The sequence below is a fragment of the Sander lucioperca genome, chromosome 2 (genome assembly GCF_008315115.2).
Source record: "Sander lucioperca isolate FBNREF2018 chromosome 2, SLUC_FBN_1.2, whole genome shotgun sequence".
Lineage (NCBI taxonomy): Eukaryota > Metazoa > Chordata > Actinopteri > Perciformes > Percidae > Sander > Sander lucioperca.
The window spans coordinates 41074558-41218736 of NC_050174.1; the positions used below are offsets into that span (position 1 = coordinate 41074558).

The 144179-nt window shown below is 41.4% G+C and overlaps 1 protein-coding gene and 1 long non-coding RNA gene across 10 annotated transcripts; one reads left to right on the forward strand and one right to left on the reverse strand.

The window, feature by feature from the left end:
* The first annotated feature begins 18505 nt into the window (after positions 1-18505).
* On the forward strand, positions 18506-79375 carry pbx3b (pre-B-cell leukemia homeobox 3b). Of its 9 annotated transcripts, none has more exons than XM_031300671.2 (11): positions 18506-20011; positions 20644-20723; positions 66022-66263; positions 67263-67453; positions 68480-68615; positions 69550-69579; positions 73637-73802; positions 74417-74494; positions 74955-75067; positions 75919-76008; positions 77622-79375. In XM_031300671.2, exons 1-11 carry the CDS (start codon positions 19764-19766, stop codon positions 77712-77714), a joined length of 1467 nt encoding a protein of 488 aa, XP_031156531.1. In that variant the 5' UTR covers positions 18506-19763; the 3' UTR covers positions 77715-79375. The 9 variants fall into 9 exon arrangements, with proteins under 9 accessions (XP_031156531.1, XP_031156532.1, XP_031156533.1 ...); XM_031300672.2 differs by having other exon boundaries at positions 20650-20723; XM_031300673.2 differs by lacking the exon at positions 69550-69579.
* Positions 74304-77298, reverse strand: LOC116050539. Its single transcript, XR_004105103.2, has 2 exons — positions 77159-77298; positions 74304-74452 (listed from the first exon to the last, which is right to left on the reverse strand). It is a non-coding gene; the product is annotated as an uncharacterized LOC116050539 (long non-coding RNA).
* Positions 79376-144179: the final 64804 nt, after the last annotated feature.

Here is a 144179-nt window from a genome sequence, read left to right on the forward strand (position 1 = left end):
GAAGAAGAATACAATGCACTGTGGCATGCATTGAGAGTGACTCCAATACAGCCCCCTTTTTACAGAAGGCAATCAAATCTGGCAGTCATGTGTAAAGATACTTATCTGCCTGGAGAGGATTTCAACACCATATTTCTGGGAGAAATGGAAATCAATGCTGACAGCAGCTTGTCAGTGTTATATATTCAGAACATCTGATCTCAATAGAGAAACTTCCTCGAGAAAAACAGGAACAATGAAGAGATATTTCGTGGTGAAAGGTCAATCCTACATTGCGAATATAGTTAAAACACAGAGCAGAAAAGATTTGCTCGTGCTGTAAGTATTCAGTATCCTGATGAGGATAGATACTTAAGCAAAAGACACTTACCCTACAGCTTTTTATACACATTACATTCCATATTGCGTCTTGCTTCACTGGCGCATTACACTGCTTCACAAAATAGGTCCAACATATTTTTAAACTAATGAACAAATACCTCTCTTCTGATATGGTTTTTCAGATATGTTGCTGTACAGAAGTCCCTTGACGTGTCTATGAATTTAGTGTCAAAACTAGCCACAGTGGGGACTCATGAAATATGACAATACTCCAGTGAAGAGAGACTTTGGCATGGACAAAGGCACTTTATGAGCTGGTATTCCTGCAAATGTGGAGTTATCTCCCAACCAGAGAAACGACTTCACAATTCCAGCAAGCGGTGTTAATCAGATTTCCCCACCCGAGCTGTAGTTCATTGTCATTGCTAATGGAGCCTCCTCTGCAGGATGTTGCTCTTCACTAAATTAGTGTGAAGTCTTATCCCAAAAACATTGACTAATACTGCACTTAATCTTAGAAACTCTCAACTCCCGTGAAAAATCTCATCTGGAATGACACTGATGCATCGGAGCGTCGCCCCGCGTTGCATTCATCATGTTCCTGACAAAATTAATCTTGATAGACTGAAACCAAATTACACCTGAGTTCACACCCATTGCTCACCACAACCTCTGAATAAATATTTATTGATGATACGTGTGATTTCTTCCGCATGTGGTATAAATTTATTTGAGAAAAATAAAGATGAAATAAGAAACTTTCAGAAGAAAATGCTTGTCTTTTTTTTTTTTTGCCAGTTGATAAAGAAGACACTCCCAGGCAAAATGTAGAAAAGAGCCTCGAGGTGGAAAACTTCAGACTTTACTGAAGGCAAGTTGAAACAGAAACAATTCAAAACTCAAACACTGCACTGTGCCTTTACCATACTGGATGTTGGAGTTATTACATTACATGTCATTTAGCTGACGCTTTTATCCAAAGCGACTTTCAATTGCTACATATATGTCAGAGGTCGCACGGCTCTGGAGCAACTAGGAGTTAAGTGTCTTGCTCAGGAACACATTGGTTCATGTATCACAGTGGGAATCGAACCTGTGTCTCCCACACCAAAGGCATGAGTCATATCCACTGCGCCATCACCACCCTTGATGACCACCCCAGTTATGAATTATTTCAATGTGAACTGGCCTCTTAAGACACTCTTTTATGTTTTTTTTATCTCTAACTTTTACCTTGATGCAACAGAAAACTCCAAAAACATGGTGCTGCTTTCAAACTGTGCTTGTACTGACATCTCATAGATTCTCAACTCAATGACAGAAACAACTTTAAAAGGATTAGTGTTTGTCACAGCGTAGCGCCATTAACTACGATTTACTATCATTAATCAAGTATTGGGCATGATGACAGTGCACATATGGCGATATCTTGAGCAGGTTTTCAATGCATCCCTTCTACAAACACTATTTTATTTGCAGACTACTCTATAATTCTATATTGTTTTAAAGGACTATGAAACCATCGGCATTGCTCTTTAAGTAGCTTCGTAAGCTATGCTAATTGTGTCTCTCCCCTCTCTGTGAAACAGGGGTGAAAAACACCCATCTTTAGCCCTGCCAACCAAAAACAGACATGCACAGCTCACGTTATTTATCTTCCAAATGAAGTCATTTTTCACAACTAATTAAAACATGTTGAGATGAGGAGGGAACATGGAAGAAGGGAAGCATTTGTTTGAGAACTGCACAGTCACTCATTTAGACGCGTATGTTTGGCTTCTGTTTAAAGAAAGCAAAGTGATGTACGAACACAGAGCAAGTTGTTGTCACTAATAGCGAGAGGGAGTCGTTTGTATTGTTGCGGTGATGCTGACACGCCGAACGGATTGACAGGCCTTAAAACTATTGGGAGGTTTGCCAACCTTTTTTCGGGGCGCCACGTTTTGAAATAGATCACCCCGTCACTCCTTTAATGTACCTTAATCTATTAGGAATACATAGCAAACCAACAACACTGTTTTTTTGATGATGGGTTTCATGGCTTTGATTCATTAAAAGAAAAGATGGCATTTCACAAATCATGCCTTTAATTAGTCTGCGATCGTCAGGGTGACGACGCTGCCTCCGTCTGAAAACACGGAGACGTGGCTGGGGGTTAGCAGCCAGAGAGCCAGTAGGGGCCGGGGGCCGTTATGGGGGCTTTGGAGGGGGGGGCTTCGCAGCCCCCCGGCAGCCTGTGCTGCACACCCAGGTGCTGTCAGCTGGAGTCCTGCTCCAGCTGCTCGCCAAAGATTGATTTAATTATTTCCATTCCCTCTGTCCCTGTATTTCTTTAATTCTTTGTCTTCTCCACCTTGTTGCCTTTTGGCTTCTCTATCTCGTCTTGACTCCGTGATGATATGAAAACCTGAAGGTCTATTGTTATGGAAACAATGCATGATATATATTCAAATCTAAGCTTTTGATTCCGTGCGAATGTACAGTAAATCTTCCCTCACTCTGTTCTTCACATTTCAAAGCAGCCCACAGACACTGCAAAATTGAAGAAAGAAAAAAAATACACTTGATAAGTCACATTTTTTCAGCCAAATTTGGACTCTCGTATCGCTTAATCTACTTCCTTTCATTCGGTTCATTTTCACACATAATGAGACAGATTCATTTTATAATTACGGATGTACTGTATTGTTACAGTCCGTAAGTGCTGAAGGAGATTTTGGCTCCGCTCGCTGACTTTGAGGTCGTATAGGACTTGTGTTATCAATTCTCAATGATTTAAATTACTAAAGTTCTTTTTCTCTTATCTGATCTTTTAAAGGGCAATGAAAAGGCCCATCTTTTCACTGAAACCCGTCCTCAATCACTGTTAATGTTAACTCCATGTACACATAAGAGGGCTGATAAAGAATCATTAGTCTCGTTAATGGAATCACAGGTCCAATCCCTCTATCCTTTTCTATTGAAAAGCGCTCTTCATTTCAAAGTTGTTCTGCTTTATTAAAGCTCATTACCATTTCTCTTTTAATAAGCACTCTTTAAAGTCATTACCTGCAGTGGAGTTAAAGGCTCAGCTATTAAAAGGTTACTTTAATGTGAATAATGGCCTCCCGATATACTCAAGCTAATTACTATTGGATACGGGATCTAGTTTAATCTAATGCTTAAACCTTAATGAAAGATATGTCACAGTACAATGGCAAAAACTTGTCCCCTATCAACAAAAAACTATTTGTGCTATCTCGCCTCGCACAGCAACATTCCTCCATCTTTAGCTCCAAAGCAGCCTCCCAATACATTGAATTGCGATGTGCACTATTTTCTCAGAATATCAATAGACACATGGTTAGCATGGTTAATTGCAATTGAAGTCAATCTTATTAACGCTGTCTTCATCAATCACTTTTTCTAATGGAATGTTGCAACCGCTTACCGCTCTTTCCTTCAATTCCTTAGGCAAAGATGGTAACATTTTTCATTTTTAAAGAAAACAAATGTGTCAAAGGTTGTGTTCAAAGGCAACATCTGAGTTACTTTCTGTTTTGAAACCATTCCAAAAGGTTTTATGGTCTCCACTAGCAATCCATAATATGACATTCATACTGTATATTACAAACATTTGCAACGGCAAATGCACATCGTAAACATAAACATAATGCTGCTTCAATGACATTTAATTTCACATAATAAAGAAACTTTCTTAAAGGTGCACTATGAGTTCCTGCATGGTCATTTCTGTTGATGTTCCAAGTAAATTTCAAACAAAACAGGGCAAGCTCGCCCCTCCCCCCATGTTTCTGTAACTGTCATGACTAACTGACTAACTGTCACTAACCCCCACCCCCTCCCCCAACCATCCTGTCGGTGATTGGCTGGAGTGGTTCGTTGTATTTTGGTGCACAGCCTGTGCCCCTAGTGTTTGTTTGACGTTTACGACCCCTGTGTTGTCTCCCAAGACTGGACTTTTTTTACAGTGTATTCAGGGGGCAGGCAGCTAGCGGATCAAGGAGAAATGCCTACGATTTGAGACGAAAATGAAATTGCGCTGAAACCATGCAGGAACTCATAGTGCACCTTTAATCGCAAAACGTTAATATGTGTTTTGTTAATTTTCCTGCAATATACAGTAGATATTCGTTCGGTATTTATGGAATGGACCACCGGAGGAAAATAGGGGAGGGTCAGGTCTTTTTATATTTTGCTGAGGGGAGGGTCATCCAACATTTTTTAGTCTGGGTGGGGGGGTCACCAACTTTATTATTCATGAAAAGAGCAACATTTCAAAGTGGCTTGTTTGGTGCATATTTATCCATGTAGCTCTCAGTCTCGGCCCCCTAGCAGATGGTTCTGACTGCATACGCGGAGTTTGCTGGGGGGGGCAGGAGGAGCAGTGCCCCCTGGTGGCTCAAACGGGTAATTGCATTGTTTAAAAATGAGTGGAATAATTACCTGGCATGACCAGATATTAAATAAATATCGTAAATAACACAAAACAACTAAATGGTGGTAGGTAATACATCTGATTTCATATACTGCTTTAGGAAAAAATGATTACCTGGCTGACGATGGGAGCAGCAGGACGCAAAAAACGAAAGTTACTGTTGCACTAGTCTGGACATCTTGCCGTGCCAACCTTGCAATAAAGGTTTCCTAAATGCCATGTATATAAATGTGATGTCAGCTTACTAATTGATTGCGGGTTTTGTGTAGATTTGGACTTTTATACGTTTATTCCACTTTGTTTAAACGGCGAAGTGGAGAGGCCTTGTATGTGACGCTCATATCGGCCTTGCTGGATACACCGTATCATTTACCTTTTTGTGGATCTACTGATCGCTGTGGATTACTTTTTTTTCGTGTGATTGGATTACGGCAAAATGGGGATCTTTTTTCTCAACGTGTCTTAACGTTTTATGGTGTGACTGCGCTTGGTTTCTGCGTTTGGAGAGGCATCTCAACAGACTGCAGGTCCAACACTGATTGTTCACTGTTACATTTTAGTTGAATTTAAGCGTCTGTCTATTGAGTTCCAAAACAGCCGTGCCGCGATTGGATTTCATAAGGGCGAATTGTTAAATTGTTACAATGTAACTTAAAAACTTTAAAAATAAACATATGTGTTTTGGAATATAATGTTTCAGCTTTACCTATGTGCTAAAATATACAATGACGATAGTGACAAGTCCATAGCAACCAGTGTTGAATTGGTTATATCCCAGCGTCCTTTGCTGAATGGTCTCAATGTTTTATCGTTTTATTTCATATGAATACTAGTTTACTAGAGGAGTAACTTAGTATTTGAAGTAATGCAGTAATGCATGAAGTGTGCATTTAGTTTCCATGCTTATTGTGTTTCCACAACAATATTAGTGAGTAAATCTACTGAAATGGCCACCACACCATAACAGAGGAGTGGGATGTGTAAGATGAGAATGCAGAGGTTAACTCCTGTATATTGTGGCTGTAAAAATCAAATGGTGTCTGTGCTTCTTTTCTAAGTGCAAACTTGCACGCGAGGGGAGGGTCATTCCTTTTTTTCGAATCGTTTTGGAGGGTCATAGGAAAATTATTACTGACGAGGGGAGGGTCACGTCTTTTTAGGTTAGAGGCCACAAAACTTCTCCGGTGGCCCCTTAATTAAATAACGAACAGTTACAATTTAAATAGTTGGTATTTAGAATACAGTTACATTGTTGAAATCAATGGATTACATGACGATACTTCTCTGTTTCACGAGTTTATTCACTCTCGCAACTCCATGCATTTCCCAGAAGCCCCAATATGAAAACGAAAAAATGAGCTATTTGCGTGATCACTGATAGAGGTAGAGATGGAGCTGGAACCGGCACAACAGAGCCAGGGCAGGAATGCGTTTCTATCTTGGAAATTCAAACAGCATTTCGTATTAAAGAAAGAACAGGGAGAATGAAATATAACTGTGCAGTGCAACCTCTGCTTGCCAGCAACCAACCTCCTTTCAGCGTCCAAATTACTCCACCTCCAACCTGAAGAAGCATCTTAAAGTAATTTATTTTTTTAATTAGCCAAGGGTAGTCGTCTACTGTAGTTTTACTGGTCACCATGCTATTTTATAGTTGACGTGCGACTTTAAATTCTCCTACGTGCTGATTTACTATCCCCAGAGCCGTTGAAAGACTGACTAGCCCCATTTGACATGTTAGCTAACATTAGCTAAAATTAGCTCGTGGTAGCTTAGACTGTGGTTAGATTTTTGTAGTATGCAGTTCGGGACTACGAATACAAAAATCTATCTGCTTGTTTAGGTACACATTCAGCCAGCTGGAATAGAAGAACACACCAGAATAGGCCTGTTTAGTAAGCTGTATGTGATGGCCACATTCCTACACTTATAAAATGAAATTCAATGTGGAAGTAATCCAAGTATTCAGAATACGTTACTCAGATTGAGTAACGTAACGGAATACGTTACAAAGGACATTTTTGGGCATGTATTCTGTATTCTGTAACAGAATACGTTTTGAAAGTATCCTTCCCAACACTGTATATATATATATATATATACATACATATCCACTCGTATCTAAAGCATGATACAACTTCTTTAAGGGTACGTAAAGCCACTCACAGCCCTTTGTCAAAGCGTCTGTAATCAATATTTGTATATTAACAATAAATCACATGACTACTAGAGTGTGAAGCGGGTCACTCATAGTGATGAACCCACTGCAGGAAGTTGTTTTCATCCGAATGGCTCTAACAACCCACTTTACATTTCCTGGCTAGCACCAAACCATGCACGTACAACGTTAGCAATCAGCTAGCGAACATAGCACAAGTGCCAGGTATTTCCCTTAGGAATTAATAAATAGCCAAACGGATCTAAAAGGAGAGTGAATATTGGAGTAACATTTACTGGGTTGCTTGAAACATGCCTCTGTATCTGCTGGATGTGTAACTAAGCAACAGTTTGCTAACATGTTTACAGCATTAACTGTGGCCAAAACATCAGGTATTGTGGTTGTAGTGTCAGGAAAAGCTCGGTCTAGGTTAAATATTTAACCGTTAGCAGTGAGTTGAAGCTCAAGACACACGTTACATTTTAACAACCTTCTTTTCCTAACCTTGACCAAAGTGCTTTTGTTGTCACATGCCAACCCATTATCCCAAAATATTACGTTCCCAGACAACTAAACTGCATTCTCACCTTACATATTGAGGATAACTTATTTTCTTTGCGCGTCGTAAATCTGTCGCAGTTTTAAACATGGTTAACGGGAATTAAACCACAACTACTTGGTAAGGTTCAGGCAACAAAACTACTTGGTTCTTTTTTAGGAAAAGATCATGGTTTGAGTTAAAATAAGCACATTTGTTACGTAACTTTAAAAAAGTTGACTTTTTTGCTTTCCCATGGGACATGAATAGCGGCCTCCTGGGTAAAAGTACTGTGTTTGTTCTCTACACTAACTTTGATTAGAAACGTATTTGTGATACGTCAACAACAAACGTAGCCTAATGCAGGACAAAATACCGTAATTGAGAATGCAGTTGGTTGTATGGGAAAATGGGTTTTAAAAGACAGGGCTGCACATGTGGGACTAAGAACGTGAAACCCCAGTCACTGGTGTCAGAGTCCTGCGCTTTGTATATAACATCCACCACCTCTCCATGACCTCCATGCAAAAACATATTACTTACTGTTACTGGGGAAAAAAAGGTCCACACTGAACATAATCCTGGCAGCAATTATGCTTCCCTCAAAACGTTACGGGGAACAAATACGTAATGTCTAGGGGACAAGGTTGCATTCAAGGCAACAAATTAGTGCAAAATGAAAGGCCCTTTGACCACACACATATGTGTGCATATTTGCAAGAAAAACTGTCAAAATCCAGAGGGCGCATGTCAAATTATTCACCGCTCAGAATGCACTATAAGCCGATCCCTGTAATATGACACCTTTGAACCCTGTATTATTTTCCTCTTTGAGGGCACACGGTCAGATGTTGAGCGCTGACCTCTTCCTTTTCAAACCATTTTAATTCACAAGTAAGAAGCCTAATTGCGCTGATCTGCCGAGAAGACCAGAGGTAAAGACTCCTGAGAAGCATTAACCTTGAGATCTTAGTGAGGTACACTTTCCAGAGAAATCAGCGCTGCAACTCGGAGAGAAAAAATTGAGATAAAATGTGGAACATATCTTATCAAACACATTACGTCAGGTGCTGCTGATGTAAATCCACAGCATATCGAACAGCGCTGTTAAAACAACACCTGAACACCGTTCTTCTAGCAGTCACACTTTCCACCTTCCTTCCAGCAGACTGACATGCATAATTACTGAATTTCAAGATGCTCTCGCTGACACACTGAAAACCTCTCAAATCAGCAATGTTCCCTAATCCGCGTATTCTCACAAGGGAAATAATTATAGCCACGATGATATCACCAGTTAACAAATTACATGTAGTCCTAATTGCTAAAGAGCAGATCCCCTTAATGTTTAAGATAGTGAAGAGAACGCATCACTCTTAAGCTCCATTTTTTACTTTTCCTGAAGTGAAATACAGTATGTGTCGTATTCATGCACAGAATTAATGTGCACCAAATGCACCACATTAGCATTTTCCAGTGATACGTTTCCCTCTCTCTTAAGGTCATGTGGCTTTAACGGGAGGCTTAAGTAAGACTCATGTGCATGCGTATGACCCATTTCATAAATCCCATCGCCTCCTCGGTGAGATAGTGGATACTAAATGTCACAAACCAGTGGGTCATCTAATCCCTTTTTCCTCAACAAACCGCATTAAAACAATGATAAGGAAGAAGCAGCCGTTGGGTTGCAGGGCCTCACCGTGCTAAAATCATCTGATGACAACAAGCATTTTCCGTCATGTCGACAACAAACGGCGCATTCATGAATAGGTTTTGTTAAGATGTGGTGGACAGATGTTGTTATAGTCATTGGTGTCCATGCTTGACAGATTGTTTTGCAGAACTTCAATGTATCTTTGAAGCCCAGGGGTTGCCCACTGCCAGTCAAACAGAAATGGCACTGTCAGGCGAAGGATGGACAAGCGACTTGCAGCAAAGAACGGCATGATGAAAAGACACGACGATTGTTTTTTGATCAAGAGCGTGAGGCTTCTATTGCGCGTTGGCTTTTAAGATCAAATATTTCAACTGAAAATTGGCTGTAGTACAAGGCTGTAGGGTGGCGCGCTTCATAAATATTGTACTGTATGTTTCACATGAATGCCTTGCTAACGAGACGACCGGGACACAGCCAGACATATTCACCTGGAGATGTTTGAAGAAAGCTGACAATAAAATAGTGCAATCTTGTGACTTCATAGAAGCTAAAAATAAATTTTGCATTTATTAAAATGCTCCTGATTACACGAACCTGGCTGACTGCTGTGATGCACCTGATCTTTCTCTCTCTTTTGTCTCGTCTTTGAGCTCTCCATCCAGGACACTTAAGAGAAAAAAAAAGACAGCTATTGGTGAGTATGGTCACATTCGCACCACTGCTTGTCAGCACTCCAACATTAATGAACTCACCGTTGAGCTGTTAGATACAATAGGATTATTTTCTATCTGCCGTGTTTTCATTAGAAATAAGGGATGACAAATGTTTGGAAAGGGGAAAAACAAGTCTTGACTACTGGCTGACATGTATGTCAGCATGTCAGAATAAAACATTAAGTAGTAAGAAGTAAACATTATTACTGTAAAAGGAAATTGTAACCATATATTATAGAATCTGGAACAAGGGCCGTTTATTTTATGACAGCTCATAATCATTGAATTGTATTTTTCCTGTAGAAGTGTGTGTAAAATCGGTTCAATTCAAAGAAATAGTTATACATTTTGAGTTACATGGGAAGAATGCAAGCTGATCCCACAAAAATACATAAAATGACCAAGATCTCTTAAAGCTTTAGTGCGTAACTTTTTGATATTAATGAATGTCTGTTACATTCAAGCCATTGTCAAATGAGTTGATACAGAGCTAATTAAGAATATCAGCTCCACAAAACTCTCTCTAATTAACTAGAGACTATATTTTTCAGTATGGCTGTTTAGAAATTGGTGTCATCCGGCAACGTTTGCGCGCAGAAACTCGAGTAAAGATAATTACCTCTTCTGAAGAGTCCATCATGTTTTTTTTCTCCTCCGTGTCCTCCTTGGCTACTAGCAACTGTGTGGAGGAGGGGTGGGGGTGAAGCATGATCATGGAAGGCTTGTATCATGTGGATGCGCCGAAAGTTTTGTTGTCATTACTTAGAAATCCTCATGGGGGAGACAGAAACTACGCACTGTAGCTTTAAAGGTGGAGTCTGCGATTCTATAAAAAGATTGTTGATATTTGAATCCAACACCGAAACAAATACACCTCCCCCATCAGTGCTCCTTCAGAACGTTAGCATGTGATTTACCGTCCCTCTCGCTCCCACTGCCTTTCTCTTTATACATCCATGGCCTTTCCCTTGTCCTGTGGACAAGCGCGAACGGAATATTAGTTTAGGTCCGGTTGGTTTCCCATTTACAGAGCCAGCTGTGTATGAACACAGGATTTTTTTTCTGCGCACACAGAACGGACAGCTAGCCGACTGTGCATTCACTGAATTTGACAAAAAGTGCATTGGGCTAGAATCGCAGACTCCATCTTTAACACCGCATTATGTGGTGATGGCAAGTAATGGGTTAAAATTACGTGCCGGCACCACGGAAACAATGTCAATGGAAAGTCAATTGGGACATGATCTCCCTGGTTTAACAGTAGCCCTGTCTCAAAGTTTAGGGAGGCAGTTGGGGTGGATGTACGGGTCAAACAAACAAAGGACTTTCACCCAGGATACTGCTGTTCATGTCCTGTGTAAAACCAAAAGACAACGTTGACTTGTTTTTACCTACATCACAAGACTACTTATTTTAACTCAAACCATGATCTTTTCCTAAACCTAAACAAGTAGTTTTGTTGCCTAAAGTTCCTATTCGCACAGGACTAGTATTAGCAGAGGACCTCATGTGATTTAGAAATTACACCCCCACGTCTCTGTTAGTGCGGCGCATCCGCATAGGATAAGCAAAGTATTTTATTCGAATACACTACACACTATAAATTATCACCCACATATGATGTCAAGGCTTTCCTTTATAATTGACAACACAGCCAATACAACCCCGAATCACAGAGAGGCCAATTCGCACGGGACTAATATTATCACACAGCTTTTGTGTTTGGCGAAATATGGTAGGTCATTTGGGGTGGACTTTTTACCTAACAAATTAAAGACATGGCAGATTCGCATGCGATTAAGATCACAGATGACCTCCGCAATTTTTACAAATTACTAGAGGTCCAGGTAATAACTAGTCCTGTGCGGATAGGGCTTAAACCTAAATTGTTTCCGTGGTGCACGTACATTTTACACGTGGCGTGCGTTAGACCACCATGTACAGAAATACGATGTTAAGAGTTTGTGACATGACTGATGGAAAAGGATATCACACACTGGATTACAGCTCCCAATAATTTATTGACAAAAAAACAACTTTCAGCCCAACATGGTCTTCACTTTGCTATTGTTTCATTACAGTTTTATCCAGAATGTGATGTTTGTTTGCACCCCACTTTTCTTCCATGCACCAAAGATTTTCAATACAATGACAGTTTTAGATAAGACAAGCTATTTCTGAACAATGCACAATATACTGCTCATACTGCACCCTGTCCCTGAATTGAAAGCAAAGATAGTAATACTGCACCTCCATAAGAGCCTCATAAAAATAATGAAACTATGATGCTAGCTGCTCTCCTTGCTTCCAGCAACACTACATTTGAACCGCATGTCGACAAAGCAACAAAGTCATCACTATCTACAGCAAGCGCTTGCATTTTGCTGATGAATGGAGAGCCCTGCCAGATTACTTGATTTGATAAGCAGTACAACCCATCGGTAACATAATACATCACAAATTGTTTTGTCAACAATTTATGATACCATTTATCAAATGACCATCGCAGTGGGCTGAGTTATGGTGTCATAGCTGGCATAATGTCAATACTCAAGCTGAGTTGAGGGCAGTCTGGCCACAGTGATTTAGACACGCTACTCTCTGACCTCTTCGGAGATTTTCTCTTCATTACCAGACAAATTGATGTTGGAGGGAGAAAAAGTTGTAAAATTTAATGTTTAAATCTTTACAATTAAATATATGAAGGAGATAAAATAAGTGAGATAAAGTCCAAAGTCAATGTTGTGTAGGCCTGCTGCAGTTCGATGAAGACTTCGGATTCACAGAATGGGCACACAATTTAGCTTAGGATTTAATTTTGACTTTAAAAATATGAAAAATAAATTAACATTAAATGATTTAATTGAACATGAGTCGATATTTATTGTTTGAGTGACAAGATTGAAGATTTTTTTACATCTATCCGTCCCTTTCCTTAGCACCTTCCTCTAGCTTTTTGTCACATTAAAAGGCTTAGAAATTTGCCAAATGAATGTGAAAAAACAACAACAAGGCACTGCAATCAAGGTCAGATTTTATTCCACCCTTGAGAATCAATTTGAGCTGCAGCCTGGTTGACAATTAAAATGTAAGGTCCTAAAAAAGCCTTCTCAATTCAATCCGTGTCTCTGATATTGACCACAATATATGGCCCGTGTCGAGACCACCACCACTCGCTGGCCAATCTTAAAGGTTACTGCAACCACTACATGTAGCCACATTAGCAGGACACTCACCTCTCTGGGTTTATGGTCTGTGTAATAATTTTAAGCAAAGAGAGAAGTGCATTCAGTGGATACAGTAACAGCGAGAGAGTCGAGGGAGGACAAGTATAGTATGATTGATCGCGGTGAGCAGTGTAGCTGTGTACCTCTCACCTTCCCCCCCCTGATTACTGCCTGCTCCTGAGCTCTCACATCTGTCTTGACTTCCTAAAGAGACTGATTCTATAGTTATGATACTTTTCACTCTGTGGATTAAAACTTTATCAAAAAGCAAATTTTTTTTAAGCAACATCCTGCTTTACATTTGTGCAGTTATACACTGACGTTGCAGTAGGTGTAGTGTATTGATTAAGGACATTTACATGGTAGTAGTTAGAGAAAGGATGATTCTCCTTTTGGATGTTCATCACTTCATATTTTCCAGCTGGTCCACACCAACAAACTACTAAGTCAGCGGCTACTCCCGTTACTAAGTCCCATCAACATGTTGGAGATGTCTCAACTCTCTAATTGTGGATTTAACATTCTTAAGAGTTTATTAGTCTACCTCCCACACTAACACTTAAAATGATTTCATAACCACAGGGGGAGTTAACAACACTCATTAGCAGATGCAATATTTCCTACATAGTTATCTACCTTTCAAGCACACTACTACTGTACGCGCAATCTGTGGTGCGATCTAACAATGTACATTTACTCAAGTACTGTACTTAAAGGGATACTTAGCAGATTTTAATCCAGCTCTGTGTCATCTCTGTGTGGGCAGTGAGTTTAGATGAACAGTGTTGGCTTTCTCTGTGACGGAGGAGCATGGACGGAGCTTGGAGGTCTGCCGAGATCCGCCAGATGACACAAAACCTTCGTGACGCGTTTTGTGTCATCGGTGCGCTGAGGCCACAGAGGGAAGGCCCACACTGTTTATCAGCCCACACTGTCATGACACAGAGCTGGATTTAAAGCAGCAAACAATCTAGTACAATGTTTAAAATACTTGTACTATATTTTGTGCTGTTTTATACGTTTACTCCATTAAATTTATTTGACATTAACATTTTACTTACAAAACATATGATCAGCACATGGAATATAACATATTGCTGAAGATTAACTACACAACAGTATATAATGTATTAAAAGTCAGCTCCTTGCGTAATTACGACGGGCCTCAGTGCATGCTATTATTACGGGCACCAGTGCACGCTACTTACTGCCGCTTTTATGTTGGAAAGGCGTGACTGCTCGCTTGGCTTGCAGATGTGCTCAGCTTCTCGTCTCGTCTTGACAGATTTTGCGCCTAAACTAGCTAGTGTATATCGTCTCGTCACATGACCAAATAGAGACTTGACATTGGACAACATTAACATACATATTAATTGTTTTTGATAGTTTATTAGATTGCTACTGACTATAATAATAATATAATAATAATAGCTCACTGTCTATATTTACTCCCCTGCTTAAGGTACATTTTGCTCATGATACTCCTGCTGGATGCAGGACTTTGTTTGTACTCTGTGGTAATGCTACTGATCTGGATACTTCTTCCACCGCTGTCTGAAATACACAACATCATATTTTTACTTACTTCATATGAACAACTGATACTTTGAATATCAGCTCTGAAACATACATCAGAATTGTTAAATGCTCCATTCCTTGGATATTAGTTTACTACACGAAACCAAGAAGCACAGTTAACAAATAGTCATGCTTCCCCTGCTTTCACGTGTGCAACTGTAATGAAGACAAAGTGCCAGCACACCAGCGACAAATACCAGGAAATAAATAAGAATAAAGTATCCAAACCAAATGAAGGACTGTTCATAATTGGGTGAGTAATGTCTCTGGCACCGTCTGCTCGGTCATTTCCTCCAATCTCCTCGAGCAACAGGGGATCATACAGGCGACACTCAAACCAGGAGGTATCTTGCTGCCGCGTGACAGGCTGCCATCCCCGGGCTCCAACGATATTTCAACATCTCCAACACCAATTCTGGTACGTGGGAGCTCAGAGAAAAGATGAACATCATCTTCAGATGTAAAACACGCAGCGATTCCACAAATCTTTGAATGATTTGTGACCCCTTTGTGGACAGCGAAATTGTGAAATCATGCACCCATAACTTCTCACTTAATCTGTATTACTCTCATCACAACAGATCAAGCCACTCTATCAGTAAATGCTAATCTCCTAATTAACAAGCTAATTAGGCAATTACAGCTTTGCAGAAGGATGCCTAAATGAAATATGACAACACAGTCACTTTCTACAGCACCTGTGGGTCTTTTCAGATGTCACAATGAGAAGCATGATGACAAAGTGTTGTCTCTACACTAGTAGGGGCTAATTCCTATACCTCGCTTAGCTCATTTACAAAAATATTGTAATTTTATGTAACCTAATGTACAGTGCATGTTTGTTTCTATTCAGAGAAACTGACCTGCAGCCTTTTCAGGACATTTTGTATGATTATTTATTTTTCACAACAATATGATTTTAGAAATGAAATGTACAGAAAATAGTGGATAGCACAACCTCTTGCTTATGTAAACATGGTTTTGTGAACTTGCAGCGCCACGGTGTCTTATTGTAGGCTGTCACATACGGAAATGAATTATGTTGACATATGGCTGAAAACAACGGTGAATAGGCCTGCGATGCAATGCAATGAAGAATCATGCACTGCAACAGAGGAGAGGAGCCGGAGCTGTACCTTTGAGCCCCTCTTGACAGGTATGTAGTGTGACTTGACAGCTCAGTATTTCAATGATAAATGCAGTAGTCCTGGGACTCCCGTTCACTAAACTCGAGAGTGTGTCGCTCTGATACTACAAGGTCAAAAGAATGAGCAGAACCACACAGACTGCTAAAGACAATGGGTGTTCTTGTTTAAGATTTCCAACTTTAATATTGAACACATGCAATCATGTAAACTTTAAGGTAGTTCAACGTCAGTCATGTCCTCAAGTTGCCTTTTGATGGCAATTTGACCAACTTAATCCTACTGATGCAGAGATTTACATTTAAAAAAAATGTATATATTTTAATTTATTTTGATTCTATCCTAGATCAAATTAAATGTTCTACAATTACTGTATGTTTGACTCTTAACCCCCCCGCCCCCACCCCCACCCCTAGTCAAAATGACCAACTAGAGACTTGACATTGGACAAAATACATAACAATCATCATTGCATATCCTTATATGACAAATTATTCATTGAATTGAATAGTTATTTAGTTCTTTATAGTTTATTAGCTTGCTACTGACTATTAAAAAAAAAAAAATTTAAACATGGATCTCTTTACTCCCTTTTTTTTGTTTTCTTACTTCTTATGGTAAATTGCTGTTTTGTATATTTTGTTTCAGTATTTATTGTTAATTTCATATTAATGTCCAATATGTGTGTTTGTTTATGTACGCACCAACCACCAAGGTTACACCTGATTCTGATTCTGATTCTGATTCTGATGTTATTCCTCATTTATTTTGTAGACATCTCTGACTCATCCCCATCTAGTTCCTGGACTGCAAATTGAGAAAAAGACAAACAACAGGGAGCTGTTCTCTTCCTTTTCTAGTAATAGAGCTGAACAGTTATTTTAAGTAATGACTCACCGTATCTCAGTTTTAATAAAAGTTGCTTCCTTTTCTTAAGATTAATCCAGTCACTCAGTTCTGACTCATGAAGCTAAATCCTCTTCAGGTGGTCCATGATCTATCTATACTTTGTACTGACCAAGAAGAACATACTGTGTTTCAGAGGAGCACCAGGACAGTATTATAATGACTACACTTAACTCTGCATTCTTAAGAACTAAGATGTTAGCAATGAGTACACTTGATATAATGAGTACACTTGATATAATTAGATGAAAATTGTATTCCATTAGCAACCACATTTCTTACAATTGAGGACCATGTCTGTTCTTTACTGAGAAAAGTGAGTTAAAGTCTCATGTATACTATAAAGTGTAACCTCCCTCTCAAAACACTGTATAGCTTGGAATAATTAAAGAAATATGACCTGACATGTGAGAATTGTCCATTAAACCAGTCGTTTTCTGTCATAAAGATGATGCTCTGCATGCTTACACTTAATCTCAGTGGCACCCTGCAAGTGTGTTTTCTTTTTTCTTCATTTAGTTGAGGAGGATAAACATACAGTATTTATTTGAAATATTTTTGACTAATTTCACGATCCTATGGATTTGATTATGCATCATTTGTGTTGATCTCTATTTTGTACCAAAAACATGTTCTTTCTTTTTGCTGTAAAGCAGTCAAGCAGATTCCAAGCCTAATCTGACCCATAGGCAGCCATTGCAAAAATACAGCACAGAGACAGTTACAGACGGCCAGTGATGCCCAGTGGCCTCTCAGTTTGTTGACGGTATATTAATAAAATCTGTAAGCTAAAAATGCTACATAGTGCCTTTAAAAGTGAAAACATTACACCCTTGTGTGTTAAAAAAAAAAAAAAACAGTACTCAACAGGCTACATAAAACTACCGACAAGACTACCAACAACTACTGACAAGATTTTTTTAATTTTTGAATTTTGACAGAAAGTGCTCTCTGCCATCGGTGACTGCAGAAACACTGAAGTTACTCTCCCCCCCCCCCCATGAAGTCCATGAAGTTCGTCATGGACTTCCGTTTGGCCCGTCACTGTGCAAATTTAAAAATAAGACTCAAATTAAAAACTGGATAAGTCTTACAGACAATTATCGGCTACATATTCCAGGGATAATGCTGACCACTGCACGTTTCTTTAAGTAGAATTTTAGGCAGTTTAACACATTTATTGATTCCCTGATGCCTAGTTTTGGGAGAAAAAAAGGTTATTTTAGCTGCTGTAAGATATCATATCACATGTGAGCTTACTGTACATGACGCTGCAGAATTACCTTTAAAGTCTATTATGTTTTTGACTTTATGACCATCATCAAGCTTCAAGACTGTGTATTGCATAAGCCCTCCCTTGAAAAAAATGCTCTCAATCTATAAAACTCCAGTGTAGGAAAATCCAACCAGTTTATAACTAAACACCCTTTATGCATGCATAAAAATACCCCTAAAATAAAGACAAAGCCCTATTGTTTTCTTTATCTTTATAAAATCCACCATCTAGATGCTCATTGTAGAGATGCACAGTACTATATTTGCTGCCTTGCATCCAGCTCAACAACTTGTCTGCTGCCATAGCAACTGCGGAGGAGCACAGAGCAGCGCCGCCTGCTTGTGCAATGGATGTCACTCGTGGCAACGACCAATCAGAAGTTCCCATCCTTTTGTGCGAGCAGTGTGAAGATGGAGGGATGGAGTGGGTGGGGCTCTCAGCATCATGCATCTGCCAGTAATAGGACACACGGCTCGTCAGTCTTCGTCATTCTCGCCTGCGATTGGTCGAGGCGCTTTACTTTCCAATAATATAAACATGTCTACTGCTCGCCTGGCTTGAACCAAGGCTTACAGGGGACTATGCAGTTCTACATCAAACTGTATAAAAACTCTCATTATGCATTTGCCTGTGTTGTTGCAGGCCTAAATCTTTATTATTGGTAGAGAATATGCACATAGCTGCACGTGCACGCGTGAGGAAACGAGGATACCCAGCTGCCGCTGCTGCAAGAAAGAGAGAGGGGACTCTGCCGTGCTTTCATCAATATAATCACCATCCTAAGTACTAGCTCTTAACATTTTGTTTTTCGGTGTTCAGGCGAGAAGTGACAAGAATATAGACCCCTCCTCTGCAGGGCGGAGCGTGCATTTTCATTTCGTATTTTGTATTTTTTTTTCTTTTCTTTTTTTTTTTCTACCCCTGTTCCTTGCTCTGACACGTCTGCACTGAGTGAGTGGCATTGGCACACTGTCAATCGCTCACTACCGCTGCCATCAAACAACATAAAACACACACAGGCAGAGGCTGGAGCTCATAAATTTCAGCAGGGGCAAGATATTTTTTGCGCATCGCCTTTATATACAGCGCTGTGTCCTAATTAATTTCTTCTCGTGGTTAGATTTTTTTTTTTTTTTTTTTTTTTTAAAATACAGAAATCTCCCAACTTTTTTTTTGTACATTTCATATTTTTTTATAGTCACATTTGGACACCTTACGCCGCAGATTGTGTATTTATTTATTTTTTCTTTCTTTTTTTAAAAAAAATACTGTCAGTTGTCGCGGGAACCATTTCTGCACATTTATAGTTGGCAACACCTGCAAGATTTTTTTTTTTATTTGTTTACACGCTTCCACATTGGATATTTTTTGTTGCCGGTGCTTCACTCGGACGATTTGGACATTTTGGAGAAGGAATGCGCCGGGAATCCCATGAAGAGCGCTAATAAATGAGAGATCACCAAGGAGCGTTTCTGTCTACACCACCCGTCAAATCCCAGAGAAAAGACAGATTGGCATGAGGATCCGTGCGGGATACGTTGGACCGTCAATTTTGACAAAGAAGTGTTAAGAAGAAGAAGCAAGATTTATGCATTTTTCTACAAACACAGTCACGCGTTTTGGCACTTTGGACCGCGCGTAAAAAAAGCGAGAGGACAGCGAGAACTTGGACATAAGATTTACGCTAAAACATTTACAACACTGCTATAGCTTCTTTTTTTTTTAAACGTGTGTGCTCTGTGTCGCTGAAGAATCACAGCCGTGCATCCCTCTTGTCTGCGGCACATGCTATAACCGATTTCGTATATGAGTTTTTCAATTTGTGTGGCTCAGTGCACAGACTCTTTAGCGGCTACTATGGACGATCAAGCCCGGATCATGCAGTCGATCGGCGGTGTCAGTCTGGCTGGCCACTCGGTACAGGGAGGCATGGCACTGCCGCCTCCACATGGACACGATGGGACAGACGGAGACGGAAGAAAACAAGACATTGGTGACATTCTCCATCAAATAATGACCATAACTGATCAAAGTCTGGACGAGGCGCAAGCAAAGTTGGTTGATTTATATGTTTTATTAACTTCGCCCCAAAAGAATAAGAAAAGAACGCTGAATGCATCATTAAGATGTGGCCGCTTAACTTAACTCCCCCATGCATAACAATAGGCTGGAGTGGCTTTAATGATAATCATACACTGAGGTGTAGGCTATTTACTGCCTCTCAATGATTTAACACATAAAGGAAAGTTGTCACTGTGGGAACAGCGTTTTATTTAAACTGCCTGTGTGCCAAGGTGAACCTGAGAGAGCTGTTCAAAAAGTTTGTGTGCACACATGTCCTATAGTCATATATCTGCAGAAATGAAAAAAAAACAAAACAAAAATTGAAATAAATGTCAGCAGGCTCATTATATAAATTACCTGTCATGGATATTATATATACAATGGAGCATTATATTCTAGAGAATAGTCTTACTCATTCAAGAGCTACTTTTATTTTGTTCGTTTTTGACTTTATAGTAGCAAATGATAACTTTTAAAGACACTTGTGTGTGGGGTTGGAACATTGCAAGGCATGTCATAGTGGCAATTCAATTGAACATCCTAAATAATCCATTTACTTGTTAATATCTAACATGTGATTCATCAGTGAATTTATTTCAGTATTTTATCTTGTCTTATACTGAAACAGGAAACATGGACTGAACTGTCACAGAATGAAACCAGCACTCTTCAGCGTTCTCTGTGAAATCAAAGAAAAGACAGGTAAGATCTTTGTGTCCAAAACAATGTTTGAATATGAACTCAGAGAATAAAATAAGAGTGCAGCCTCAATACAACATAGCACCCAGAAATTCTTACCTCCCAGTGATCCGATGGCAGCCTGCATCCAGGTTACAGGGGACCTCTGCCCAAATTAATCAATCACTTTTTTTTTCTTTTTCTTTTAAATATGTCACACAAAAACAGTCATGTTGTCATAGTAGAGGTCCATATATTTTTTTTTCACTGTTTCTGGCAGGAGTATCTTTTTCCAGCACTGGCTGCTTGGATTTGAACAGAAAGTGTGCTCCAGCTTTCACCCCCTTTTTACCCTAGCACCGAGCAGGATGGGGAAATCCCGTAGCATATGCTCCACATAGCTGAGATCACAATGCATTCATGCTTTATAACCTGACAACAATTGCCACGGTTCCAACAAACAAATGCAACCACACGCTCAATCAATAATTGCGTTGCAGTTGCATGCAGACTCCTGTCCTACACATGTGTGCAGTTCAACCTCGTTAAATGCAAATTGTAGAATCGGCTTGAGAGAAAATTATTGAAAATATAATACAGTTTGGAAAAAAAAATGTTGCAGTTGCTTTTAATAAGCAATAAATCTGCACATTTCTACGTGGACACTTATATACGAGGCAGCTGAAATTATAGCAAATGTTATATTGTCTTATAAGTTTTCTCAAAGCTCAAACTTTGCTATAGTATTTTTTTTTTGAAAGTCACCTTTTGTACAGACAGATTACTGTTTCTACACTATCCCCAATGTGTATTGGACATATGATAAATCTGCATCCCTTTAAATTCTTAAAGGAAGACACAATTGATTTTTAGAGATAAGAGTTTTTTACAGACCATGTTTATTATGTCTTATATTTATGTTAGTGTCCTGTGTGCTGTTGAACATATGCTTCAAATATTCAAAATTATTTGCGTCACTTTGTATTTTAGTACAATGTACAATGTGTATTTCTCAGTCAAAGAAAATTGGAGCATACAAAGAAAACAATGCTGTTGGGTTTGGTGTAATTTAGCCAACCTAAAGCCTTGTCAGATTTGTGACCTTTGTGCTGTTTATGAGGAAATTGGCTTGGGAGAGATCATAAAAGTTTATGAACTTCCTTAACACAGGTGGCGTCCACAGGGGCAGGCAGAGGGTCCACACAGCTGTGTGTGTGTGTGTGTGTGTGTGTGTGTGTGTCTGTGTCTGTGTCTGTGTGTTTGTGTGCCCCTGTTGAGTTTAGACAATGAAAGAGACAGAGCGAGAAAAGCCAGAGGCTGCAGATCGCACATCACAGCAGCTTTTATTTTGTATGCGACCATTGATTTGATGTGAAAGTGTTTTCCAGTGCAGAAGCATGGCTGCATCTGTAGAACGAAGGGAAATAATAGAGAAGTGTTTTTTTATTCATTTTATTTTTTTTTAAACTTAAGTCATACTAAAAAAAACCCTGCTCCAATTACTCTGCAAGTTAACTAGATGTTTTACCAGTTTGTTTGTCGAAACTTGTATCACGGCTGCGGTTTGAATGTTTCTGCTGTGAACTAAGCTCTGCGAGTTTAAATAAGCCACTCAAAGTAGCATGAAAATGACAAAAATGTTAAATAAATATACGTACGTGTATGCGTGTGAGCGAGTGTATGTGCCCGCGAATGAGTGTGTGTGAGAAAGAGATGAGACAGAGGAGGAGAGGGAGAACAAGCGTGTGTGTGTGTGTGTGTGTGTGTGTGTGTGTGTGTATGTGTGTGTGTGTGTGTGTGTGTGTGTGTGTGTGTCTGTGTCTGTGTGTGTCTGTGTGTGCATGGTTAACCTGTGGTTTAGAGTCACAGCCTCCCCCTCTTAGCCATTGACAGAGCTCAGCTGGTCTGGTGGCCTTGCTGACCGGCCTGTTTCCCCAGCACACAGTGAGCCTTTCACTGGCTCCTGTAGCATCGTTCACAGGGGCTTCCTTGGCCCTTTCATCTCCGTTCACATGGCACAGGGGCCGCTGATGCCTTTTAGCCATGGGATCCACCGTTGTCCGGACGTGACATTTAATAATACATTTCAAAGCGGCCCAAGAATCATCGGGGTAATTACTGCGAGCATGTATCATGTTATCCAGACGTATTGTCTCAGTGTGCAGATGAATAGCGAGTTCAGGGTTCAGCTTCAAAGCTTTGTCGTGTTTATGTTTAAACTATTATTATTGTGCGATCAGTGGTCAGACAAAATGAAAGGGGTGAGAACGCTCTTGATTTTCTTGTGGAGGTGAAGTCAAGCAATAGCAAGTTGCTTTATTGATAAGCGTTTTTTTTTTTTTTTTTTAAGGGTGTTTGGAAGTTTCGGGCACTCTTCTAACTTGTTATTGTGGAGCTGCAACATATTTCTGCATTGCTAATGCCCTAGAAGTATTAATTCACTTTGATATGCTAATTAGAGAGCATTAGGCAAGAAATGAGATTAAGTGGCAGCATGAAGTCATTTGCCTGTCACTAAATTGAGTGTTTTTAGCAGGAGGGTTCCCCCCCCCCCAAAAAAAAAATTCTCTTGGTTTTGCATTTAGATAAAGCTAAATGTGAAATTCAGTTAGCAAGTGGAGCTCTTTGTCCTTCGGTATGTGATGTTTTTTCATTTTGGAACATGCATAAAGTATGGCTATTCAAATGTTTTATTCTCGTGTTTCGGGACAAAGGATACATTCATGTACCTTTTTCCCCCTGCAGGCTGCAGTGACAAGACAGTGAATGCATTGAGTGGAAATTTGCCTGCGATTTCAGATGAGTTTTGCAGTTATTCTTCTGTGCTGGGGTTTGTTTCTATCCTGCTGGCTACTGCCTTGTCTTGCTCTTATGCTTGGAAGAGAGGCTCCCAGCAGCAGCAGCAGCAGCAGCAGCAGCAGCGGGAGCGGCAAAAATAACAAAGGTGAAAGATTACCTCCATATGGTATTTCTGACCAGGAAAAAGAGAGGTTCTGTTGCAGGACTCCTCTTTGATGTGAGGTTTAATCAATAGAAAGAGATTACAGAAAACTATTACAGGCTAAATCACGGAGTGCCACAGAGAGGCTTAGCCCTCTCCACAGCTCTCTCAGCTGCGTGGCGCTTCTTGCGTATTGACTTGTTGTTTTCCTGACCTTTGACACATCAGGTTCAGAAACACAGGGACTGTAGAGGTAGTGGAGAGAGAGAGAGAGAGAGAGAGAGAGAGAGAGACCGAGAGAGAGAGAGAGAGAGACACAGAGAGAGAGAGAGAGAGACACAGAGAGAGAGAGAGTGTGTGTGGCAGATTCAGGCTGATAAATGCTCCGATCCAGTGTTTAAAGCAGTGGATTAGGAAGGGACTACACTCACAGTCTGAGCCAATGTCGGCGTTTTTGGTCGCACACGTTTGATTTGGCTTCCGAGAAGCGCTAAACGTGCTTTCGTGTGTGTCTGTCGGTTTGTCCGCATTGCATGTTATATGCTCTGCTCCGAAAGACTGCGTTAATTAAATACAGTTCAGGATGAGTCTGTAATTAACCACATGCAAGGCCGACTAAAAGCATTACCTGGAGTAAATAGGGTTAGGACTTAGGAGGTAAGCATTTCTCAAATCTACAGGAAACATTAATTCCAATGTTCCCTGACAAAGTTAACGACCCCTCTCATTCCAATTGGGCTGTTATTATCTATTCCAATTTTTAAAATGATTATTATTATTATTGTTATTATGAATTAATTATTATAGCAGCTACAGCTGAAAAAAAATATCCCTCTTACAAGCCAGGGAACATAAAAAATAGATTCTATTTGAGTGTATTTTTTCTACCTTGTGGGTTTCCTCGGTGCTGAAAAAGCTCCAGTAAATGCATGACAGGGAACAGAAAGCTATTCAGCAAGAGAGACAATTGACTTTGGCTGCTTTTTGTCTCAGAGAGCCCCAGTGATGCGGCTGCAGTGACTAGATAGTGTTGTGCCGAATGGCTCGCACACAGCTGGGTTCCTGACTGGCTCAATGGCAGGGCCACTAGTGCTTCCTCCTCTAAAGCACGAGGGGGACCGGGGAAGATGTGGCTATTATCTAAGTAACTCCCAAATACCCTCCATTTCCCCATCAGCAAAGATGAAAAGAAGGAAAGCCAGACAAAGAGCAAAATTGGGAGAAAAAAAAGAGAAAAGAAAACAAGAGTATCCACATCAGTTTCATTTGGAAGGGTAAACGCGTGTGTGCTGTGGAGATAGATGCCTCTGCACCGGTGTTGCCTGGCGTCTGCACGCACGGCTCCTCATATGTGTTTTTTTTTTTGTTTTTTTTGTACGATGATTCAGTGCTGTCCCTCCATCTGCACACACGAGCACCCATCTTGCAAACGTCTCCCTCGCTCCCACTCTATCGCTCCGAGCGTTTTCTGCGGGCTCCTTGCGCGATCAACAGCTCATAATTGTTTTTTGCACATACGTTATGCAAATGAGTCTTTATGGCAACTGGCATAACAATTAGCATCCTCCAACAATATTTTAGTAGGTTAATTGCGAAATTTTCTGAATTGTACATCTGAGTTGTTAATTAGGCATGACAGAGGTGGTGAAATAGTTATCTTCAGGCGGTGGCAGCCAGCAGAGGCTGCTTGGGATGCAAAAAGGAAGGATTGATTGAAATGAGTTTACAGCAATAGGAGCGTGGCTGTTGGAGACTCTTTGCATGGCCCTTTTTTTGCTTTGTGAGGCATCTATCTGTCGCTGAATGTAGAAATATAAACCTGAAGCAGACAGAGAGAAGCTAGTTCAAACTCTGACCCCCCCTGTAGGAATAGATTAAACGTGAACGATGCAACTTGTTGTCTTGTCGGCACCAGTTAGTGAGTTCATTTTTTTCTCATCTATCACTGCGGCTGCATTGAAAACATTAAAAGACCTTTGACCTGCCAGACAAAGTTAAAACAAATGTTATTTTTTAAGAAGTTTGCAAATTGGAATTTTTGATTGCTCTAAATAAAGTTAATAGCCACAACACATATTTTAATTATTTTAATATTTTCACTTTTCGTCTTCCGAGTCAGATTTATATATATATATATATATATATATATATATATATAAATAGTGCTTCCTTAGTAATTTTTGGCTCCAGAAAGAAAAATAAAAAGCCATCATCCTGTAAAGAAACACGCAGTTGCAAAAGATAAAATTAACTTTTTTTGATTATGAGAAACAAATTATGTATTTTTGTTTGATAAGTTAATGGTGCAAGTAATCCAGCTTTAAGCTTCAACCTGTATTTTATTTACAGCTAATAAATAACGTGAACTTTTCCCTGAGTCTCCAGTGTCTCCAGTGTCATGATGTTCATTACTGTGTCACCTGATGGCCGAGTCTATGTGATGCCATGGAGCCGGTTATTAGTGTAAAAAGGGTTAGAGTGAAAGACTGGTGCAAAGCAAGTCCTCTCTCAGTAATGACTCTGCTATTTATAGGTCCCTATTTCATTAGCTCTAGTGTTTCAGGGAAGAGTTTTCCTCATGGGACAGTAGACACCGTGATGTTCATTTGCTCTGTACACATTACACGTGGACAACTAAATGACCTATCATTTGTGAGTGCAAGAACGCTGAAAACAATCCTGCTTTTGTCTAGATGTTCGCTATTGCACGAGCAACCTTTCCTGTATTTAATCTTTTTGTCAGATATACTGTTGCTTAGTTTATTTGTAGCCAGTTAAATGCTTGTATTTTAGACTGTTTTGGTGTGTGTGTGTGTGTGTGGAACTGTTGCTCCTACAGGTGATGCATTTCTGTAGATGAAGTGATGAAGGAATCAGAGGCAGAAGTCTGTAAATGTACACATTTTAAACCTCATGTGTAACATTTTGACACTGCAGCCGTGTGCAGCTTGTTACTTGACAAAAAACACAATGATACATTGTTGTCACCTTTCGTTTCTTTACACAAGATTGTTTTCCAAAAAGCAGAAAAAAGGCATCTTTTCTTCCCCATTTGCGAGCTTAAAAATGAAGCCCCTCTTCCCATTGTTCCATATGCCATTGTTCCACATGTTTCATACATTACAATGATATATTGAAGGCAGAAATGGGAAAAAGACTGCAATGCAATGAAATTTTAATCAGCGTCTTCTGCTGCTTTAATAAGGCAAATAATTCTTATTGGCTGCTGTGTTAAGACTTCTAATATTTAATTCATAACAAACCTTGCATTATTCTGCTTTAGCCCTAAGACAAGCTCCACTCTGCTGCCTGCCAAAAGGCAACTAGGGGGAAAAGAAGGATATGAAGGGAACTGCACACTGAGCATTTTTCTTATAAGTTGTGGCAAAATGCTATCACACTGTATTTGTGAATTTAAATGTCTTTTGAATCATTTTAAATAATGTTACCGGAGCTAATGACAGGAAAGCTGGGCTGCTGCGCCAGTTCAAAACACCTGAACATTCCTCCCTTTTGTGACTTTTGTGAGTAAAGTATGATTTGCAAACATCTTTTTTATTTTCTTAAGTCCTTCAAGTTCAATTTTTGTGTCTGAAGTAATGGAAAGATGGCGAGGGGCCAGCAGCTAGATGCTGGCTCATGTTACAGTGAAACGGCGGGCCCTGTTTTCGTCTCTCGGTGAAATGGCTTAATTGGTGTCAGAGCCCCAGGGATAAAGGCCTCTTGCTCTGAAACACAGCCACACAGGCCCTGTCTTCCCTCAAACCAGGAGGAACGGCCGGCGTCTGCTGGTGAATGAGGACTAAGCCGTGGCATAACAATACCAAATGATGTTTGGGATGACAGAAATTAATATGCGCTTGCTCCCAGAAAGCTATGATTAATGACGCCGAGCAGGGGAATGCTGTCCCTCCTTTTTGCTCCTCTTTGATGGAAAAGAAAAAAAGAAAAAGGTTTCTCCTCTCTTTAGAATGTGGAGGTCATCCAGAGTACATTACTGCTATTCTTCTCTTGCTTTTTTTTTGTCTCAAGCAGGAGACAGGAAAGGGCCGAGCGCTTGTAATGAATTTTGGAAGGATTCTCACAACATTGGGAGCCGGTGTATTGTCCCATGGCACGTGGCTTACAGAGACACATACCTGTATGTTATTCTGTTACTCACACTTTCAATTGTAATAATGAATAGCCTGGATATCACACAGATAATTGCAGATACAGTTTTCATAACTCACGAAGGATCATTTGAAGTGATAATTTGTACCCAAAAAGAAGCAGTTCTAATTTTAATACCGTTGAGTTGATATCTGACGGTGTCTTCTTTTCATATGGAATCTTATGCACACACATTGATTCAGAGCCAAAACGTGTGAACAAAATGGTGGTGTGCTGTTGCCGTGATAATGATCTGTATCTGTTGTGTCCTAGGAGGAGACACATGAATATTTAATTGTGTCTGCTAGTGACATCCCCGGACCCTTCTGTTCATTTCTTACATTCTCCTAATGTGTTTCCACCCTCCCAGGTACTTCCTCTCGTAGTAATGGAGAATTAAAGCGTGCATTAAAATGATATAAATTGCAATGTGAGGGATTTTTCGAAGGACATTTGTCTAACGCACAATGCGGTTGAAAATTCAAATGGCAAGTTTTGACAACGGACGTTGTGCTGACACGGCGTATTTGCCTCACGTTGGCTCCTCAAATAAGCATTTCCTCCGTGTGAGTGATTGATATGTATTAAGCGTGCACTTTTTTTTAATTTATTTATTTTTTTTACATCTGGAAGATGATGTGGGTGCAAGGATATGACTTTTAAAGCGGGAATGAGTTCCCCTCATATTGATCTATTTGTGTTGCCGGAGTGGCAGGTGCTATACGGAGACTGTGTCAGCTTTGATTGTTTGTGTCAGTGATCCGAGCCGACACTGAGCTCTCTTACTGTTCGTCACTGCACTTGCTTCCTTTCTTGATGAATGGCAGCACACTGCACGGATCCGAGAAAGAAAAAGAAAACAAAAAAACGCACGTCTACGCTGTCTCACCGACCCTGTGAATCAGCATTGGTCTTCAGAGATTATGTTTTACTCGTGCCACGCTTCGATTTGTCTCTGCAAAATTCTGGGACATACCTGCATTCTTTGCAGGAAATGTCCCAGAGGTTTTTGGTCTTTTAATGCAATTATGTAAAAAGCTTTCCATGTGATTGTAAACATCAGTTGTTGAGAGACAGGAGGTGTGGTTTCTCTCCTTCTCTAAATATTCAAGATTAGTTCTTAACCTGTGTGTGTGTGTGTGTGTGTGTGTGTGTGTGTGTGTGTGTGTGTGCGTGCGTGATGGCAGGCCTGCTAGGCTGTGGCGTGAAGGTGAGGTGTGCGTGATGCTCGGAGCCTCTGTATGTATGCAGAGCACGGCGGGCCTCTCGTGGGGTGCTGAAGGAGAGCATGGAGTGGCAGAGTTAATTTATTTAATGACTGAGCGTCTTATATCTCCCCAGCCCTGATTAGAATCCATGCTTGATGAGGGAAGCGATAGAGGGGTGTGCACTGCCCCTAGGCCCTAGCACGTACGTTCACGGTTTTCTTTCTCCAGTGCCTTTTTTCCCTACCCCCCCCTCCCCAATCCACTGGGTTTAGCAAAAAGATAAAAAAGCACCACCAAGTAGGATTTTTCCACAATTTCCACTTCTGTCTGTTGCAATATTTTGTGATGATGTCTGTACGTGTGATCATTTTGTTGTACCTTGACAGGAAATGCAGCTCTGAGGCTGATTAGATGTTTGTGTGTGTTGTGTGTGTGTGTGTGTGTGTGTGTGTGTGTGTGTGTGTGTGGCATGCTCTGTGATAAAGACAAAGTGCTGTGGAGCTCTATGAACGTGGGAAAGCCAAACAGAGTGTGTCACTTTGGCAGCGCGGGCTGTCAGCATTGGGGAGCTGCAGTTGTAAAAACCATGACCTTCCTCTTTGCCAGCATGTCTCTTGCAGAGCCAAAGCGCTGCCCTGTAGATCTGGGCTGGCTGTGGGAGGGAATACAAACACAGAGAAAGGACAGACAGTGGAAAAAAGCAGTAAGAGCCATAATTGTGAAGAAGTGGTGGTGGTGGTGGGGGTTTGGTTGAAGTAATGAAATACTTCTTGGAGCTATCATGACTGAGAAGGTGAGGGAGGGAAAGCGAGAGGAATGGCGAAGAGGGAAAAAAATCCTCCTCGGCTTCTAACATTTCCATGAGCCATCATCAGTAATGCCGCAGCAGCCTCGCAAACCAGAAATTATTTCTTCAGGCGTCGCTGTCAAGTGTTATTCAAATAACACCGGCCTCACATTTGAATAACAGCCGACATTTTGAATTAATTAATCAGACAAGATAGTCTGGGCCTTTTCTCATTAGTCTACAGGTCAGGCTGAGGGAAGATATATGCGCTGGTGATGATATACTTGTCTTTAATAGTGATTTATGGAGATTTTGGATTGTACTCGATTTGTCAAAGGGCCTGGTAGCAGAAAAATAGGACGGTGCATATTTCATTACCTAATCTCTGATACGTTCCATGATGCTAAAAGATACAACCCCGTTGTTTAGATGCACAGGAAGCTCTTTTAACGTTCACTCTTCTTGAGTGAAGAGGGCGGGCGCACGCACATATACGCACACACACACACAATTTTGCACGCACGTATATACACACACACACACACACACACACACACACACACACATATACACACACATACACACACATTTAATCTCCTCTCAGACCTCTCCCATTTTACTTTTCCCATGCAATTAAGCGAGGGATGTAAATTATAACTGTGTCGTACTTTAATTATCATGGTGTAAAAATAGAGTTCCTGTCTTTGAGAGGATTTCATTAACTTACTCAATATTGCATGTCAGCTCAGAGAATCACAAGATTGCAGCGAGGTTTAACATGCTTGGAATCCAGTGTGTTGTTTATTTTGACGTTAGGTAGAAAAGTAGAACAAAATAAGTAGGGGTACATATAAATGTATACTATATCTTGTCATAGCCTGTTTACTGGCTAGTGGGACATTTTATTTTAGGTGCATATAGGGTAGTGTGTGTGTGTGTGTGTGTGTGTGTGTGTGTGTGTGTGGTCATGGAGGTGTAAATGAAAATGTATATTTTTAAGTGTGCTAACAATGTAGTGTCACCTGCTGTATTGGGTGTTAAATAATGAACACATTCAGTTTACCAACACACTATTTTTATTTCTGTTACATACACAGGTTTTAATTATCCAAAGTAGACATGCAGCACATGCACTATGGATCTGTGATTTTGTGCTAGTCCAGGTGTGTGTGTTTGTGTGTGTGTGTGTGTGTGTGTGTGTGTGTGTGTGTGTGTCAGGAAGCTACGAGCTGTTGCCATTCTGGCGAGCAGCCCACACAAAATGCACCAACACCAGTGTGACAAAACATTCAAATAAATTGCTGTCAGGCTGCCGAAACTCCAAGTGCAGCGATTTTTATCTGACGTGTGGAAGACCCAGACATGCAGTCCTGACAAGTAACGCCGCAGCACCTGTGAGAGACAGGCGATAAAAATCAGGATATGCCTGATCCTCGGCATAACAATACCTATCATTACTCGATATTATTACTCTTCTTTAAGAGAGAGCTCAAGATGGAAAGATAGCACGCACGTGTTGGCTTTTCTTAGAGTCTGGGTAATAAATGATCTTAGGCCGTCGTTTGCATAGGTGCACTTAAAGTGTACACTGAAATTGAATTATGTAGTCCGATGGCATATCAACAAGTACTGAACTGGCTTTTATATTCATGTAGAATTGTTTATTACTCAAACTGCCATGTATCCCCCCCCCTACCCTCCACCCTCCTGCAGGCTCATTGTAAACAAAGTCCAAGGTTAGGACATTTATTTATTCTAGTCCAGCATCATTGTTCACAGGTGTATTATTTAGAGAACGCGATCAAAATTATGTGTATAATAACTGTAGGATTTGTTTTTTTTCAAATGACAAAACTTTTCATTTATAATTACTTACTGTTTTAAAAAAAAAAACATAATAATAAATTCTACTTTGTAGTTCTCTGCAGTTTAAATATAATGTAGTCCAAATTCGACACGACTGATTGACTTTGTTTCACTTTTTAGAGCAGCACGGAGGCACAAATAAATACTCAGGGAGCCTGTGTTGCTTCACTTATTTTCATTGAGTCTACAAAATTGACTGAGTAATACTTAAATCTAATTGAGAAGCGTCAAAAAATAAAAAATAAAAAATGCTTTTCCAGAAACTCCGAGACAAAGGACTCACTGTGGAATGCGCCATCCATTCTCTACTGTATTGTTATTTTCTCCCTTATAGGTTACTAATGAGGAATCGGCCCTCATTATGATTTTAAGGATGAGAGAGGAAAGCTTTTAATTAATGATATGTAAATGGTTCTGAATTGATTATGTTAGAATATCAAGAGAGATGGGTAGAAGCTGTGGTGTAATATATTTTAATTAAGAATTAATTAAAAATGATGGCAATTTTATAGAGGCTCACAGAAAATAGAAGAATTTCTTCTCTGTCACAAGTAAATCAGCCCTTGATTAAATAAACAGACACACGCTGTATTCATTGAAGAGTTATATTTATACCTTGCCAGGAAGAATTAGCCCGATATTATTAAGAAAAAAGATCAGTGCGGTGTGTCAGTGGTCGACCACAAGCTGGGTTCTATCTGGGGTTAATGGTGATTTATCTCATTCCTAATTCATGAGGTCCTCCTGGTCTGTGTTAGGTGGATCAATAACGCTGCGCTTCCTTTTTTGAATTCAGTGTCTACAATTGGATTTGCAACGCGGAACCCAATTATAAGTAGGACACAAATGCGTGTTTTTATCACTTGTGGCAAGTTAATGCCCCCCCCATATCAGATATCAATCCGTTTATGAGGTAAAAAGATTTGTGTGAAAAAGATGAGTTGTGACTCGACGTGGACCCTAGTTAACCTTTTTAATTGCTATCTGCTTTCTTTCATTCATTCTTCAGGGCAGAGGAAAACAGAAGACGTTAGCTGCATTAACGGCGCGCGCCACTATTAAAGGGAGAGAGGTCTTTGTTTTTCTGCTAACGGTGGCATGCGTGCTCTGTGCTAAACTCCGCGATCAATGGCAGAGAGGCTGCTATCACAGTACTCGGAGCAGGCGTTGCTCAGGGGGGAGGGGGGAGGGGGTGAGGGGTTGGGGGTGTGAGTGTGTGTGTGTGTGTGTGTGTGTGTGTGTGTGGGGGGGGGGTCCCTGGTGGTTCATTTTGATTGGAGCGCAGAGTTTTGTGTTGAAAGGCGAGGGAGAGACAGGCTGTTGGAAGCAAATCCCCCTGGATCAGTTAGAGCTTTGCAACAAAAACACCTTGATATTCCTGGGAACATTTGCTTAGGAAGAAAAAAAAAATGAATTTAAATAAACGGGCAACGAGAGAACGGAATGATCTAAAGCATTTCTGAAGGTTGGAGTGTTCAGAGAAAGCTTGTGTATCTCAGGCTTAGAACGAATTTAGAAACCACGTTTCAAATCGCAGTAAAACAAGAAAATCAATGTAATTGCATTTTGTCGATATGTTGTTCCATATTCCTGAAGAGCTTTTTCTAAATGTATAAAAAAATATATGTTAGAAGATGGTGTGATTATACCATAGGGTGACGAGCAGACTGAGGCAGTGTGTGAATCTGTGGCAGCGGAGAGCCTTTATGAGCTAACCAATCTGTTATGGGCGGCAGGAAGGATGTGCTGCTTGAGATGGAGGGTGTGTTGAATGGATTATTAGTACGAGTCCCCCCAATAGCAGGTCGCATGTAAAGGCTTAAAGGCATCATAAATAGTCACACACGCACACACACACACACACACACACACACACACACACACACACACATCAAATGTCTGCGAGCGCACACACCCACATACACCATGTGCAGAGGGACGTTCAGAAAAAAAACAAAAACATGCAGGGCCACAGACGTGTGCACGCATGCATATTTACAATGTATGCACGCCAATGGCTGGCAGAGCATCTTCTTTTTTTACACCTGCAACTAGTTGCAATACATCACTGTCAGGATCGCTTTCTCCACCTATCCGCATCTGTGCGTTAGTTATCCGCGGAGGCCTTCGTCAAAAAGTTGAGCAGTTTTGACATCAGCTCCCCGGTGGGAACAGAAAAGGTGAAGTTGTGCTGGGAGGTGCCACGGCGGGTGTCATCGCCGGCTGTACTCCCTTTAACCCAACAGCATCCCAATGACAACTGAAGAGAGGAAGGACGGTTTAACATACAAATATTATGCCACAATTAATTCTGTAATTGACACGCGAGGAGAAATTCCGAATGTCAAATATCTTGTTTTGTTGCGAGTATTCATCATGAGTCACACAGATAAGGGCACTGTGCACGGGCTGTATTTATGAAATGAAGGCAGGGGAATGACATAATAAAAAGCTAGGTTGAGGTTTATTTTGTTTAGGGCCTCTTGTAGCGAGTGTATGTGCTTGTGTAATTGACAGTAGCTGTTGGGGAGGAAGTGAGGGCATGGCGCCTCCTGTGTGAGCTCACTGTGGAGACGAGGAGAGTCTGCCTGTGGCACTGCTAGTGGCGAGCACCAACAGCTCCGGCCACGGCAGAGAGGAGGTGGGGAGTAAAAGGGAGGAGAGGGGGGGGGTCAGCGTCTGAGCTGGCTGATGGGAGCCAGAACATGAAACAATGCCGGGGGAACGTCTGGTGGGTTCGCTGCACAGAATTACAAGCGAGGGAGCAGGCCTGCTGAGGCAATTACAGCTTAATGGGGTCATTTGGAAGGCAATTGCCAGGGGTTAATGTAGTATGGAGAGATGAGGTGAGATTGAAGTGAAATTTTTGGCTAGAAAATGTGTTCAAATGAAAAGGGAGCAGGCAGACAAGTTGTGCACTGATGGGGTGGGAGGTTGATTGTGGGAACTGGTATACAGGCTTTCGCTGCCACACAGATAGACGCGAGGCCTGGACCCTGGAGGCTAATGCACATGAGCTTGTCCACACAGGTGCTCTCTACTTCTTCAACCAAGCTCATTTCTCTGGCCTCTCCCTGCTGCCTAAACCACAAGCAAGAGCTCCACTGTTCTACGTGTACTCCTGATCACTGTCCGTTTTACTCACAGACATACCTAGCGGCAGGTTTTCTTTTGTCCTGAATAACCTGTGATAGCATTTCCTGTATCGGGGAACACCAACCAGAAGGACACAAAATAGAATGCAGAGCGGTTTCTAAGTGATGCGGAGAAAGATGTGTCAGAGAGACGACAAGAGGCACCTTAGAGAACGAGGATAAAAAGGATCATTATGTGCTGTTACGTTAGCCAGTTCATTACCTTAATTGCCCACCATAATCCGGTGTTGGAAGGGTGCACTGGAGCTTTGGGAAGGAGTCTTTGCCAGGACCTCCTAGCCCAGGTCTCATCTCCCTGATCCCCTGATCTGTAGCAAGCAGGCCGATCAGGCTAAACTTTGATCAAAGCCAAACTTATTTAAGGTCAGCCATGTGAAATCCCCTGGGATCCGCTGTGTTCGCCGAAGCGGACTGCAGTGTAGGAAGTAGTAGAGCACTGTGCCTTGCTGCTGCTGCCTGTGACCGCGCTGGATCACTGGACAGCAATAGCATTATCGTCAGCCCTTTCAGAGTCTTCAGCATTTTTATTTTTATTTTTTTCGCGATTATGCTCAACAGTGAAACTTAAACCTCATCCATGGATGGGGATTCCTTGGGATTTTGCTCTCTCTCTCTTACCCTTCTCTGTCTGTCTCCCTCAACCTCTCTTGCTTTCTGTCATCTCTGTGAAGTCTACGCCCCCCTCCGTCTCCCTCCCCTTCCCCTCTACACAGGGTTTTGGCCAAGAGCCGGCCACTTCACTGTGGCAGATTTTCCCAGGCTCCCCAAAGGCTATTTTACCAGGATTCCCATTAGGTCCCTACCCATTACCAATGTTCCAAATCATTCACAGAAGAATCTATTTACTTTATGTGGTAATGGATTCATTTGACATGGCTTGCTCTGAAGAAACTCAGCATTTAACTTGCACTTTCCCCCAATTGAATCTTGTACTGTATTTCCTTCGTTTGGTTTATTTTTTATCTGTTACAGTGGCAGTTGTCTCGTATGTGCCTTTATATCGTCTCCACACTATGCTTTCCATCACAGTGCAATATTGCACAATGTAGAGGTGGTGGAGCATTGTGTCAGTGCTGCAGGAAAAACAAGTATGATGCAACTCTGTTGTCATTTAAGAGTGACAAATAGACAGTGGCAGACCATCAAAAAGGGGGAGAGAGTGGAATGGTGTCGCTGACAAACTGCTATGACCTTTGGGTCCTTTGGCCTCCAGAGTGCAAGGCACATACAGTGTTTACCTCAGGTCAGCAGCAATGTAAAAATGCTGGTCCCCCATGGAGAAAAGCCCGGCCTATTGCACTCATCACATTTGAATCGGCGAAATCAATAATCAGTCAGATAACCTTCAGTCATGGATGCATGTGTCTAGGATAAGCTAAAAAGTGGGAGGGGGCATAGCCTGTATGTCTTTGCACATTTTGAAATACTATTAATCAGCCATGCAAATCATACTTAATTCAGAAACGGTCCATAAAGCAAAGCAACAGCAAAAGAGAGGCATAGTGCCTGCAGCTCATGCACGCTCCCCCTGCCTCTATTCCATGTCACCAAAGCATCCCATCAAAGCCTGCCTCCTTCCTGTTATAAGGTAGGAAGAAAAAAAAAATCAATGCCGCAATCTTTTCTTTTTGCCTCCTCTAATCCGTAATTGAAATGGAAAATCAAATGAACGGCAAGCAGATAATTGTTTTATCAATATTCCCTGCCTGCCCTACAAGGGTCAGTGCAGAATGATCATGAGTCGGGGATATGACGAGGACAAAATGTGAAATTGAACAGCTAGGAGGCAATAAATCAGCCCTGACAACTAAGAGTGACCAGCATGTAGCTGCAGCAGGCAGCTCTCCCTTCAGAATTTGTCCTAAAGCTGTCTACACTAAATGGGGAATATTCATCTCATTATTGTTGCACTTAATATTGCTACCAAATATTATTCTTTGAGTCCAGACGGGAAGTCAAGGTCAGCGGTGCTATTATTGTTGTCATTGTTAGTGTGTGATATTGGGAGGATAATAGAGGGCAAAGCCAGATGGTCTGCAAGGCTTATGAAGACACAAAGAATAAATTTAGTCATTTGTTAGAGTTGAGGAAGGAAGTGGTTTGCTGTTTGGCTTTCTTTTGACATGTCCATGACTATTACTGCTACAAAAAACACTCAGCACCAATAGCAACATCATCAATAATACCATTTTCTGACAGATAATCTGCCAGTTCCTTATGTTGGCTAGTTGATGCAACTATCAGATTTTTCTGTCAAACTGTCGATGTTTGCAGTCGGAAAATAAGAATGAATGGATTCAGATATAACTAGAAGGGCACTCAGAGAGTGAAGACATCCGCCAAGGCCATGATCTCTCTCTCAATGTTAACGAAAGTAAAACATAATTTGTGTGTCCGCCCCATAATTCGGATCCACTTTAAAATGCAATGGGTTCATCCTTGGCCCACGCTGACATAACAGGCATGGTAACAGATAACAAATAATTGACATAAATACTTTGCTGATCATCAAATTTTCCTCTGAGCTTTGATGATTGAAGACATCAGAGACCACGATAGAGTGCTACAACTAATATATTTTTTCATTATCCATTTATATAAAATAGTGTTACCTTCCAAACTCCAGAAATATTCAGTTAAGTAGGATATACAACAAAAGAAAAGCAGCACATTGTCATAGTTTACAAGCTGGAGTGAGGTAATGTTTGTTATTCATGCTTAAAAAAACGACTGAAATGGTTCATCGACTATTAAATATTAGCCTTTTAATTTTTTGTCGATCAACTAATCGATGAATGATGAATTGTTTCAGCTCTGCGACAATGCCCGCCAGCTTATTTGTCTTATATGTCTTTAAATAAACCCATCGTGCGAGCTTTCTAAGTCTTGTGAAAACAAACTGTTGCCAGAAAATCGACATCCTAAATCATGTGATGTCCCTTCCCATCTGGCTCATCCAGTTGCAAGGCATTGACAAAAATATGAAATTGATTTGGTTGAAGGGTGTTAAAGAGCCGACAGGAGAATGTCACAAACAATGAATGGTCACAGCTTGGAGGAAAATCAATGACAGAGGTTGAAGCCAGTCTAGAGTGCTACTTGGCAGCATTGCACTCTTCCTGGAAAAGAGCTGTCTTGTTGCCTTGGTTGTCTGATCAAACGAAAGACTTGATAGGTTTAATGAAGGAGGATAAAACTGACAACTAAAATATAGACGTTTCAGCGAAGATTGTTTGACTTCAACATAGGTAGTAGCTATATGCACTTGCATTTGAAATTAATTTTGAATTTGCTGCTGTGGGATGACTTTCTAGAACCATTCTTTCATATGTGGAATCACAGCGATTCCTTGGTAGCTTCTAGGGCAATACTCATCACTTTGCAAAGCCTATATGTACTTTAATTTGTACATATCATTATAGTGTTTGCAGTACAATTTTACATTGTGGAGTTCCATGAATCATACTGGCCTAGAGTCAACGGATGAGAAAAATGTCTGTATTTTACACAAGTTATGTTAATTTTTACTGTGTAGATTGTGATCCTTGGAACGAGGGGAAAAATGAATTGGCAGAGTGTCTTTCAAGTGGACAAAGTGATGAAAATCCCCCCTACTTTGTTGGGATTGCAGTTGTAAGCTTTGCACCATATGCTACTTTCCTCTTTAGCTGGGATTATGCCATCATTATTGCTGATAAAAGCTGTTTACTGCCTTGGCTCCAAATCGATGCTCGGGGCGCTCTGAAACTGGCATTCCCTCTCCAGAAGAGTTCATTCCATGCCAGCTGCTCCGGATTCAACCCCCTTTGTTTAAGATTTCACAGTTTTTGTAATGTTTATTTTCTATTTAGTTTCTCCCCCCCCCCCCCCTTCCCCTCACACACAGGTTTTTCCAGCATTATGTTTGCAACAATTTGACATTTACATTTGATTTGCTTACAGCAAATTGAAGGTGTCTGAGACATGCGTATACAATACTCTTGGAGCTACAGTGCTGGTTAACACAGCAGAAACTGTATAATACAAATAATAAGGCCTGTTTTGAGGGGATGTTTTCTGTACCCAAATGCAATCATGGCATTGCAAAGGCTCTGAATTCAGAGCAGTATCCTAAAGGCTCCCTTCTCACAGTGTTACCAATCAATGGCATAATCAGTCAATGCAGATTCAGCCCGACAGCTGTGTTAAGATAACAACTGGTTCTCATGACTATAGCGGCCCCAATGACCTTGTGTGCCTCAAATTAATAATGTAAAATCAACACAAGACAACCACCCCCCTGGTTCCCATGCAGACAATGATGAACTACCTTTTTGCCTTACCATCAAAGGCCACTCAGACTAAGCCATGTTTCAAGGCATGGACCATAGTTTCACGTTTTTTTTTTTCTTTTTTTCCTTTTCCTTTTTTTTCGACTTGGGCTCCATGTCCCTTAAATAATGTCTCTCACTCTTCCTCTACAGCTCCCTAGTACCCAGGGAAATCATACTGATCAATATTTCCCATTTTAGAGGAACTGCAGCAAACATTCACACAGGATTTACTGTAGCCCTCTGTTAGACTTTAATCAAGCTATAATTTAGATCCAACACACAAAAGGTTGTGGTGAAAACAAATGGAAAGTCCATTTGCAATTCTATTTTTGTTCTTTATCAGGTTTGTTACATTATTACCTCACAGATTATGTTTTATTTTATTTCTATCTATCTATCTATCTATCTATCTATCTATCTATCTATCTATCTATCTATATATATATATATTATTTTTTATTTTTCAGCGACTCTGTTGGTGTTCATGCATGTGCTTGCATGCATTCATAATGTCTTCACAGGGCATAAATCAGAACATGCTATCTCAGTACTTCTTCATATTGGTCAAGGGCCATTGAGCAAAACAGCTTAATGCGCCCTTAACCATTTCAGTCGTGGCAGGAAGTAGAAAGACTGCTGACTGGCTGACACTGGGGCCGGCATCCTCTGCGTTCTGTTTATTGTTTAATGAAGTGTGTCGTATTTTCTGAAAAATTATTCAGAATAACAGTTGTTAAGAAGTTTTAAACACAGTGGATGGAAGTGAGATGATTGAGTTTTATTTTTAGTAAGCAAGCTATTTAAGTAAGCTATCTGTCTTAGTAAGTTGGCTTTTTTTAGTAAGTAAGCTGTTTCAGTAAGCAGTTTTAGTAATCTATCTGTTTTAGTAAGCTAAGTTATCCATTTTAGTAAGCTAACGTTATCCATTTTAGTAAGCTAACATCTGTTTTAGTAAGCTAACTGTTTTAGTAGGCTAACTGTTTTTAGCTTGCTAGCCTACTTTGCTACACATACAGAATGTGCACATATTTCGGGTACATTTTAGGCATGATACATCTAGCTAACCTTGTAATACTGATAGCAAAAGTTTGCAATACAAAAGGGATACTGCTAACGTTGAAACTGACAACAGTACAAGGCAATTCTTTTACTCACCGACCATCAAATGGCTTGACATAAAGAACTGAAACAACCTAAAAAAAATTTGAGAACACAATGATAAATGTAGTGTTTATCTGGTCTTCTAATGCCAAGGTTTTGGCAGTTGATACTCCTTTCACACCTCTTGGGTATTGTGTAGCAGCTCCGCGTCCATGCATGACTGTCGGCTCACAAACTCAAGCTTAACCCTATCGAGCGAGCGCTCCCAGAGCTCCCAAAGGTTTGTCAAGCTCAGGCACGATATGGAGGACTGTGTAGAGCTGAGGCAAATCTTTAATGAACACCACTACATGGGACATGTACATATATATAAGGATACATTGGAGAAACATGTTGCAACTTTTCCTTAAGTCAAGAGCTATTGCTGTACATTATAAACTCGTGAAATCTCTACAAACAACTATGACCACTGTGCATGTTTTATGACTGGAACAGACATTTGGCTCTCCTATGATATCTACTTGAACTTGATGATAACTGGATGGCCAGAGTACAGACTGTTGTTGACTCTTCTCCATGGCAGGTGGTGACAGAGCATGGGTGGTCCCCATCACAGGTGTGTGCAATTAGCCTGACAGCTAGCCCTGGATTGCCGTGAAATAAGACTCTCAACTGTTTATGTGACCGGGTATGTGTGTGTGTTTAAGGGTCTGCCTTTTGTGTGCGTATGTGTGCATAGTAGTTACCAGCAAATATAAACCGCTGTACTTTCACAAGAGTGTTTAACATTGCACTTTGGCGCAGCACTGTGATGTTATACAGTGCACGGTGTAGATCCAAACTGTATGGTTCTTGTTGCGAGGTAGGATAATCTGTTTGTCATTTGTTCAGCCTGCTGTAATTGGGGAATGGACTTGGAAGGGAGGAGAGGGTAATGTCTTGGAAAATATCCCTTTCAGCACCTCAGCATTACTTGTCATAGGTCAGTCTTAAAACGTAGCTTGATACAGTTATTAACTCTAATCCGGGCATAAACACAAATCCTCAAGCACCAGCCCAATTAATAATTTGCATAATTAACATGCATTTTAAATAGAGGCTGGTCTTGTCGTTGCCAAAGCAGGGATGGGGGTAATTAGGGCTAACGGAGCAGTGCCTAGGGCTGTTACCCGCGGACGTGCTGCAGTCGTTTCCAGCAAAGGGATTGACAACTGCAAGACAAGCTCTTTCGGCTTAGAGCGAAACCCCCTTTGACAGAATTAATAGTTGACAAACTGCTCCTAAAGCCCTGGCATTGTTTCTGTCAGTTGTTTGGTTTGATGTCACTGTTAGACATTATAAATCAATAGTGTCAGGATTTAGTAATGTTTATCGCTATCCATGGTTTATTATTTCATGTGACTGTCATGGACAAATAGTATTTATCATAGCTGTCTATAAATTACTGCAGACAGACTGTTGGTTTACCCAAACCCACTCTGCTCTTACCGGGGCCCATTCCAACGTCCACTTACATATTTAGAGTAATTTATTTTCTCAGCCGTAGGCCCACATTAACCCGCTGCTTTCTCACACTCCTCCGAGACTTATTGTGGCTTGATTGCTGCGCCTCAGCTGACACATTAACACATCAAAAAAGCTGATCAAAGCTTGTTCAAAACTGCTTGTCGCATCTATTTCGAGCTTGGACATATTTTATCTGCAAATTTGTTTTCTGAAGGTCTTAAATTCTGAAAAACAAAACTGACAGCGAGTTCTTTTCATGTTTTTACAGTATATAGTGTCAATGGCTGGTCTGTCTTAGGCAGAAAATAGCCATTGTATGTTTAGTTTATTCAGAAATAAGCCACTCTTAAGTGTTGTGGTGCGAAAGTCCAGCTCTGCTTCATCAGTGTCACACTTTTATGTGACAAATTTATGACGCATCAATTCAACGAGCCGGCTTTCAATGTAACAAAATGGTCCTAACCTTTGCATCAGTGCCACACTCATCAAAAACAATTAGAATCATCCGTTTAATGAGATGATTGATTAGTCAGCTCTCGCAAAACACTTTGTCAACACAGAGCAAGAACACAATCGCTGTATTCAGTGATTGATGCTATCAGGTAACATTACTTACATTAACACATGGATTTGCCTTGTTTACATTCTCCATCACAATGAATATGTAACAATGAGACGTTATTGACCGACACACTTTGTGTTCAGCAGTCCCCAATAAGGTGTATTGATGCGTTTCAGGCTTCTTATTTTTTATGGAATGAGCATAAATGTGGCTCCTATGATAATTTGGTTAAAATTTTTTTAATGTCTTTCATATCTTTTCTAAGGCTGTGAAAGGGTTTCAGTGAAAACTAGAAAAGAGAAAAGAGAGGGTAAGGGGGAGCTGAAGCTGTAGTATTGATCAGCTGTGCCATGGACTATAAGGTCCACTTTCAGCAGGGAGGTCATTAGTTACTCCTGTGTGCTAATTCATCCGCGGGTTGAGGCGTATCCGTTAGAATGCTAATTCACTACTATGATCTGACAGCTGGGGTAAAGAAAGGGGCAAGCAGGCTGCCGCAGAGCGGGGAGAGGGAGGGGGCTGCAGCGGCCTCGTGGTCTGGTCTTGTGTTTGGGTAAAGGGGAGGACTTCAGTACATGGGATGTGGCAGAGTGTGCACTGAAAAAAGGGGTGCTGAACTGACCCCTGCTGTCTTTGCCCCCCAGCAGTAATGATGTAAAAGAAAGATGACATTTGGTGTCCACATTTAACTTGCATTTGCAGTCCACTTGAGAGGTCCAGTATGCGTGACCTACCTTGATTAAGCCCGGGGCTGCCTAGGACTGTACCCTTTAGACTGAAACAAAAAGTGGAAGCTCACAGGAGAAAGCCGAGCCTGTATAATTGGGCCAAGTAGAGCTGCGGGAGGCAGCCAGTCTCCGCTTTGCCTTTTGTATATTCATGACCCCCTCGACTTGATTGATGGAAGGATAGCATTTGGTGACACTGTCATTTGCAAGTTGAAAAGGTAGTGCAGTGGCTGGAGCAGCGCTGTGGCTGTGCCTGAGAAGGGGCATCGAGAGGAAGCTCATTTCTATGCTGATGATATCCAGCCCCCTCTCATTTTCTTTGTCTCCGATAGAAGGACATCTGCTGACAACACAGAGTTTAAAAAGAACCAAGTTGAAAATGAAAAGAGGGGGAAAGGATCATACATCTGCGTGTTTGCATGTGAAAAGCACATGGTTCAACTGCGATTTTAATCAGCGCAAAAGTTTGCTATTTGATATCTGCATATTACATTTCGGTGAAATTGAGCATTTTGAAGCAGATGGCTTAAAAAACATAGTATATAGTAAAGGGAAGAATCACACAGACTTTGTTTTCTTCATTGTTTTGGTTTGAGCTCATGTTATTTTACCCGTCAAGGGATCTAATCATAAACATTTTAATTTCACTGGTATTTCTTTTTTTCTAAGCAGCTACTGTACTCCGTCTGAAGTTCTTTCTATTGCACTGTTGTCAAGACTGTTACTTTTAAAATGATTAATGGCCGGTGACCTAATCTTCTGTCTACACTTACCGGTTGCATTTCGTAAGAACTTTACAGAAATAAGTAGAAAGTAAAATAAAATCTAGTTATTGTAACAACCATTATTGACTTAGCCAACCACATTAACAACATGTGTGTCTTTGGCCTTCTGATCCAGAGTGCCTTAGTGGTCTAAGTCACCATTCATGATTCATTTTGATGATCATGCACAATGTTGAATAACATCACATTAAACCATACAGTGCTAAGAGCCCGAGACGTGACGTGATTAATCAATCTTAGTTTTCATGCCATAAATATAAAAATGTATTATTATTATTATTATTATTATTATTATTATTATTATTATTATTATTATTAATAATAAATATGAAACTTATTTTCAGTTCCTGTTGCTAGTCCTCATCATGCCATAATCTCATTATTTACACTCAAAAGCATCACCCAGTTATTGTTATCTTAAATTCAGGTTCTCCTCTCAGCAATGCTACAATACATTTACATTTTTATTGCATCCAAATGGGGGATTCTGGAGACTGGGGTTTGGTGTAAAGTAACTGTACAATCTACATAGAAGAGGCAAACCATCATGTTCCTATTCTGAAAACAGTAAACAAAAGTACAAGAAATCAAGTCACCACGTTTCTGGTGTTATTCTAGGGGTTGCAGGCTTCTATGAGTAATTGCATACTACAAATAAAAAATAATAATAAAAAACAATATATGTATATATGGTGTTAGGGAGTAACTAGTTACATGTAAGTAGGTACATGTAACAGCGTTACGTAATTTAATTACAAAAAGGCAATCTGTAATCTGTTACAGTTACTTGGAAAAAAAAAGGTGTAATTAAATGATGACATTGGGTGGGTTACATCTGAATATTTTCTGTAAAAAGCTAGGCTATATGTTGAATAATATGAATGTTGTTGCTTTGCATGTTTTTCATGTGCACAATGTCTTCTTTTGCCATTTCCATCCAAAGCCGTTGAGTAAAGTTTGATGCTATTCTGATTCTTTCGATTGGTTCTCCGGTTTGAATTTACGGCGCCGCTCGTCTGACAGTTAAATTGCCTCTCAAGCTGTCTGAGAGTTGCCACTATCGCTACGGATAAAAATCTGTTTCAGTGCTGGAAATATTAAAAAAAACAATTCATACAAAGTTTTGAGAAGGGTTCCAACATAACCAACCTCTGGCGGTTCTTAAAAAATTAAATTATTATAATCTTAATTCATGTGATGAAGGATTTCAAAAATGAATTTGACGGGAGTCAGTGTTGAGTACTGCTGTAGGGTTAACAGTGCCAGGTTTAAACATTTGAAAATGGTTAACAGTTGAAAACATTCTTTAGAAATTTAGAAAAGTAATCAAAAAGGAATGAAATGTAATATGTTACATTACTTTGATAAATGAATTGAAATAGTTACACTACAATTACATTTTAAATAGGGTAACTTGTAATCGTAACCTATTACATTTCCAAAGTAACCTTCCCAACGCTGTATATGTTTGATTGATGATTACTCTGTTTGAATGTTAATAGTTAAAGTTCTGACAAAAATGCAGAACCATATAACCTTTTACTATTTAATCCATAATGGAAACACTTTCGGTGTCTTGACAATTAGGTTGACAACTTAATCTTGAAATTCTAAATGTGACATTTGACAATCAAGAGGCCAGACCACGCATGGATGTCTTAAGCTGTCCAAATATTTCCCAAGCTGTACTGCGCTTTGAATGTGTAAAGAAGGACAAGAGCTGGTGACAGAAATATCAGTTTCCGAGAGACACTTCTATCCCCTCAGCACTACAACCCGCACTTATGAGAGCCACAATTTATAGCTGCGGTGTGAAGTGTTCGCCCGCAACTCCAATCTTTGTATTTACACCAATTAGCACATAAACTCTAATTACCGAGATCAAGGCAGCCGGGAGTCCATAAATGCAAAGCGACACGGATGAACCAAGTAAGCTGACAGAGAGGGAAGGTGACAATAAATAGGGAAGTATCAATTAGGCATCAATGACGCGATGATGCATGTGCGTACTGGGAGGTGACACGCAGAGGGAGGTGGGAGTGTGAAATGTGTGGGGGCAGCAGGGTCCACAGAAAGTTGCACAGGCTGTGGGGTCTTGTAACTCACACAGCGCGGTGACAAGTTTGACTGTACAACACGTTTCCACATTAACACCACAGCGCAATCAGGCACTTCTCTTGTGTCTACTGAAAAGTAGCATTTATCACAGCACTGCGCTGCTCATAAGGTAACAATTAACACATGCTAATTCACGGGCCACGTCGCAAAGTCAAAAGGCATAAAAGTTGGTTCAAAATAGGAATCGTCATAATTGGAGGACAGGTTTGACAGTTTAAACTTGCGTTTAATTATAAGAAAACGACGGGAAACTCAATCACAGCTGGAGATAGAGGCTTTTTATAATGACTTGAAATGGATCACGGACCACGCTTGAACCTCAGGTTTATCCCAATAAACTGAACTTGATCAAAGATTATAGCAGTTCAAAAAAAAAAAAAAAAAGAAAGTATGGCTCTGCACATTAATCTAACAAACGCATAAAACCAGACTGGCTCAGCTCTATAAATTAAACTCTGGCTGCAATAATGCTGATCAGGAGAAATTCTGCCAGCATTGGCTCAAGCCGCCTCTGCATGTCTGAAGTCTTGTTATCCCCTCGTCTTGATGTGGAATGGTGTTATCTGTTCCCCTTCTTCTTGTGCAGCCTGGAGTTGTTTTTTTAATTTTTTTTTTGTTAGCAGGATGGCCCAATGATGGATTTGCAAAGAGGCTGTTTACAAGAGAGTGTAGAGCATTAAAGAGCTGCCAGAAGGTCCATTAACATAAATGTTTAAATCAGACGCACAAAACTTATGCGCCCAAAATGAAGATGTTTCTCGCATTAATCTGCCACATCTGCCTTTGGTCCGAAAATTAGTCCCCTCTCATCCCATCCGCCTCTCACTCAGTGGCCTGTGTTTATAGAAAGAAAAGACATGGAGTAGCAGATATGTGGTGCCCAATGTCGCTGCTGAGGCAGCAGCTTCCAGAGACCCCACCAGGATTCAGAAAATAATTGTCAGTCTTGTATATTATAATGGAGTTTGTGCATGGCGTTACTGTGAGGTCTTGCAGACATGGGGTGAAGCACCAGACAGTTTACTTCTTCTTTTTTTTTCTCTCTCTCTCTCTCTCTCTATCAACACATGGCTCCACGGCTGATTTAAAGCCTTGTAAAAATGTCTCATTTTTAAATACTGTTTGCATGCGGGCCCCTGGAAGACATTTCATACTCAGCAGATTTACATTATGGCCATTATTATGATTTTATGATGCTGAAGCCTTAAAAAAAAAACTATTTCCCTAAAAAATGCTTGGGAGAGTATTGGCAAGTGTAAATATTTGCCTACGCTGTGTCTGAGTTTGTTCTCCCACCTAAAAGCCGGAAGGTCCCAGACTCAGACATCAGCGGTCACTTTTTTCGAAGAGATAAAAGCCTCTCCCAGCTGGGGTTAATGACATGTTTGTCCCTGACCCAAAATCAATCACTCAGCTTTAAGTGGACTTCCCAGAATTTAGAGAAACAATGAAAGATAAAGTGCCACCTGAATAGATTTCCTACCAGTTTTCAGGAAATCACGACAAATTCTCCCAGAGTTCCATGTTCATCACCCCTCTGCTGTGATTGCAGATCGAATGGATTTGTTTGCTGCTGACAGTAAGGATAAGATGACAGCAGTGGATTAAAGTGGAATTAGCCTTTACTTATTATTTTCCCTTTCCATTATCTTGCGTTTCCGAGACATTACACCCTGTTTTGTCAAAACTTCACAGCACAACATTCCGTAGACATTTTTCTCTGTCTGCTTCGTGTCTTGGAGATCCTGGAAGCACTATTCGAAGCAACGCAATGTAGCTGAGACGAATAAAGCACGTGAATTGATTACTCCATCACCTGGATAGGCTGTTGATTTTGGGGGAGAGTTATCGCTGTTTTCCTAAGTGTGGCGTGGAGATTTGCTGGAGGGCTGAGTGATCGATTCAGCAGCCTGGAGCATCCTAGTGTGTTTATACATGGCTTGTATGGCAGCTTTCATAAGACATTTACCCCATGATTTGCGATGAGCTTATGTGTGAATAATTAATGGCAATTAATCCTTAATTACAGTAATTAGGCAAGTCACAGGAAATTAGGCTGCAGCTGGAGAAGCCCGTGCCTAGGAAAAAAGGAGGACCGGGGCTGAGAGAACGTGCCATTTAGTGACAGCAGAGCCGTGGTGCAGGGATTGTGTGGCAGGCCTTGCTTGCCAGCAGAGATAAGAGTATAGGAAGACACAGATGCTGCTGACCAGTTAACCTTTCAACGGTAAGCCAGGCTTGGAAAGCAATCACAGGCACAGAGCGCCAACACACCCAATAAAACCCAACAATAAATGTCCCAGCAAGGTAACCTCTGACCTCGCCAGCGCTTAAATTTCCCAGTTTGCTCCGAATTACATGCTAAGAGGTAGTGAACCACTTCAACGGCTTGTGACTGATGAGCTAACAGTAAGTGGTTAATGCTACACACAGAGCTCCTTTTTGCTCACTTTTATAAAACTAGATTTACCACTTATTGGGGCCCCCGAGGCTGCAGACTTTAGCACCCAATGTGCTCCTAACACCGAGTTTATGAATCTACTGTGGCTGGAAGGAGAGACACTCCAAGAAATATCTATTTGTACCTCTAATAAAACAATTAGCCTGCTTAGAATTATTAAAGGAAACTACAGCCGGCAGAGTTGTTTGGTTGCTGATTTCATTGTTTGGGTAATGGCGAGAGAGATTAGGTGGATCTGTTCTGGGCAAAGACGGAGCAGAAGAATAGGGACGAGGCTCTCCGTGTCTCGCTCGGAACTCATTTGTGCTTTTCCATGCTTGCCTTGATGAATTTCCGCTTCTTTCTGCTCCTGTTGCTTTCAATTACACTCTTATTCACAATCCTAATTGATATGCCAGTCTCAGTAGATGAACCATGGACTTTTTACAGTCCATTTTTCTATTCTTAGACTAACGTTTCCCCATGACAAAATGGGACTATGGATATCACAGATGTGAATTTTCTAAGCCTTTTGTTTTCTCCCGACGTTATTTTACAACATTATAATAATGTGATGCTTGATTGAAAACATTTAAATGTGATGTGATTTTAATCGATCACACGTATTCTCTTATTAGGGCCCTGTGAAAGATTAGTTTTGTAATAATTCATGGACTTTTGTGGTTCCCTCCGCCATTATCGACTCCCACAAACGTCACCTCCTTTCATGCCTTGCATACTTTTTCTTTCTATCTTTCTTTTTTTTTTTCACGGAAGGACTTTTAAGCTAACAGGGAATGTAAGTGAGTTGAGGAGGCATCCAACTGTGATATTACATTAACCCATAGTGCTTGGCCATGTCTGTCAGTGACTGCAGAATAAAGAGAACATGCTCTGCTCTACTCTTTAGCCTTCACAAGTGCTATTAGAAATAATGAGGATCTATAGTGAGATAAAAGACGCTCTCCTTGCTCCTGAAATCTGAACAGCCGCTCATATTCCACCACCGAAAGCTAAAACAAGGCTCATTGGTGATGCATACACAACCATAAGTAAAATGATTAGTGTTTGCAGTTTGCATAATATTATAAATTGCATTGCCTCGCAACCAGATATGCCCTTTTGCTATGCTATGCACTCATAGTGTATATGTAATAAAATCTTTTAATCAGAGCTCAATGGCCATGTTATGTTCCTCAGCCATTCAATAAGCAACGGTTCTGCTGTTGCACTCAGAGGCTTCTCCTTTATGTATAACACGAGCAGGAAGCCAGCGAGCGCTTGGGTAACACAGCACCTGAACACCAGCAAGGCTCCTCGCTAGCACGGGGGGGCTGGGGGGATGCTGCTAACGGTGACAAGGTCAGCATGTTGTACAGGCCCCGCACATACATTCCTCACTATAAGTAATATAAATGAGGTTGTGTTAGCCGTAAACTCACAGCATGTTGCCTGTAAGCTAAAGGGTAACTGTGCAACAGCAACGCCTCCGAATCTCCTCCTGAGCAGGGCGGGCTGTACATAGCCTCCATGGAAGTCTGCAGAAAGAAAGATGGAGCCACCTGCATGAATCGCCTGTCCTGTATGGAGTATTTTTGTTGCATTTTAGCCCTTTATTTTTGACAGGACAGCTTAGACATGAAAGGGGAGAGAGAAGGGGGTTTAACATGCAGCAAAGGGCCGCAGGTCGGAACCAAACCTGCGGCCGCTGTGTCTGTGACTGAGGCTTTATGGTATTTTAAGCCCCCACCGTCGACTTCAAGGCAGCGCTGCGACCGTCGATTTCAAGGCACCTAACCCTAGTGCTTTCCATGCAGCGCTGCCTGGAAGACGACGTTGGGGGCTTAAAACACCAAACACCGTGACTGAGTCTCTGTATAAGGGGGCGCGCTCTACCAGGTGAGCTACCCAGGCACCCCTGTATGGAGGCTTTTACAGAATTCAGCAAAGTAAACTTTTGGTTCAACTCAGAAGCTGCTAGATTTGTTTTTTTGTTTTTTTTTTCGTGATAAATGTGAGAGAATGGAGTTTACGTGCAGCATTAGCATGTATCTGGAGATGAGTCTAAATGTGTTGAGCGTACAGCTTTAAGTGGGAGCAGCCGAGTGTGTGTTGTTAGGGGCATTCTTGTATCTACAGTAGTGTTTACTCACATTGGCAATTAATTATTAATGCAGAAGCACTGAGAGGTTACAGTGATATGGCGCTCAGGCTTTCCAAGCACTGTCTACATATGAAGAGTCAACACAGTGAGAGCTTCAAAGCAGCCCTCTGAAATGCTTCAGACTCTCACGGAGAAAGCTTATTACAGTTGAAATGTTTTTTCAAGGAGCCCCAGATATTCTTTGTGAATGCTGGGAAATATGGAGTATTTTTTTATTATTTTTTATTTGTTTGTCTATATCAAGAGCCACGCGAACAAAGAGACAGTCAGTATTTGCAGCTTTACTTGGCGCGCGGGTATCGCAGTTCACACGCGAGAACTTGTTTTGCGAAAAAAACAAAAAAACTGTGAAGATTCGACTCGGCGCAAAGAGGCAGCCATTTAACAGTCCACGAATACAACTCATCATGCGTGACACGTGCACGGTCCATGCCAGGCTAATCAATTTTTTCCATTAATTTCCGTGATGTGATGTCCAAGTATACACGCAGGCCAGTGAGTGTTTTAATAATGAGTCTGGAGATAAACATCAATTGGCAATCTGCTCTTTTTGAGGCGTCTTTGTTGCCTGCTGAGCCCTGTTGACGACACCTCTGTGGATCGGCTAATGGAGGAGGACCTGTAAGGCTATCCCCTGGCCTTTGTCTGACCCCTTTGTGGAACTGAATTCTTCAGATGTTTGCAGGATCAAGTCACTTAATCTGTAGCACAGACTAGGGCCAGAAAAAAAGAGGACAGGGAGAGCATGGGAGTGGGAGGAGGTAGGAGGGAGGAGGAGGAGGAGGAGGAGGGGGGTGGGCGGGGTAGCAGACAAGCGCCTTTACTCTGTCTGAGGGCAGAGCATTCAGCGCGCAGGGTAAAGAACTGCAAATGTCTGCCTGTTCTGTTATGCACCATTGTTTCATACAGGAGCTGGAAATAGACAGAAACAGTGTAGCAGACGAGCTCTGGCAGGCACTGCGTTTTATTACCGCCAGACCATAGACTTAGACATTAGTGAATATGGCTCATTAAATGGCATGGAATGTTACCATTTTACATAATTCCTCCTGTATCGTTGTTGTAAATGAAATGCTGTTTCTGTCTCCGACTGCACTCCAGTCACTCTACAGCCATTACAGCTTTCCCATCAGACCCTAGCACTCCTTGAAAGCAGCTATCTATAATTTCAGGTCTATGTCACACACACACACACACACACACACACACACACACACACACACACACACACACACACACACACACACACACACACACACACAAAAAGCATGCTGTACAAGCCTAATGGTTTGGCGTGGTTGATGTGGAAAGGATGTAGCGCAAATAGGAGGAAATCCAAAGAAAGATATGAGAATTAGGCAATGATGTATTCCAATGGCTGGAGAGACTATGGGTGGGCAACAAATATAAATAATGTATGTGGCAGGCCTCCTTGAACATAAGCTGGAATTTGCCGGCGCACTTTTTGTTCTCAATCACCTTGATGAAACAATCCCGGAGCAATGGCTGCGTGAATGAGACCACTGACAAGCTGATTTTCCACCCGTGGCATGAGGCTGCTTTCTCCACTTAATGTTCGCCGATAAAGTGTAGCACAGAAGTAAACTAGAAGAGCCTCCATTCCTGACACATGTGACAGTATTTGCATCAATTATGCAGTCTACGGCTGAGGCGGGAGGGAGCGGGGAGGAGATAGGAAAGAAAAGGGTTTGTGACAAGATGCAGAGGCAGAAATGAGAATATCTCTTTAAAATGTATTCTTCAGAAAAATAGCATTCAAGATCATTTACATGAAAGCGGCTGCAGCGGTGAACTCGACAAAGCAGCAGCAAAGTCTGCGGAGCGTTTTGACACTTAAGACTTTGGCGTACAGAGTACAGTATAATGGAGAGTTCTTTGTCTCCTCTGTATTCACTGTACGCTGAATATCTACCCTGAAGAGTAGTGGAGGAGACAGTGAAATGAGGAGAGAGACTGGGTTAGAGCTGAGAGGGAGGCTTGAGTCCCTTATTGCTGAATTCAACCAAAGAGAGTTGGGTGTGCAAGGCCAAATAAACAGTGCTCTGCTAGAGTGACTGACTGAGAGAACCCACACTCTGCCTAATGAGCTTCATTAAGAATCCAAAAATAAGATGCTTTTCAGAAGGCAGATTCTAAGAAAAGAAAAACGTGTTTGTTAAAAGAATATGCTGCATTTGAAGATTTCATAACGTGCTGGCTAACAAGAATTTTCAGCAACGTGCGTGACAAACTATATTTGCGATCCATGAGTCGGTGAATTCCCCCCCCCTCCCTAATACCACAGTAGTAGAGGGAGAAGCCTGCTTTTTGGCAGAGGGAATAACTTTTAAACCGTGTCCCAGTTTCTAACAGCAGCACAACATTTTATTTCACTGTGTCCAACCCTGTTACACGTCCTGGTTAAGTACACTTACAAATCTGCTGTGCCATGGTTTCTAACCTCTCATACTCATTTCAATCCACACTAGCACGCACACACACACACACACACACACACACACACACACACACACACAGAGAGAGAGAGAGTCACATCACCAGGCCTGTCACTGCCTTTTATCCATCGTCAACCTTCAGCTGTATGGTTTATCCGTAGTGACACTATAGCAAAGTGCTTGACTGCTTTTTGCCAACAGACTGCAACACTTTAACTGTACTTAGTCATGCATCATTATGGCAGACTCAAAGCGGTGTGTCTGGGAACGCCTGCAGATGGTGGAGGCTGAACCATTTGGAAAGGAAGCCTCTGTGACAATGATGCTTATTGCATGAGTAAGTGTGTATGGACATGGGGTGTATCTGTGCTAGGAGGGGGGGGGGGACAGTGTTAATACAAAAGGGTCACTGCAGCTGATTCAACAGGCTTGACAAAGCAGTATCAGTTTGTGAGATATGATATATGAAATCTACATGTGAGTCTTTGTTGGAAGGATGCTTTTATGTGTGTATTGATCAGTCATTGTTTACTCCAATCGATGCCGACTTTGTGAGATGCACCCTCGCCTCTGTTCTTCATAGAGATTTAACCCTCTTCGCGTCGTCGCATTTTTTTCACCACTTTGTTCTCCTCTTCAAACCTTCCTTCGGCTGAAAATGTGATACTGTCACTTGTCACTTTCTCTTTATTTCAACAGATGACAAAGCTTTTACATTCAGTATTCTGCTCCACACGTGGGTGTTTTCAACAGATCTCTTCCGCTATTGAAAGATAAATGTTCACTTCATTCAATAGAAACCTCATTCAAGGTTCATTCAAAGCCTGACTTCTTTATTCTTTAAGGAAATGAAGAAACCATTAACGAAATATTCACTCACGGAGACAGAAGAATCTTATCTTTATTCCGCATGACCATGCAGAGCCATATTCCTTTTGACATCATTATGTAAAACCAATTTCTCTTTCATATCATTTCCGCTGTGCTGCATTACCACATCTACACACTCGCTATTCTTTATTACGGAGTAGGTGGCCCGGAGGAAAATATATGCATTCATACCCTATGGCATGAAATATGCATATAGGTGCCTCATTTCATCTCCAATCTGTGTTATTCCTTTAAAAATTCACCGCTGCCTGCAGTCCCTCTTTAATATTTAATTTGACAACTTTTAAATCTGTCTTTATGCGATGATGAAGTAATAGTCAGCTGTCGCGAAAATGATTGAATTATAGAATGGGGTTGAAGTGACACATATGTTGTAGGCTTCATTCTTTGTTTTGCTTCAGTCCTAACGTGAGCTTGAGGGAAAGAATATCCTTGCACACGCTAATTCATCTTCCATCTTTATTCATCTTTTCTCCTGTCAGTCTCCCCCCCCCCGGTACACAAGGCAGAGCTATGTATAACATTCATACATCATTCATACTTTGTTTACTAGCTTTTAAGTTTGATGTGGATCAAAATAACACAGCCTGTTGGTGGAGTATTTAAAAGACAGAGCATTTAATTGTGTCTCCATGCTACTTGCTGCCCCTTTCTCTTATTAGCGGGAGCCACAGAGCAATGATAATTACTCCCAATCTTTTCTTAGCTCTTCTGATCTTTAATGATCAGAGATTATCCATCACACCAGCAGAATAATTAGCGGGGGAATGTCTCGCGAACGAGCCGCCCGACAGATGCTAGCACACCCAGGAGGTGAAACGCGACGCGATCTTTTCAGCCTCAGCCAGGTGACCGGAAAAAAGAATCGTTGTGGACAACAAAACAAATAGATAACGGAGCGACTTAAACGAATGGTGCAGCAGATGAATGATCTGCTCCTGCTCGACTCTGTAGCACCATGCACCTCTGCTGGCCTCTCCAGCAATCTGGCCATGTTGGGCCCCCACTGTGGAACAGCATGGCACTGGGAGTTGTGATAGCCAGTCCCCCCATAGCCCAAGGCTGCCTTTACCTTTGCTATGCTACTCAAGGTTGAAGGCATCCCAGTTGGGTGTTTAAACAGTGTTGTGCTTGGATCCGAATGGCTTTTACTTTTTTGACACTATCTGCACTGTGCAGAGTGAACCTGGAGAACTACACACAACTGTTCATCTTTGGAGCATTGATTTACATGTACAATGTAGACCTTATAGTTCACTATTCCTGCTGTAATATTTCCAAAGCAGATTTTTATCCCTACACCGCTGTAATACTCTTATAAAGTAACAGCGGTGAGTGATTTGAACCGTTTTACTGTGAGGATCTGCTGTTTGCCATACACGCGCAGCTTTTGCTGACATTCATTTTGAAACCACTCGGAGCACTTGCGACTCCGAGTAACAATGCTGAGGGAAAAGTGCCTGCTGAGCTCTACAGTGAATATACCTCTGACCCAGACCGAGGAAAGGGAGATTTATGAAATCCACATGTTTAATACATTTCATTTTGTCCAAGGGATTTGTATTGCTTACCACAGTATTTTAGGGCTGAAACACTCTGTATAGTCACAGCTTGTATTGTCTGAGGAGAATAAACCCTGTCTGCTTCTGGCTGCTGAAGATTTGTTTTATGGCACCTCTTTTTGCCTTACACACATCAGCCATGCTGTCTGAGGTATTGCATTTTATTGTGCTGAGGTGTTAGTTATACACACCCTTAATCTTTAATGCATAATCCCTTGAAAATCCGCCACATAAATGAAAAAGATAACCTGCGTATCAGTGTTGTGACAGAAAAAAAGAGATAGCTAGGTAATTTAATAAAGGATTGACGCTGGCCCCGGTGTGATACGGTGTGTGACCTCTGTGTATTCATTGTGTAGCACGGAGCAGGTGAGCCACTGCTTTTACAAGAGTAGTACTTACTATTCTGAAAAAAAAAAAGAAAAAAAGCCCATCCCCGGAGTGTAACATTTGTGGTGACAAACAGAATGCACCATATGGATTAAAGCGCAGCAAGGGTAGTCACTGAAATATTTGCTTTCCCAAAGTGTTGACACAGTCTGAAAAAAAGAAAAGAAAAAAGAAGCAGAGCCACGGCAGCGCTTTCCCGCTGTAATCAGGTAGCAGTTATCGCAGCGAAGTGTTTGCCTACCTAATGGCGTTTCCATTTTGTGTGTGAGTCCGTGTGTCATCAGCTTCCCATTTGGAGCACAGGCAGGAAAGGATCTGCCTTCTCACACAGTAAGTGGCGGGCCTGGCGGGGCTCAGTGTTTGTTCTGTCCACGAGAATCAACAAAAAAAGACAAACTGATGAATCGAGTGGGAAAGAGAAGTCTTTTAAAAAAACATCATGTTGTGGTCGGTCGCTGCTATGAGAAGCGTAAAGTTCGTTTAGCAGCTGACCACGTCCAGTCATAAATACTCTTCCCAGGGAACGCTGGTTTTACATCAAAAATGCACTTGAGTGTAATGTTGACAGATATAGCTTGTGACGAGTGATAGTCAGAATGTATGAGCGCCCATTATGCCGCTGTCAACCTCTGGTGCCAGACTGAACATAAGCAGTTCACCTCTGTTTTCATTCAGGAGAGTGCAGCAGACAGCACCGGCTTCTCCGCTGTATTTATTGACTTGTTTTACTAGCCTGAAACAGGGTGCTTTTATACGGGCCTGCTAGTCTTAAGACTCTCCAGACATTTACATTATTCCTGACTGAGTTACACACACGTATAAAGGAGCACGTCCGCAGGCTAGGTTAGATATATTCTCCCTTTCCACCTCCCTTTCTCCCTTGCATTCATACACATACTCATGCACCATTTTATTACCCCACCATTTTAGATATTGTTACACTGTACTTTACTTCTACCACGGCTTCATTTTCCCAACGCTGAATCATTTTTGGTTGTGCAAGTGTTTGTATTCAGGCTAATCAAATGGCTTTCTCTATTTTAAAAGTGAATTAAAAAAACAACTAGCAAACATGTGCGAATACTGAAAAAAATCTGTTTATGCCGAAGCTGATCTGGTTGTATAAACGCGTAGATTCAAGGAGGCTCTAAAAATCTTCTTTCGCTGACTAATCTGCACAACTGCAGCGGAAGATAATGAAATGCCAGCACCAAAGCCACAGCCAACACCCCAACCCCCCATCCCCCCACCCCACCCTACACACACACACACACACACACACACACACACACACACACAAACCCAGCATAAACCTCCTGCAGTATTTAGATGATATTTCATTTTAGAATAAACCTCTTTTCTCTCCCACTGTGAAGATATTGAACTCTTTCACACAGATGTCATCTTAACCAAAGCTTATTAAAAAGATGGACATCAAAGTTGTGGGTGCCCATTTATCTTATAGCACTCTAATTGGCCACCACAGGCAAGAGAACAACTAACTCCAAAATAGGAGGCGTCGAGTGCTTGGGCTAAAGAAGAGGATGTCTAAAGACCTCTCAGTGGATTCATTGCCAATAAATCCCCTGGAATGAAAGCAGGGATTTTCTTGGCGGGGGGGGGGGCTATGGAATTTTGCAAATACATTATGAAATGTGATACGCTGAATTAACTGAACACTTATGGCCACAGGGTTTGGTTTCTTTGTTCTGGTGTGTTCTTTATTTTTGTGTGGCTACGTTGACCTGCTCCTGACCCGCAACTTCAATGTTTGCTTGACACGACGCAATACACCGTGAAAAGGTCAGACCGCGCGGTAGCCAGGACTGAACGGAGATTTCATTCCGCCAACTCCATGTAGCGCGCTGCATTGTTTTGAATGGAACTGATTCTTTAGCCAGAGTCACTGCTACTCCATCAAACACCAAACACACACACACCACACACCACACACACACACACACACACACACATACACACACACACAGGTCTGAGGTGAATAATGTATTGTGTTTTTCACTCAAGTGGGCAATAAAAACACAAAAACAAAGTCATTAATTGTCCACATACAGTAACCAAATGCCATCAAGAGCCTGTGCTCTCATTAACCTGGCACCTAATTATCTGCCTCCAGTCTGAGTCCTGACAAGCCCCACCGTCTGAACCCACAGCTCGGCTGTGATGTGTCGTGTCAGCACTCGCCAACCGCAGCCAAGGCACCATTAGGTACAGAGAAGACAAAAGCTTCTCGCAGCGAAGGTTCCCTCTGTACGCACCGCCACAATGTTCCTCCTGTTAATGCCTTCCCTTCCAATTAAATCTGCAACTGTTAATTATTGTAATTATGAGGGTGAGCTCCAAGCTTTGCCACCCTCCCCCATCTGCCCGCCCCTCCCTCGCCGGTGTGCGGAGACACTACGGGAGCTGTTGTGTTGCTTCAGTGGCGCCTCGTCTCTGCTCCAGTGAAGCCCTAGCAGGGAATTGGATGCGGAGGGGGACTTGGTGCACATGACAGGGGTGACGTGAGGGAGATTGCATTGTTCATCTTGGATAACTGGGCGAGCAAGTCACAGCCGATGGCCACGCCTCCAGTCTAACTCATTAAATGGTGTGTAAAAGTACATGCTGGGAATAATTAGCACCAAATAACCTTTTTTTGCTACATTGTTCGCCGGAGTATAGCACAACACGACAAAATTGGTGGAGTGTCATCTGTAGGTGTACAATAAAACAATGGTCAAATAAAATGAGGTAGATGGTATTCTCCCAGTGATCATTCAGTCGCTTTGAAAACTCCTTTCTCATGGTAATGCGAGACTCTATTCTTGCCCATGTTTCTTTGAGAGACACTCTTTGCGATGGATTCGATGTGATGCGTTGAGTCTAAGGAGAGCTGAAAAAGAGTGGATGGCAGGCCGGCTGCCTGTTAAGTCTCTGCATGTCTCAACATCCTCTTTGGCCTGCTTCTGTCACAAGCTGTTGTTTTGCCCGGACCTGATCTGCACAGCAGTCCTTGCACTGCACTCTGCAGACCTAGCAGTAACCTGCAACATTAGGCTCAGGATGCTTGCAGAAAGAGCACTCTTGTTCAGGTGCGTGCAACCTAAGCGACACTGGAGGTGGTTTTTCTGAGCTTCAGCAGTCTTCACCAAGAGGTGCCCAGAGAATCCGCACGTCAAGCACAGTCTTGGTATAACCTCAGTTGCCTCGTAGCAGAGTCCTTACACGCTAGCGCAGCTAGCAAAGGATTCTGCCTTTACAATTTGGAGCTGAATTCTCTTCTATAAAAGACACTGAAGGAAAGAGCAGCTCCTTCTGCTTCAGGCAATGCAGCCTTTTCGTGGATACACTGCAAAATCTAAATGATGGACTGTCAACTCTCTTGCAGAAATGCCACTGCAAAGAATAATCTCTCTGGCAGTGGATCATGGTTGGCTGTATGCTACCAATGCCGTTTCTTTGTTTATGCGAGCATGTAGCCTTTACACGCACACATGCAGACATGAGTGTATGCACACGCACGCACACACACACACACACACACACACACACACACACACACATACACAGACACAGAGAAACACACAAGTACAGAACACAAAGTGCTTCAAGCCTAAATCCTTTCTTTGGGCGCATACAGTGAAATATATGGGATTAATAACGCGAATAGCATTATTTTTTCCACCTCTAGCCTTTAAAATAATGCATGCTTGGCTTGGTGTCTGGATGAAGTTTTGCCTGCGTGTTTGCCTGGTTATCGGTGTGTACAAGACCTGCTGTGTGACCTGGTTTCATGCAATCTCCATCTTCTAATTAGGAGGCTGCAGAAAGGCTGGAACGAGAGGAGGAGTGATTAGTTGCCTTTGGGTATTTCATAAGTGGCTTTCAGTGCCACATTTGCATTATTTGCTTGCGGTCTGAATAACAAATCAGCCTACCTTTGCAGCAAATTGAGGCTAGCAGCTAAAGACCATCAGTACATGAAATATAAAATGAAACAGAAGAAAAAAGAAATAAGCAAAACATGCTAACACAATATAGGGGGATAAAATGAAATATTGAATCACAAGACAGAATATCTATCTCAGACGGTCCGCGTCTACATACGGCACGGATATTAAAATGTTCTTTGACTATTCTATTGAGTATATTTTCATCTTAGATTTGGGATGTCTGCCCGAGTATCACTCCAGCGTCGCAGTGATTGCGGCCCATTCTGTGACTAGCAGAGCATGTGAACCATGTGAGCCCTATGTTGGAGCCCCATGCTGTATGTGTCCTGTAGGGTCAGTCAGTGTGCTGATCTGTAGCGGAGGTCCTGTCCACTCATTTGGCCAGTCTCCCCGACCGCTGCGTGCGGCCGCCACCGCCAGGCCTGGTCAGCCATCACTGCAGCACTTGGCCGTTTGCCCACATTGAGTCTTAGAGGGCATGAAACAAAGCGGACACTCACACGTCACACATATAAACACACATCACACACACACACACACACACACACACACACACACACACACATGAGCACAGCGAGTGACGGTGGCTCTTGTTTACCCAGCCCTCCCATCCTCCCTCCCTCCCTCACTCTCCTTTCATCCTCTCCCTCTAGTCTGTCATGTTGTGTGTCACTTCCCACAAATGTCAGTGCCACCATGGGACAGTGATTAATTTTGGTGTGCTTGGCAAAATGTCTTCAAGATGTTTGTTTGGGTTGTCTTTTTCCCACCCCCTTCGCCCAACCCCGCTCCCCGCATGTCTTGGAAGTCGTGGGTCGAGAGTGGCAAACACCCCCCACCCCGCCGCCCACTGTCACAGGAAAAGGGGTTTGGGGGGGCTCATCATCATCATCGAGGGACAAAGGCTACCTGAACTGACAGAGATCTTCTTTCCTGACCAGAGCCACTCTGCACCAGCGCCACCTCCATGCCGCTGTCTGTTTAGTGTGTGCTGGTGGTGTGTGATGGGAGAAGTCTTGACCTAGCACTGAGGGGCTGTAACACTTCACTGTCAGCGCGGCTGATTAGCTTATCACTCACCGCACTGGGAGGAAATACATCATCATTCTAGACAGGGATTCCCCAGTTTAGGGCTCATTCCCTGTTGCCATTTACTCTGCATTTAATCACCAGGTGCTGTGTCCCCTCCAGTATTTTCAGCCTCACCCCTAAAGCCAATCCTTTCAAAGACAACTTTCTTCCTTTCAGGCGTGTTTGTAGTGAAATCAGAACAGCCACATTATGAGTGTGAAAGCACTGCTCTACATTGCAGACACATGCATGGATATTTGCAAAAGGAAATGCAGAATGAGCCATCTTCCCCAAATGATTCTTTTCAGCTCACTCAACAAAGAAAGTGAAACTCACTAAGTGGCAAATGTGCTTTTGCTTCCCCACAGTGTGGTATCAGGTATGGTAATTACTCCGCCATTAACATTGGGAATAGTTAATGTGTATTAATGTGTTAATGGCATGTTAATTACTGTACATGCTGGAGAGAGAGAGCCCGCAGGCATTCTCTCAGATTCTTTTGTGCCATGTGGATGTAGGCCAAGCTTAAAAAAAGCCTTTAAGAACATCGATGAAAGAGGATCCTTATGTTTCATTTGTCAGAACAAAAGATTTTCAATGGTAATTTGATCCAGCTCCCCCTGCTCCTGGAGCTGAAAGTCACTGATCCAGGCGCCACGACAAAGGAGATGATATGAAGTCAAAGGAGACGTGGAACGCGGCTGTAGTGACACTGGCCTCTTTGTGAAATGGATACTCTAAGCCCTCTGTAGTCTCTAGTGTGTTGCTTTGGCAGAGGGTTTTAATAACACGGTGGATTAGAAGCCTTGGATCCTGAGTGCCAAGCCAGAGTTAAAGCTCACCTTGGACGAGCCTCAGTAACAGGCTAGATGCCACGGTCCTCCTCCTCCTCCTCCTCTGAGCCGCCTCCCTCCTCACACCGTCTACTCCGCGGCTTTAAGAGAGATGACCTTTGCAAATATTGACAGAAAATAAATTCTGTTTCGATTAGTTAGCTTTGGGAGACCTTTGCCGATCAATGCAATTAGACGAACAGCGTGTCGATACGTGGCCGGAGCTTTTCACTGGAGGCACCGGCGAGGAGAGGGGCTGCAGGAGGTCAGGGTTACTTGTAATGAACAGGATGTTTTTGGAAACATCGGCGGAAGTCACGGAGACATGGCGCGTATCGTCAAACACGGTTAAACAGACAGGACCACATTCCGCAAGCGGCAACATTTTAATTTAGTGTCGCAGAAAAGCATTGAGAAATTGCAAAAAAAAAAATAATAAATACCCCAAAAAGTCGAATCTCTGGCTTTATCTGCACAATGAGCTGCTCTTCTAGTGTATTGTCTGGCATCTGACAGTGCATTCAGTGCAGCAGAATGAAGTGGAGAAGCCCAGAGCTGAGCCTTCCCTCTTCAGCAGGCCACATTAACCCAGCAGGGCTCTGCCTTTATGGCTCTCCTGCTCACACTTCAGTGATGAGAGTAAACAAGCAGCGGGCCAAAGGTCAGCTAAGCCCACAGAATAAAAGAGGGCACAGGGGGGGGAAGAGGTGGGAGGAAAAGGAGAGCGGCCCGAGGCAGTGCTCAGATCACTGTCAGGGCTTCAAGCAGGGAATGATGTACGAGACGAGAGCCCAGAACCGGAAATGATTATAAACAGAGAACAGGGGAGAGTATATGAGGGGAAAAGGGCTGCATTGTCTTTATGTGTCAAATTTTTTACTTCCTCGGATCTGATACTGACGGTGAAACCTGTAAAAAATGAAAAGAGGAGCCGCCCCTGACTGATAGGGATGGATTAATCACAGTGTCTCCTTTTGTCTCAGCCACAGAGGAGAAATGAGGAACAATCATATAGGCAAGTGCCTTTTTTCCCCAGCTACTCCACCTGTATTGTTGAATGACAAATGAGGCAGATTAAGGACATGTTACGTTATTATAACAATTTCAGATTTTTTTCACTCTCTTTCTTCTACATCATTAAATTCGTTCTCGTAATTAAGTGAGCCGGCATCATCAGAGTTATTTGAAATAACCAGACCATGTATAGATTTTTCATTCTTAAGTTCCAACTGCTCGCAGGCTTTACCAAGGTGACACGACTCCCGCCCGCACTTTCCCTTTTGCACTGAGATTAATCCCACTTTGACTGTGGAGGTGGATTAGAGCTCAACTCGGGTCTCCAAACTTGTTTTAATACCCATATCATCAGACAAAAACAGGATAAGGATTTGAGCAGGCGAGCAGCATTGGCAGTGCTAGAATGTGACTGTGGCTTTGCAAAGTTACTATACAGATTTGTCAACCACACAGCAAATTAAAGATATTATCTTGCTCGAGCCTATTTTGTGGAAGTCGCGTGATGATGCCGAGCTTAGACAGTGAATCCCCAATCTTTAGCTCCACCAACAAAGGTGCACAGCGAGACAGAGATACATTGCACCTGTTTTTTATCTTCTTTTTTTCCTGTAAGCTATGTTTTCTTATTTCTAATTCTTTAGTATTTACTGTATGCGTTTGAGACGGACGCATCATCCCTCCCAACATGTGCGTTATGAATGGCCAGCCGTAGCTGCTGTGGCACAAATACACCCTGGTGGACTCCTGCAGGGCCATCTGCTACTCGGGGCCGCACAGTAATCATTTTTATCCTGCTGATTTCCTAAATAGAAATGGACACGTATGATAAAAATGTCATGGCCACTCGGCATGTCAGTGGACTAACAGGATTACATGTCACTTTCTAAAGTCTCGCTCTGTTTTCCTTTGCCATGAATGGCCACATTATTGCACACAGGAACTTTGAGGTAATATATGGAAAGAGACTAGTAGCTCTTTATGGCCTGTGATTATTTAGCTTGAATGAAACCAGTGATTTATGCCCATTTAGCTGAAAAGCCCTGTAAATTCCCTCAGCTGCTTTTCCCTGGATATAGAGTGAGTGGAGTGAAAGTGACAACTGGGTTTGGTGTGGAAATGTACGCTGCGTCCCAGAGTTATATTTAATATACCTGACATGAAAAACATACCTACCTACTTACCACCAGCTGCAGCACAAAGTGCAGCCTGCTGAGCTCGAGCTGAATCAGAAAGTGGGAGTAAATACTGAATTAGGAAAATATGAGCTGTAGTGGCAGACAAACCACTAGCTATTAGAGCATGTTGAGATATGTAGCCATGCAGGCATCTGGTCAGTCAACATTTGAATCATGTGCCATTTTGTTTTCATGCTGCACAAACTGGAATAAAAACAGCCGAGCCTGTCCAGAACGAGAGCTTTGGGTGGAGTTGCGCAGATGCAGTGTGATGTGGATGAGGGTTAGTGGAGCAGCGGCATATTGTCCACATGGATTGCTTGGCTTGGATCTGCAAGCCTGATGGAGCCTTGTCCAGCGTCTCAATGTCTCCAACACAAATAGCCACATTCATCCACTCCTCTCACACCATTACACCTCAAAGACCCAAAGCCAGCCGATCCATAAATAGAGGCAAACTTGTTTTTTCAGCGGCACTGCAGTCGAACAAAACACCAACAGAGATGAAAACATCAGGGGAGTGGCTACAATATGATGCGTTGCTTAATATGTTTTACTCAAGAATGTGTTAATAAGGAAGACAGAAAGATGAAAAGGTTTTCTCTGAAGTATTTCGTCCTGGGGATGGTGTGCAGGGTCAGTCGGTCAAAGCCTGGTAAAGGGGCTCCTCTGATTGCATGCCTACTGGCTGACACAATAGAGCCACTAATCTTCTTATTTAGAATCCAGTGGCTGGCCATATCTTAATGAAGCTGTAATGAGCTGTTGAAAATCCCTGAATTGCGGGAGGGATTATTGAATTGAAACATCTCCGGTAATCATAATGTTCGAGTAGCCACTCAGTATTTACTGCCCATTGAGCTACATTTTTATCCACTTATTAGAGTGGATTGCTCCAGCAGTGTTCTTTTGTTTGTTTATTCTCTGTAAAGCCTGGCATTGGGGTTGCATTGCCAATGCATCAAGGTGTGCATGTACGCTATCTGCTGGGTGATTACGACTCGCTGACAGACCGGCGAGACAGAAAACCAGAGGAAATAAACAGCAGGGTCTGAGAGTCAAAGCAGAATTCATGAATGAGCACTTTACATAAATTGACTCTGCACTCATTTCACCGTATGTAGATTTTCACTCCACCAGCACATTTCTATTACTTCTTAGAATATTGCAAAATCAGGATAGTAAGATAATACACGATTCAAACCTTATAAGCAAATAGAAATGATGTTACTTTTTTTGGAGTTCCCAGCATTCACTGTGTCAAAGACAGAGACACCCACTAGAGGTATAGTTTTCTGTTTAGCATCCTTTCGCAGAGTAGAAGTGCCACTTCACCATTGAGCATTTGTCAGTTTATGGATGTTGCTGTCATGTCAGCCTTCCCGTACACACAGTGTGCAGCGCAGTGTGTAAATAAAAGAGAACAGGCATAGACATGGGCGACAGAAACACAGCACATACACAGGAGGCACCCAGTTCATACCTGCAGGGGAAATATCACACTATAGCAGACTACACAGACATAATGCTTTTAATTGCTCTTAAAGGAGACCTATCATACTCATTATCAGGTTCATACTTATATTTTTGGTTCCTGCTAGAACATGTTTACATGCTTTAATGTTCAAAAAAACACATTATTGTTCTCATGATGTCTGTCCAAATATAGCTGTATTCACACTCTGTCTGAAACGCTCCGTTTTAGTGCCTGTCTCTTTAAGCCCCCCTCCTGAAAAACCCAATCCGAACTGGTTGGTCAACATTTCTGGGTCAACATTTCTGCACTCTCAGAGTCTCTGCACCGTCATTCCAGCCAGGGAATGACTGTAACGGCACTGTAGCGGCACTTTCTACCTATATATAATCTAGTTGTGACATCACAACTGTACGGAAGTCCTGACGGCTCATTTTAATGCACTGTTTCTGAATGAGTGTTTTAATACTTCCACAGTATGCATATAGCACCTGACCTGCTTTATAATAAAAGACATGGAAATCACACTCTTCACAATATAGGACCTTTAAAAATTCAGTGGGGGCCTATTTGATCTGTTTTATTATTCATTATTAGTATTATTTGTTCAAGTTTTACTGTCCGCTGGAAGGCTTTAGCTCACCCCTTTGTTCCTGTGTTGTGTGTTGCTGCAGGTCTCAGCATCCGTGGTGCACAGGAGGAGGACCCCCCAGACCCCCAGCTCATGCGTTTAGACAACATGCTGCTGGCAGAAGGCGTGGCGGGCCCAGAGAAAGGCGGCGGATCCGCTGCCGCCGCAGCTGCAGCCGCGGCCTCTGGCGGGGCGGCCGACAACTCCATCGAACATTCTGACTACAGAGCCAAACTCACCCAGATCAGACAGATCTACCATACGGAGCTGGAGAAATACGAACAGGTGAGGTTAAGATCTTCCCTAGAACAGCTCTAGGAGTCAGTTTTCTTTTTTTTGTTATTACCTGAAATACCACTCCTCCTCTTCCTCACTTCCAAGAAAAAGGAGATTGTTCTTCTTTCACCATCAAAAGGTTTAAATAACCACGTGTGACTACCAGCTTTTTCAATTTTCAGTGTTGATCTATTGAGTTGTATTTAATTGCTTCGGAGCATCCAGAACTGCTTTTTCACTGCATTAGCAAGAAAACTGTGGAGAATATGCATGATAGGGGAGAATGTGTTATCAGCTTGGGAAAAAAAGAAATTGCAGTATTATTCAGTGTGTTGTAGCTGATTATAGAGATCCAAAGGAGAGCCTTAGTCATCTGTGTTAAATGAGAGTATGATCAGCTCCTTCACCTAGCACTTTGAGCCTGCCATTAAACACAGGCATTATGGGTGAAAATAGAAGGTGTAACAGTGATGCCTCAGCAAGCCAGTGAGGTAAATTAGACTAATTTACTCCGGGCTCTCTGAGAGAGGAGGTGGGTACGCGGGGGCACACAACACTTCGCCTGGAGTAAATGCATCTTTCTTAAGGGTGTTTCCAGGTTTTAATTATCTAAATGTAAATACTTAACGAATTTTACTCCGAGTAATGAGCTAAAGTGTGCACTACGTAAATGAGTTATTCTAATTAATCATGTATGAACTACTGGTTTAACGAAAAGCTGTTTAAATTCGCTCTGCATTATAGCCAAGCGAAATTGCAAACCTGCATTTCTAGTCAAAGATGACATCACCTATTATGTCATCAACGTAATGTACAAACATTGCACTCCGTTAAAGCTTTTAACAAAAAGAAAAAAAGTCTTGCGTGTAATGAACTCGTTTCCCGATATGAAAAATGTACAAAACTTTAGAGTCTCAGTCAGAGAGCTTTTCTAAGTTCACTGCTGTGACTTGGGACATTTACAGAACTCACGTCGGCTGCACTTTTTGTCTCTTTGTCACTTGGCAGGCATGTAACGAATTCACCACCCATGTGATGAACCTGCTGCGGGAACAATCTCGCACGCGGCCCATTTCTCCCAAAGAGATTGAGCGCATGGTGGGAATCATCCACCGTAAATTCAGCTCCATCCAGATGCAACTGAAACAGAGCACCTGTGAGGCTGTCATGATCCTGCGCTCCAGATTCCTTGATGCCAGGTCAGTGGATTGTGTAGTGTATTTATATACTGTATATATATATATATATATATATGTTTGTGTGTGAGTTTGGTATCTAGAAATGTGTGTTGCTTCCGTATGACCTATTTCAACAAATCCAGTAGGCGAGGTCATTATGCAGGTCCGAAGTTTGTTTTTCCTCTCACTTTTTTTTCTGGCACAGCACACAGTATGGGCACTGCAGAGATGCATGATTTTAATTATGTCCATGTTCCATGCATTATCCATTTTCAAGACAATCAAGGCCCCCGCACCTGATAACAGTTAAGACCAAATGAAGTGGGGGCCGAGTCATGTGTAATGGATGGAGGGGAGGTCATCAGCAGGTGTTGTGGATTACTCTAATCACTAACAGTGTGGTGCAGTGTGGCGCTCTGCGGAGAGCGCCACAAGTCGGGGCCAAACAAGCCAAGTGGAAGCACATTTTACTATGTCCGCTGCCTGTGTGAAGCACAGTAAACAAGGCAAAATAAGCAAATGCTCACCAACATGATAAGTAGTGCCCTTGGGAGGGAAGGGGACCCAGATCTAGTTAGAGTTTGCTTGTTTCTACTCAAGATCCCTGGGGCTGTGGCACTTAAGGAACAATGCTCAACTGTGCATGCCGTGATTTCTATAATGTACCGAGATGCACTCCGAGTGGGCTTTGCGCTCCATCACAAAGCCCACCCATCCGCTGCACTAAACTATACACATTACACGCTTGGACTGGAGATGGGAGACCAACAGACCAAATTAAACATTGTATGTGTTTTGTGACTGTGTTTGTTTGTTTGTGTGTGTATGTCTTTGCCACTTTATTGGTGGGAGTCTGTTCTTTTTCTGTGTGTCTCAGAGCAGGATACCATATTCTGCCCATGAGGGCCCTTTGAGCCCATTCCTCATTATTTTCACCATGTATGTGTGAGATTGATTGTGCAATTTGTGCGATCCAAATGGACGAGTTAATGCCCGGTCCCGCTAATAGGCTCGCTCTGCCTTTCTCTGGTTGTGCTCCCCATTCAGGCGGAAAAGGAGAAACTTCAGCAAGCAGGCGACGGAAATCTTGAACGAATATTTCTACTCGCACCTCAGCAACCCGTATCCGAGCGAGGAGGCTAAAGAGGAGCTGGCCAAGAAGTGCAGCATCACAGTTTCCCAGGTGGGTAGTGCTCACTTAACAGTAGCTGGTGGGTAATCAGGGTGGGAAAAGGCTAGCGGAGAGGGATAGTTACCGTAGGTCACACCACCAAGACACAATGTCTTTAGCTAACCTTGACATTGTGGCTGCCTAATGATGCTTCAGTCAAGGCTGGTCCCAGTCAGTCAGAGCAGGGCCACAGGGAGGGGAGGCCTATATCATCTTGGCCTCAATCAAAAGCACTATGCTGTCCTTCCTTAGCCGATCCCAACGCTGGGTCCCCTGCCATTTCCCCCTCTCATTCCCATCTACCATGTGTGCTCTCTCTCTGTTGCCTGGTCAGTCGCTCAGGTCATAAGCTGGGAAGACAAATGGCATCATCCATTACTTTAAGAAAAGCAGTAAAAGTCTTGTGCTTCAACATGATACTGGCTATTTATTTGTATGTTTGCTGTTCAAGTGACCTCACAGGGCTCTGCTAATTCTCAGCTATATTGAGATTCAATTCAACTTTATTTATAGTGTCAAATCACAACAGAAGTTATCTCAGGACCCTTTACAGATAGAGTAGGTCTAGACACCACTCTAGACCCAACAAATCCCCCCCACCCCAATCCCAACCCATATAATTAAGATTAAATATTGAAATATTATTTCCCCACTTTATATATAAACCTGAAGGCAATTATCTCTTCGCACCTAACCCCCCCCCCCCCTACACCCACAGTATTATTATCCTGTCCTCTTTTTCTGCTGTGATTGTGACTACTAGCTAGATTTTTTTGATACTCTATTGTTCTATGGTTGTCCTCATGAGACACTATATCACAGAAACATGCATCTATACAATAATCTGCAGTGTTTTTTTCTGTGTTGGGAGGGGGTGTTGAGGGGTATATTGAGTGTAGTCATGAAGAGTCAGATACTGTAAAAGCCCATTCTTTTTTGCCTTCAGGGGGTGGGAAGCACCATCACAGTATCACAGGTATGTCATAACTTCTCCTGATCCACTGTTTTCATTTTTTTGTTTATGTATGTAATAGCCTCACAGTTTTCCACTGCACAGAACCTCCCTCCCTCACACCACTGGATCAATGCTAATGCTATCATGAATTACAGTATTTCAAGTTTGAATTTTTTTTATTTTAATAAAAAAAAAAAAAAAAAAAAAAAAAGAGTGGATAATGAGCATTTACATCCCACCTTTACGTCACACAAGAACAGACTATTTTTGATTGATTCATATTTTTTATGAACTACACCCATGTTATCACCATATTATGTGTGTACAAATGTGTCACATGAATTTTTTACTTTTTGGCTATTGTTTACCACATTATTTATTTACTTTTGTTTGTCGTAGAGCGTCGACTAATTGTGTGGTCTTTTGAATCTTCAAACTCAGCTCTGAAGTCATTTTTAGCCCCCCTTACTCGCCCTGTGCTCGCTGTGTGCTTTATAGCGGTTAAAGAAATGGCCACCGACCATCACAAATGGAGCTCCACTCTGTTTTCTGAGTGCCTCACAAAAACAGGTCACCGTTCCAGTTCCCATGAGAACAAATCAGTCTATGCAGAAATTAGAGAGCTTTTAAAAATTCACTTGAACTCATCTCAGGCCCCATTAGTGGCGAACTCCTCGACCGGCGGAGGCCACGGCAGACATTCTTATTGACTTATTCTTAGTGCTTTGGCTCATTTTAAGTGAGTAACAAAGTCGGGGGCTCGACATGATGCCGAGTGCGCCGTAAGTGTGTTATCCCTCACCGTGCCCTGGCCTTTCAGAGTCGCAAAACCGCTCGCTGTGGCCACTCTGAGGGCTCGGCGGAGTCATTTTTCAAACACCCACAAAATACTTTTTGCGGGCTTTGTTGATTACACAAGCAGTTCATTAAGTAAAAACCATCTGTCGTGAATGGTATGCCAATATTGGTCCGCAGCTATGCTCAATACTTCATCGCTGACGAAACACCCGGCATCATTTAAGCAGGGGTCATTTAAAATGCCAGTGATGCACAGTCATCTTCCCTGAGAGCGAAGCCTCTTTACCTCAGGAGATCCCTGCAGCTCAACGCCTGTGTTTCAGTTCCGTCTAAATGCTGCAGTGATAACCTTGAACAGAAAAAAATAAAACTACGTCAATGTGTCTGATTTTAGTGCATACTGAACCCTAAAAGTACAATAAGCTATTGTCATGGTTACAATTACCCAAGTGGCTCTCTGAATGCAGGATTCTGTCTTCCGTCCCTCTGTCACTGTGCTGGGCTCCTGAATGAAGGCGTGGGATTGCATGGCTGTGGTTTGTGTCAGGGTTTACGGAGGCTATTATTGATTTAATGTGTGCCAAATGTTCGACATTTTACGCAGACTCCTGTGCAGACTCATTTGCATTGCTTTCATTTTTCTTCTGAGTGACACTTTTCAATATTTCAGATCGTAGTGAATTCAGAGAATCTAAGACTTGAGCTCTTGTTCATTACTACTGCGACCTGTATAATTGATGGTATCACAGCTAGTGATACCACCTTTTGTATTTGTATTTAAGGCTCAGGGAATTGTATTTTCAGATATATTGAGATCATAGACAGATCATGCATTGCCTTACATTGACCAGCAAGGAGTATTAACCTGAAATAGGGTGAAATAGTTTGAATTATTAACTGCAGCTCCACGGCCTCTCTAGTGGGCAGCAATGAAGGCAACGGTATCGTGTTCTTGCGAGGAGTCCGCATGGTCATTACACAATCGCTGCCTTTGAGGCTGCTGATGTCAGGTAATTCAATCTCACAACTTGGCTCTCACCACACATAGGAGTCAATTGAATGCATGGCCTGCCACAAGATAAAAGGGAATTAGTTCTGTAGATTGGGTTGTGCTCCACACCTTACAGTGCCGTGCATTTGTTCAATATTTAGCTGAACTCGAGGATCACTAGAGCCAGAGTTCAGTGGGCAGGAGAGAAATGTGCGTGTATAGAGTGGAGCAGGGTGCTGTGTCACGTCCAGAGGATTTGCTGCCAACGCTGCTGACTCTGTCCATGCTTGTAACACCATATAGTGGCGGAATACAGTCATGACACACTTTATCATAAAGAAGAAAAGCAGATTAAAGTAATTCAAATTTATCTTTCAACTTTTCCTAACTTATGAAATAGTCACATTTTAATATAAAACGCTAGAATTAGCATGCATCACTGCCCTATTTGGGTGTCTATCTACCACTGTTAACTTTCAGACTTAATGATATAAATATGTCTTCATGTGCAAACACCCCAGCTGACATTTTAATAAATGTAGTTCTGTGTAATACACTGTTTGCATGAACATTTTGTGAAATTAAACAGACTGATGGGCCTTAGAAAACGTTTTCTTTGATTTCGAGGGGTTTGTGGGCACTTTGTGAGCTGTCTCAAAGAGCGAGAATATTGCCTCGTCTTCGGCTCTGCAATCCACCATAAGCAGGTTAAGTAAAAAGGATGATGGCCAGGGCTTTCATTGCTTCCAATTAAACCTTGCTTGTTAGTTTAACCTCTAGGTAAACCCATCAAACAATTGATGTCAAGGAAACCCTGCCAACAGTGGGCCTTGCCTGAATGGTCATTAATTTTAATTGCCTAGATATTAAAGATTTAGAGCACAGAGACGTGCAGGATAGAAATTATCTGATGTCCTGCAAATCCAGTCAGTTTTTACGCAACAGCATTGGCGGGCTGCTGGGGATATTAAAATTTAAGCACATGGGTGGAAATTAAATAAAGCGTCATTAGGGGCAGCTGCTCTTTGGCTGGTCCAGCCGTGGGCTGCAGGGCCTGAGAGGGGGGCAGCAGCGCAGCGACAAGACACTCTAATTTATAGAACCATTAAAAACAAGCATCATCTCATTATTATTCCACTGTTATTGCGGAGCCAGCACTCACATATAAGGTTCACCCCTCATACAACTTTTGAGCGTCTGACTGATGTTGGATGTCATCGTTTCAATTCAACTAAATTAGCATTTCCAACTGCTCTGAATCTGAATCTACCCAGTTTCATACATCCATTTCGAACTCAGCCTGTAGAGTTCAATTTTACTTTGGTAAAATATTTCTTCTCTTTTTTTCTCCCAACACATCAATTAACACTGACTGCCCCGATAATCTGTGTTTACCGCTTCACATGTCTGCAGGTCTTTACCCTCCAACTCTTGTTTTTGATAATTACAAACAAAAGTTGCTTCCCAAATCACTGAGCATGCATGTGTGTGTGCGCACACACAGACACACACACACACACACACACACACACACACACACACACACACACACACACACACACACACACACACACACACACACACACACACACACAGTGTTTTATTGCTGTATTAATGTTTTGTTATTTTCAAACTAAAGCACAGCTACCCAGGCCAGCTGTTAATTAAGTATATATTATATACTATATATTATAGTATAGTATGTTTAGGTAGTGTGCATGCTTTAATAGGACTTTTAGTCAAATATTTAACACAGATATACAATGTTTTTTCATTTTTCTGTTCATGTGAACTATGAAATGCTGCCTTACATTACTCTGCCCGATAGTATTAAATCACTTAAATTAACTAATTATAATTGTATTTACATAAGGTGTCAATCACCTAGAGTCACTGATCTGGAATCAGTGTGCTTTAGAGGGTAAAATGTGAACATTTATATATTTCACTGAGGGAAAAGTTAGGATTTGTATCATACCAGGCCTGATATAAGAAATATATACATAATACATTGACTTAAGTGTGCGATAGGAGCCCCTTGTGTTTTAATTTTGTCAGGAGACAGATCCGAGAGCATGTCATGCTCCCATCCATGAGAAGACACAAGTGGCTCCTGATTATGGCTTAATTAGCTTGTGTACCCGGCGGACATTACTGCAGGGGCTGGGAATTGGGTACTTGATGGACCCAAACATGACATCTTGAAACAATCACACTGCTCAGTGCACGGTGCTGTGGCTGCTTGACGTCTGACTCCTCTGCTCCTCCTCCTTCTGCTCTACCACACAGGTATCCAACTGGTTTGGCAACAAAAGGATCCGGTACAAGAAAAATATCGGCAAGTTTCAGGAAGAAGCCAACCTGTATGCCGCCAAGACTGCTGTAAATGCAGCACACGCTGCAGCCGCTGCAGTGCAGAACAGCCAGGCCAACTCCCCTACCACACCTAACTCCGGTAGGCACTCCTGCATATAGACAAAAAAAAAAGAAAAGAAAAAAGACCTGCCCTCTACCTCAGCCTTTAACCCGCTGCCTACCTGCCTCACTCTCTCATGCACCATTCACACAGGCGAGAGTGACAGGCTCTGCTCCCAGCTTGGGGATCACAGTGTCTCCTGTCTATAAGACAGTTGATGCCAAGCAAACTCATGCATAAAGAGAGCGTTCCTGACTTGTGAACCGAGAACACATGTATTTTTGGCAAAAAAAAAATTCAGATTGGATGCCAGTGGGATTTGTTTTCCCTTGACTTTCTGTCAACTTCCTGTCATTTGTAATGTAATGGTATGTAGTCCCACTGCATGGTAGTGCTTTTTTTATTCATTTATTCGCTAAATAAAATGACAGCTAATAGCTGGGAGCATTTTTACCTACAGTAATAGCATTATATCAAAATGGCATTATATGCAGTTCATATTGAATAAGAGTCATATACAGTACAAACACAAAGCCTAAATGGAGGGCATGTTTAGTCCGGTTTAATGAGTAATGTGATGCTGAGTTTGGACTAGGTTGACCTGCGTCGGGATGTGGTAAGCTTATGAAGTGGTCCCTTTTTCTTGCACCCAGGATTCCAGATGAAAGATGAGGAGTTTCAGCTGGATTCTGCAGAGAGCAAAAACACTCTTTTAACCAACATGTTTACTGGTACTGGTCTTTTCATAAGCTTCTTATTGTCCTTGTCATTTACCATGTGATACCTCCCTGCCAACATTAGATTGGAAGTAGGTGATGTGGAACAATTGGGAGCTTAAGCGACCAACCACATATAGAGCCAGCCTCCCCTCCTCCTTGTGTCGTGTGATTTTCATTTCATTTGTGTCTACTGCATTTGTAAAAAAAAAAAAAAAAAAAAAAAATCCCCTTCAGTCTTTCTGCATATCGTCCTCTTCTGTTTTTCTTTTTTGCTTCCCTTCCTTTCCCTCCTTCACCCTTGTAGTCGCCTGCTTTATGGGAGTCTTTCTTCAGTGTATTTGTCTGCTTGAGTTGTGGGTCTGTGTATGCAGACACGTGCGTGTGTGCGTGTGTGTGTGTGTGTGTGTGTGTGTGTGTGTTTTCCCTTTATAGCCTTCTCATGTATTCAGCTACTTACATCCTCCCTTTCCAGGTTCTTCAAGTTCTTTTAACCTCCCAAACTCTGGGGACATGTTCTTGAGCATGCAGAGTCTGAATGGGGATTCTTACCAAGGGGCACAAGTCGGAGCCAATGTACAGTCACAGGTAGGATCAACAATCAGGGACAGTTCCTGACTACCAGCGCAGAGAGCTGTCCTTGTCTTGCCTGTGTACTGAGCCATCCACAGTGCAGTCTGAAGCACGTTAAAGCAAAAACTAAAAAAGGGATAAAAAAACACGCTGCTCATGCGAGAAAGCAGTTTAAATTACCACAGCGAGGCCACCTCTAACCTCCGATTGACTGAAGTGTTTACTGACTATTTCGCTTTGGATGGAATATTTTGGCAGCCAAAATATAATCCCACCCCACTACTATAATGCCGCGAAGCAATTTCCTGGTCACTATTTCAAACATCTCAAGTAAAAAATAAATAAATAAAATTGTGCGAATGCATTTGGCTTTGACTTGAACTCTTGGGTTGGTATTGGGTTTTTGGTACTGTGTTTCCCCCCCCCTTTTTTTTTCTGTATTTCTATATATTGCTATCTTCCTGTCTCATCTTGTTTTAGTTTGTTGATGTCTTCCATTTTGTGAGTTTAATGCAGCTGCACAACTGACACACAATTGCTACCATGCAACAAAAAAAACAAACAACCTATGCTTGTTGATGATCAAAGTAAAATATAAAAGCTAATTTTCGAACATTATTGTCATTTTTATACCATAGCCGCTGTAGAAGATGTCATAGATTTGAGCATGCTAGTAATGTCAGTATGCCTTTGTTGTTTCGGTAGGAAATCTATTAGCTGTGTTACACATGTGCTGTCTCAGGAGTCCCTTTGTGATTTCACACTAGTCAGTATCTGTTGCTTCACTGAGCATGTTTGCACTTAGCGTTGACCTGCTTTGAGACACTGAGTTGACCAGCTTGTCCACCTTGTCTGTCCCCCTTTAGGTGGATACCCTGCGCCATGTTATCAGTCAGACGGCAGGATACAGTGATGCTCTTGGGGGGAACACAATGTATAGTCCACACGGCTTAAATGTGAGTAGAGCTTTCATTGGTTATATGCTGCACGGGTATAAATAATGAAGGAACAGTACATTAGATTGCATTATTGTAGATACAGAGAGACATAACCATCCATGTGTTTTTAGCTACTCCAAAGCAGACGTAGCATCGTGTCACTTTGTCACCTGATGCGAATAAAAGTTTAATAGAACACATTACACACACCGGGGGAATCAAATCTCCAGCTTTACTTTATTAAACAGCTTTCAATACTTTGTTTGACTCAAACCAAAAATGAGATTTTTTTTTTTTTTTCGCCTCACGGTATCTGTTGCATTTAGCTATTTTCTTTTCAAAATGCTTCACATAATTTTCCATAGCCTTATCTCCATGATAACATATGAACACGTGATCGCCCGTAGCTCTTTCCCAGACATGAATTCCATCTTCCTTGATGAGGTTTGATATGGCTCCTTTTTGTAAAGCAGCGCACAATTTGAAGCTAAAGCTGAGTAAAGATTAATTCCGTTGATGAGGGAGGATGAAGAGAGAGGGACGGAGAGAGAAATAGTATCAGACAGCTCTCTCTCTCTTTCTCTCTCTCTCTCTCTCTCTTTCTCTCTCTCTGCACTATATCACAACCTCAGTATTTGCTCTCTTCATATTGATATGCCTGTTGGAGACAAAACGCACGAATATTCACAGTCTAATATTATTTAAAGCTTAAGCATCAAAAATAAGGTATTAGATTTGCAGCAGTGTAACTTGAAATTCCAAAAAAAAGTACTTATGTAAAGAAAGAATGAACACATTTTATGTAAACAAATGGTGAGGGGCTGTTGCCAGCATTCCATGCTTTTGGTGTCATGTTGGCTTTGCTGAAGCCTTATTGCTATAAGCTCTTTAGACATGTCAACTCCTACCAGGATCAAGCGATTTTTTTCACTTTCTCACAAGGTTTCTCACTTGCATGTGCAGTGTAGACCTGTGCCTGCTGGCTCACCATGCAACGCTCTGCATGATCCCTATACGAAAACAGCAGCGCTGAGCGACAGTGACAGGAGAGAATCAGAGCGAAATATAGTAACGGAACATTTTTCGAATAAGTCGAGTTGTGGCAAAGCTCCTATATTGTAGCAACAAAGGTAAAAAGTTCCACATGGATACATTAGCATAGACTAACCTTTAGCTTCGTCGGTGGTGACGTAGAAGGATCCAGTAAAGGCTAGATCACGCCTGGAGCAAAGCAAAGTCTCTCGGAGTGGCCCTGCCCTGTCACTTTCACTCAGCTCCCCCCACCTCACCCGGCCCGAGCCCTCCCTCTTCCTGACTGACAGGAGAATATGTAGGGACAAGCTGTCCGCCGCTGCTAAAATCTGCTTAGACACCGAATTCAGGGACTGCTCCCATTGGTCGGGACACGAGACAAATTTCCGAGATGCTGATGCCACTGTAATGCAAAGATTAATCGCACGTCATAAACATGTTGATATCAGCTGACACATTAGTGCAACCAGAATCTATACCAGTCTCATTTCCATTTTATTTTTTTGGAGTGTTGTCTTACATTTTGGGAGGGATAAAAATGTACCGAGCTCATGTTGCAGAGTATGTGATTGTAATCTCAACCTTTTTTTGTGTACCAGGCTAATGGGGGATGGCAAGATGCAGCGACTCCGTCTTCTGTGATATCTCCGACAGAAGGACCCGGAAGTGTGCACTCCGATACCTCGAATTGATCCGCTGTTAATGCATCGTCTCCTCAAAGCTGGGCATGGGACTATTTTCACTGGCTGACCAACTGCAGAGGATACACACACACAAAAAAACAACTTTTCACAACAGATTGGTTTTTCCCTGTACTTTAACATTTTCCCCCACGCACCAAGCCAAACACATCCTCCTACATTAACACCCAGTGTTCTCCTGGTCGTTCAGTGTTTTTCTTTCTGTCTCCATAAATCCGATGTGATCTCCATGCTCTTATTTGTATGTCGTAGGGGTAAGCACACACAAACAGAAACCAAACTTTCAGGATAATTAGCTCCTCCGAACTTAAAATACTGGATGACACTTGCGCATTTAATGTGACATTTTAAACGCCCATTTGTTTGATTCTTGATTTAATTACCACTTGCCATTTTGATAATTGGGTTCTCTTTCACTTCTTACAATACATAGATTAAAGCAGCTGTTTCTTTGACTGTAATGTGCTTGCAATCTTGTCCAGCAACTCAACAATGCTACTGTTGACAGCTCAATGGCAGCTTTGTAGTTACTTTCAAGATTTATTTTGCCTTACAGCCGTATACATTAGTACAAGGAAATGGCTTCAAACTCTGGAACATAAAGACGTGTAATTGATTGCTTGACTATAACATGACACCATTCCATATTTTATAATTTGATGTTTAGTATGTACATATGTAAACATTTTTTTTTTTTTTTTTTTTTTTACTGCTTATCAACAAATAATACACAGTATATCATTCCTTCATGGCGCACAGGAGCAGGCCCCGTTACGCAGGAAAAGTTGTACATAATATAGCTTAAGAGTAATTATACATCCCACCAATCAAAACACAGCTTTATTACCTCATTCAAATTCATAAAAAGAACAATAATTTCCAATTTCTGTAGCTTAGAGTGCTCACTTACTACCTCTAAACAATATCACCACCGTAGTTTCTTTTGCCCTTATTTAATGTTTTCCTCTAGTTACTTTAAAGACATCTTGTAACACTGTAAACTCTTCATCCTCTATGTAATCTAATGTATATTTTAATCTTTTAATAAAATGCCGTTGCTGTACCGCAACTTAAAATGACAAAAAATAAAAAAATGAAAATGATAACAATATTAATACCATGAAAAAGAGATGGGAAGGGGGTGTGGGTGGGGTCGATGGGACGGTGAAGGAGAAGTTGTTGGTCTGTGGCTTTTACGATGGGGGGGGGGAGGGGGTGGTCCGGAGGGTGTGTGCGATGAACATTGTTGATAAATTAACACCAAACAGTTAAACTGTTGTAAATACTGAAGAAGAAGAAGAAAAAAACAAACATTTTGAATGTTGCTCATCTTGTTACTAAATCATGCGGAAAAAAAGAGAAAAAAAAAATCACTATAAAAACTGTAATGCATAGAGGTTTCAGTATTCAGAACTGTACATTTCCCAGCTCTGTCCAACAGGGTTCAAAACGTCTTTTTTTCTCTTTTTTCTATTGTATGTGATTCTGAAACTGAAAAAAAAAGTCATGACAAATGATTTGTGGCAGTGATTCTAATGTATTAAAGATGTTTAGTGTTACTTTCTAACCAGACTACACCCTGGACTGAAAAGTCTTCCTTGTGGTAGTTGTGTGATTTCAAACATGAATAAACCTTTTGCTTTCATGACACAGCAAGTTGTGCTTTCTTTTTTTGAGTCGGTGAGAGAGGCGTTTGCACTTTTCTCGAACACAGACTGACAATTCATTTACATCTGCTGCTTCTTTTCCCTCATCAGTGATAAAGCGTCATGTATTTTCATGTTTTATTGTGCTTATTTACATTTGCTTCTCATGCTTACTCATTTATCAAATATAAATTCCCTCTAATACATGAAGTCGTTTATTCATCATTTGCATGCAGTGATCCCTGCATATATAAGCCCTGCACGAGGCCTTTTGCTCCTGTTTTGTACGGTGAATAGAAGGTTCTGACTTAACCTGGTTTGCAGCTACTGTGGAGCTGACATGGTTAGCGCAATTAACTGAAATGTCAGGCACTTCTAATTCAGGCTGTTTTGTCTGTCTGTTGTGGAAAGGCTGCCTTAATGGATCATTGGTTACCAATTCCACATGGAGATTGACATCCATTTATTCTCATTTTCTCAGCAGACTTCTTCATTCCTGTCTTCCTTCCTGTGCTCGTGTCCAGTGTTTGTGTCTCTCAGTCAGGGACACAAATGATACACAGCTGCAAATAGAGAATACCACCACTCACAATGTGCAGCTCATCTGAATCGTGTGTGTGTGTGTGTCTGTGTGTGTGTGCACATTTAGTGTTTGTTTTGATTCCAACATGTGAGTGTAGATAGACAGGAAAAAAGAGAAAAGAGATGTTACAGCGTAGCATGAGTTTAATTCAAGCGCAAAGCACAGACGGTTTCCCCGGAGAGCATATTTGTCCACTCAACCAGTGCAGAACTTCATTGAACACCTTTCTCTGGAAATCATATCTTTATCCTGATATCACACACCCATGCCACACATGCCCACATGCATTTTTTTTTTCCATCGCAATTTGAATTAAAAGAGTAGTGCCTTTGATCAAAAAAGAGGTTTTAAACTACTTTGCATACCACTATTGTGTGTTATGCTTATTAATAATGATTGGATTCTGCTTGAGGGAGGTTTTGCAACATTGTTTTATTTAACATTTAGTGCGTCTGCACAAGCTAGTTTGCTGCATTTTAATGCTGTTTGAGGCGTGTGCATGTGCATGCTTATTTCCTCTCACAGGAATTATGAAAGCATTTCGAGTTTAAGGTCCAGTACTGCGGTACCCTGCCATTTGAATTACAATCTATTTGCTCATTCTTCCTTTACAAATAGATACATTTGCTTCCCCAGGACTTCAACTATTGGATTTTAAGTACTGCACTCAGCGAAATTGGCCCCAGAACCTTTTAAATAAAGAAGTTACATTTTCCGAGATTATGCCTATTAGAGATTTTTCTAAGGTTCATTAAAGACGACATTCTCTAAGTAAAATTCACCATGAAAAGCATGCATCATTAAATATGGAAATCCAGAATGATATTAGCAATATGCACATAGCTGGTGCCAATTAAATTAGAGAAAGATATCATTTATATTATTAAGGTGGAGTTCATATTAGATTAACTTTAAAATGTAATGTTCTTTCACGGTTTGATTTATCGCTTATAGCGCATTGTTCACAGAACCATGTTATACTGTGTTTCAATGGTGAGATTGTTTATATGAAAATGTTAAAAGCTGTAATTGCCTCACACTGTCGCTATTTAATTGGTAGGAGGTTCAAATTGAAATTCATAAGCTGGCACATATCTATTTTTCATTTATGAATGTGACTTTACAGTATATATATATACACACACACACACACACACAGCCCTTAAAACAGCATTTGTGTCTGCAACTACTTTGTTTTTTACTTAGTGAATCATTCCTAATTTCTAAAAGCCTTAGTGATCTCAGAATAAAATCAGTTAGTCTGAGTGGAGTCCAAGACAATATGCAGTTATAGCTTTGATCATTGACCAAAGATTTGGGTCATGTACAGTCATTAGAAAGCAAATTGGGGAATATTCCAGAAAGCAGGTTATTGTGGAAGCTGACAGAGCTTATTCATTTGATGTAGTTTCTTAATCTAAATACTAAACGTGATCAGGCTAATTCAACAATCTAAACACTTGAACACCAGAAGACTGAGATTTTAAGAGCCAGATGCCAGGGGCTGTGCCAGATGTTGTAAACATTCGGGGCTCAGCCCAAACCTAGGGGGGTCTGGGGGCATGCTTCCCCAGGGGAGACTTTTTCTCCCTTTTACGGCAGCTATTTGCACTATTTGTCAAACCATTTGAAAATAGAATTCCTAAAAATCTGTACATAAAACAATATAAAATAATGTTGCAGAGCTTACATCCCATATGATGTGTAATTGTTCTCCAACTGTCTTCATCATTCTAAAACCAAAACACAACAAATGTTGAGGATGACTCTGAGGATTTTTAAGTTACCTAACATAGGTAGGGTAGGACTTTGGCATATAACAGCGTTACGACTCTTGAAACCTATTTGTGTTATACTATGCTGGAGTAGAGTTCACAGAATGGATGTTTAGCTGACAAATCTGCTACATTCGAATCCAACCCATTATAATCTGGGCTGCTCTAACTTCAATACACTTAGGAAAGCCCTACATCGTCTGGATGCCCTAGGTCTCTTGTTTGTAGTTGTAAAATTTCATGAGGCTGGGATTATCCTCAAGGTCACAACCAGTCACTTTACACAGAGACAGAGTCTCACTACATTGAATTGGCTACTTTGGGGACTAACAGCATCACACATGAATATAATTGGGCTCAATGAATCCAAAATAGTGTCAGCTTTCCAGCCATACCCAATTTATGCAATTCCAAGACTGTTTAGGGACCCCAGTATGCAGAAATATTCAAATACACCCTTTTAGAATAGGCAAAAATAACACATTTATACTGCATGAGAAAAACTCCATGGTGGATACTGGAAGTGACAAGATTTAGCTTACAGGTAGGAAAACATTCTACTTTAATTCCCCCCGTAGCATTTATAAACACAATTCAAACATTTAGGTGTGTTATAACACAATAATGTATGCAGATATAAGGACATTTTTAAGTGTTAACAATTATTTTCTCCTGAGACATTTTACATATTATTACTGTTTTACTGTATTATCATTCATTATCTGTTTACACACCAGCCTCCATTTACAGTATGGGCGTTGAACGCGTATATCCGCTTTATATACTGCTTAAAGTAAAGTGTTACCAAAACATTTAAAAACTTTGAAGGAACAACTTTGAACGTAACTGTGCTTTATCAACTACAGGTGATGCAACAATGAAAATGACTCAAATAGACCCTTTAAATTGGTTGTGTTCCGCTTTACATTTCTATTTTTCTTACTCAGCCCATCTGAATGAGAGTTAATGGTGAGAATACTACCATCAAAGTGTGATGCTGATCTAAAATGATGTGCTTTATTTCAATTGTGGATCAAAATAAAGCACTTTAGTTGCTTTGTCAAGACTTATACACAGATACATTTGTGCAGGACACCCTGTTTCTTGAACAGGGCTAGCTTAGGGACCGTTCGGTATTTATGAAATGGACCACCGGATGAAAATAGGGGAGGGTCATGTCTTTTTATTCTTTGTTGAGGGGAGGGTCACCCAACTTTTGTTTTCATGAAAACAGCAACATTTCAAAGTGGCTTGTTTGGTGCATATTTTTCCATGTAGCTCTCAGTCTCGGCCCCCCATCGCTAGCAGATGGGTCTGACCCAACAAAAAACCCTACAGCTAACTGTGCCACCTGTTGCCAAAGTATCGTCACTGATATGAAGCTGACTAGCTCAAAGGTTTCACGTTGCCTAGCAACTAAATATTCGTTTAAAGCTTCAAACCAACAGCAGAAACGCTAGGAACATAAACCATGTCAAATGTAAGTAACATAGCATTAATACCTGGTCGAATTTCTGGCAACTTTCAAATGTCTGACCCAACTCGGTCTCTGGATGCAGTAATGCAAGTGTACATTTAGTTTCCATGCTTATTGTAAGAGAGAGAAAGCAGAGGTTAAGTCGTGTATGTCATGATTGTAAATAAACAGTGGCTAACTGTTACTGTACATCTTTGCCAAGTGCAAACCAGTACAGAAGGCATCAATAAATTATTTGGGAGGGTCATGCCTCTTTTCCCAATCATTTTGGAGGGACATAGAAAAATGTATTGCTGGCGAAGGGAGGGTTAAGTCTATTTTGACTAAAGATCCCAAAACTCCTCCGGTAGGCCCTTAAATAGATAATGAACAGTCCCTTAACAGTATATTTGAAACTTGAAAAGTATAATTGAAATTTCTTTTCCAAGACTTGGTTAACTCGCTATTACATTTCTTCTGGACTATCCCCTTTGCATAATGATTTTGCTTTGTTAGAGCTTGCTTCATGAGATGCTCATAAAGCCATGAGCCTGAGAGTAGTGTACAGTAGTTTGATTTACTCAGCAGGAGCATAATGGACCACAGACTGCCTTCATGGCTTCTATTACGAGATGAGTCCTGAGTGGCCTTTGAGCTTATAACAGTGGAGTTAATTAACATTTGATCCTACCTCTCCTTACATCTTTTAGATGTTCATTTTCAATTTCATTTTCAGCCCAATCGCCCATTTTGGTGCTGGAAGATTGCTTTACGATCACCCGCAGCCTCATCTCTGAACTGATGGTGGCTTATCAGAGTTTGTTGGGCAAAAGCAAGCACGTGAAGGCTTGTGACAGGAGACAGATGTTTGCCTTACCTCTTAGCAGACGCGTGTCAGCGAGCAAGGGCTGCCTTTGTGCTGCTCAAATATACTGACACCAAGTCACGGAAAAACCAGAAAACAGCATAAAAAACAGAACCTGTGCTTGTCTGTCTCTCTCACATACACACATTGCACAATACGAATTCAATTATTATATCATGTAACTTTATTAAACCAATAGCTGCGTTTATTTAAAGTTTGGAGCTTTCTAATTTGCCGTCATAAAGACTTCATTACGGAGCCGAGGGGATCATCATTCACTGAAGTGCACACCTTACAAAGCAGGTGCATGTCACCGAGGCAGATGATAGATGTAACCTACAGCATGGAGCACAGTTTCATATAAAGCCACTAAAGCTTCAAGCACGGTAATATAAAACTGGTTCTTGTGGCAGCACTTAAATTCATTTGATCTATAGAGGTGCAGCATCTGCTTTTGATTAAAGTTGGTTGGTATTTAAGAAAGAAATATGTTAATACATCTGACATTTCTATGAATTAACAAATAATAGAGAGGATGTGTTTAAGAGGCAGGGATATCATCAAGGGGGTAAGCGAGAGTCCACAAAGCGTACCTCCTATGGCGCCATTTTGTTGCTATCAAGCCATCACCCGCCGTTAGCATCCCATTGACTGCCATTCATTTTGACATCACTTTGACAGCGAATAGCTTTACATCTGAAGTGTTTAAAGACTCTATTTGTCCATTGTTTATTTCTAAAGAAACACGACAATGTATAAAAGGCTCCATTACCTTGTACCTCACGTTATGGCTCCGTAGCAGACGTTTTTGTAAAAATAGGTTAACGATTGTGTCATAATCACGCAACTTACTGTCGCATAGTAGAGGAATTACCGTACAGTACAGGAGAAGCTCGCAGGCAGTTTCGACTTACATTAGCTGTTTAGGTTTAATTACTAATGTTAACTAGCATTTTAGTTAGCAATAATTTGCCTGTGTCTATGTTATCTCCTTACATATACCTACGCTCTCCTTCTCTGCAAGATTGGGAATGATTGAGATTTCTCTTGGCACAGCTACCAGAAGACTTACAACTTTCAGACAGGATGCTCACGTCACATCTAAGTCTTCAAGCTCAGTTGGAGGCTGCGCAATAATCACCGGAAAAGTGCTTCTGATAGACTTCACGGCTCTCCGTTGCAAGTCTACGGCGTCAATTTGTCCATTGATTTTACTGTCTATGGATATCATACATTGACATAATGTAAATATGGACCCAGCACCCTGAAAACATTCTTAAAATGGTGGTTCATGTACCAGTTACACCCAACACTCAGATTAATGTTTCCATCGTGCTGTGACTGGAACAACTGGGAAGCTTACCACATAAAGATGGATTCTTCCATTGCATTTTTTATTAACTTTCAATAACTAGATATCATATTTGGAAATTCAATAAGCACAATATTTACCCACAATCCACAACTGTTAGCATAAAAAATGCTGGTTATTATTTAAATGCAGAGAAATGTTTTGTTGTTATTTTGAGTGACCGTATGGGTGACATTTCAAAAATATATATTTGCATAAGATACAAAGTTTTCATTGTTAAAAAAGCAAACAAACAAAAAAGCAATTTAACACTGATAATATGGTATAACAGAACGACAACACCTCTAAACAACAATCCAGTAATCATGGTCATTTGCAATATCAATTTATAAACGGATTATCAGTTTATAGTTAGAGCAAAGTTCAGACAAAAAAAAAGTTTAATACATTTTTACAAGGAAATCATGCTGAAATTGCTGTTACTGCTTAAGTTATGCTGTTACTTGAAGGTACCCTGTGGAGTTTTGACCACTAACAGTGCTATGGAGCAGTGTTTGTATGAATGGGTCCCCATTTTATTTGTAATGTGCGCACACATGACGATGCACACGGGTGGCACTATTCACATCTTATCGACAGTAATGCAACAACAAAGGTAACAATGCGCGGACAAAGCCAATAATAAAGAAGAAGACTGTGAGATGGCAAATGTGGATGTAAACAATGGACAATTTAAAATATTTCAATATTCGGCTTTGCAAATGTTTTATGAGGAAGGAAATGCATTTGTTAGACCTTAAGCATGCACACAATGCATTCTGGTGAGAAACACTGACTGCAAATATATGTTTTGATTGTTTACAAGAAAATTGGAAGGGACCTTTAATGTACATATCATGACATGGAGGCATTTCATTTTCATCTTCATATCCACAATGAATTTTAGCCATGACTATGAAATGCTTGTTACTAACTTAGCTCTGGGGAGCTTATTCCCCGGAGTCCTTATGTTTTTTTTCGTCCAGCAGTTTTCCTTGGATTAGGGTGTCACCTAAATCATGGTTGCAGCTGTCGACGTGGTCCTGTTCCGTGCCCTGCTATGCCCTGCTACACCCTGCTACACCCTGCTACGCTCTGCAGTGCCCTGCTATGCCCTGCTACGTCCTGCTACGCCCTGCAACGCCCTACAGTGCCCTGCTACACCATGAACTACTACAACTACTATTGTGACTATTATTGCCACTGTTCATCACACCCCCAACCGGCACCATCAGACACCACCTACCAAGAGCCTGGGTCTGTCCCAGGTTTCTCCCTAAAAGGACGTTTTTCCTCGCCACTGTCGCACTAAATGCTTGATCTTAGGGGAATTAATAGAATTGTTGGGTCTTTGTATATTATAGAATGTGGTTTAGACCTACTCTATATGTAAAGTGTCTTGAGATAACTCTTGTTATGATTTGACACTAAAATAAAATTGAATTGAACTGAATTGACTAACTGTATCAATGCTAGCTAATGCACTCACTGGGCTCTAAATGTCTTGTACAGGGTTTTGTAAAGAAAACTCAAAGACAACATTTCAGGAAGGCCGTGGGTATTAACTGTGAATTTTTGGTATTAAAATATTGTATGTCAGCTAAAAGTTGGCAGGGCATGCCCATGGACAATTGCATAACTGTTAAGGCTGATGGAAAAATGTGATTAGGTTGGCAGGGCATGGTAAAACAAGTGCTGAGTCAAGGGAACACCCTAAAGTTGATGATCCGATGACGGCATAAGAGTGGGACACACAGATATCTGTGGGTTGAGGGTGCTTAGACCGTAAAAAATAATAAGTACAATTGGAAATAGGTGCTGTGGGAATTTGGCTTCTACTGACTGGCTTAAAGATCTAAAGTATAACATGTAAATTCAATGTGCTGTGTTCAAATACTACCCAGGCTTTTGTCTCATGTTTTCTTTCTCTCTCTGTCTCCCTGTCTTTGCTTGGATATACATCCTGACATTCAAAAACAAATGATCCTGTTGTCATCTTCTGGAAAGAAGATAAAGCGGCTAAATCAAATTGTAATTCAAGATTTGGCATATGGGTTATTGAATAAATATACCAGACAACAGACTAAATTCATGTACATGCTTTAAAAAAAATAAATCTATAAAGTGAGTCTACCTAAAATGACAAGATGTTTGTGACAACAACGATGTTCTGATGGTTTTTTTTCTTCCACCAAAACATAAAATGGCCTGTTAAATATCCTTTGCTGCATTTTCTCATGCCGGAGGTGGGCTGATTCAAAGAAGGATGACAACATGCTTGGAAGATTATCAAAAGCTTCTGCGAGCATTCAGAGGAGTTTTGAGCTGCTAAAGGAACTGTACAGTCAGAGTTATATTTGAGGTTTATAACCTGGATGAACCTTATTGTTCGCCTTCATCATTGTTTGCTGCTGCAACACAGGGGTTGTTTCAGCAATAGGTTTGCATTTCCAAGAGTCTGCAGAGAGCAGCCATTTGTTTTAGTGCAACTAGACTCTGAAATGAGCACACTATGGACCGAAACTATCATCTCAGTGCTTATTTCCAGCAGCACACATCATTGCTTACAGTGCAGTGAGCTGCTTCTGTATTGTATGCGATTTTTGTTCTTTTGTGCTGTATTGTGTCAACTGTGGAGGCATCATGAAATCATAAACTACTATTAATACGGTCTTGATTTTATGAAATTAGTCAAAGCTGGTCCACATGACCATTCTGTCTCAGTTCATAACAATAATAAAACCAAAAAAATTGCAAAAGGTGTGTGTTACTGTTTGTTCTGACTGTGTTCATTCAAGGCATATTTTGGCACAGCATACAAAGTTAATGGAAACATGCAAAATAGACACAAATACGCCCAGGGTGGCGCAAATGGCACAAAGACGCATCTGCACACATTGAAAATGTGGAAAAAGCAGCTGCTTCATTGGATGTTTGGGGTGAATAACCACGGGCTGCACAAGCAGTCCAGCAGTCAGATTTGTGTAAATAACGCAAGGAAGAAATTGTCTTCACTTTCTGTCAGAAGACACCTTAAAATGAATAGGACGACATTTTAGGACACTTTTTTGTTTTCTTTCGGAGTGTTAGAGGAGATGATCAATACCACTCTAATACCGTCCTGTCTAGAGCTACAACTAACGATTCTTTTCATAGTCGAATAATCTGTTGATTATTTTCTCGATTATTCGATTAGTTGTTTGGTCTATAAAATGTCAGAAAATGGTGAAAAATGTGGATCAGTGTTTACCAAAAGCCCAAGACGACGTCCTCAAACGTCTTGTTTTGTTCACAACTCAAAGATATTCAGTTTACTGTCACAGAGGAGAGAAGAAACTGGAAGATATTCACATTTAAGAAGCTGGAAAATAAAGAATTTTTACTTTTGTCTTAAGAAATTCCTCAAACCGACCGATCGATTATCAAAATAGTTGGCGATTAATTTAAGAGTTGACAACTAATCGATTAATCGATTAATCTTTGCAGCTCTGGTCCTGTCCGCTAAATACCAGGCTACAACCAGCAGCCAGTTAGCGTAGCTTAGCATAAAGACCGGTAACAGGAGGGAAACCTAGCTTAGCTATGTCCAAAAAGATAAGTTGTGGTTTTATTGGTTGGTTTCTTGGCTGTTATCACGTTTACGTTGCCAGGTAACCAGCAGAGACTTCACTACGTTGCTGCTCCAGCATGAACTCCCAATAAAATGGCCAACGGTCACTTTTACACTTTTTATGTTAATATGTGAGCTTTAGAGGTGCTGGTAGAGGTATTATTTTTAGGCTGGCTGTTTCCCATGTTTCCAGTGCTAAGCTAAGCTAAGATAAGCTGGTTGTAGTTTTATATTTAGCAGACAGGAGGAGTTGTAACAATAATCTCATTTGTCTCTCAGCAAGAAAACAAAGTTCCATTTTTAATTTAACTGAAATCAATCCAAACCTGAAATCCAGCTGCTTGGATTCTGGTAATTACTTGAAATGACAACTAATTTTTGCAACGCATTTTCCCTCCTCTATGCACTATCTAGTGCAGTGTGGCTATAGGCTACATTGTGTAATGGGAAGTCATTAGCTTTTGGTCTGATGCAGTTTGTTCTCAGTCCCTCGCTGCTACATTTATATTTCATATCTTATGTTTCACACTGTATTAACAGCTGTGGCTTGTTTTTGCCATCTGCAGACAATTACTTTAGTTTACTTGGCTTTGTAATAATAACATGTTTTCTTCTTGCAACTCTCTCAATAGACAACGTACTGCAAATTCTTGACAGGTGCTGAGGCATTTGCTCGGGAGACACGATGAGGAGGATTATTACTGCATTATTTAGTTCTCCTGAAATAAACAAACACATTCCCTTCCTGGCATCATGTGCGACTACCAAGTCAGCATTGTGTTTTGCATCGCTCCTGCTCGGAGCAGCCAATTATGATTTACGTCGGCTACCAAGAACCTCGGTGCCCCTTTTCACTACCAACAAGACCCACTTAGTGTCGAATATTTTCCCCTTCATACCCTCTCATTTGCTCAGTATCTCCTCCTTTTATGACCTTTTTACATTCACCTTGCCTTGTTTCACCTACTTGCTATCACCACAGTGGCTCAGGTTCCGCTCCGCAGTCTAGTTTCAGTATAATAACTTGACACTTCACATTGCATTAGTCTTAGTCCCGACAACAAGGTTATGTGACCTATAGTGTCAGAGAGCATACACCATACTTGCCTGGAGTAGCTATTTATCAAGACAGCTTTGGGCCACCTATGATTTAGAGCAGAACAAATACAGATGTGAGGCGGTTATACTGAGGACATATTTGTCCAGCAACCAGAATTTTGGCTAGCAAACACCATCATGTCTCTCACAGGGACTTGAATGGGACAATTAATCCTATATGAGTCACCAGGATGCATGTCATTGCATAGTTAACATAATAAAAGCATTGATGTCAAATGTTTGGAAATTCACTCATGTGGTTGAAAATATGGAAAATGTAACATTTTATTCCTTCATAAATGTATACATACAGATATAAGGCAGTTGTATTGAGGACATATTTGTCCAGCAATTTTGGCTAGCATACACCATCACGTCTCTCACAGGGATTCGAATGGGACATGTAATCCTATATAAGTCACCAGAATGCATGTCATTACATAGTTAATAAAATAAAAGCATGGATGTCAAATGTTTTAAATTCACTCATGTAGTGTAAAATATGAGAAATGTAACATTTTAGTCCTTCATAAATGTATAGATCTTCCCTTTTTTGTCTCAAATATAGATTAGAAACAATTAGTGGAAGTGTGGAGGGCCATGCACTGGGTGAATGGGGAGAGGAGGGAAGGAGGCCGGCTCTGAACCCCGAGGAAGTCATTAGGAGACCAGTGGCCTCACCGGTGCAGCGCTCAAAGAAGCTGCCCACTGGCATGATGTCATATTTTACATGCCATCAGTCATTCTACCACCCCTGGCCATCAAACCTGACAAGCACACAGATATTGACCATTTGAGATCATGAAGAGCAAACGTGTTAAAGTGAGCTTGCATTTATGTGGACATTTTGTGTTTATTGCAACAGATCTCCAGTGATGACGTTTTGTCACTTTAATCCAGTGATGTGCAAAAAAAGACAACCCTTGGGCAACATCCTCCACCACACTCCTTAGAGCACATCTGGTGCCCAGAACAATCCCTCGTATTATAAGAGAAATAACAGGCTTGTAAACTGATTATAGACATGACGTTGCAGTTATAAACTCCCTGTATATTCAGGTTGTTAATCTTTCTGAGATGGACACTCTGGTCTTTAAAAAATGACCTTTGACCATGCCTAAACCATGTCTTTGGGATTACAAAGTGTATGATTTAACCCAATCCATGTTGCTGTTGTTTTCTCAATGCACAATATGTGATCAGAAAATATGTGATTAGCCCATTTAAGACAAACATGTCGATTTTTTGCTGGGCATCGGCCACTGTGGCCACAAGTGGATTAAGGCAGAATGAATTTGCCTACATTTCCCAAGATTCTCCTGATAACAAATGAAAGACCTGGGCATTTACCAGGCAGGGCAAAAGATGGGATTAAATTGCATCATGGGAAGTGTAGGTTCCAGCATTATGAACAGATGCTTGAATTGCATCATGGGTGATATTTGGGAAAAAATACCTAAATGCAATTCAACCTTTACAATATGAACTGCTGTTGCTGATGTTGTAACACATAACTTCCTGTTTGCCCAAATAATTCCTCTGGGACATTACATGTTACTACATGTTTGGAGCAATACATGTTTTTCTATACACTGTAGCACCATAAATATGATGTATATATCCAACTGTTTTAATGAATTGTACATTGTATTTGTATATTTTTACTCAGTAAGCATTTCCCTGTGCATTAGCCCTCAGAGTACCGCATTAGACAAGGGTCATCAAGCAAGCTCAGATTAAACGTCATTTATAGCCACAGACAACAACTGTACAGTGTGTTGTCAGGCAGGCTCATGAACCATCCGTACATGGAGCTACGAAAAGTATTGTTGTGAACAATAGCAAAACTGAAGCCCTTTGACTAACTGACTGACAAGATCATGATTAAACCAGAGAAAGAAAAACTGTAAGCTTACTGGTAAACCAGGTAGCATTCAAACAACGCCGTGTACATTTGCATTCATCAAAAAGCCCTTGAGACTTTTCACATTTCTCTGCATTAAGCTTGAATGTGTTTCAAGAATCACCTCCGAAGGCAGTGTAACCGGCGCGGCTACTATGTTGATCTGGGCTACGATCTGCACTACTGTGCTGCATAATTTATTTTACTGCACAAGAAGTAAAACCCTGATCGCTCTTCGACATAATCGCAACCTTAGTAAATGTGTTTATCTTGTTTATTCCTCTCTCCCTCTCTCTCTCTCTCTCTCTCTCTCTCTCTCTCTCTCTCTCTCTCTCTCTCTCTCTCTCTCTCTCTCTCTCTCTCTCTCTCTCTCTCTCTCTCTCTCCCTCCCTCCCTTCCCGGGTCTCTGGGGTCCGAGCGGCCCCTGTCTGCTTCCTGGTGGTGTCTGGGAGCCCAGGTCTATGAGGCACAGGATCATTTTCCCTCTGTAGCTGTTGTCACTAGCATGGACCCAGCTAATTCATCTTGCTAATGGCAGGTGGGTCAGTTGAGCGCTATAATTGTGATTTCCGTTTTCTCTCTCTCTCTCTCTCTCTCTCTCTCTCTCTCTCTCTCTCTCTCTTTGTGTAGCTGTAGTTCCTTGATCTAATAAATAAATACCCGTACCAGGTTCAAAAGAAGACAGCTCTTTGTGCCATCAACATGTTTTACCATATCATTAGGATGAGATATGCAAATTCAATTGTGGTTTGCAGTTAAAATCAAAATTGACAAATTGTCAAGATTTAGAAATGCCATACATATTTGGTTGAACTGATTGTTTGATTAAATATGTTTATTCCAAACTGAAATACACATTTTGTTAAAAAAAAACATTATGGAAGTTGTACCAAATGAGGATAGGATTTTAGGTAATTTAAGCCCTTAGATTGTTATTTGTGTTGCACAGAACCAACTGCTGGTCACGAGATAAATAATAAAATATCCCTTTTCCCCCCAGAATGGATATAATGAACTCTATGCTTTTAACAGATTTTTTTCTTCTTCCTCCTTCCAGCAGCCAGTGGGAGTCACTGGAGCATGAATCTCCAGAGAGCAGTGGACATGGAATGAGCCCGGGCTGATTTCAGTCAGGAGGAAGGTCGTCACCACACAAATGAAAAACATGAGAAGTGGCTGAAGGTCTAATCAAGTCCTCAGACTGCACTCACTGGGAGCAATTAAGTTCCTCCCTCTCCCTCAACATAGGTAACCAAATCCTCCTATTGACATTCTCAATAAAAGGTCATTTACTGTATGGATAAAATGATCAGCCTCTATAAGCCTGAGAACCTTATAGCATGAAATGAACTTGAAAAATCGTGGTCAGAGCTTTGACCAAGAATCGTACAGTATTTACAAAATTGACAAGGACGTAAAATCGAAGAAATTATTCACATAAAAGAGCAAGAGGAATAAATTTAATACAATAAATGCTTGCGCTGTGTTTGGAATCTACACGCAGGATCTTCACTGCATGAATTTCAGGGACCTTGGCACTGAGTCCAACCCAACCGCAGGAATTCATTACCATCATTGCTAGTCTGACACAAATTAAGTCCTGGTACTTTCTGTCTTGCCTCTCAGACCACAATACTTCATCATAAGTCATCCTTAATTTGTATGGTTGTCGCAGGCACTTGTTGTCAAGTCTGTTAGCTCGCAGCTCCCTTTGTCAAAACCTGTCAGGGCTGTACAGACTGGCAGGGAGAGAAGGAAAGACGATTTTCACACTCTGATTCCACCTTGAATGGCCACAAAACTCTTGTTTGCCTCTGAGCCAAAATGTAAAATTGTCCTTGCAAGTATACTTGTCGTACACTCTCCCTTCATATGCATTTTTTCAGGAAGTGTGAAGTAACAGCGGGAAGACCATACATGACACACCACTATAGACCGAATTCTACACCGTCCAAAATGTAAGATGATGATGCCGTTTTGGCTTTAAAACCCCATTTCAAAGCAGGATTGGTGACAACACGTTTCCCTTCACCATTTTCATCCCCCGGGAGGAATCCACCTGTCTCTGTGTCTTCTCTGAGCATCTGGCTTTTACAACACAAATTAAAATGAAATGCAACTTTGATGCTTACGAAGTAAAATTGAATAAGGGGTGAAAATGCTCTTAAGAGGTGGGATTGGCAACGGTTTTAGCTGCTGAAAACAGAGATTTTGGTGTGACTTATGAGTCAGACTCTCCTTCTTTCCTTCAGGTACACATTCTCTTAAGCGTGTCTCAATCATTTGAATCTTTAACACAGTGAAACAGAGTAACACATATTATGGCCTTTTTTTGTGGGCAGCTTTTGAGGGTTACCAGCCATATGTCCCCAGTCAAGCACACATAATGGGAATGGGATGAGAAATTACTACTTTTGCATTCTGCCCAAAGAACTGACACAGTCAGGCATGGATTGGCCATCGGGAGTACTGGGAGATTTCCCGGTGGGCCGGTCTATTTGCGTGGGCTGAATGGGCTGCACTCCGGTCTTTGACTGACCGGCCTACAGAGAACAGAGAGTTCACATGATTGGCCCACTGGTTTGTCTCTCATCTGAACACTGGCCAATCACATTCTTCTATGACCCACTTCCATCTAACCATAGAAAGAGCGCATTTAGGTCCACACCGACGCCAAAAATAACTCCACAAAGTGCCGGTAGCTAGCTAAAACACGAGATTTAAGCATGTCAAACGATGCTTTTAGCACCCTTCTCTACTAGAGAGGACAAGTTAGCTGTTAGTAAGCTAATGTTAGTTATGTATTAGCAATCTAAGGCACTTGCAAACATAGTACTATAGCTTTCTGATTTATCAACATTTCACAATAACACAAGTGTTAGCTACATACTGTGTACAAAATGCAGCTTTAGCTTAACTTACAGACTTAACACTTGTTAACTAACGTTATACAAGACATCTTGATGACAGCCATGCTCCACCCTCAGCCTTTAGCCGTCCTGCCATCAAGAGCCAGGCAGACTTTTTGATTTAGTGAGTACATTATCATACTCTCGTATGCTACGTTTACTCGTGGCCGGCTATTTTCATAAACGGACATTTCAACCTCTCAGTTTTTATAAATAGTTTTCAGAAAAATGTTTGTTTACATGTACCTGTGTATCTATGCTGTCAATGCCGTCAAGAGCATGCCAAACCTGTAGGTGGCAGTGTAACGAGAAGCTCAAGCCCACGTTAGCCAATCAGAATCCCGAAAACAGCAACAACAGCAACGAATAACTTTCTCTTTCTCTCTCTCGGCTGCCTAAACCTCAGTTTTTCTCAGTTCACATGCAAACGTGCAAACAAAGTTTTCCAAAATCTCTACTCTGGCCGGAGGTTTTAGAAAGAATCGTTTTCAGAGGCGAATTCTCCGTTTGCGTGTAAACGAAGAGCACAAACGAAGGGAAATGTCTCAGTTTTTCAAAATAATCATGTACGTGTAAACCACTCAGCTAAGTGAGAGTATTAGGGGCTGGCATGAAGGGTTCAACATTAACTTTTTGTCCACCAGCTAAATGGTTAGTGAATGTTAAAATTATACTTTTTTTTGGCTGGTGAGTCAAGCAAACTACCAGCCACTTACATATTTTACCAGCATTTGGCTAGTAGATGGTGCTATTTTTTAACCCTGCTCATATGTTCATGTGTTAAAGGGGACTGCAAGGACGGTTGGTGTCCGTCCGATTGTGGTGGGCTGGTCTAGGTCTCAACAGTCCAGGGCTGATTTTTTACCCCAGTCCAGCCCTGGACACAGTCAACGCTAAACATACAGGAATATTAACATAAGAGTCCTATGGGATCCAAAAATAGCTTTGCAAGTATTACAGTAAGTAAAAAAAAATACTCTGCACTCCAGGACAACATTAAGAGGAAACACAAAAAAATCAGCTGCAGAGAGAAAAATGTAAATGTGTGATAGCAGGGAGTCAGCCGTCATTTCACTTGAAATTCTTTTGCTGCCACCCCTCTATCTCATTAATGACTTCCACAGCCACACACAGATTCCCCTGGGCTCTTTACCAAAAAGCAATAAACACTGTATCACACTGACTCACCAATTGGCAAACGACTGCAAACAAAACAAGAATAAAAGTAACCAATTAACCAGAAAACCCATTCGCTCTGATTGGTAACACTTTAACTTTTCTGAATGTAGTTGACCTCAAGACACCATATAAATGCTCTACTCGCCTTCATTTTTGAAATTACATAATTAGTATGACAATAGCTTTAATATTGACTGTTTATAAGTAATAAACATCTGATATAGCCTAACTAAATACCTATTACAGTTGTGTGTGTGTGTGTGTGTGTGTGTGCTCTCAATGGTGCATATTAATAATAATAATAATAATAATAATAATAATACAATTTATTTATAGGCGAAAAAACAATGTACTAAGTTAAAGACAATACAACAATCGTTCATAAAAGGTACAGGGCATATTTACAAAGCAAAAAATCAGACCAGCAATTGATGTGAACATATACAGTATACAGTGATCAAAGACCATAAGCCAGTTTAAAAAGGTGTGTCTGTAGGTGAGTTTTGGAACTGGAAAGACATTGTTGCGGATATTCGGTGGAAGGGAGTACCAGATGCAGGGGACTGAGCGACTGAATGCTCTGAGCCCAACGGTGGTCAAACAGGCAGAGGGTTGAGTGAGGTGTATGGAAGTGGAAGACCTGAGAGTATGGCTGGGTGTGTTGATGTGAACGAGATCAGTGAGGTAGAGAGGAGCGAGGTTGTGATGAGAAGCAGGATCTTATAATCAATGCGGTATTTAACCGGCAGAAATGAAATGTCGTCGATATAGCCTAACTTTGGAGAAGAAGAAGACATACTTTGACGGGATAAACGCTACTAGCCACAGCATGGAGGAGGGGTGGGGGTGGTGTGCAATCACCGAAGACTTGCGTCATGTGGATGCGCCGTCAGTGTTGTTGTCATTACTTAGAATTCCTCATGGGGGGGGGCGACAAAAACTAGGCACTATAAAGTAGGCTTTGTAAAACATTTACATAAGAACATGCTTAGTAAAACACAATTTTCTTAAACTGTTGTATTACCATAACGGAAATGTTACAAGAGAATATATTACTTATGACTCCATTATGACCCGTCTTCCTCCGCAACCCACACACACAATCGTCAACGGCAGAACACTGAAATGTCTGCATGTGAGGAACACAAGAGTACTAACTAGTAAACAGACAACCTGGCATGTATTTCTCTGCTACAGTGCTACCACAGAAAGCCCAGCCAGCGTGCTCCACGTTGAAGTTGGACCAAATTCACTTACAGACCAAAAGTACACAATATTCTCTGTATTAGTCCCAACACTGTCTGCCAGGCTGCTGGTTGTGTTTCAAAATCAGAGAAAACAATGAAGATAATCGGCCATTTACTTGCTGCCACATTCCAGGTCTTTGTGCTCTCATTTCACATGGCTGCTTTTCTGCATGATCTAGTTGTGAAATAAAGCATGCATGTATGCACGTGAATTTGTTGTAAAAAATTAGCAAATAATGAACTATTCCCAAATAACATAAAACAATAATTCAACAAATGAAAGCAGATACATGCAACACTGAATTTGTTTTATTGCCCTGGAAACCATTTCCCCCATAATGTAATAAATGTTTTGTGAGATTTTGCACATTGCAATAGAGTCAGAGTGCAAAAATGTGTAGTGCACTGTAAAATATGAATCTCATGTGTTCTCTGCCTCAGTATTAAATTAACTACAGTAAATCCAAGACAAAACAGCAACCATGAAATGTGAAGAAACTGAATAATCTAAAACTAGAGTTTGAGGAAACTCTTTATAGAAAACATGATAATTGTCCCCTACAGAGTTCAAATTTGGTTACTGAGAATAAACTGCATAGTTCTTATTTAAAGTCAGAAGGCTTCTCCTGTTTGTGAAAGATACCCTGGCATGTCATAATGAAATCAAAATGCAGATGTTATATACATCATAAAGCAAAAGTTTTCTTAATGAGAGTTAGCCTACTGTAGATGAGAAAATTGATACCACTCTCAAATCTATCTGTATGCTAAATATGTATCTGGAGCGAGCAGCTGATTAGCTAAACTTAGCTTAGTTCAAAGACTAACAGGGGTAAACAGCTAGCTTGGCTTTGTCCAAAGATAACATATCCACGAGCAGTACCTTAAAGCTTACTGATTACCTGTACCAAAACTAAAATGTAGAATATTTTACGGGAGTTAAACTCTTTTTTGGCCTGGGGCTGTGTTTCTCTGGAGGTTTTGCTCTTTCACCCACAACCTTCACGGTTACCTTTGGACAGAGCCAGCTATTTCCCCCTTTTTCCAGTTATATGCTAAGCTAAGCTAAACTGGCTGTTGCCCTATATTTAGCGGACAGATTGGCACTGTTCTCTTCATCCAACACAAACATGAATAAGCACATTTTCCCACAGACATTTTAAAGCTATTTCTTCATTTTACATAGTTTATAAGTATTGATATTGCCACAGTGTCTGTGGTAGGCTTTTCAGTGGAGGAAACAATGCAGCCAAGTCTGTTGAATAAGTAAAGACCGGTATTACTAACACTTTCATGTTGGCACTATCAGCAATGAATCATGGATGTGGTGACGGGCTGTATTTATCTGAGAACAGGACAGGGACTGAAGAGGGTTATCAACAGTTTCACACATCCACTGATTCCTTTTGAAGCGAGATGCACCATAAAGACGCAAGAACAAGAACAGCAACCAGCACAAAACGTTGGCAAAATTGTCATCCTGTAGAGCATTTAAAGTAATTACTGAGGTGCTGCCACAAAACAAGCCATGTTTGTTCTGCATGGCTTCAATGGGAAAAGCATGTTTCAGCAAAAGGTGTCACACCCATATACATCTTGTTATGTGGTCATAGTGCTTACTTGCAAAGTGCCAGGCTTACTCATGTCTGAGTGGGCATATGCCACACAAAGGACCCCTCACGCAGAATGGATTCTAGTCACTGTGTAAGTAGAAGTAAAGTTGTACTGATGCATTGACATGACATCACAGCAAACGTCGACATCAACACATAGCTGGCTATCTTTGGAAAGTGATGATGATCTTGGCTGTGCTTCTCATCAACAGTGAGAAAGATTGCAATGTACAGCTGTCTGCGTGCCACATCCATTTGACATGTTGACACAGTAGGTCCTTAAAAGTGCATGTGTCAGGAAGTCGGAACTAATAGCGCAATGTCTAACTTCAGAAGATTAGCCAAGCAACGACATAAGCTGTGGCTGCTCTGGTGTTTAGATGCCGTTTTTTGAAAAATGTGTGTGGTACTCGTACGTGAGGCGAGAGAAATGAAGGCGACGGGGAAAGGCTCTGCAGGAGTGGAAAATAAGTGAAATGTAAGTCATAGGTAGCAATATTTTGATAAAGTAATCATGCTTCAGGAGCAAAGCTCGGACTCCGATATGAGCCGTTGGTGATTCCACGCAGCTCCTCCGAACATGGCAGCATCAGATTTACAAATTGAAAATCATTAATAATTCTAACCAGGATGTGATAAATCTGGAATCACTCCCGATGAACCTGGACACACTTTCATAAATCAAAAAGATTACTTGGAAATTTTTTAAAATCTGATGTCAAAGTGTCAGGCTTACTAATGGTTTTTGTAGATCCCTTGCCGTGATATATCATTAATCTGAGATACATTTGAAGTGTGTCACCGGGGCAATATGTGATCCATCTAATATTAGGAATATGCTGGTCTGTGTCAATACAGGAGATAGAAAGGATAAAAGCGGGTGGGGGTGCTGGGGAGAAAGTTGCCGTGGGTTACATTTTGATAAGGCGGTTCAATGAATATTTCAAATGGCCGTACACAGCAGCAGGAACTGAACATCCTTACATGTGAATGTAACAAGAGTGTGCATCATGACAATAGTGATTGCAATCAAAACAGATAAACTACGGTAGAAATGATAACATATTTTGATGCAGCGCACGTGTGGCCCTCCTTAATCCCGAGCATATTCACACAATAAACTCTGTATCCCCCAAAATCCGCATCAGTTCTGAAACACCTTCTTTATTCTGAGAGCAGCGTTGCTGAGACTTAAGAGTGCTATTGTGAAGAAGGAGGTATTGACCGTGATGGTGAACAGGGCACCTCTGTAATCTAAATGTCATTCAGTGAAAAGCATCTCCCACACAGCCAATGGCTTTCATCTGAATGTGCCTCCAAAAGATTCAATTACTTTTTCTCTCCTTCTCTTTCTTTCACCCTCTGATCTCCACCCTCCTTCCCATGCACTAGTTGCTTATCTGCTGTGATTATAGTCATTATGAAGCAGCCGTGTCTGTAGTGAGATTTCATCAGGAGCAGACAGTCCCAGCCAGCTGCCTCTGCAACCAGGTCCTGTTTAGTAAAGGAGCTCTACGAAGGTGCTGTACACTGGAGATGAAATACTTCATATTGATACTGATATTTCATGCACTTCCTGGCTTACCGTAACATGGGAGTGAATTACTAATACATATGTATTCTCTGCCATATATTCTTAAAACATTATTTACATTTAACGTGAGTGGCTCCATGTATAAAGCAGTATAAAGTTAATGCATTGCGGTAATGCGCATGCAGCTCTGACTGTGTTTCCTATTCTGGTGAGGCAAGGGGAGAAGTATGGCAGCCCGAGGATAGAGGGCTGTATCAGACAACACAGCTGCTCTTTTCATGTTCAAAATATGTTTCTCGCACGTCTCCCGTCTAGGTTTCAGCAGAGGGGGTGGAGTTTAAATACGACGGAACAAAACTCATTTTTTGACAATGACATCAAAGGAGATGGCTGCTTTTGTGTTTGAAGTGGAGCATGTTTGAAGTGTTCTGAAGACAGTGGAGTGGTAGGGCAAGTTCATTGTTGCTTCGCTCAGGGGATGATTATCAGCTGCTATCGGCGCGAATCTCTGAAACAACTGTCAGCATGACATGGGAATAATGATCTCCCTTTTTCACCTGCTGACGTCTAACCAAGTCTGACACCTAAATACCTCCTGCAGTACTACTAGAGTTCAGAAATCCCTTCCTCACTGGCTGCAGTTTTAGACAAAACGTAACACTTAGTTTCAACTTTGCACTTATAAACTCTTCATAAACAATTAATAAATGGTTTTATAACACACCTAAACACATAATGTGCAAAGTTGTAGGCAAATATAACGTTTGTTAAATTCTTATAATTTTAACACCTCCTATGTAGCATTTATAACTGATGCAGTCAATACATGCCTGATAAGACAGTGTAACATAGCTGTAATCATATATCTTCATTATAAACAACTTTAAACCTGCTGTACATGTGTACAACGAGTTAATAAGTGCTTTATTACATAGTGTGAACTTGGTATAAGTCAATATATGATTATTTATATAATTTCTATCTCATATTATTATTCATTATAAACTATTTCAAGCTCTAACCCAAAGGTTTTGCACATGTGAACAGCCACCTTATAAATGCTGATGAAGCACTATAAGATAAGCTATTACTATATCTGCTGATAGATATAAAATAACTCAACCGGACACATGCATTCATAAATACTTAGTAAAGTTGTGGTAACATAATTGTTAACAATTTATTACACTTAAAAGGGGACCTATAATCCAAAAGTGTGCATTTTGTTTGCCTTATTAATACTAAACATGTTTATAAAATGTAAAAAAGTACTTGTCAGAAGTGTGCATACATTGAAGTTGATACAAAACATGCTATTTATTTTTGCGTAGCGTGAAAGTTGATCTTGTACAGAACTCTATGCAGTGATGAAAACATTTCCTGGTGCAAGTGTATTTTAGTACATTCACCAATGACAGTAATAATATTTAATATTATTACTGTCATTGGTGAAGCGCATTTATGCATTATTAACATTAGATGTGTTGCATGTCTCACTGAAAAATGTGTACGGATTACTGGCCGATGGTGTGGGTGCTGTAATGCAATGCTCTGTAGCAACCTAGTTTTAACAGTCTATGGTAGCAACTCATGCGGTACTCATGCATGCTGTTGTTTATTTGGTTGTCATGGCATCACGAATGAGTGACGTTCTGTCAGTTGCCCACCCTCAAAGTGGAAAGAGGGCAGACCTATGACTGTTCGTTTTGTGTTCAGCGGCGTGGACAGCTCCGTAAAAGCGTGTTCATTTATGACATTGACAATTTGAAGTAGTGGGGGGACTAATCCGCCGTTCATTGTATATAGTGTATTAATGTGGTATAAACACACTTGTTAACCATTTATTATCTTGAAAAGAGGACTTACAGTAATATAAAACATAATTCATGTTAATGACGGTCTCAGAATGTCACAAATGCATATAATCTGAACTAATACTAAGTATAGCTGCCCTAAAAAGCAAACTTTGAGAAAGATTTTTCTTTCTTCATGGTTTTTTTTTCTTCAGAAGACTGAAGACATAATTATATACAAGTACGTGTGCGTTACGGGCAACTGTGTCATCAATTATACATTTACAGTTTATATACCAGTTATGTGTGCTCCATAGTAGTTAAAGTTATTAACAAAGAAATTATTAAATCCCTCAAATGTCCTTATATCTGTTTTCAACTTCATAACAGTGTGTTATAATCATGTATTAATTGTTTATATAGTGCTTATACATATAGTGTTACCATCATTATATACTGTGTGATTACAGATATGTTATAGGGTTTTTATGAAGTTACATTACATTAATACACATTATAGTAAGTTATACATCATTTATTAAGTATGTGTATACTGCCTATAACTGCTTACTATATACATACAAAGGTTCAAATAAAGTATACGTTTTGTTTTATTAAAATCTTTATTATTCAAACATATCTATTATGGATTTGCTACCAATGTCAAATAATGTGACATGCACAAACAGTACTGTTTGTTTTCATAGGAAACTTGGCTCTGTCCATGGTGTGAGTCAGAGAGCAAGGGCTGACACTGCCCTTAAATCTAAACTAGTGTTTGATATTAGCTGCAATCATATAACTGTGAGCCCTTAATGGTTACATTAACCTAGTAAAATAGACAAGTTAACAGTCCTCCCAATATGTGTGTAGTGAGCTGTAGATTTAGTTGGGCCTCTAAAATCCTCCTCCACTAACTATTATTGTACATGGGTTGGCAGTCTATAGTCCAGCCTGTAAAATCTTTCAGGAAGGGTCATTAAGGATATTTCATTATCTCCATATTGCCAAGGTCAGGTTGTCCATATATCCACTTTACGGCTGCTAGGGGAATATGCTGCGACTGTAGTATAATAGACCAGAAAATGTCCACACCAGGAATGATGGGAAATCAATATTGGGCCCAGCTCATCAATACAAACCCCATTTTCACAAGCAGGAAGAAGGTACTCGGGGAAAAAATGTTGAGGAAAATAGATTGAATCAGAGGGAGAAAATAAAATAAAACAATGTTTTATTGTTAATAAAATGTTTGTTTTTTGGTGTACAATATGCTGGGAAGACTCGTCACAGAAGAGGTTTAAACCGGTTTGGCTTGATTTTGTTTTAATCTGCCAGCAGTGGATCAGGCAGTCCATAAATGTCCCAGCACAGTCGTGTAACCACGTTAAAGCAGAAAGAAACATGGGTAGTGACAATGATTTGGCCCATTTGTTACAGTGGTGGCAGGGGGCCTCAATCTGCCTTTGGTTTGTTGGAAGAATGTTGATGCCTTTCAGTTTGTTGCAGGGAAATGTAGGATGGCGACAAACAAAGGAACGTTTATATCATCACAACTTAGAGAGGCTGTGTTGTGCAAACCAGTCAGTTCTTACAAAAGCAGTTCTACAATCTGTTTTTAATTAATCAAACCCTGAACATAAAACATACATAAGGTGCAAGGTGTAAATATTATAATGTGGAATTGTGGGCTGTTTGTTAAATAAACATAGCAGAGCATGTTGTGGTCCAACAAGGAATTTACAATGTGCTATGGTGGAGAAAAGAGAAAACAGCCTGTGGTTGTTTAACCAGCCAGTGGTAGCCTTGGGCGCTGTTTGTTTATGCAGCACAGCTTCCAACAAATGAATATCACACTGGTAAACTGATGTTGGAAAAAAGGACTCTGCATACAAAAGCGTCTCCCTTTTCTTTCCAAACTTCAATGTGCATCAAAACAATCCAAAATACTCCAAGTGATGACCGTTAGTTATCTTTCTCCATTATTGTAAAATGCTTATTTTCTGCCCTGAATTATTGTATGGCACAAACACTGACTCACTACAGTTACTGTACAGTAGACACATTGTCTTTGTGTGAACATTACACGTTGTCTGCTGCATGTTAATGGCTTATTGACCATGTATGGTGTAATGAGACCTTGGGTGCAGGGGCAGCCATGATATATGAGGGTGAAAATTGGCCTCTGCTGCACTGATGACCTAATTTCAATATTCAGGGACTTGGGGATGGAAATGACACTTTTCACATTTAAGTGCTTTGTATTAGCCCCTGGCTTACTGCACCGCTGCCTAATCCCAGTCCACAGACAGAAGCACACACTGCACAGAGAGCGTGCGCACTGGCTGGTGTTGACCCGCCAAATTACAACCATTCATTGCGAACACAGCGAAGTGTACATCCTACAAGCACCAGGCAGCGTGCACGAAGAGAGAGCATTTGACTCGTTCCAGGAGTCACCTTCATCTTTTTCCGTTCTGCTGGCTTGATGCATGCATTCAAGAAAATAAAGCAGAGGCAGATTCCAAAAGGGCTCTGTCTTCAGAGATAACCTTGAGGATGTATGGCATTTAGCATTCCGCACAACCCCGGCCATGGCTTCCTGAAAGCGGTCACGGCTTCCCTAAAGCTTGATCTCAAGCCTTACATAGGTACCTTTTCATGCTAAATGGGAGAGTTTCTTATATTCCTTTTCTTTCTTAGGGGAGAGGCTTCAAATAGAAATTTAAAGACTGTCATTGCATGTTAGGGAAAAAGAGGGATGAAGCTCAATGACCTATTTGCATTTCTGCCTGGGAGAGGAGGAAGAACATGAGGGTTAGGTAAATAGCGGAAGGTTCTGAAAATGCAGATTTATTTACCATTCATCCCTTATTTCTCTTGTATTAGTGAGTGGAGGTGTCATGTTTGGCACATCAAAACTCTGTGTTCTGCCAAAGAGATGTGACGCCAAGAGAAATAGGTGTTGTTTTAACCTTGAGCCTGATTTAAGCAAACATGAATATATTACGCGCAGTATCCCTCATCCCCCAGCTGACGTGCTCGCACTGTATTTTTGCCATGCTACTGTACATTAAGTGCAGTTTTTACTGCAGATGGGAATATGAGGTGTCAGGCTCTGCACAAAGGACATGGCAGCTTTGCTTTCTTACTTGACAAGGAAAAACAAAATCCAGAACGATGCTGTGTTAGATTTAATAAAAAGAACACTGAGATAGATAGATAGATAGCTAGATAGATAGATAGATAGATAGATAGATAGATAGATAGATAGATAGATAGATAGATAGATAGATAGATCTGTTTCACTCACCTGAGATACTATACTGGACAAGAGCAGATGGGATGCTGTGCTGGCCACAACTACTCCTACATAAAGAGTGTTTGCAGTGTGTGTGTGTGTGTGTGTGTGTGTGTGTTTTGGTGTGCCATGGGGATAGCGCAGTAGCTCACGATGCTCCGACAGGTCCACCGTGTGTGGTGTTCTGCAGCATCAGCAGCCGGACAGGGGCCAGACGTTGGATTTATGATGCCAGGGAGCGGAAATGACCTGCTTCTGTCATCGGGTGTGTACCCCATCACGAGAGGCCCTAAACTATATTGGCACAGCGCTGACAGACATGTTTGTCATCCAGTCAGTTTTGAAGATACCAAGCAAGGGGTATTAGTCCTTTGACAAGTCCCTCCACTCAATCTGTGTGTGTGTGTATATGTGTGTGTGTGTGTGTGTGTGTGTGTGTGTGTGTGTGTGTGTGTGTGTGTGTGTGTGTGTACGTGTGCTGTGTCTGTCTTTTCTGCTCTGTCTTTACTTTTTTTCTGGCTTTTTTGTTTTTATAGTTGTTGTTTTTTTCACATCAGCTCTTTGTTTGTTTACATCTAACTTTTTAAAATGATTTAGGAATATTAACACTTAGACTGATACATATGTCATAGTGTTAGTATATTACATTATAGTAGCTTACTTAAAACAATAGAGCCCAAAAAAGTCAGGACTTAATGTCTTTTATTGATACATAATGTATCTATTTGGACAATTACAATCGTTGAGCTGTTTCAAGATAGTAGGCAATTGATTGACCTTGAGATAGTGTATAAAAACATCCCATGTGATGTTCTAAACTATATGTTTAAATGTAATTCATGCACAGTCTTTATAAACTGTATGAGAGGGGTGATTTCAACTTTCAAGGATTAAGTGTGGAAGTGTTGCATGAACAGTGACACCTTCTGGCTTTCTGAAACGGCCTTTCTGAAAAGGCATATTTCACCCTTAAAATGTACAGTACACAGGCAGAATTCGTATTATCTGCAAAGGACTAGTTTGCAGTAAATACTGCACCTGCATCTTCTGTGTGAGACAATCCAACCAGCCGTTTACATTTTTCAGCTGTTGCTTTATGCAGTTTGTAATTGATACACATTCAATTGCTTAAGTTCAACTGAGAAAACTAAGGAACACATTGTGTCATATTTTACACTGAATAGTATGAATTCTTACCTAGTTAAAGTATCTACAGGTAGGGGAGGTATGTGTGGTCATACTGTATAAACGTGCACATGTTGTTGGGACTAAGAAGATCTCTCTATGCAAATCTTAAAGAAGCTCTTTTTAACAGAAACGGTGTTATGTCAGCAACAATTTCCTGTTGCAACTTCCATATCTTCAGTTTATCAGAGATATACTGTACCTGCATATCCATGCCAAAAAACATGCACTCCTGAGAGGACACGAGCTAATTGCCTTAGCATTTGTGTTTTAAGACCTCATTACTCACCATTCATTTTGTCTGCCAATCTGATCAACAATCTGTATTGAGACCAATTTTGTGATTTATTTGTTTGTGTATTTTTGCACATGGTACCGACTGAAATGATAGCCAGCGGAGGACATAAAGAGAACATTGTTGTAAGACATATACTAAGAGATAGTTTTTGTAACTGGAAATGTGTGACCATTGCAGGAACTGTCACCACAGGCTTAGACTCCAATAATATAAAGAAGGCTCCTACTAACAGTGGCAACAAAGAACATAGACTGCCAAGTGGGTAATAAAGGATCCAGCTGTAATTTAATCACGATCATATCTTAAATCAATCTTTTGTCAGCGTAAAATGGATGAAAGATGCTGTAACAAAAGCAATCTCACAACAGTAAATCACTCGATCAGCTCATTAACGAGATGCACAGCATTTATTAAAGGACAAAAAAAAAGAGCACTTCATTAAATACTTTGCACCATCTCTTTAGGAGGAGTACAAAGTTCCAACAGATTTTCAGCTGTTTTGCCATTAAGCTGTCTGACCTACTTATGTGATTTACACAGCAGACACCAAATTCTGTTTCTATCCACTTGAACTTCCAAAGATTTCCTTCATCACCAAGCAACCATATACAGAGCCTTGCCTCACCCATCCACTCCAATGAATATTTTATAAAGATGCAAAGATTTCCTCCATCTCAGTGTGTAATCAAATGCATACCGTGCTGCAGGGATTTAAAGAAGAGATATAAAGTCACATCTTAAGGAAGAAATCCATTTTTCTCTAGCCTTGCATTCATTTAGGAATCAATGCGCCTCTCAAGAGACGGGCTATTTGAATCACACACAAACGCACGCACACAATTGCAAACCTTTTGGTTATTATTCTGATCTTCTGAGCTTTAAATGCTTTCAGACAGCGAGCATTAATGGAATGCAGATACTTCGAAGGCTACCGTGTAATGGTGCTTAACTGAACACTTATGAAACATGTTAGTTGGGAGAGAAAATAAGGTTGAAGCAGTGAACAAAACATAATACTCAAACATGATATATACAGTTTGCATTCATAGTAACTAGTATATTATCATTATACAAAACCGACTCATGAAAACTTGATGAATTCAGCCATTTTTTCTATTCATGTTTGTGATGGAATCTTACAATTTGTTTCCATTTCACAGCAAAACAGAGACAAATGGAAAATACTGAGAAATAATTAATTTATTACACGTATATCTTTGTATAATTATCAAATTTTTCTGCTCAGCCGTACTTCCATTAGAGTGAATTCAATGCCCTTTTAATATCGGATCCAGTGTTTTCCTTGGAACTATTGGCACAGTGTGCAATCCATTTGGGTCCTCTTGTTATTTTTATTGTCATGTTTGAAATGCTGTAAAGCTGAACTGTTTTAATTAGTACTCTGCACTTTATGGAGATCATTGTTCACGCTTGCCTAATTATGTTGAGATGGCCCAAATCTCCATCAAAGGAAACCATTATCCTACATCGATGGTAAAGCGACGGGATTCCATCTTCGCCCCCTAGACAAGGCTATTACTGCTCTGCCTTGGCTTGGACACGCTAAATAAACACATCAATTTCATAGGTCTGGAAAGTTAGAGATTGTAGTTATCAGCTGCATATGGTTGATGATACAGATACTGTACTGAGCATCACAAGTGCTTTTGCGCCAGTTGGATCGACCAGCAGACGTCTGTTTAACCACAAAGCTACTTCCTGATGGGAAACCAGTAGAAAGAAATGAAATGCTATACTTCCATTACTTCCATATTCCTTTGTAATGCCATCCTAATGGTGGTATTTAAGAGCAGTGGGGGAGGGGTATGATTGGTGATGTAGTTTTTTTTCTTCTTCTTTTTTTTTTGCATGCATGCATCCTTGCCTGAGAGCCTAGTGAATGTGATGGTTTCAGATTTGATTAGGCAGCCCAGGGGCCTCTGCAGTCCAGCCCTGCAATAGGCCAGTAGGGGCCTTGTACAGGCGTCTCATTGCTCACCATGCCTCAGTGGTGATGTACACATCGAGTGTGACCGCCCGCTTGATTTAAACAGCAGTCCAGCCTCGATGTGGGAGTGTGCTCACTCAGTGCAATATTGTGGCCCATTCATCCAGTAACCACTGGACATTGGTCTCTGCCAAATACGTCGGGCTTGCCATCACATTTGTGTTTGGAGTGAGAGAATCAATGGTGTAAGAGCACCGTGAGACTTCATGCTTGTGTGCCGCGTTCCCTTAGCACTGCACAAAACACATTTCAACACATATGTTGACAAGAGCAGATTCAGTGCTGTGTCACAGTGTGGAATCCATTGAATTCAAACTTCCTACCTGCTACCTGGCTTTATATAGTAAGTGCGTTTGTACACAGGGCTATTTTTTGCAAATATGAAGTTGAAATCATAAGCAACGAAAACACACCTCTGCTCACTTCCATACGGTCAAGAATTGTGTTGCTGCATCATTACTTTGTCTGGTATGACCAGTTGACAGGGATGGATATTGTTAGCATTAGCATCTCTCTGTAATCTACATTTTTGCCTAGAGTTGCCTCAGCGAGAGGTACATACTACTAGCTTGCTTTAATATTAGTTAGTTAATGGCATGTTGACTTTGTTGTGTATGTTTTACAATAAAAAGTAAAATGGATTAGAGTTGTAAAGATTCACAGAATTTAAGGTTTTACTTGGTCCAGGATGGTGGTGTTATGATTTAGTTGACAAAGTTATATAACATTCAAGCTAATAAAGACTTTTCAGACTATAAAGCTTTATCTGACCCATTTCTGTGGATCCACAGTGAATACTTTAGATGTAACACACAAAATGTATTGATAAGAAGATATATAGATATATTCTAAAAAAGGTATGGTGAATTGTTCCCTTTACAATGTGTACCCTTGTACTGAATGATGCAAGCCATTAAAGGTGCAGTAGGTAAGACTTATAAAACTAACTTTCTGTCATATTTGCTGAAACTGACCCTGTGTTTGAGTAGAACTACATGAAGCAGGTAATTAAAAAAAAAAAATCCGGCTCCTCTGGCACCACCACAGCCTGTAGTGCGATTTGCAAAAATCCACAGCTCCCTGTTCAGATGCTCCAATCAGAGCCAGGGGTGTCTAACTGCATGTCAATCACTGCTCATACACACACATTCATTCTCCCTTGTGGGGGGAGGGGCTTAGGAGACCGTTTTGGGCTTTAGCTGAAAGCACCTACCTACAGCACCTTTAAATTCCACAATACATTGATGAATCCCTACAGTCGAGGCAAAATGAGTTTCATTATTCTGTGATGTCAGATAGATCCTTTTGCAGCAAGGATTATTTATGAGAGCTGTTAATTCTTACAATGATACACCACAATGATGCGTAGTGAATCCAGACCTTTATTGTAAAAAAAATGTCTGTGGGAACCTGTGATTATGTTTGACTGACTGACTGTCTGACAAACTGACAGATGCAGTTCTCATGACAACCACAGCATCATGGTCAGTGGTGGAAGAAGTGTTCAGATCCTTAAGTAAAAGTACTAACACCATGGCGTAAAAATACACTGTTACAAGTAAAAGTTCTGCATTGAAAATGTTACTTAAGTAAAAGTATGTAAGTATCATCAGGAAATTTTACTTAAAGTATTAAAAGTAAACTCAATGCAGAAAAATCCTCACATTTTAGAAACTGGAAACAATGAAAACAGTTCTGTGTTTAATTGGCTAATCATTTCAGCTGTACTTGGAGGCCTATATATTGTTGGCTAGTTTAATTCATAATAACACATCGTATTTTATAAACTACATGTGTTTTGTGAGCAAAAATCTTAATTTGTAAAGTAACAACAAACTAAAGTTGTCAGATAAATGTAGTGGAGTAAAAAGTACAATATTTCTCTCTGAAATGTAGCGGAGTAGAAGTAGAACGTGGCCTGTAAAGAAAAGACTCAAGTACCTCAACATTTGTACTTAAGTACAGCACTTGAGTAAATGTACTTAGTTACATTCCACCACTGATCATGGGGAGAAGGAATATGGTGTGGCTCCCTTCACCCACTGTTGGTGCCCACAAGTTACATCCAATGGGCTAAAAACAACTGAAACCATTTCAGGGTGCGATCAAACCAGCATATCTCACTTGCAAAGTCACATACAGCAGCTTGGGTTCTGCCCACGAAAGGGCAATGAGGAAATGCACAATGAAGTTTTTTATGTTTTCATTTAAATCTCTTATTCATTGCTCCGCACAAACAATGATTATATTTGCAATCCAGTGGCCGTGTAAATAGCCCATCACACCATTCCTTTATGTGAGAACAGCTTGTGAGCACCGAAGTTATGTTTAGAAATTCAATTCTTTACTCAGACCCTCAGCCTACAGGCCTTTGCTTTGCACAAAATGAGCAAAGTTATTTTCATTTCCTAATGGTCATCACAGCCAGCTAAGCAGTAATGAGCAGAGCCAAGGAGGATTGTTATTTTCTAAAGGACCAAATTAAAAAAAGAAAGAATAAGGAAAGAAAGAAAATCCTGAGTAGTTCCATCATTACAAAGGGAAGCCTAGAGGAGAGTTTGCAGTTCATTAGTCTACATGCTTGGTCCTCCTGGTCCTACAGGGTGAGGGAATATCGGTGATAAATTGCACATCCATTCACCTCCACAGTGCAAGTTGTCATTAAAGGCCCAATCTGGAATTGGAATAGAGCGCCACCTTTAAGATCCACCTGCTGCTGTTTGTATTTATTTTGTAGGGCAGGGGACTTTTATAACTCCCTGAGAGAATGGCTGAGTTCCTGAAATAAAGACTAGCAGGTATGTAATAGCCTTTAAACGTAACACTAGGAAAATGGACATTGATTTTTTTTTTAGTAAAGCTGTTTATAGAAGAGTTACTGGCAGATTTCTCTTCATCACCCAGATGTGTGTATTGTTGTGCTACAGAATAGCATATGTACTGTATACATCCTTAGGAAATTGATATACTTTACACTCCATTACTGATTCTGGCTCAGTACCCCAGGTGATGTTCATCTGCTTAAAGTCATTGGTGAGGCCACTGCTGTGTATCAAATAGAGTTAAAGCTGCTAGTTCTTACAGTTTTGGACTCTTCACTGTGTCGCTGTGATGAAGGTTGACATGTGAAGTATGACATCATGCCAGTGGGCAGCTTTTTTGAGCTCTGCACCAGTGAGGTCACTGGTCTCCTAATGACTTCCTCGGGGTTCATAGCCGACCTCCTTCTCTGCAGCCCATAGGGTCTCCCCCCTCCGCCCAGTGCGCAGCTCACCCAACACAGGCAGCTCAGCGCTTGGCTAGCCTCTCTCTGCTCATTGCTTTTAATCAAGAAGTGTGAGGCATAAAGATGCAGCAAGTCAGTGCACCCATGCCCAGTGGGGTCCTTTTTTGTCAGACAGTCAGATGAAGCCGAGTGGAAAAAGCCTCTTATGCTGTACACACAAACGTAATAAGTTAACATGAATAGAAGCTCTTGCACATGATCTCGTATGGGATACAGTTGTTGTGCATTGTAATGTTACAACAGCACATTCTCAGATCTTTATTGCGATTCATTTTCAGCATGCTATACATTCATTCTTGGTCCAAGTAATGGACCACAGGCCTTGAGTGATTTTTTTCTTATTACTTCTGCATCTAAAGGCAGGATGAGAGGCATGTAAATCAGGCAGCCCATGTACTTCTTTAATATTTAACATAGGTTATTAGACAGGGCAAAGATTTGACCCCCGAGCGCTTCTGCACATCACATGAATAACTAATGTTGGCTGATTATGTTAATCAGTAGTACCAGGCAGTGATGACCAGGAACGCATCCCCACTGCTGCAGGAGAAAGCTATAATCTCAAACGCATCACAAAAACACAGCCCAAGCCCATCATTAGTTCTGAAACACAGCTACTGCACACTGTGTGCAGCACAGGGTGATTTACACTTCACATGCTCAGCTTGAATTTTCCTTTAATATGTATACTGGAGATAAACACGCTGCATTTGTGAAGTTACTTGCTGTGATCTCCCTTTACAGATAATCAAATATTTGCATAATGACAAGAACTGAAGTTACACCAGGCAACGCTGCATGTCGGCAGCTCCAAATGGCAGCAAGAGGAAAACTGTTAAACTTTGATATCTGGAAATCACGTAATGTGACTAACTCAAACACTCCAGCTTTTACCAGCCACGCATGATGCCAAATAGCACCAAAGACATAACAAGATCATTGGAGGGTCCAACACTCGGAAAACGTATATATGTCACTCATACATTTGTATTTGTCAATTTATGTAGGTAGATAGGTGCACATACTGCACCTCACCAGGAATTTTTGGGGGCAAATATTGTAGCATAACATCCCAATTACAGTTCAGAAGAGACACTTCTGTTACAGCCTCTTAAGGAAGGTTTAATCTATTAATTAGTACTATTGATAGCAGCTTTCTGTAGGAACATACTTCAATGTGTGTCTGTGTGCATTCAACAGCTATGCCATGCTCTGACAATTTTATCATACGAGTGAGTGAACTTAAGGGCAGCTCAACGCCTACATTCTTTTTTTCAATGGTGACAGTGCTGATTTGAAAAGCTTATTGCTGCGTCATAAAGCAAGTGCTTGTCTTCTCTCCTGTTTGTTTTGAGCCAAAGATAAAAACATACTCTTGGAAAACCATTTAGAGGTAGAAGCGGCTTGATCGTGGCTATATTCCATCCCCATCACCCGAGTTCTTTGGCCTCCACCATAAAGAATTCCAACGAGACAATTTTGCGCAGTGTGGGGTGAGCTGACAGGGAGTGTTATTAAAGCGCAGGGTGCTGACCGCTCTCAAAGTTATTAAAGTGCTGTGAGATTGTGTCTGTGATAGCCCTGCCGGTCGGGATGTCCTTCACACACACAGGTACATTACAGTTGGGATGCGGTCATCGCAGGGAGAGGGGGGTGAGAAGGGGGGGAGGCACTGTCATTGTCTTCATTCCTCCATTAAAGATAACCATAGTTAACCCCTGGCTGAAGATTCCCTCTATTATCAGTGTAAATAATTCAGAATTATAGCCTCCTAACAGTTTTCAACATTGAGTGCTCAATGGTTGTACAGCAAACGGTTAACTACATGAAACCTATTCTAAAATGTAGCATGCATACACAATTTAAATTGAATGATTTTGAATTGTATGACATTGTTAAGCGTTACAGGTTAAAAGGGTAGGACTTTGATGGTTTTATTTTTGGCAACTTCAAAGTAGCACTGATATGTTCAATTAGATATGGCTGAGATTGTTTCGTCTTTTTCTGTTAAAGAAATATTGACATATTGGGAAAATAGTTTTTTTTGTTTTTTTGCCGTGAATTAGCAACACATTCTCACTCCCATCACGTAAAATATGGACGCTTGGTCAGGTGCCTTTGGCGTTGTTATTGACGCTGCATGTCTCCTTTAGCGTTTTATCTAAACGCGCTTGGTTGGGACTATTGCGTTACTTTTAACGCAGTTAGGTCAAGGAAAAGATTGTGGGGCGTTTCCGTGACACGCGGGACAAGAAATAGACAGTTGGGTTTAGGAAAAGAAGAACGAGATAAGAACGAGACAGTTGGGTTTAGGAAAAGTGAAGCGCGGGACACGGACCCCGGTCTCTGGGCTGAAAGTCCACTGTTGTTTGACCCATCCACCACTCCAACCAGCCATCCTACGCGGAATTTCGGGCTTTCATACTACTCGCTACAAGGAAATTCTAGGCTTTCATACTACTCGCTACCGTTGTCGCTCTTAATACTACGTCATCTTCAAGCGCCGCGTAGCTGCTGCTCTGCCTGGTGCGTTCTACACACACGCTGAGGCTGCTTTTTGCGTTGTATCTGATGCTGACAGCCACTACCCAAGCGTCCGTATTTTATGAGTTCGGAGTGAGAACGGGTTGGAATTAGATGAGAAGCTCGATACCACTCTCGAATCTGTACTTTAAATATTACGCTATCAACCGGTTATCAACTGTAAAATGACACCATCAGTCATTTGCAGTGGTGGAGGAAGTACTGAATCTCAGTACTTAAGTAAAAGTACAAATAACCAGAGACATATTTACTTTAGTAAAAGTAGAAGTACCACAATGACAACCCTACTTAAGTAAAAGTAAAAAGTACCTGGTTTTAAATGTACTTTAAGTATTAAAAGTAAAAGTACTTGCATAATGATTTCTCCTCTTAAGCTTATTTGCATATTACCAAAAAAGTTGGGTAGTTGGTTAGTTTGCACCTTGGTCAGTGAGGGCACTGTGTCTAGCGACCCGTGATTTACAAAGGGGTGGTTCAGTTATTTTGATGCTGAGCTTTGACAGTATCCATACTGTCCACTACCACAAACAAGGCCTGGCTTTTAAAAAAAGTTCATATCCTAACCAGCATAAAACGGAAATATCTTGTTATAATCGGAATGCAGTTGGTTTTATTCATGGATGTATTTTAAGACGGTTTTATTTCCTTTAAACATGGGAGTGTAAAGCAAATGAAGTGTGTGAAGCAGTGGAAATAGGGATGGATGTGAAGAGGTCCAGCCAAATAAATAAGATATGAACGCGTCTTAAGCAGTCTGGCGGAGAAGTAAACGATGCTGTGGAGAGAAATAGATGGCAACTATGATTTACCAACGGGAATAATAAAAAACATACATTTTAATTTTCACTTCTACCGGATGCTGTATTACCGCGGGTCAGTGGTGCTGCGCCCGGGCTCTGGAGCACCGGAGCCGGCTTGGAAGCCAATGAAGGATCGGCGGTGCCCCGTATATATATATATATCTATGGTAACCAAACTTCACTGGTGAGACAAACGTGGGACGGTCACGAAGACATTTTGGCAGTGGGGAAAAACTGATCAGAAAAATGTAACGAAACTGTAACGGAACATTGTAGAAATGTAGTGGAGTAGAAAGTATAGATAATTGCTGCAAAATGTAACGAAGTAAAAGTCAAAAGTATCCCCTATTGATTCTACTTAAGTAAAGTACATATACGTGAAAAATGTACCTAAGTACAGGAAGTCGAGCACAGAAACAAAATAAACATCCGGTTAATTTTCTAAATAAAATACCCCGTGCTCACGGCGGATCATATTTCCCTGCACTACACCTTGAGAACACAGCACAGAGTTGTTTCCCCTCTACTCCTCTGGATGGAAACAAACTGTTGTTGGTTTTGTGGTTCTATTCTACGTGAATTTGCGAGATCTTGTGGGTCCTCGTGATTACAGCTGTCAGTCATGGCCGCAGCCGTGCCGCAACAAATCAGGACCTAGTGGGTATTGACGGACTAGCTCTGTCCAACGGTAACAAAATCCACCAATTTTTCAGCACACCAATGTAACATGTTTACTTAATCTCTACAAAAACCAAGTGCACGTTGCAGTTTTACAGGGGGTATTTCCTGGCTGGGCCCAGCGACTCCATAAACTAAGCTAAAGTTAAAACTGCTGGCGGTAGATTCATATTGAACAGAGTGGTATCAATCTTCTTCATCTATATTTTAGCAACATGTTCAACTATTCCTTTAAAGTTTGATTTCTGTAGATTTCAGTCTTTTCTTGTCTTCTTTTATTGTGTATGGCGCCATTCTGGCATCAACTGCTACACCAACAGCCACTGAATTCTTCTTCATGTGTTTTAATAAATGTAACAATAGGCCTGTAAAGAAAGCATCTTCTCCCATGAAGCAGAGCCTATTTTTTTTCTGTGGAAAACCTAGCTAACAAATGATCACAAATACAGTATAGGCTGCAAAAACACGATTTTACTTTAAAATAAATATTGTAATTATTATTTAAGAAATGCTTGTAAAATGTGAAGAAAAAAAAACACCGAACTAGGGAAGCTAAAGACTTCACTGGTCTGCTGTACAGTACGTCTTTGGTTCAGCCCCTAGGTGAGTCTCAGATTTGAATGTGGGGGCAGCTGCCTGTGTAAAATGATAGGCAAATGGGAGGAGGGGTAATGGACTGATTCGGTGTGTTTTAGAAGAGACGGAAGAAGCCTGCAACATCAATCTACTGTCGGCTCCCTCTCAATCTGTTTCAGCTCCACTCTGACATGACAGCATGGGGGACTCCAGCCCTCGATTCATCACCGGGTCTGGAAATAACAGGACACCTCCAGTTTGTCATACTAGATTAGTCTGTGGCCCGTAACCACTGTCCTTAATAGAGTCTCCAGCGTTTCATCGGAGGTGTCCACTAGACCACCACTGTAGACCTCAGGGGGAACAGAGGGTGTATCGACATCTCTTGTACTGACTGTGGAGACCACTGCAGTGCATTTCTCCTCCACTGTATAACTGACTACAAGGAACCAAAGATAGAATTAGTTTTCTCTTATTTTTCTTTAATTTGAGCATGTATATGGATCATCAGTTTTAAAAACTGCTCTGCGTGCAGTACATTTGAAGCCCACAGAGAAACTCTGAAGATTTAGGCACAATACTCTGGGGCCCATAAGTCTATATCCTGCACATAAAATCAATTGGTTGTAATCTATAATATTTCTTAATTGGTGATTCGCTGTTACTTTGTGGATCACAGGTCCTGGCAGGGGGAATCAGCCTCGATCTTTAATTGTTAATTGTTTAATTTAAGTGCTTGGGCAGCCATTGTGGAAGTGTAATGGACAGTGCAGGGTTAGGCCAGGACTGTGATACAGTAGTTCCTCACTGCCTCCCCTACTGACCTTGACTGGCAGTATGGCTCTTTGAAAATCTAAGTGCCCATTTTACAGTATGCCTGAAGCAATTTAGGAGTCCATACACATTCATATAAGTCCAACTTATTGATTATTTTGCTGCTGTTCACACAGTCTGGCAATGTAGAGTTTCAATTATCACTATGTGACCTGCCATTGTCTGGGAAAAATGTGATCTATAGCCAGGGAACCTGGAAGTTTGCAGAAAGAAATAACAAAGAAAATATGTGAAACATCAACACCAAGAGCACGTGTTCAATAAATAGATGTTTTTGACCTTGTAGACAGTTGACTTTTTAGACATGCAAGTGATGTCCAGGCTGCCAAAACCAAAGATTGAAAATAGACCTAAAGTGGACCAAATTATCAGTTGATGCATCAACTGAAAATGATTTCTTCATGCAATTATTGTCAGGATTGTCTGCAGACATACTGGATATACTGTATAGGCGTCAGAGTCAGGGCCCCTGATGGATACAGGACTGGTGGGGGTGGGGGGGGGGTTGCTTATTTAGCCTGGGATGATGTGTGCTGTCTCTGGCTCCAGAGCGGCCCCTCTTCCTGTTTACCTGGGAGTCCTCTGGGGTGAGGTTGAGCTGAAAAGCCCAGTCGGAGCCAGTCAAAGGGAGCGTGGCGCAGTCTTGACCCTGGCGCTCCACTCATTGTGTAGTGCAGCGGTGTAATGAGGCCCTGTGTGGATATTGATATGACAGAACAAAAGGCCAAGGTGCAGTAAGGACAGCAATCCACACGTTTCACACCATTTGTTTTTCACACCGTATCCATCACATTAATGGGTCACCTTTCTGTGACAGCTCATGATTACCTGCTTACCCATGGAGAGAAAAGGGGGTGAGAGAGAGAGAGAGAGAGAGAGAGAGAGAGAGAGAGAGAGAGAGAGAGAAAGCCTGGTAAGTGTAGAGAGAGAGAGAGAGATAGGCAGGAAGATAGGGTGTGAGGGTTCTCCAGTACTAAGGGTAAAGGGTGAGTTGGGGTTGGAAGGGGGCTCAGGAAGTCGGGGGGATGGGAATCTAGTGCCATTTTTTTTATTCTTTCATGAAGATTGGCTCCGGCCCTGTCATCATCCCCACAGAGTGAATTTATGACAGGTCAGCTCTCCATGTAGTCACCTGATGGATGGAGAAAATCCAAGTTTATTTGGGGCACATTGGAAATAGCTGAACAATTCCCTTAAGCACCAACAGATATTTTTTTCTTTTTTTCTTTTTTAAGTGAGGGGGGCACTAATGTTCACCAAAAGAGATATCCAATAAAGATTGTAAATTTGTATTCTCATTTTTCATCTATTTTACCTTCCTAAAGTACCTTTTTTAATTGTTGAGTTTATAAGGAATTGTAAGAGAGTGATGGATCTATATTGCTTGGTAAGTGAATAATGTTGGCAGTAGAATACTAGAGAGCAAAGGTTTTTCTCCCATTGATCACATATCTTGATATGAAGTGTTATGAAGTATGAATATTTGCTCTGTTTTTCCTCCATCTCTGTGTTGATTATTGCTCATGCATGGCTCATTTTCTGTAATGTCCAGCAATTTCAAATGCTGAAACTCTTGACTTGGATACATTTTATTGCTGCAACAATGAGTCTGCTGCTGATACTTTGGAAGGGAGATTTAGACAAAATATAATTTTTTTTCTGATGAAGGCTGCTCTGACAAACGCTTTGGCCTCATTTGGAAGTTACAAACTATTACTACTATATTGCAGAGGAATACTTAGGTTTGGCTTTAGAGAGTCAGTAGCATACATTGAATACAAAAGAGCTTTTGTTCTCACCACCTCGCAGTATTGTATGGTGTTTTCAGTTGCTGTTTTTGCTTGGATCTTGCAAATACGTTATGTTCTGCTTAGCTCAACAGCTATTGATGCCTTCCATTCCCAAAGCACCACCGCCGGTGTCATCTATGAAATCTTAAGTCACTTAAGACGAGCATTTCAACTTCCAGTCATTGCAAGGAAATGGCAAGATCCCATTTTATGATAAAATAAGACTGCAGCTATGTATCTTTGGAAAGACCTTAGCTCAGCATATCAGGTGAGAGGCAGGGGAGGATGAAAGAGGAGCGAGAGAGATCACTTTGTCCCAAATTAAAAGTCAGAGTGTCATCTTTCGGTCTAATTGCCTGGAACCATTATTGGAAACTGCAAAAAAATAGTGTCTGCATATGCATTTATTTTGTAATCCATTGGTGTGCTTCACTCTGAGCGTAGTCTACAGGGACCAAACCCCAGGCATGCAAACATGCTCTTTTTGTATGAATGGGGGAAGGATTGCAGCCTATACTGCAGAGAGACAGTTTGCCATATGTCATAGCACCCAGCAGATATGAGGTGACGGTGTCAATATATCTTGCGTCTGCCCAGTGGAGGCCTACTCCGCGTTACACTAAAACATGAATAATATGAGTGGAACAACGCTGTGTTGGGCCGGGACGTAAATCAGAAGGGAGAGAAATTGCTGACAAGTTTTGCTATTAAAAGATAATTGTAATCAAGGTGCAAGACGAGCAGTGAAGTGGTGATAGCAGATAGACAGACAGCTGCAAAGATGGATTGTTTTAATTTGCAACAATTAAATTGAAGTTCACTGGATCATCTTCCTCAATCTTCATGAATACTTGATTTTCTGGCCGCTACAAAGCTATTAAAAAGAGTGATTGGACTCTTACACTTGGTATACCATATTTTATGCTATACTTTCATTAACCCTTTGTAATAAAACTTTTTTAATAAGAGGAACTAATAGACATACTACTAAGCACAATATGCATAGCATGTGCATATTATGCATATTGTCTTAAATCAACACATCATCATACCTAAATGACATCATAGGTCGATTTCCAAAAACTTCCAAAGCAACACCTATTTATTGCGGCACGGTGGCGGTTAAATCATGTGACAGTTATCATGTGACCGTTCTATTTAATGTAACGTGCACAGTTATTAAACATGTAGTTAGCGTTCTGAATACTCGTTAAGTTTAGGCAACAGTAAAGTTTGGTAAAACATCAGGGATTGGTGTGAAATTAGTAACGTTAAGTCACGAACGCCATTGTGTCACGGACTAAGGTGCTGTACATAAAACTTCAATTCATTTCAAAATGACAAGTTGACTTTTTGTTTCACACGGGACAAGAACCCCTGTCCCCCGAGTGAAAGTCCTGTTTGTTTGACCCATCCACCAACCTGCCTTCTTACGTGGAATTTGGCGCTCTTATACTTTCAATCCCTCAATCAAATAATCATTCAATCAATTTGTAATTTTCAAACCAGGTACAATTCCATTAAAATGTAATCCTATCCTCTCCTGGAACCATCACCTTATCGTGGTGGAGAGGTTTGTGTGTCCCTATGAACCTGAGGGCTGTGTTGTCTGGAGCTTTGTGCTCCTGGTAGGGTCTCCCAAGGCAAAGTGGTCTCAGGTGAGGGGCCAGACAAAGAAAGGTTCAAAAACCCTATGAGTGACCGAGGAAGAGATGGAGTGACCCTGCCCGGTCTGTCGACGGGGGCCCTGTCGGAACTGGTGCGGGAGGTGGAGCGCTACCGGTTAGATCTGGTGGGGCTTACCTCTACGCACAGTCTCGGTTCTGGAACCATACTCCTGGATAGGGGTTGGACTCTTTTCTTTTCCGGAGTTGCCTAGGGTGTGAGGCGCCGGGCGGGTGTGGGGATACTCACAAGCCCCCGGCTGAGCGCCGCTACGTTGGAGTTTACCCCGGTGGACGAGAGGGTCGCCTCCCTACGCCTGCGGGTTGTGGGGGGGAAAACTCTGACTGTTGTTTGTGCATATGCACCAAACAAGAGTTCGGAGTATTCGGCCTTCTTGGAGACCTTGAGTGGAGTCCTATATGGGGCTCCAGTGGGGGACTCCATAGTTCTGCTGGGGGACTTCAACGCGCACGTGGGCAATGATGGAGACACATGGAGAGGCGTGATTGGGAGGAACGGCCTCCCTGATCTAAACCAGAGTGGTTGTTTGTTGTTGGACTTCTGTGCTAGTCATGGATTGTCTATAACGAACACCATGTTCGAACATAGGGATGCTCATAAGTGTACTTGGTACCAGAGCACCCTAGGCCAAAGGTCAATGATCGATTTTATAATCGTTTCATCTGATCTGAGGCCGTATGTTTTGGACACTCGGGTGAAGAGAGGGGCAGAGCTGTCAACCGATCACCATCTGGTGGTGAGTTGGGTCAGGGGGTGGGGGAAGATTCTGGACAGACCTGGTAAGCCCAAACGGGTAGTGCGGGTAAATTGGGAACGTCTGGAGGAGGCCCCTGTCCGACAGACTTTGAACTCACACCTCCGGTGGAGCTTTTCGTGCATCCCTGTGGAGGCTGGGGGCATTGAACCCGAGTGGACAATGTTCAAAGTTTCCATTGCTGAAGCTGCGGCGAGGAGCTGTGGTCTTAGGGTCTTAGGTGCCTCAAGGGGCGGTAACCCACGAACACCGTGGTGGACACCGGTGGTCAGGGAAGCCGTCCGACTGAAGAAGGAGTCTTTCCGGGATATGTTATCCCAGAGGACTCCGGAGGCAGTGGCAAGGTACCAAAGGGCCCGAAGGGCTGCAGCCTCTGCCGTGAAAGAGGCAAAGCAGCGGGTGTGGGAAAAGTTCGGAGAAGACATGGAGAAGGACCTTCGGTCGGCACCAAGGTGCTTCTGGAAAACCGTTCGCCACCTCAGGAGGGGGAAGCGGGGAACCATCCAAGCTGTGTACAGTAAGGATGGGACGCTGTTGACCTCAACTGAGGAGGTAATAGGGCGGTGGAAGGAGCACTTTGAGGAACTCCTAAATCCGACTAATACGCCCTCTATGGTAGAGGCAGAGCTGGAGGATGATGGGGGATTGTCGTCAATTTCCCGGGTGGAAGTTGCTGAGGTAGTTAAACAACTCCACAGTGGCAAAGCCCCAGGGATTGATGAGATCCGTCCAGAAATGCTTAAAGCTCTGGGTGTGGAGGGGTTGTCTTGATTGACACGCCTCTTCAACATTGCGTGGAAGTCTGGGACGGTGCCTAAGGAGTGGCAGACCGGGGTGGTGGTTCCCCTTTACAAAAGGGGGACCAGAGGGTGTGTGCCAATTATAGGGGTATCACACTTCTCAGCCTCCCTGGTAAAGTCTTCTCCAAGGTGCTGGAAAGGAGGGTTCGGTCGATAGTCGAACCTCAGGTTGAAGAGGAACAATGCGGATTCCGTCCTGGTCGTGGAACAACGGACCAGATCTTTACTCTCGCAAGGATCCTGGAGGGAGCCTGGGAGTATGCCCAACCGGTCTACATGTGCTTTGTGGATCTGGAGAAGGCCTATGACCGGGTCCCCCGGGAGATACTGTGGGAGGTGCTGCGGGAGTATGGGGTGAGGGGGTCCCTTCTCAGGGCCATCCAATCTCTGTACAACCAAAGCGAGAGCTGTGTCCGGGTTCTCGGCAGTAAGTCGGACTCGTTTCAGGTGAGAGTTGGCCTCCGCCAGGGCTGCGCTTTGTCACCAATCCTGTTTGTAGTATTTATGGACAGGATATCGAGGCGTAGTCAGGGTGGAGAGGGGTTGCAGTTCGGTGGGCTGGGGATCTCATCGCTGCTCTTTGCAGATGATGTGGTCCTGATGGCATCATCAGTCTGTGACCTTCAGCACTCACTGGATCGGTTCGCAGCCGAGTGTGAAGCGGCTGGGATGAGGATCAGCACCTCTAAATCGGAGGCCATGGTTCTCAGCAGGAAACCGATGGAGTGCCTTCATTCAATGGGAATGAGTCCTTACCCCAAGTGAAGGAGTTCAAGTACCTTGGAGTCTTGTTCGCGAGTGAGGGAACAATGGAGCGGGAGATTGGTCGGAGAATCGGCGCAGCGGGTGCGGTATTACATTCAATTTATCGCACCGTTGTGACGAAAAGAGAGCTGAGCCAGAAGGCAAAGCTCTCGATCTACCGGTCAGTTTTCGTTCCTACCCTCACCTATGGTCATGAAGGTTGGGTCATGACCGAAAGAACGAGATCCAGGGTACAAGCGGCCGAAATGGGTTTCCTCAGGAGGGTGGCTGGTGTCTCCCTTAGAGATAGGGTGAGAAGCTCAGTCATCCGTGAGGAGCTCGGAGTAGAGCCGCTGCTCCTTTGCGTCGAAAGGAGCCAGTTGAGGTGGTTCGGGCATCTGGTAAGGATGCCCCCTGGGCGCCTCCCTAGGGAGGTGTTCCAGGCACGTCCAGCTGGGAGGAGGCCTCGGGGAAGACCCAGGACTAGGTGGAGGGATTATATCTCCAACCTGGCCTGGGAACGCCTCGGGATCCCCCAGTCGGAGCTGGTTAATGTGGCTCAGGAAAGGGAAGTTTGGGGTCCCCTGCTGGAGCTGCTACCCCCGCGACCCGAGACCGGATAAGCGGACGAAGATGGATGGATGGATGGATGTAATCCTATCAGCTCCTTCAACTTGTGAATGATTCATCATGAATTAGAATGTTGTTTGTGTCTGAAGGATAAGTTGTACTTTTAGATAAAATGTATATCAAGAAGATATCACCACATCAGCGGTACGTCTTGTTGAAATTCAGGTTTTTAAAGGTTAATGGTGATGTTATTCTACTTTATTCTTGTTGTCACCAAATTCCATAAAAAGACCAAAACCGGGGCGACCTGTAGGTCACCCAGTAAGAGCGTGCGCCCCATGTAGGCTGAGTTCTCTGCAGCGGCCCGGGTTCGAGTCCAACCTGCGGCCCTTCGCTGCGTGTCATCGTCCATCTCTCTCCCACCTTTCCTGTCTATGCACTGTCACTTTCAAATAAAGGGAAAAGCCCCCAAAAATAATCTTTAAAAAAACCAACAACAATGCATTAGTGCCAACCTTTTGACTTCCCTACCCTGTCTGTAGCACTCAGCAACTCAGCACCAAGGCCATTGGTTCCTAATGAAGACGTAAAGCTTTAAAAATTAAATTTTAATAAAAGGTTATCTGCTTTTCTTAAACAGCTGGGTACTGTAGTGTAAAAATAGTAAATAGTGAATTTGTTGGGGACTATTTTCAACACATTTGTCATTACGGCAGGATTAACAGTACAGCATTAACACAGTTCCTTCATTGGCTCATTGATGTGTTTGTAATACGTTCTGTGCAACAAATGAGCTCAGGACTATACAAGCAATACCTACATTATATCCATTATTATTATTACATAATGAATTCATAATTTGTTGGTTTTGGTCTTTAATTGGCATTTGTTGAAGATGAAAATATAGAAATAACCAGCCTTTAATTTTAACAGTGAATAGGTGAGTCAAGGTTTGTCTTTTTGTTGTTACTTAACAACATATTGAACAAATTACAAACCTCATCAGTCGTTAGGAACACTGCTAGAGGGTGAACATAAGTGGTCCTTATAATACCTTCCTTATGGTTATCTCACGGATGAGAGGGGAACAACTTAGAGTTGCACATGCACACAGGCACACAGGCACACACACACACACATGCATGCATGTACGCATATGTACAAAACTCAGAATCTATGGTAGGTAGCAATATACTGCTCTTTCTTGAACCTTTCAAAGACAGCAGTAAATCAATTGGAATACTGTTTCTTTTTTTCTCAAAATGTCAATCCTCTTATTCTGCTTGAGCACATTTTTACAATTTTTCATGGTCAATTTAAAAAGAATCCAAACAAAGTAAATATGTGCAAATGCGCCAGTCTGAAATCTTTCAGTCTTAATTGATGCTGATCCTCTCTCGACGGTCATGTTGTAATTTCTAAAGGTCAGCAATCTTTATGTTTGTTTAAGTCTGATTTACACACATACATTATGTTTTAAATAACCTCAGTGGCAGAACACAGACCCTTTGGAGCAAAAACTTCATGTATTTAAAGGAAAAGTTATTTGGTATTGGCAGATGTAAATTGAAGTTGTAAATCACAATTTCACACACAGGAAAGGCAGTGTGGTGAAGCATTCCAGCGGGGGCTGGGAGCAATGTTTCACAGTGTTTGCTTCTGAGCCAGACTCGCTCCCAGGCAGGGGTGATTAGTGCTTGTTGGTAATTTGGCAACCTTGACCATGTAACCTTGCTAAAGCTGGATTAACATTTTACCCTGGAAAAGCCAGAGATGCCTTAAAACATGTTCCATTTTTCTGCTGTGTATTATGAGACAACAGCCTACAGAGGCTATTCAAATAAGTGCCCATGCTATGCTGCATGAGCACTCAAGGAGAAACTCTTATTAGATTTAAGCGTGCTAAGTGTCAAAAAAATTTTGACATATCCATCTGATCACTCGCTGAAAACATCACACTTTACATATTGTGAGCACGTGAATCCGAGGGGTTAACAGCCAAGGGTCATACACAACTTAACCATGTGTTCAATAAACAGGAAGGGTATGTGCATAAATAAACGTGTATGAATATATTACAGGAGTTATTTTGAAAGAAAAGACACTTTTTCTGTGTCAATTCTGTAAAACAGCAGCAGGTTTTCAGTCGAACAAGTCCTCCAAACCATACGCCGATACGGGTCATTTGTCCCTAACCTATAATGTGACCCACAGGAGCGATTTTCGTTCTCATATCTAAACCAAAGAACGTCGGTCGTGGTTTTGAATGCAAAAATTGCACATCTTTAACGTTGTGAAGCTGAACGTGACGTTCGTAAAGTTAAATAAAAACTCGCCCTTTCGAGTCGAACCCTGGCTCTCCTGGGTGAAAGTGTTTGAACCATCTACCACCCCAACCTGCCTCCTTACGTGGAAATGTGGCGCTCTTGTACTTTGTCACCTTACTTCCTGCTTTGCTCCCGTCATAATTACTATGGCCAATAGTTGGCAGCGTCACTATGAATGTAAATATACAGTATATCGTAATTACTGTTTGTACAAACGACCTATTGGAGCGTTTTTTGGAGGAGCTCAGTCTCTTTATACTTCTATTATAGTCTTACTGGACTTCATCCTGTGTTGTTAGGGACTGTACACAAGTTATTGGGGTGGGAAGGGGGGCGGGGTAAACATTGTGCTACACTCACTTTTAAAGTGCCCATATTATGAAAAAATCACTTTTTCTGGGATTTGGGGTGTTCTTTTGTGTCTCTGGTGCTTCCACACACATACAAACTTTGAAAAAAATCCATCCATGCTGTTTAGAGTGAGTTTCTGAATGTGTCCTGCCTTCAGTCTCTGGGTGAGCTGTTCAAAATCGGCACAGCTTGTGACATCACAAGCCGAAACGAGCAGGCTAACCGCAACCATTAGCTCGTAGCGTTAGCATGCTAACGCTAATGCTAACGCTAGCATGCTAAAGCTAGCATGCTACCTCGTTCTCAATAGCAAAGCACTGCTACAACACACACAAGTTCACCATAATCTACAAAAGAATTACTTAAATGTGCGCCCTCATTTAGAAGTCTCCCAGCTAATCCTGCCTTGTAACTGACCGAAGTTGTAGAAACAGCCTTTCTTTTACTGTCTATGGAGCTAGCTAGCTGACATGATCTACATCTGAGCTACTGGGCATGTGCGAGTGCAATCAAAGATAGTACAGAAGAAGAAGAAGAAAAGAGGTCTCACTCTGTAGCTAAAACAGAGACCAGCTGAAAAGAGGATCTGCAGCAGTGAGAGAGAGCGGTGCAGTACAACAAAAATATGGTGTTTTTTGAAAATTAAAGCATGTAAACCTATTCTGGTACAACCTTAAAATACAATATGAACCTGAAAATGAGCATAATATGGCTGCTTTAAAAAGCAATACTGCCGTGCAAAGCGAAAAGACCGTAACTCAATTTTGGTCGAAAATGAGTTATTGTCATTTTTGGAACATTAAAGATCTGCTTTATCATGTGGACAAATATCTTGAGTAAATTTTATTGTTTTGGGGAGAAAATTGTGTGTTGTCTTTGCCGTAACTTCAAAAGCCGTGGAGAAGCCAAGGCAGAATATCGTAACATCTTCTTCTTTGCCTTTGTTTCATGGCGCTTCAGAATGCTCAAATTGAGTTAAGGTACTCTGTAAATGCGATGCCCGCGCTGCGCCCTTGCTGCACACACACACACACACACACACACACACACACACACACACACACACACACACACACACACACACACACACACACACACACACACACACACACACACACACACACACAGCAGAGGACGACGCTAACACGCAGCACATGTACCTGACTGGGAAAGATACCGCTACTCGTTACTGTAAGTAGGCTACAATAAAACCTAAAAGTAAATACGTATTAATACCCACTCACCTGTCTACAGGCATACACATGTAGGAAGCGATATATTTCAATCTCTGTCTGGGCGCAGTCCACTCTCGTCCACCGCGCTGTTTACACAAACACAGCTCTACTCTACTCTAAATAGCGAATTTTGACAAACAAGCTGAAGCAAAAGCTGTCGGTTTGTAGTCTAACTGTTTATCTTAGTTTGCCACAAATCTTGAAATTTTGACAAATTCTTGTAAACTTAACTGCTGGCTAAACTAACCATCCTCTCTGCAGAGCATCTATGGATGTATTATAAGACCAAAACAAACCAACGTGGCTACTTAATATGCACGTGAATGACGGCATCTTTATGTTCACGTCTTCATTCTTGCAATGAGTCTAAATTAGTGCCTCATATCCAAACAGAAGAACATGCTTTATATGCATTAAAACATCAAAACACTTTCATGCTTAATTCTGACGTCTGTCAGAGAGAGTGTGTGAATCAATCATGTGACTGTCTGTGTGGTACTAGTATGAGTATGAAATACAGAAAAAATGGATCATTTTCATATGATGTTGATAAATGCGAAGCCATTTTTATCATAGTGAGTCCAATAGGATTAATATTGCTTACATTTTAAGTAAAAGTTATCATTGTTATCATAACATTGTGCTATAAAAAAGAAGTTAAGGTCTTTTGCCTTGGTATGACCGATTGTCATTTTGTGGGCAATGCTAAGGCAGAATACAGTAACTTCCTAAAAAGGGTCAAAGGTCAAATTTGAGTTCAAAATTTTTTTGTCAATAGATTGATACAGGTATACACTACAAATGTGAAAATTACAATATTATACCTATAACTCAATTGTCAGGACATTAAGATAACTTTAAAGTCATTTTTCTTAGTTTCACACTCTGGCAAGTTAAGGTCTTTTGCCTTTGTAGGGCAGAATACCCTTATTTTTAAGTCCTTTGGCCCCTCGCCTCGACTTAGAGAAAATATCTTAAAGCAATATAACACTATTAAATGTTTAACTAATTTTGCCATTGATAACATTGATAAAAGTGCACAAAGAATATAGGATTGTGTACTCCTGGGCGCTCCGGTAGCTCTACTGGTAGAGCGGGTGCACCATGTATCAAGGCCGAGTCCTTACTGCAGTGGCCGGGGGTTCAAGCCCAGAGCCCTTTGCTGCATGTCTTCTGTCTCCCTCTAAGCTAGCACTATCAAATAAAGCAGAAATGCTTAAAGTGCTCACATTATGCTTTTTGGCTTTTCCCCTTTCCTTTATTGTGTTATATATCTTTTTGTGCACGTTATAGGTTTACAAAGTGAAAAAGCCCAAAGTCCACCCCAAAGGGACTTACCATCTCCAACAGAAAACACTGTTCACAAACTGCTCCAAACAGCTCTATTGTAGTCCAGCCTTTACTTCCGTGACGAACATCACATGCGTCACTTTGTAACACATGTTATAATGCTCGCCTAGCTGCTAGCATGGCACCCCTCATATTCTGCAACTGACAAGCTAGCAGTACTTACTGCGCATGTGCGACTCCCAACAAAGATGGTACCGAAGTGAGATGCCTCACTTTGTAGCTAAAACAGAGAGCTCAACACACAGGGTGAAAAGAGGAGCTGCAGCAATGTGCAGTACAACAAAAATATGGTGTTTTCTGAAAATGAAACCATGTAAACCTATTCTGATATAACCTCTAAATACAATTATGAACCTGAAAATGAGCATAATATGGGCTTTTAAAAAAATATCTTTAATAAAAATGGTATACTCCAATTGGAATTTTTGTTTCACATAGCCACAAAATCGCACAACAAAAGTATCAGTAGCAGTTGCCAACTTATGGCAAACACAATAAAATGATGGATCCTGTTTACGTTTTTTTGACACATTTTACTTTACTGCCTCCAGTTAGTAAGATGCAGAATAAAGTGGAGGTGGACGCTGCTAAAAGATAGTGACAAATGACGTGCTCTCTGGAGAGATAACATTCAATCACTGACATACCCTCCCCCACTCTCCTAAAAAAAAGGAGACTCCCCTCCCTTAATAATTTTGATACAGTCCCTAATAAGTGACAAGTTTCACACCAGCTTTTCATGGTAATTCTTCTACCTTTTGCTCAAAGCCCTCTTCTCAAGGTTGTTTCCTAATTTCCAAGTGCGCCTCCTGTTTTTGTGAAATTGGTGTATCTGAGGTAGGTGGTGCGTTGCCCTCCTATGAAAAGCTCCAGCTTATTATTGAGCCTCTTTATCTTTACTGTAGCTAAGTTGTTAATTAGCTAGACCTTGAATTAGATTATTTGCATGTCTGAACAAGGGCTAAGGTATTAATGCTCCTTTAGGACACACTGTAATAACCTCTTCGGTGGCTCCAAGATCCCTGTGGAGGGGGCTGCATGGACGCTAGCCCCTGGAAGGAGGGAGAGAGCACAGCCATTTCATCCAATTAGCTGTGGATTATACTGCTCCTCTCCCTTTGAATCCTATTTGCTGTGATAAGGTGTTCTCCTACAGGGACAGAGCTGAGCTTTGCTATCAGGAAAAATGATTAATTCACAACCCAATATTAAAATGCAGTGCCTTCCATTTCACACTGTCTGACATAGGAGGAAGAAACAGCTCAGAAATCAATACAGGCACTAAACAACCATCCAGGAGGAGAAGAGGTTGGGCAAGTAAGAAAATAGCCCCTTAGAATCTAAGAAGCAAGCTGCATTTCATTCTACACATCACACTTATACGGCTCTCCATGGTCTGGTATGTCCTTGAATTATTCAGAGCCTGCTAAACCGTGGGAATGGTTTTAGGACTAATGTGGCCCAATATCATAGTCGCTATTGTTATTGCATTGTACCATGCAATTTTGACAAATATTTACCTCTTTCTTCTGATCTTCCCAAGGGCATGTATTTTAATTTTACAATTCCATGCCTCTTGCACCTCTTTGAATAAAGAACACGGTCACATATAGCATGGAGTCAAAGGGACGTTTTCACACGTTGTTTTTCTTCTGTTCTGTATCTGGGATAAAACTGGGGAATCCAGAAACCAGATTTATATTTTCCAAGCCCTCCGACGCCGCACAAATGATGTTTAAACACCCAGCACCTAGGGTTTAATTAAGTCCCTCTAATCGTGTTCCAATCAGAAGCTTGGACTGATGGGCTGGAATTCCTGATGTGCATTTCTGTCAGTCTTAATTGGATAATTGATTGCCAATTTGAACCTGGCCACACACTGCATACACAATCAAGCGCCTGGCCATGTTCCTTGAGGATTCATTTTCCATCCGAATAAAGATGCTGCTTCGATAGGCACAACTCCAGTTATTGGTCCTGCTGAAAAATAAGCCCCGGCTGATGATGTAGATTGGACGTTCACTTATGAATGCCTATTGAATTTTTTAGTGCATGAACACAGTTTGTGTTTGTGTAAATGCATTTGTATCGTTCTCTGGCTCTTTGTATTTACACTTGCACTGCATATAAAGACAAGGGCAGCCGGATCTAGCAGTTCCTGCTGTGTTTGGCAATAGTGTCCTTTCATAAAATACTGTTACCTATTAGTTTGTTTACATACTCCTTTCATACTCTCTCATTAAAATGCCTGGATTTTAATTCCAAGCAACACTTTTTGCTCTGCAGCGCAAAAGGAGAGCAAGTTGTAAGCTCCTGTTAACACCACCTGTTATTTTTCACAACAAACTCAATTAGTTAAGAATGGCGTTGTCACAATGTATTGATTTACAAGTGAACCTCGAATTTCTTTTTTTTTATACCAAGCTCAACAAGTTTGGCATGCAAATGTGCACTCTTTACCTTAGTTAACCTCTGACGGCCCAGCTGTAATAGATCTTTTTGTTCCTCCATCTGTGTAAATTAAGTTTAAAAAAAAACAAAAACATTTCAACAAAGTAAAACCATCACAAAATATTGCCTCAGATTGTACCACAGAGTTGAGTCAATACACAAACAAGTAGGGAAGTATTCATAGCAGGACTTCTGTATTGCACTCGGTTGCATCATAACAGGTATTTTTCAGGTCGCTCAGTGTGTTTTGCTGTTGTGTTTAGTGTGTTTTGTTAACGCTGCAATAACTCGGAAACAATGAAAAGGTGAAGGCTGAAGGGGAGAAAGGGTGATAACAAATTATTAATATTTATCAGGTAAAATATGTGAGATGGCTGTGAAGGGCTTCATGGATACAGACACACAATGTTTACCTGAGCCATACATATACCTCTAACTTATACTGCACTGAAGATACAGTATACTTAGAGGATACATACTCTTGAGCTAGAAGAAACCTATAGCTGAACCTACGCGTGATGATAATATGAATACATCATATTTGATAATAGTCACATAAGTAAATAATTACATTGTAATGTAAGTTAAAAATGTAAAAATGCCATGTGATTATGAAAACATTTACTAGAAAAAAACGACACGCTAATTTTCATGAGGTATTATTACAATCTATTGAGAAGCTGTAATCTGCAGTGGATAAAAGAGTGTTATTTTTGTTCTCATCGTCTTTTATGCGCAGGTGGGAAAAAAAAATCTAAAATTTGCCATGCATTAACAATTGTGTTTTTAGTGCTTGACTCACGTCACAGAATGATGATAATGGTGACCAGATTTCTAAATATCTTTATGCAGTTATACACATTTTCCTTGGCAGAGGAAATGTCTGGGGAGAATCTGAACCACGACGGTTTGATGGGAAACACATTTGAGAAATCACGGCAGCACCGAGCTGATGATCTTACTCATCAGTGACCACGCTGCTCTCTTCTGTGCATTTGGTTCCATTTAACCTTCCCTGCTGAAATGCGTGTTTGATGGTGTCCTTCGCTATCAAAGTGTCACCGAAACGCACCGCAATTTAATAATTTGTAAGAATAACATTTTCTCAGCTTTTTACTGCGGAGTGAAATTCTTTAAGTTGAAGGTGCCAAAATGTTTTGACATGCCAAGGCGAAAGACTCTGGGGGCCTAATTTAGTGTGGACAGCCACGACTGCCTACGAGTCCCACTCTGGGTGGGCTTGAGTTATTCTAGTCTCTCTCATCTACTCTACATTTCCTGCACTGTTTTGTCACACAGAATTGCTTTTTCTCTGTAAATAAGAATTCGTCCAAGGAGCCAAATGGTAAAGAGAGAATTCTCCGATTATAAATGGCCTTTCTCAGCCCGGTAACCTCGCTACGAGTTTTAGCACCAAAGTGCAACCCTTGGTGGGATTGGATACTTTGGCCACCATTTGTACAGAGTGAAGTTTCTTTGGCGTCTCCTTGAGACAAGTGACCAGTGCAGGGCAAAGTGAAGGCCTTATCAGTCACCCCCACAATGGTGCCACCCCATGAATTATATTAGGGACGGATGTGGCTCACCGAGCCACTGCATTGTGGACCATCTGTGTGACAATAAACATGTCGCCACATGCTTTCCTCCATCATTCAAGTCTAGATAGCAGATCTGGACCTTAACTATAGCTCACTATCTCCTGGATCTCGGCGTGACCTGTTAGAGAGATGGAGGTGAGGCTCAAGGATATCTCTCAGAGAGTCTGCTCCAACACCAGGAGGTTATTATAGGCATGCTGGGGGAAGGCAGCCCGTCTGTCTACTCTGCTGCGCACTCTCTCTCTCTCTCTCTCTCTCTCTCTCTCTCTCTCTCTCTCTCTCTCTCTCTGTGTATTTTCTATATGTTTCACAGATAGGGGAAGATATTGAGTTAAAAATGTTTAGGGAACACATGTAAACAGCTACCCTTCTGTTGATACAAAGTGATTGAGTTCAATAAATATAAGCTATTCATTTTTGTTGCCATTGCACACAATCAATCAGACGTGCGGCCATTAAGTACATGGAAATGATTAAGTGAATGACTTTTTGCATTAAATGATAAAAAAAAGATGCTGAACACAACACTGATATGCGATTGCAATCATCTTTTAAGATGACATGGTGAACTTGTTAGCTAACAGTTACGGACAGTTACGGACCAGCGTTAGCGTTCAATTAGAGTTGTGTTTCAGGTAGTCTATATCCTTAACGTTCCACTACCGGGATTGCTTCGTTGCCACCGGAAATTCCGCCCTATGTCCTTCTTTCGGCCATATGTCCATTACCTTCCACTTTCTTTGTGTTGGAATTTTAAACCGGTGGATTTCTGAGGACTATGGTTAACTGCTCCTCAGATCTCTGCAGGGTAAATCCAGACAGCTAGCTAGACTCTCTGGCCAAGAAGAATCTGGCCAATCTGACTTTTCTGTTGCAAGGCAAAAATAACTTTTAAACGTACACATTACACCGAAACAAGTTCCTTCCCGAAGCTATTTTGCAGAGGCACCGTGGCTCCGCTCGCCGTTTAGCGCCGCCCAAGACTGATTGTGATTGGTTTAAAGAAATGACAATCAACCAGAGCACATTTCTCTCCCATTCAGGAATGCTGTGTGGACTAGCCAGACCCTCCTCCGCAGCGCCGCGGTGGAGGAAGGTCTGGCAAAGCGAGACTGTTTCAAGCCACGTTGCAAATGTAAGTCCAATATTCACTCTCCTTTTAGCTTTGTTAGATTTTCTCCGACTGCTGAGGAAACTATCTGACTTTTTAGCTGCTTAATGCTCCTAATGCTCCACTACGTTCACCAGCTAGTTGCTAACCTTAGCTGTCTGTCGGTTGCTGCTAGCCCGGTAGCATAAGGTCGGGTATTAGAATTTTTTTCGCTGCCAAAACCAAAACAATGAACCGAAAGACGCTTCGGTATAACGCTCCGTAGAGCTGGGGGAATCCGCAGAAGATTGGTGTACAATCCGCTGTTGGTCAATCACTTCAATTAATATAAAGATATTGATTTATTTATTGTTGAATCAGATTAGATTCATCAGATGTGTTTCATCACCAGGTAAATATTTTAAAGAAAGATGTAAAATGTCCAAACCGTGAGTTGAAGTTGAATGCATTTTCACCAATGTTTTTGCCTTTTCATAGATTGCATTTAGACATTTAGCACAAAAAGTGCATTTTGATCAATGATTTACTGATGTACAATGAAACAGTAATTGGTCAGACCTGTGACGGAGTGAAGCTTTAAATGTTAGTTTGATTTGGGCCTGCTATGCATTGGACTTTTCTTCATCAGCCCACCACGGGGGCTTTCTTGAGCCACACATTGAGAAATATTGGTGTTAGTTCTCATTTTCTCTCTACTCTAAAGCATGTCACCAGAAAAAAAACAATTATTGGGTTGTTCTGCAGGCTTAAATGAGCAGAAATTTTATTAGTGCTAAAGCTTTTTTTGCTGGGATAAATCCACCTGCTTCAGCAAATGGGTTACCGTCCGAAGCAAGTTATTCTCTGCTGTTGCTACTGATAGAGAACCATACATATTAATCATTCACAAGCAAAAGGATTCAATGGGCTAAAAAAAAAAAGTGAGGTCTCACAAATGTGCCATGAGGAAAAATTGGTTAATTTGACTTAACATGCTAACGCCTTGATGATGAAACCTAAAGTGAGACTTAAATGAAGCGTGCTAAGGCCAGGCAAGGAAAGCAGAAGACCAATGAGGAAGTGAAAAGTGAGGCATAAACAACGGCATTTAATACAATTTCATAAAACCACTTATAGCACATGACAGTGGCTCACATGTAATCACTGTAAGTGGAGACGAGGATGGGGGGGCTGCGGCGTCGTCGTCACGACGCCAGAACACTTCTCCATGACACGTCCCCTGCTTCTTCTCATTAATCCCCTAAGCTACATTCATTAACGGTCACTCCCTCCGCTCGGCCGGCCTGCACAGCCCAGTGAAGTCACACTAGCCGTCACAAAAATAACCTGCCGTAGAAACGCAACAGGATCATTTGTTACAGCTTTCCAATCGTAATACTTCCATTTTAATTAATTAGTACACACTGTGACTTTCTTCTTCATCATTGTAAGATTTAAATGGAAAAGGGTATTATGCGTGGCTTGGATCCAGGTAAAATCACAACGAGCACATTTAGACGCGTCGGGAAAAGTGCTGGGAAAGAAATACATGTCTCTGTATTTTCAGCAGACAAACAGTGAAATCCAGCCAACAGCTGACACTGAAGGACAGTTGTGTAGGGGTGGCAGTCAGGGGGGAGAGGTACAAGAGGAGATGATAAATACAAGAGATTTACAGGGCCTGGGAGTGTCAGGTGCACTGTGGAAATAGTGCTGGATGTGCTGTTATCTAGATGGGCCAGTTAGTGGCTTTTGGAGGATCCTCTGTTCTGAATAGGGCTGTAGTTTCAGAGGGCAGCCTTTATGGCTCACCAGTGCACTGACCACAGCCCATTAACTCAAAGAGCCTCCACAGGAGCACTGGAGCAGGGAAAGGGGCCGTGACCTGCCCGAGACCATCTTATTACTTTAACACATTATGTCTCCCCCTGCGATCTTTTTATTTAAGTGACTTCAGCAGAACGCATCATCTCGGGCCAAGTCGGGGACAGACAGGGGCTCCTAGACAAGAGGCAAGAGGAGGGGTCAAATGATTTATTGGAAACGTCTGCTATCGGGCGCTACGGAAAGGGAGTGCAAGGATGGACAGTGAGCACAAGTGCAGGGGGGGGGGACGACAGTTAGTGATGAACCTGACTGAGATGGGGAGCTGTTTATGGCGTGGAGAGGCTGAGCTGACCCCAGAACAGCTCCTGGGAGGATTCCCAAGTTCTCACTGATGAGCTTTTGCAGCCCTCTGATGGTCACATGGGCCAGACAGTAAGAAGCAGGGGGAGTAGGGAGGCGAGGGATGGGGAGTATGGGGGGCGGGCCGGGGTCGAGGGAGTGATTTATTTTACCACCATGTCACTCTTTATGGACCACACCACTAGAGATGGCCTCAAATGTTACTGTCCTCAGGAGGAAGATCAGCACGCTTTGCCTAAGTGTTACAGCAGCTCAGACCGACTCCCGCCTTTGGATGTTTGCAGCAGCCAGAGTTCACCATTTACGGGCTGCTGACACTATGTGTATCCCAGTGATGCATGAAGGAAGTCGAAGGTTAAATGACAGCATTGCATTTATATCTTGAAATCCTTTGTCATTACAAAAGAGAGAGGGCAGAAGTAGGTTATATGCTAATAATGTGACAATTTTTTAATGTAGTTACTTGTGTCACTGATGTGTTTTTTTCTTTGCTAACATGAATGCTGACAGGAATTGATATTTATTAATTCATCAGCCCAGTATCCTTTGAAATAATGTCCGTATTGGACAATTCAGTCTCAGACTCATGTCCAAAGCGAGACAGGTGGTTACTGGTTGTAAAAGCAATTGCAGTTTTAACAAAAGAGAAAACTAACTGATTTATCTGTTTACAGTGCAGCCAAACAAACCCACATTCCAAAGTCAGTCAAAAATAATTTCAACTGTGATATGATTCCATGCTGCACATGGCACAGGTAGTTTTCCACACAACAGCCGGTCACAGTAAGTTGGTTTCCGTGCCGAGGAGTTGGAAATGTGCAGAATGTTATCTGAAGCTCATCATTTAACAGCGCGCAGTGGCTGCCCATTTGTGTTCCCTAAATGACTCTTGTTTTTTAGGAAAAAAAATTTTTTGAATCGTGGTCAGCGCTAACAGTGGTGACGAATACACTGCGTTTCCTGTTACTGCTTCACAATTAAAGCTACCTCCTTTTTTATCGGCAGTTAAATGTGTAGCAGTAGCGGTAGAAAATGTCCGCTCCTGCTGTACAGCTCTGATACGGCTGCAGGAGCTTGAACAGTAAACAGTGAGGCCGATATCAATGAGATAACACTCTGAAATCGCTCCATTAGTACATGTATAAGGTCCTGTTTGTGCATGTGTTTGTGTATTTCGGGCCTGTGTGTAATGTGTAATAAGAGAGTGTAAAAATTTAATTTCCCCTTAGGGATCGTTAAAAAAGCATATGTCTTCTTCTTCTTCTTTACCAGAAGTAATGCAGGATGCATGCGTGCAACGTTGTATGTCAATCCCGTGTCCTCAGGTAGGAAATTTGAATCCAGCAGGGTAATGGCGGACTCCGACACTAACAGTACTACTATATACAGAGTAGTAATTACTGAGAGTAAACACAATGATTGGATCTGCTAAATAATAGATTGTTTTAAAAATGGGGTTTGATTTCATGAAAATCTTAGCGATTCTAAGTTGCCTTGCACTGATATAAAAATGAACATTTGCAGAATAATCACTTATCAACGTTCTGGTCTGGCAATAACGTTGAAATTCACAGAGCACAAGCGTGTGACAAAACAGGCTCTTACATGAGTTGTCTAGAATATCAAAATGAATATTTATACCAGTTGTATTCTCATTTCATTGCACCCTACAGTCCTAGAGTGCATACTCGCCCATAGAAGTGCTGGAAATATTTTATTTTTTTCTGCTCAGAATCCTACAAGGCCCCTTAGGTTCATGAGATGGGTCATGGACATTCCACCATGGCTGATTTATTTCAACCCATTAGGATTACAGAGACAAATCTGCAATCTTCCCATTTTCAGAGGCCGTCCGCTCTTTTTCACCCAGCCTTCCCCGACAACCCACACATCAAAACTACCATTACGTTCTTGTTAGTTCACACTGTCGATTAGAGAAGGGCAACATAGATTCATGCCAAGGGCTAAATGTGTTTATTCTAATTCCTCCCCCGTCTCTGTTTTGTCAGAGACAGACACCCACAAACATAGAACATCTGAACGGCTCCAACAGCTCCCATCAGAAGGACTCAATCCTTCAGGAAGTGGAAGTAACCGATTAGATTATGTCATTGCCACAATCTGTTACGAAAAATAAACACTGGGCCTTTTCATTAACCTAATGAAGACGAAGCACGTTGATGAGCTCTTAAGTCAATTAACGATATTTAAAAACAGGCGGTGCAGCCCCAAGGTAAATTAGCATGCAGAGAGTGAGGAGGACCCAGGTTCAAACAAATTGTGCGTGGAACCCTCTGGTTCAAGCCGCTTGACTCTCTCCCCCCTAATGTACACCCCTCCCCTACTGCTCAAACAAGCTTTCATTAGCCATAATTAACTGCATGCTTTCTGTCTTTGCAATGCCAAGAGAGTTCAAGTTGAGACTCACTCAGGGTAAGGATGTGCAGACATGCGAAACAAGAGTGTCCCTTTTATACTGACCGATTGCACTCTTCAGTCTTTGCATGGTTTGATGAGAGAAAGTTTTAAGAATAATCTGTACGATCACAAAGAGAGCACCAGGGATAGAATGTAACTAAGTACATTTACTCAAGCACTCTACTTAAGTACAAATTTGAGGGGCTTGTACTTTACTCGAGTCTTTTCTTTTCAAGCCACTTTCTACTAGAGAAATATTGGTTACACTTTACTTGAAGGTATCTACATAAGAGTGACATGACACTGTCATGAACATGTCATAAAGCATTATAAACAAGTCATAAACGTTTATGACATAACGCTTCTTTTATTAAGTGTCATTCGGTTTTGTCATGACAAGTTATGGTTATGGTTATGGTTATTGTTATGGTTATGGTTAGGGTTAGGGTTAGGGTTAGGGTTCATGTGTCATGACTGTGTCATGACAGTGTCATGTGTTCATGACAGTGTCATGTCACTCTTATGTAGAAAACTTCAAGTAAAGTGTTACCGAAATATTGTACTTTTTGCTCCACTACATTCATCTGACAGATTTAGTTACTTTACAAATTAAGCTGTTTGGAGACAAAACACACGTAGTTTATAAAATATGATGTTTTATTATGAATTAAACTACCCAACAATATATAGATCTACAAATACAGCTGAAATCATTAGCTGATTAAACACTACAGTAAGTTGATTGAAAGAACTGTATTGAACGTTTTTTAAATATGAGGATTTTTCTGCATTGAGTAGTTTTACTTTTAAAACTTATTTTTTTTTAAGATTATTTTTGGGCATCTTAGACCTTTATTTATATAGGACAGCTGAAGACATGAAAGGGGATAAAGAGGGGGAATGACATGCAGCAAAGGGCCGCAGGGATGGAGTCAAACCCGGCCACTGCGTCAAGGAGTAAACCGCTATATATGGGCGCGCATTCTACCAGGTGAGCTACCCAGCCGCCCTACTTTAAATACTTCAAGTACATTTTCCTGATATTTACATACTTTTAGTTAAGTCATATTTTCAATGCAGGACTTTTACTTGTGACAGAGTATTTTTACAGTGTGGTATTAGTACTTTTACTTAAAGTGACTATATGTCACTTTTTAATGTTTGTGTCATTTTTCATACAATGGTCTTAAAGCTTTAGTGCCTAACTTTTTGATATTATTGAACGTCCGTTACATTCAAGCCATTGCCAAATGAGCTGCTACAAAGCTAATTAAGACTAACAGCGCCACAAAACTATGTTCAGAAGACTGTGACGTCTGGCGACTTTCCCCTGACCTCTTCTGAAGAGTCCATCATGTTCTTTTTAATTCTCCGTGTCGTCCTTGGCCACTAGTAACTACGTGGAGGAGGGGTGGGGGGCGTGTGCGATCACGTAAGGATTGTATCGTGGATGCGCCGAAAGTTTTTAAAGGGAAAGTGATAGACAACGGCCGATAACGCGAGTCAACTTCGCTCGGGCTTTTAACAGATGGAGACAATTACGGGATTGTAAACGATTCAAAAACGTCCCCGAATTGGCCCACAGGTATGCAATATGGCTTTTTTATTCACAAAATACTTTGCAATGCACAATGTGGTTGTATGTCAGTACATTAAATTAAGACCTCCTTCCATTTAGCGCAGATGTTTTATTTTTTTTATTCGTGTTTGTGTTGGCCTGCTATTTTCTTTTCCCTTGTCCCCCTGCAACGTTACTTGTGTAAAGCATCGGTGGGTTTCATGAAATGCGCTATATGAATCTAAGTTATTATTATGTTGGTTGCTACCAGTGATGCTGGTACTCTAATCTGACCACTTTTTTCATTAACGAGTAATCTAACACGTTACTATTTCCAAACCAGTAATCAGATTAAAGTTACTTAATCAAGTCACTGTGCGTTACTATTTTGTCATTTTCCTTAGTAAAAATATATATTTTTGCTTTCTTCTTGCGTCTCGGGGAGTGAAGTCACATATGCGACAAGTCACGTTTTCAGCATGTGGACAGGTCACGTTTTCAGCATGTGGACAGTTCACTTGTACCACGCAGCGACACAAACGTAAACAACAATGGAGGGAGGAGAGAGATGTGAGTTTTCTAGCTGGAAATACAGTCACTATTTTGAGTTTGTGTCAGCTAAAGACGGCAATATTAAGGTTCGTTGTACACTCTGTGCTGGTGGCGACAAAGTGCTATCTAGCTACAAAAACACTACGTCAAATTTGAAGAAACATTTGGAGTCGCAGCACTGCAGTCAAACTTACAGAGCAAGTCCCACCAGGTGGTGCAAAGCAGAGAGCAGAAGGTCCCCCACCACCCAAACAACAAAAGCTGGACTTCGGTGCAAAACCAGTAAGTGGGGGAGAGTTGAAGTATTTGGTCGGGCAGTATGTTGTAGAGGAAATGCTGCCCCTAACACGGTTGACTCGCTCTCTTTCGTGCGATAATAAACAAGATCCCTACTACTGGCAATGCTGAGCTGCCTCACAGTAAACCGGTTGTCATTTTTATGTTGAGGCTGTGGGGGTGTTGTCGGCAGATGTTGAATGTAACTAATAAAGTAACTTGTAATCTAACTTCGTTACTTTTAAAATCAAGTAATCTGTAAAGTAACTAAGTTACTTTTAAAATCAAGTAATCTGTAAAGTAACTAAGTTACTTTTTCAAAGTAACTGTGGCAACACTGGTTGCTACAACAAACTCTTATTGCTTTGGCTCGTGACACAGTGACAGTGATACCGGTTTAGCTCACGAGACATCCAAAGGCTAGGCTAGGCTAAGTTACTGTACGCAACACTTGAATTGCAACGATGCATCTGTAACGTATTCCCTTATTGTAAATGAATGATTTTTTGTCCGAGCAAAACATTCATCGCAACTATATGACCTCCCCGTAACGCTAACTCAGTAATCTACAGTGGGCAATACAGCACCGTAAAGAAAAGACCTTTACGACAGCAGATGTGGTAGAAACACTACCACTTTTGTCCAAAGCGGCCGCTAGAATCAACACAAACTAAAAGTTACATATAGCCACTTGGGTCACTATCTTGCACCCAGCACAATTGACTTTGTACACCGATGCATGTATCACTCCTATTTTGCACCCGACGCACAGTGGACTTTTCCCTCAACAGACTCACGTCGGTAAATTAGGGAATGAACTTGCGCTCCCGGAAACAAAAAGAGGAGGTGTGTTCTGGCGCAAACGTTCCCTAGTGCTATTTTGCAGTTTCAGAAAACAGTTCCGCCACAGACCAGGAAAAACCTAATCTAAAGTCAGTGGCGCGTTATTCAGATGCTATTTTAAGGGCGCATGCTTGGCCGTAATATAGAGTGTGCACACCGCGCATACACTTTGCTTCTCTCATCTCACGGACCCAGCAGGTCACATTTTTAGCAAACCATACATAAAATACAAGGAAAAATATGACCTTGTTTTACACAACATTTCTATGAATCATGGATGTGTTGATGACATAAATGAGGAAATATTAGAGGACTTAAGGAGATGTGATGTTGAACTGCATGTGCCGATGCCACTTAACCCAAATGCCCCAGCAGCAGCACGGGAGAGGAGAGACAGAAGAGCTGCATCGTCTATAGTGAGGTAATCTCGGTCTAACGTTAGACTACATTGCAAAAATATCACCATGCATTCATAACCTCTTGATTCAGTGAGAGCGAGCCCAAAACATCGGAAAGTATGTTTTTGTGACATTTCTTTATTTACATTTTGACAAAAAGAAAAATCAATAGCAAACGTCGGTCTCCTCGGCTGTGAACCGCTCCTGGCGTGCGCCCATGGATGTATTAAGAGCGTGCGCCTAGCAAATCCGCCATTATAATAGCAATCCGCCATGGAACAAGCGCGCCTGCTTTTAAAGGGAACGTGAGATAATTCTCTGATTGGTTTATTGCACGTTACGCCCAAATCACACCTATGAGTAAGGATCTGAATACTTTTTCCACCACTGGAAAGCACAATATATTACTTTGGAATAATACACACAGAGCATGTTGGCTCAGAAGTCTGCTTGCTTTCTTTTCATGGCTTTCTTCCCTTTTATTCCCAGTAAACTTATTTGAAATCCCCCTGGGTTTTAAACCTCTCCCTCTCTTTCCTCTCCTCTCTCTCTCACACACTCACTCACTTTGTCTCTTGGCTGCAACAAGGTCTAAAAAGATTGCAGTTCATTTCGACCCACAGTGGATGGAGGCCTCATTTAGTGGCTGCTGGCAACTCAATCAGCCTGCCTCACACTGATGAGTGAGTGACTACTTTCAGAGCGCCAGTCAATATGTGTCTGCTGTGATAGAATGTCAGCACCCGTGCCCTGTGTTCTCCTGACCCAATGTTATGGCTTTTTTATTTTGTCTAATCAATGATATATGAAACAACACAGACACATTTCAACAACAGATCTTTTTTTCTTCTTCTCGCCACACATACCAACGCTCGCTGCGATGTCTGTACACACAACTGCTGCGATGTTCAGGATTGAATAAGCAGTTTGATGTTTTTCTGTATAGCTTTTTTTCCCGGCTGTCTGGATTCAGGCAGAATTCAATATAGATGAAAAACAAGCAATAAACAGTGTACCAAGAGTGATCCAAATAAATGAAAACACTTGCCTTCTTTTCAGTAGACCTGCCTAACAGTGATGGCTCTGAAGCCTGTGCCTTTGCACAGTTCCAGCTCATTATGAAAAAAAAAAAAAAAAACCCCACTATTGTAATAAAATGATAATTATTGCATACTCTTAATGCTTCAAAGCCCTGACCAACAACAGTGTATGCACCATGTTGTACCCAGTGAAATGCAGTGTTTTCATCCCAGGTTTGTTTATCCTGTTGTTCTGTGCTGTGAGTAAAGAACAGCCTATATTGTGAGGCTGGTCAGATGAGCCGAGCCCAGTGTCCCCTGTGTCCTTTATCTCACACAGCCCAATGCACATGCTCTGCAGTCTGCCGACCTCTTGACCCGCCTGTC

Coding starts and splice junctions, on each gene's coding strand:
- pbx3b (XM_031300671.2), top strand. CDS start 19,764: ATGAGTTTTTCAATTTGTGTGGCTCAGTGCACAGACTCTTTAGCGGCT. Junction 74,495..74,954: donor TTTAACCAACATGTTTACTG/GTACTGGTCTTT, acceptor CTCCCTTTCCAG/GTTCTTCAAGTTCTTTTAAC. Junction 75,068..75,918: donor GAGCCAATGTACAGTCACAG/GTAGGATCAACA, acceptor GTCCCCCTTTAG/GTGGATACCCTGCGCCATGT.